Genomic DNA, 135,107 nt, shown 5'->3' on the forward strand with positions numbered 1-135,107 from the left:
CAGATTTATTTACACTTCTTTTATTATTTCAGGTCCAAATCAGGAGGCTCAGAGTCCGCTGACTCCGACAACAACAACAACGAAGACCCCGGAGACGAAGCCGAGGAGGATGACGAGTATGACGATGAATACGTCCCAGAGTGGCACGAGGATTACGACGAGGAAGACATAGATGACGACGACTTCTTTTCTGATGACGATGAATCTGAAAACTTAGAGAGGGACTTCAGCCCTTTTGACTAAATGAGAGTGATACACAATGCTTACAGAATGCCTACTAATATAAAAGTAGACACTACAAATACCACACCCATGTAAGAAAGAAAAAAGCGACTATTCCAGAGTTTTGAGTATGTTTCTCTGTAGCGTGGTCTTTGCTTCGCACTTAGCACCTACTTTGAGCCCTAGCATAAATCGGTTGTTTCACCAAAAGTATTGGTATTTCACGTTTATTTCGGTTTATGCTACAGTTTCTTCATCTTCTGAAATTGTAAGTCGTTCATGGCTGATGAGGGCACTCCACTAAGTTCAATGAAGGATCTTAATTATTGATGTTATATTTGTAGAGGTGATCATTTTTTGAAACTGTTCATAGTTTTGTTAACAAATGCAATTTTTTCGGTAAAAAAATTTAAAAAGAAGGGATTATTAAGAAAGCAGTTTTTTTTTTTTTTTATCTGGTCAAAGGTGTCGGCATTGTGTATTTAGTTTGAATACCAAAAGTCCTTGCCTTTATTCTATTTTAAATTTCTTTTTGAATGCCTTCATGTTTGACATTGAGTTGGTTGATCACCATTTGAATGATTGTAAGCATTTGAATTTGGAAAGATTTTGAGAAGAGAAAAACATCAGCATCCGTGTTTAAGGGCTGCATGTAAAATGACTAGTTTCTCAGACAAGAGTCCATGAACAAGGATGGTGCTTTAACTCCCTGCTGATCGTGTCAAGCACCGGAGCCCTACAAACTCCCAAATTTCCTTTAGCCCGTCTCGTTAAGATGCAGTAATGGCAATAAATATTTAAAAGTATTGTAGCTCGTCGCATTATTTGCTAAGCAAAACATACCTTAACCGCTTTCAGTTTTTCATCAAAAAAAATAAAAAAAAGTTTTAATTCTTTGGACATGTTTATGTTCACTTGTATAGAGATGGAGATATAAAATATCTTCCAAAGTCCAATTTTGAATTGAGATAGACCTATATATTCATATACTGTCCATCTTCTGAAATGTTTTCTCTGTTCAACTTAAAAAAGTTACTCAACTTCAGCTCACAAAATAAATGCTTTTCTTCAAAATGAGTGTAGAGGTTTATTTTTAGGGGGGGGGGGGGGGGTTTCATTGTTTTGTTGCACTCCATTTAATTGTCTTTAATGCCAGAAAGCATGCTTGCTGAAAGTCCCCTAGAACTAGCTCAGTTTTGAAACCATCTCAAGGGGACTTTTGATCCGGGGGCATTAACGCTGGATCTGTTCTAGCACTGAAACTAAGATGGAGTAAGAGGTCTGTAATACCTGGAGAAAGCTGTCCTTCAGTTTCCATTCTTCTCGATGCCTGTTGTTCTGCCGCAGGACCCTCAGAAGTGCAAGAAGTCTAACATCTTTGCCATAGGTACTCAGTTCTGCTGCAAAGTTGTTTTGAGCCAATTACCCAAACTGTAAATGTCATGTGACTAATCACTCTGGAGCCGTGGAATGCATGCGTGTCCTAGTTTGTGTACTTGTGCATTATTCTATGCTGTTTTCTAGTATAAATAGTGCGAGTAGTGTGTTGTTCACATTGAAAAATCCAAATTCCTTCAGTTTTCCAATGATGCACTTAATTAGGGTTAATTAATTAGTTGTCTTGTTTTCTTAGACAACTCAATGGCAAAATGTGCCCCAATTTACCTGAATAAAAAAAACTAAAACAAGGGCCTGTGCCAGTACCCACACTTGTGGTTTTTGCACTTGAGCACTTTTCTATTTGCATGACATATTTCCTGTATTGGGCCCAAGTATTCAAGTGGACACTCCTTAAATTAAACTTTAAAATGTCTGTTCATTCCTTATGCATCAAACGCAATTTAATTGTGGTGATTCTAGTTTAGTAAAAAGCAGTCAAAATACAAACTCGTCGCTGCAACACTAACATTTCCAACACAAGTTGTAATATCTAATTAATTTAACCTACACTGGAAAGTTTTCCTATGTCGCAAAAACAGGGCACGTAAGTTCCTGAATGTAATGAATTATGGGATATGACATACCGCTCTGAAGTAGGGATGGGTGATGTGATACCAATACGTTTTGTTACGATTTTACCAATACAGATACTGGTTAATACTTGAGTGGGTTTGTGATTTTCCAAAATAATGTCCATTTTTAGATGGAAAAAAAATCATTACACTTCAAATCACTACAAACTGGCCATTAATAACAGATTTATCACAAAAGCACAATTAAATAATGTGGTTTTTTTTCTACCTATAGGCAGAAAAGGCCATTTCCTATGGCCTCGGGATATGAAGCGGCTAGTCTACCAATGAAGACAGGCAGCAGATATAGATGAATTGTCACTCACCTGTAATGAAACCAATTAATGTCATAGTTTCAAAGTGGGACCCACTTTCTGAATGTGTCTGAAGAAATAGGGTAGCCTACAAAAATGCAGCTGACTGCATTGACTTGTCATAATTGAGTTATTAGCAATGGCTTTATGACTTTTCTTTCTACATAGTTTGTCTTTTAAACTTCCACTAGCAGTTGATTTGTGCATATAGTACATATTTTATTTGCATTTTCTTAGAACACTTCTTACAAAATGTCTACATGAAGACATTTTTGATAATATTTCTCAAATAAAATTGTTTAAACTGCCTTATAAATTCACAGGGAGGTGTCTGGGATGGCCAAGCTAAAAGAAAGAATATGACCATTAGATGGAGGTGGTTTCCCAAATAAGGGCTTAGTCCACAAGTCAAATTTGTGAATAACATGAATAAGATGTTATAAATTGAAAAAGGTGACAGAATGAACAGTGCATGTTACATATGAAAAATGATCACATGAATCCAAGCCCGGTCTGAAATCAGGCTTCGACTTACTAAAGAGGTCATGAAATGGTGACATGTAATGGAGTCATTTTTACTGGAAGGCATCTGTACTGTTACTTACATAGTTTTCAGGTACTCTTTACACCCCTGTAATCTCTTAATATGAAGCAGATTTACTGTGGCAGTTCTACTCATACCCCTTTTCCACCAAAGCATTTTGAGAGCCGGTTCCTACTCAAGAACAAGTTCTTTGTATCGACAGCCAAAGAACCAGTTCTCGGCCAGGAAAATTGGTTCCAAAGCAGCACCAACTCTTTGCTGGACTAGAACCGTTCTTTTACCACGTCATGCTTACGTCGGGGGCGGGTTACTGTGAACAACAACACGACGGGAATGGGAAAGCTAAGACGTATGGCGACATACACAGTGACGTAACGACGTCGTTCGCTGGGCTCTCTAGACAGTGGGAAAACAAACAGGTTCTGAGAAGGTTCGCAAGTTGAACCAACTTTGAACCAGCACCAGTTCCAAACCAGTTCTTTTTTGGTGGACACGAGGTATCAGTGAGATTTCATTTGGTTTCTGCGTTTGGCCTCTCGCCATTTGTGGAATAAATGGACTCAATGTTTCAAGATGGCCCCTGACAATAATACTGCAGCACTTTGAGCCATTTGTGTTCTTTGCCCCCATATCCAGCAAACTCCAAGTTTCATATAATATCATGCGGTTTTTCCTCCTCCAGCATTGGAAATAAAAGGTAGATAAACTTTAAATTTGAGCATATTTTTTGGAATGGGTTCACAAAGAGGCTTTAAGCAGTTAGAAACCATAAGTAACTGACGGTTACATTTAATCAAACCCGATAATTTGGCATGCATGAAACCCACGCCACTATGAAATGTGACTTCAGCTGAACTGTGGCTCAATCATGTTCCCTAAATGCCCAAGGACACAAACAACCACGTGTGAACAAGGTCATGAAGGCAAAACTAGTCATAGAAGCAACAAGTTCTAATGCTCTCAAATTTATTTACTCAATTACAAATACATTTATCATCTTCAAAATTCTTCATCCTCCTCCCCACAGTCCTCTGTGGAATCGGCACCAACCTCCTCATAGTCTTTCTCCAGGGCAGCCATGTCTTCCCGAGCCTCCGAGAACTCTCCTTCCTCCATCCCTTCACCCACGTACCAGTGAACAAAAGCCCTCTTCGCGTACATCAGGTCAAACTTGTGGTCCAGGCGTCCCCATGCCTCTGCGATGGCGGTGGTGTTGCTTAGCATGCACACGGCTCTCTGCACTTTGGACAGATCCCCTCCTGGCACAACGGTGGGCGGCTGGTAGTTGATTCCCACCTTAAACCCAGTAGGACACCAGTCTACAAACTGGATGGAGCGCCGAGTCTTGATGTTGGCTATGGCGGCGTTGACATCTTTCGGAACCACGTCACCACGGTACAGCAAACAGCAGGCCATGTATTTTCCCCGGCGAGGGTCACACTTCACCATCTGGTTTGCTGGCTCGAAGCAGGAATTGGTGATTTCCGGTACGGAGAGTTGCTCATGGTAGGCCTTTTCAGCTGAAATGATAGGGGCGTAGGTGACCAGTGGAAAGTGAATGCGAGGGTACGGGACCAGGTTTGTCTGGAACTCCGTGAGGTCAACATTTAGGGCGCCGTCAAAGCGCAGTGACGCAGTAATGGAGGACACAATCTGGGCGATGAGCCGGTTCAGGTTAGTGTATGAGGGGCGCTCGATATCGAGGTTTCGCTTGCAGATGTCGAAGATGGCTTCGTTATCCACCATGAAGGAACAGTCCGAGTGCTCGAGAGTGGTGTGGGTCGTGAGAATCGAGTTGTAGGGCTCAACCACAGCCGTGCTGACTTGCGGGGCAGGATATACAGAAAACTCCAACTTTGACTTTTTACCGTAATCGACAGATAGTCGCTCCATCAGCAGAGAAGTGAAACCAGAGCCGGTTCCACCACCAAAACTGTGGAAGATCAGGAACCCTTGCAGACCGGTGCACTGGTCCGCCTAGAGAGGAATCAGAGGGAAAAGGGAGAAGTGGGTATTCAAATACTGCCAGTAATCTTGCAGAGGTCTTTAAAAGGAGTCACCACACACTTAAGTGACGGGTGTTCAAAATAAATGCCAAAGAACCACCATTTTGGGTTCCCAAAGAACTTCTCAGTCTTAAAACAATTTTTCTAAGAGTGAAGAACACTATCAACATTAGTATCTGCAATTCCATGAACAAGCTTTAAAGTTGAAGAGTGAAAACTCACCATTTTGCGCATCCGGTCGAGCACAGAGTCTACGATCTCCTTGCCAATGGTATAGTGACCACGAGCATAATTATTGGCGGCATCCTCCTTGCCACTGATGAGCTGCTCAGGGTGGTACAGCTGTCGATAGTGTCCATTGCGGATCTCATCTGCATTTCAAACAAAAGAGATAAGGATATAAGCTAAACTGGAAGTACAGCAACACAAGTTTTGAAAAGGAATAAGATAAAAAGCCTGAATGGAGTTCAGTCTCACCAACAACTGTCGGCTCCAGATCAATGAACATTGCACGAGGAACGTGCTTCCCAGCACCCGTTTCACTGAAGAAAGTGCCAAAAGAGGAGTCTGCCAATAAGCTGCCATCTCCAACAATGGTCCCATCTGGCTGGAAGCCGTGCTCCAAGCAATACAACTCCCAGCAAGAGTTACCCATCTGGACACCTGCTTGACCAATATGTATGGAAATGCACTCCCTCTGGTTTGGCCAAAACAAGCAAACACACAACATTCACACGGTGAAGAGGTTAAGCAGTAACAATAAAGTGAAGGTGACAATCAATAATCTCACCATTATGCTCGAGTATCACAGCAAGTAGGAATTAATTCTGAGCCTTCAAACCCTGGAAATATAAAACACAAACTAAGCGCCCAGAAGTTATTAACTTTTACTTTTCTGAAAGAGACCAGCTCACCTGTGCAGCTATGCCAAACCCCCCACCTGATCTTCATTTATATTCGTATCAGATTAGGGCGTGGCTCTTAATGAACCCTCCCTGAGATAATGCTAACAAGGTAATTATGTTCAAACAAACCAAGCTTTATTAGGGCCCAAGCCTTGAAAAGGCGAAGGCCCTATTGTTTTCCTAAGGATTATTAGGGCCCAAGCCTTGAAAAGGCGAAGGCCCTATTGTTTTCCTAAGGATTATTAGGGCCCAAGCCCAAAGGGCGAAGGCCCTATTGTTTTCCTAAGGATTTTTTTTTTTTTTCTCCTCTTTTATTTTTCTTACGACTATTCGGGCACTTTTGGGGCCCTTAACGTGCCCGAAAACTCTTGAAACTTTGCACGCGGGTCAGAACCCGCGGCCATCAGGGCCGGGCTGAAGCTGGTACCCGGGCGTGGCAGGGGGGCTCGACAGCGCCCCCTGGAACGGGGTCCGAAAACTTGGTCCAAAAATCAAACACGCTTGCATGTAAGAATATGAAACTCGGTACACATATAGATCTCATCAGTTCATATATACTTCATACTCTTACTTTTTACCCCAGCCCAACAGGAAGTCGGCTATTTAGGGTTGTTTGTAAAACGCATGCAATGGAATTTAAAGTACTTCTCCTAGAGAATTCAAAGAAATGCCACGAAACTCGGTCAGCATGAAGTCAAGACATTGAGGATGAAAAATTGCGAGGGGATTTTTGATATCTCGAACGGTTTGGCCGTGGCGAGGAAACGAAATTATGGCGAGAAACGTGAAACAGGAAGTGTGTTATAACTTCTGCATACATTAACTGATCTTAATGAAACTTCAGCAGTGTGTTCGCTGTAAGAGGGCGATCACATGGATGTGACTATTGTGAGTCAAAGTTATAGCGCCACCAACTGGCAGCAGGAAGTGTGTCACTTTCAAAATGCTTCGAAATCACCCTCTTATTTTAACCCAATTTGCTTCAAACTTCATCTGTATAATGTAAACACACGCCAGATGTAGACCTGTGAATGGATTCTTGATATCTTTGATACTGTTGCCGTGGCAACACATCAAACTTTAAAATTCTTTTTTGATGCTTTTGAGACTCTTAGCATGCTTGAAATTGCATGAAACTCGACAGACACGTCACATTTATTAGCCAGTAGACATGTGCAAAGTTTCAGAAACGGGCGTGGTGCAGGGACTCAGTAGCGCCACCTTTTGACAAAAGTGAGATGGTTAGTTTCATAGTTTTACCTGCAATCTTATAACTCGGTAGGCATATTGTTCAGATCAAGCCGGACAACTTTCTAATTTACAGATTTTGGTTCCGAACAACAGGAAGTCAGATATTTTGGTTTGAATGTGGATGCTTTGGAGTAATCTCTGTCCCTCTCTCCCTCTCTCTGCGTACCTCTGTGTCTGTGGGGGGAGGGGGATGTGTCTGTTTGAGTGACAATGCTTTTAATTATTGTTGAGACAGGTTTCGAGGGCTTTTGGGGCCCTTAACATCCTCTAAAACTCTTGAAACTTTGCACACGGGTCAGAACCCGCGGCCATCAGGGCCGGACTGAAGCTGGTACCCGGGCGTGGCAGGGCGGACCGACAGCGCCCCCTGGACTGGGATTCGAACACTTGTCCATAAATCAAAGACACTTGCATGTAATAATATGAAACTCGGTACACTTATAGATCTCTTTGGGATGAACAACTTTCGTGCTCTAAGTTTTACGACATCCCAACAGGAAGCCGGCTATCATGGTTTGTTTGGAAACGCATACCCCTGAAATTATATTTAATTCTCCTTGGGAATTGATCGGATTTCAAGCAAACTCGGTCAGCATGAAGTCAAGACATTGAGGATGCTAAATTCCGGAGGGATTTTTGATATCTCGAACGGTTTGGTCGTGGCGAGGAAATTAATTTTATGACTAAAAAAGGACACATAAAGTGTGTTATAACTTAGCTCGTTTTACCTACAGTTACAAAACTTGCCACGCATATTGTTCTCATCAAGCCGATCAATTTTCTAATTTAAAGTCATTAGCTCTGAGCAACAGAAAGTCAGATATTGTAGTTTGAATGGATTTATTGTCCCCCTGCCATTCTCTGTGTGTTTGTGTGTGTGTGTGTGTGTGTCTGTGTGGGGAGGGAAGGGGAGGGGAGGGGAGTGGAGGGGAGGGGAGTGGAGGGAGGGTTGGTGTCTGTGTTTATGTGTGTGTGTGTGGCTGGTATGATTTTTCCTGCATTAAAGGATAAAGAAATCTCTAAGTCCTTGTCTTTTTGCATAACAATTTTGTATTTCTTTTTAAATGACAAAATATGCATATAACCCCCATCTTTTAAATGTATAGTTTGCTTTAAATAAAAGTAAGATTGTATTGGTAATTGAAGCTGAATGAATTTAAAATTCATGTGCTATATTTCAATATATTTGTTTTCCTTAAAATTTTAAAACACTAACCTCATTCTCATCTGAATTACACATATTTTTTTTTCTGTATAAAATAATACTCTGACTAAAAACACATTTGATGTTTATTTTTTAATCAATGTAGAATGTGTATCTTAAAGGGGTCATATAATGGTACATGCACTTTTACAAGTTGATTGTACTCAAATGTGTGTTGGCAGTGTCTGTACACAGCCATCATATAATGATAAAAATCCATCCAGTGGTTTTGTTTTAATCTCCTTATATGTTTTCCCCTGCCTCAAATCAAGCCGTTCGAGCCTGTGACGTCACAAGCTCGCACGCCCCTCCCACGATTGTTGATTGACAGCCGCGTTTCAACACAGACCCACCCTCGCTCGTGAGCTAGCTGTCAATCATAGTCCGCGTGGACCGGCGCGGTCATTGTTGATATGCTGGAGCTCACAGCGCTGAGAGATCCAGGGAAGAAAACATTTGAATTCGCCACTGAAGTAATGACATCGCTGCGAGATCTAGTGAGAAGCATTCACATTTCTCCGTTATTAACCGTAGATCTCTATTAGATCAAACAGCGCTGACGTGGACACCAGGAGAAATAGTGTGCCGTGAATGAACTAGTAATACTTTACGTCCACAGACCAGCAACATTCACCATGGATTTAATATAGTAACACTAAATGTAACCAGTTTGGCTGGAATAGTGAAATGAAATGCTTTCAAGTACTTCACACATCTTTTTCCAGCACTTCAAAACTCAAATATTATATAAATAAATATATGAAGAGTTCAGATGCAAAAGCCATTTGAAATTTTCTTCTAGAATTATCATTTTTATGAAGCTTGTATATTTAAGTTCAGTAATTTCACTCAAATGACAATTAATAGGTAATCTTCATTGCCATTTAAGTGAAATTACTGAACTTAAATATACAAGCTTGATAAAAATGATAATTCTAGGAGAAAATTTCAAATGGCTTTTGCATCTGAACTCTTCATATATTTAAATGTTATTTTTAATGTGATTACCAAAACATTATTTGTTCATCCTTCAAAGATGACACCCATTTATAAACCTGAAAGTTTCAAGATGTAGGAAAACTCACACTTATTTAAAAAATATTTTTTCTTTTAACAAATAGGAAATTTCTCTGGCATTTCTTACTTTTTGCTGTATCGAAAACGTACCGAACCGTGACTTTAAAACCGAGGTACGTACCGAACCGTGATTTTTGTGTACCGTTACACCCCTACAGGTAAAATAAGTGTTTTCTTACAATATTTAATTTTTAATTAAAGTATATTACAAACTTTTAATTTAGACCCTAAAGAATCATATTAGCTTGTACAAAAATGGCATTATATGACCCCTTTAAAAATAAACAGATTAGTGCTCTGTTTGAGGACAATCCTGTGTGGGGAGGTGGCAGGGGGATTTCTCTTTTGGGTGAGATTTAATTTAAATTATTGTTTTTCAAGGTAGCATTCTAATCAGGTAAAGCAAGTAATATTCTCTGTATCTTTATATAAATATACACACACATATATATATATATGTATATATATATCACTCTTCGAGTGATAGTTTAGTTTAAACACCAACTCATACATAGGGCCATACTGCCCTCTTGTGTCCAAAATTATATACATATTTGGTATGTGACTGAGGACCGAGAGCTTTTAAATACGGACGTCCAAACATGGACATTGATAATGGTGGCGCTTGCAGAGCGCTCGAGGGAATTCCTATGGAAGTAGGAATGAACTAAAAAACGTTCGCTCTTCTGCTCGCTCATCGCCGTGGACGCGCACCACTATGAATGCCCGTGCAGCCGTTAGTTTCATTTCAAAATTAGCGCCTTTGGCGCCTCTGGGGCTGATTGCTTGAATTGTGAGTTCAATAGCCTATTAGTCTTCATGGAAAACACTTAATCAAAAGAGTATAATGATTCTATTCGCGTTTGGTGTGAACGCAGCATAATGAAGAGGCTGCGATGTCAAGATTGCAATGCTGCGCTGAATTGTGTGTGTGTGCGTGTGTGTGCGCGCACGAGAGAGAGAGAGGGAGGGGTGCGCGGGCGCGATCGAACGGTGTGTGTTATGAATGCCCGTGCAGCCGTTAGTTTCATTTCAAAAATAGCGTCTTTTCTGGGGCCGATTGCTTGAATTGTGAGTTCAATAGCCTATTATTCTTCATGGAAAACACTTCAACAAAAGAGTATAATGACAGATTGGCTTAAATAGGCGCTTTTACACAAAATATTCCTTCATCATCTATTCAGTCTAAATAGCGATAAATTTCGCTCTATTCACGTTTGGTGTGAACGCAGCATAATGAACAGGCTGCGATGTCAAGATTGCAATGCTGGAGTGTGTGTGTGTGCGCGCAGGAGAGAGAGGGTGAGAGATAGAGAGAGAGAGATCTTTTGCTTTTAAACTGTGTGTGTGTGTCTGTCTGTGTCTGTGTGTATATATATATATATATATATATATATATCTTTTTTTTTTCTCTCCAAAATATTCATATAACCCATATCTTTTAAGTGTATGGTTTGCTTTAAATTAAATTAAGATTGTATGTTTGGTAATTGAACCTAAATGAATTTAAAATTAACGTGCTATATTTGAGATCAATACAATCAATGTTTTCCTTCATTTTAATCAACACTAACTTTATTCTCATCTGAATTATAAATAATTTATTTTTCTATAAAATAAAAAATCCTGAATAATCCAGACCAACTAGAGTGCACTTTTCCTACAACATCATCAGTGCTGAAGCAGAACTACCAGAGCCGTTCGGCAGATTTTCATTCTTGTGTGCTTATTTCATGTGTCCGTTAAATCCATGAGACCGTCTGTAGGGCGTTTCATTTTTCATTTTAGGTTTCAGAAGGTTGCTCATGCATACATTGTGGTTGATATGTGCCCTCGATGCGCACTTTTGCAGAGCCCACACTGATGCAAGTTCTACAGCACACTTCTTTTCGACAGTCAAAGCGGGGTTACGTTTATGCACGACGTGCACAATAACCCTAAAGGCACCGGGGTGGCGGTGCCGCCGGCTTCTTTTATATATATATATATATATATATATATATATATATATATAAATATAGCTGCGAGCAGCGATGAAGGGCCAAAGCCGGCGGCACCGCCACCCCGGTGCCTTTAGGTAACTAAAGGCACCGGGGTTGCGGTGCCACCGGCTTGGGCCCGCAATCGCTGCTCGCAGCTATATTTTATTATTATTATTATTATTCTTTTTCTATCAACCTTTCGGGCACTTTTGGGGCCTTTAACGTGCTCAAAAACTCTTGAAACTTTGCACACGGGTCAGAACCCGTGGCCATCAGGGCCGGGCTGAAGATGGTACCCGGGCGTGGCAGGGGGGCTCGACAGCGCCGCCTGGAACGCGGTCCGAAAACTGGGTCTATAAATCAAACACGCTTTCATGTAATAATTTGAAACTCGGTACACATATAGATCTCATCGGTTCATATATCCTTCATGCTCTTACTTTTTACGCCAGCCCAACAGGAAGTCGGCTATTTAGGGTTGTTTGGAAACGCATGCTCAGGAATTTGAAACACTTCTCCTAGGGAATTCCGCCGTTCGTCTCCAAACTCGGTGTGCATGAAGTCAAGACATTGAGGATCCCAAATTGCGAACGGATTTTTGATATCTCGAACGGTTTGGCCGTGGCGAGGAAACGAAATTATGGCGAATAATGGAAACAGGAAGTGTGTTATAACTTCTTCATACATTGACTGATCTCGATGAAACTTCAGCAGTGTGTTCGTGGTAAGAGGCCGATCACATGGATGTGACTATTGTGAGTCAAAGTTATAGCGCCACCAACTGGCAGCAGGAAGTGTGTCACTTTCAAAATGCTTTGAAATCACCCTCTTATTTTTACCCGATTTGCTTCAAACTTCACTACTATAATGTAAACACACGCCAGATGTAGACCTGTGAATGGATTCTTGATATCTTAGATAATGTTGCCATGGCAACGCATCAAATTTTAATATTCTTTTCTTATGCTTTTGAGACTCTTAGCATGCCTGAAATTGCTTGAAATTGCATGAAACTCGACAGACAGATCAGATTTATTAGCCAGTAGACATGTGCAAAGTTTCAGAAACGGGCATGGTGCAGGGACTCAGTAGCGCCACCTTTTGACAAAAGTGGGGGTGTTAGTTTTATAGTTTTACCTACAATCATAAAACTCAGTACGCATATTGTTCAGATCAAGCCGGACAACTTTCTAATTAACTGTCATTAGCTCAGACCAAGAGGAAGTCAGATATTTTAGTTTGAATGTGGATGTTTCTGAGAATTTTCTCTCCCTCTCCCTCTGACAGAAAGAATGCACCCTGCCATTCGTGTGTGTGTGTCTGTGTCTGTGTCTGTGTGGGGAGGGGGGGAGGGGCTCTTTTAGTTTAAACACAAAATTATACATAGGGCCATACTGCCCTCTTGTGTCCAAAATTATATTTATATATACATTATACATATATTTGGTATGTGACTGAGGACCGAGAGCTTTTAAATACGGGACATTGATAATGGCCACGTGCAGAGCGCTCGAGGGAATTCCTATGGAAGTAGGAATTAACTAAAGTTCTTTTCGCTCATCGCCGTGGACGCGCACCGTTATGAATGCCCGTGCAGCCGTTAGTTTCATTTTAAAATTAGCGCCTTTTCTGGGGCCGATTGCTTGAATTGTGAGTTCAATAGCCTATTATTCTTCATGGAAACCACAACAACAAAAGAGTATAAAAGTTTGGTGTGAACGCAGCATAATGAACAAGCTGCGATCTCAAGATTGCAATGCTGGAGTGTGTGTGTGTGCGTGTGAGAGAGAGGCGCGGGCGAACTGTGTGTGTGTGTGTGTGTGTGTGTGTGTGTGTGTGTGTGTGTCTATGTGGGGAGGGGGGAGGGGCTCTTCGAGTGATAGTTAGTTTAAACACAAAATTATACATAGGGCCATACTGCCCTCTTGTGTCCAAAATGATATTTATACATATATTTGGCAAGCATGTGACTGAGGACCTAAAGCTTTTAAATACGGACGTCCACATTGATAATGGTGGCGCTTGCAGAGCGCTCGAATGAATTCCTATGGAAGTAGAAATTAACTAAACGTTCGCTCAGCTCTGCTCGCTCGTCGCCATGGACGCGCACCGTTAGGAATGCCAGTGCAGCCGCATACTTTTTAGTGTCACTTTAAAATTAGTGCAATATCAGGGGCCGATTGCTTGAATTGTGAGTTCAATAGTCTATTATTTTTCACGGAAAACACAACAACAAAAGAGTACAATGATAGATTCGCCTAAATAGGGGCTTTTACATAAAATAGCCTATTCCGTCATCATCTTTTAGTCAGCTCTTCACTCTCGTGATTAATGAAATTTGACTCCTGTTGCTGATATTTGCTGCAACTTTCGTTCAGCTCACAATTTAGTAAGCAAACACGCTTCAAATGTGTTTTTATTTTATTTTTGTGTATGTGTGTGTATATGTATGTATATATATAAATATAGCTTATGTTTCAAATATGAGTTAATTAACAATCGTTGGAAAGAATGATACTTTTAAACATAACACTAAACCGTCATTAGGTGTCGCCAGGCGACCGTCTTAATGAGCGAGTCATTGATTCATTCGTTTGAACGACTGAGTCATTCATGAATGAGATAGATGTTTATGGATTGATTGGTCATTGAATCTTTGAGTCAACCGATTCGTTCAAAATGCTGAATCATTCAGTAATGAGAACGCGTTGCTGTGAGATGCGCGATGGTTCTGCTGTGATCTTCGTTTAACTATTTTCGCTGCTGAAACAGAAAAAAAGTCAATATTGCATCTAAAATGTAAGTGATTTGACTTGTGTGTGTGTGTGTGATTGTGTCTGTTACAGTGATAAGAGTTTAACCCTTGTTAAACTTTAGGCCTTGTCTTTTTGGATATATATCTTTTTATATTAAAAAATAGTCATACAACCCATATATTTTAAATGTATTGTTTGCTTTAAATTACATTAAGATTGTATGTTTGGTAATTGAACCTGAATGAATTTTAAATGAATGTGCTATATTTCAGATCATATATTTGTTTTCCTTAAAATTTGAACTAACACTAACTTTATTCTCATCTGAATGATAGATTATTTATTTCTGTATAAAATAAAAACACATTTGATTTTTCTTTTTTAATCAATGTAGAATGTGTAACTGAAAAAATAAACAGATTAGGGCTCTGTTTGATGACAAGAAATGAAAACCAATGCGATATGATGAATGTCCAAAAGATGGCTCCCACAGACTGTTTTTAAATAGGATTGTTTGATATTTTTTGCTTTTAAACTGTGTGTGTGTGTGTGTGTGTGTGTGTGTGTAAGAGATTTTGGTTGGGTGACAGTTGTAGTTTACAGTTTGACAAGAGTTTATAGTTTGACAAAAGCACAATGTTGTGTTTTATTGCGAGTGTACACAAATATAAGTAAACACTTTGCAGTTTGAATAATGTCCTGTATGAACAAAAGGACGGAGTATGTCTTTATGTCTACATTGTTCAATTACGCCACACACACACACACACACACACACACACACACACACACACACACACACACACACACACACACACACACACAGACACACACACACACACACACAAACACTATTTTTCTAATCAGATCAGGCAAGTAATATTCTGTCTTGTCTCTTAAAAAAACTATATATATATATTTATGTATATATATATATATATATGTGTGTGTATATATATATAAATATAGCTGCGAGCAGCGATGAAAGGGCCAAAGCCGGTGGCTTCGCCACCCCGGTTATAGCGCCACCAACTGGCAGCAGGAAGTCTGTCACTTTCAAAAAGCTTTGAAATCACCTGATTGCTTCAAACTTCACTACTATGATGTAAACACACGGCAGATGTAGACCTGGATGTAGACCTGACCTTTCAGAAGGTTGCTCTCGCATACTTTGTGGTTGACATGTGCCCTCAATGCACACTTTTGCAGAGCCCACACTGATACAAGCTCTACAGCACACTTCTTTTCGACAGTCAAAGCAGGGTTACGTTTTTGCACGTCGTGCACAATAACCCTAAAGGCACCAGGGTGGCGGTGCCACCGGCTTTATATATATATATATATATATATATATAAATAAATATAGCTGCGAGCAGCGATGAAGGGCCAAAGCCGGTGGTACCGCCACCCCGGTGCCTTTAGGTAACTAAAGGCACCGGTGTTGCGGTGCCACCGGCTTGGGCCCGTAATCGCTGCTCGCAGCTATATTTTATTATTATTATTCTTTTTCTGTCAACCTTTCGGGCACTTTTGGGGCTCTTAACGTGCTCGAAAACTCTTGAAACTTTGCACACGGGTCAGAACCCGGGGCCATCAGGGCCGGGCTGAAGCTGGTACCCGGGCGTGGCAGGGGGGCTCGACAGCGCCCCCTTGAACAGTCCGAAAACTGCTCCGAAAACTGGGTCTATAAATCAAACACGCTTGCATGTAATAATTTGAAACTCGGTACACATATAGATCTCATCGGTTCATATATCCTTCGTGCATTTACTTTTTACGCCAACCCAACAGGAAGTCGGCTATTTAGGGTTGTTTGGAAACGCATGATCTGGCATTTGAAACACTTCTCCTAGGGAATTCATTCAATCATCGCCAAACTCGGTGTGCATGAAGTCAAGACATTGAGGATCCCAAATTGCGAACGGATTTTTGATATCTCAAACGGTGTGGCCGTGGCGAGGAAACGAATTTATGGCGAATAATGGAAACAGGAAGTGTGTTATAACTTCAGCATACATTAACTGATCTTGATGAAACTTCAGCAGTTTGTTCGCTGTAAGAGGCCGATCACATGGATGTGACTATTGAGAGTCAAAGTTATAGCGCCACCAACTGGCAGCAGGAAGTGTGTCACTTTCAAAATGCTTTGAAAGCACCCTCTTATTTTTACCTGATTTGCTTCAAACGTCACTACTATAATGTAAACACACGCCAGATGTAGACCTGTGAATGGATTCTTGATATCTTAGATACTGTTGCCATGGCAACGCATCAAACTTTAATATTCTTTTTTTATGCTTTTGAGACTCTTAGCATGCCTGAAATTGCTTGAAATTGCATGAAACTCGACAGACAGATCACATTTATTAGCCAGTAGACATGTGCAAAGTTTCAGAAACGGGCGTGGTGCAGGGACTCAGTAGCGCCACCTTTTGACAAAAGTGGGGGGGTTAGTTTTATAGTTTTACCTACAATCATAAAAATCGGTACGTAAATTGTTCGGATCAAGCCAAACAACTTTCTAATTTACAGTCATTAGCTTGGACCAACACGAAGTCAGATATTTTAGTTTGAATGTGGTTGTTTTCTCTCCCTCTGTCTCTCTCTGACAGAGAGAATGCACCCACAAAATCATACATAGGGGCATACTGCCCTCTTGTGTCCAAAATTATATTTATATATACATATATTTGGTATGTGACTGAGGACCTACAGCTTTTAAATACGGACGTCCACATTGATAATGGTGGCGCTTGCAGAGCGCTCGAATGAATTCCTATGGAAGTAGAAATTAACTAAACGTTCGCTCAGCTCTGCTCGCTCGTCGCCATGGACGCGCACCATTATGAATGCCAGTGCAGCCGCATACTTTTTAGTGTCACTTTAAAATTAGTGCAATAACGGGGCCGATTGCTTGAATTGTGAGTTCAATAGTCTATTATTTTTCACGGAAAACACAACAACAAAAAGTACAATGATAGATTCGCTTAAATAGGGGCTTTTACATAAAATAGCCTATTCCGTCATCATCTTTTCAGTCAGCTCTTCACTCTCGTGATTAATGAAATTTGACTCCTGTTGCTGATATTTGCTGCAACTTTCGTTCCGCTCACAATTTAGTAAGCAAACACGCTTCAAATGTGTTTTTATTTTATTTTTGTGTATATATATGTGTGTATATATATATATATATATATATATATATATATAGCTTATGTTTCAAATATGAGTTAATTAACAATCGTTGGAAAGAATGATACTTTTAATATCACTAAACCGTCGTTAGGTGCCGCCAGGCGACCGTCTTAATGAGCGAGTCATTGATTCATTCGTTTAAACGATTCGTTCGAACGGCTGAGTCATTCATGAATGAGACAGATTATGGATTGGTCGTTGAATCTTTGAGTCAACCGATTCGTTCAAAATGCTGAATCATTCAGTAATGAGAACGCGTTGCTGTGAGATGCTCGATGGTTCTGCTGTGATCTTTGTTTAACTATTTTCGCTGCTGAAACAGAAAAAAAAGTCAATATTGCATCTAAAATGTAAGTGATTTGACGTGTGTGTGTGATTGTGTCTGTTACAGTGATTGTTTAACCCTTGTTAAAGTTTAGGCCTTGTCTTTTTGGATATATATCTTTTTATATAAAAAAAATAGCATACAACCCATATATTTTAAATGTATTGTTTGCTTTAAATTACATTGAGATTTGTATGTTTGGTAATTGAACCTGAATGAATTTTAAATGAATGTGCTATATTTCAGATCATATATTTGTTTTCCTTAAAATTTGAACTAACACTAACTTTATTCTCATCTGAATGACAGATTATTTATTAATGTATAAAATAAAAACACATTTGATTTTTCTTTTTTAATCAATGTAGAATGTGTAACTGAAAAAATAAACAAATTAGGGCTCTGTTCGAGGACAATAAATGAAAACCAATGCAATATGATGAATGTCCAAAAGATTTTTTTTTGCTTTTAAACTGTGTGTGTGTGTGTGTGTGTGTGTGTGTGTGTGTGTGTGTGTGTGTGTGTGTGTGTGTGTGTGTGTGTGTGTGTGTGTGTGTGTGTGTGTGTGTGTGTGTGTGTGTGTAAGAGATTTTGGTTGGGTGACAGTTGTAGTTTACAGTTTGACAAAAGCACAATGTTGTGTTTTATTGCGATTGTACACAAATATAAGTAAACACTTTGCAGTTTGAATAATGTCCTGTATGAACAAAAGGACGGAGTATGTTTTTATGTCTACATTGTTCAATCACGCCTCACACACACACACACACACCAACTATTTTTCTAATCAGATCAGGCAAATATTCTGTCTTGGCACACTTCAAATAACTTTCAAACTTGTGTACTTATTTCATGTGTCCATTAAGTCCATGAGACCGTAGGGTGTCTCATTTTTCATTTTAGGTTTCAGAAGGTTGCTCACGCATACTTTGTGGTTGATATGTGCCCTCAATGCACACTTTTGCAGAGCCCACACCAATGCAAGCTCTACAGCACACATCTTCTCAAAGGTCAAAGCGGAGTTACGATATTGCCCGTCATGCACAGTAACCCTAAAGGCACCGGGGTGGCGGTGCCACCGGCTTGTTTATATATATATATATATATATATATATATATATATATATATATATATATAAAGGCACCGGGGTGGCGGTGCCACCGGCTATATTTATATATATATAAATATAGCTGCGAGCAGCGATGAAGGGCCAAAGCCGGCGGCACCGCCACTCCGGTGCCTTTTGGTAACTAAAGGCACCGGGGTTGCGGTGCCACCGGCTTGGGCCCGTAATCGCTGCTCGCAGCTATATTTTCACTTGTATTTTTAAAGTTGAGTTTAAAAAAAGAACGTTTTTAAGATGATACTACAAGTAGATCCACAAAGGGCAGATTTTCTTAATTTAATATTTAGGCTATTTGATTTTGATTTTTTTTTTTTTTAGATTAAAATCACAAATAGGTTCCTCATGTGTGAGTTTGAAGTGAAGTATGATTGCAAGACTGTTAAAGCCTCAGGTCATGCCAGCAGGAGTCACTGAATATTTCAGGGCTTGGGCCCTAATAACGACTTTATTCAACTATTAATTTTCTTTTCCTGTGGGCCATGAGATTTCACGAGGTGGAACTGCGCAAAGCTTCTGTGTTGTACGTCACACGCAGGCTCACTATTGGCATGTGTGTGATGCATGTGACGTACAACCTAGAAGCGCTGTGCTGTTACACTACTTGAAATCGTACTCGGTTACTAACGTAACCTTGGTTCTCTCTAGAGAGGGAACGAGTACTGCGTAATATCTTACGCTAGGGGAAAACCTCTTTTCCTCGAGATATTGAAGCCAAAAAATTATCCTTAATTTTGTATTAATGCAAAACGCATTGCAACAGCAAGCAGACATAGGCAAGGCGGCTTAGCGTGCCTATTGGCTGGCCTGTGGCAATTGCAGCAGCCTATCGAGAGAGGCCATTCAGTGACAGTCCAATGAGGGCGCTTCGCGCCCATTGCGTCACGCTCCCGTCAAAACGGGCGTGGCCTAGCCTTATAAATACGGCTCGATGGGCTGATATAATCTGGTTTTCATCGCTGAAGCGAACCAGAGCGTACTGCATGCATGGCAAGATAGGCAGTACTCGTTCCCTCTCTAGAGAGAACCGAGGTTAAGTTAGCAACCGAGTACGTTCTCTTACGAGAGGTTCTCTCGTACTGCGTAATATCTTACACTAGGGGAACACAATGCAAAACGCCGTGCGTGCTGGGATCCGACACCAAAGTCCCAAGGGCATGTGACCGGGGCTCGTATAGTGCACAATCACCAGAGACGCACACAGAGTCTGAGAAGAGAGGCTAGATGCATCATTCTCAATATCATCTAGCATCCGAAGGAGCCAGTCATTTAAGTGTTCCACACAGCCAGGGTGAAGCGCTCAGCCTGAACTGTGCAAAAAATCACAGGTCTAATTGCCCATGTTAGCTTTAGTCGGCCGCGAGCCGTGCTCAAGCGGACGCAGTATTCTGAGCCGAAGTTCGGGGCAGATGATACTTATTTATACCGACAACAGCTTGGCCTGTAAGGCGGGAACTTCCAGGTTCTAAAACCTGCTAAATGTAGACGGGGAGGCCCAGCCTGCCGCCATACAGATATCTTGAAGGGTAACTCCGCTAGACCAAGCCCACGACGAAGCCATACCTCTTGTGGAATGCGCTTTAACGCCTATAGGGCACTCGAGGCCCATTGACGCATATGCCAGCGCTATGGCATCGACTATCCACCTGGATAGGCTTTGTTTCGAAGCGGCTAGCCCCTTAGAACGCCCGCTGAACGAAACGAAAAGCTGCTCAGTCTGTCTGAAAGCTGACGAGCGAGACACATAAGCTCTTAATGCCCTAACTGGGCAAAGGAAGCTCACGTCCCTTTCCTCGCTACAAACCGGCAGAGCGGACAGGGAGATAACCTGGGCTCTGAACGGTGTATTGAGAGACTTGGGGACATATCCATGTCTCGGTTTGAGTATGACTTTTGAGTCATTTGGCCCAAATTCCAGACATGTCGCACTCACAGAGAGCGCTTGCAGATCCCCTACGCGCTTCACTGAAGCGAGAGCCATGAGAAACGCTGTTTTGAATGACAGGTGTTTCATATCCGACGAGCGGATTGGCTCGAATGGGGTACCTTTCATGGCTTCCCTTCCCCTGTGACCGGCCAGTCGTGGGTTCTGTGAACGCCGCTATAGCCGCCACATATACTTTGAGTGTGGATGGGGTTCTGCCCTTATCCAGTAGCTCCTGAAGGAAGGAGAGAACTTCCTTAATCCCGCAGTCAGGAGGTGAAAAGCCATGTGCTTTGCACCATCCAGAGAACACCGACCATTTTTAAGGCATAGAGTCGCCTGGTAGACGGTGCTCTAGCCTGTGTGATCGTGTTCAGCACTCCCTCGGGGCGGTTTGCGGGTACCCGTTGATGGCCCATGCGTGCAGGGACCAGTGCTCCGGGTAGGAATGCCAGATTGAACCCCTGGCTTGAGAGAGGAGGTCTTTCCTCATCGGTATACGCCATGCTCGTCAGCTGCATCAGGACTGGAAACCATGCTTGGTTCGTCCAGAGCGGCGCCACGAGGAGCACTGAGCATCCATTTTCCCTTATCCGTTCCCGCACTTGAGGCAGGAGCGAGATGGGGGGAAAAGCATAGAGGGGGCAGCGGGGCCAGACGTGGCCCAGCGCATCCCTGCTCTTGGAGAAAAACTTCGGGCAATGAGTGTTCTCTTGAGACGCAAACAGGTCTACCTCCGCTCTGCCGAATGTCTCCCATAGCAGAAGGACCGTCTGCGGGTGCAGAGACCATTCTCCTGCTGGAACATTGTTCCTGGACAATCTGTCCGGACCCAGGTTCAGATGGCTGGGCACGTGTGCTGCTCTCAGTGAGCGCAAATTGTGCTGGGCCCACACCAGGAGGCGTTCCGTTAGCCTGTAAAGGATCTGACGCCACCCTGGCGATTTATGTAGGCCACCACTGACATGTTGTCCGAGCGGACTAAGAGGTGATGGCCTTTAATTGGGGGACAGAAGCGCCTCAGCGCAAAATCGACTGCCATCATTTCCAGACAGTTTATGTGTAGGAGCTTCTCTCGTTCTGACCACTGGCCGAAGAACGGTCTGCCCTCGAGCAGCGCTCCCCATCCCGAGGTGGAGGCGTCCGTGGACACTACCTGCACACTCAAGGAAGTCCCCAGGTTTACACCTGACTGGTACCAGTCGTTCACTTCCCAAGGCTTCAGGGCTGAGACGCATTCCTGATTGACCCTGAGGCGAAAATGACCGGAGGCCCAAGCTCGAGGCGGTACTCGTGCTTTCAGCCACCACTGCAGTGGGCGCATGCGGAGCAGACCCAGCTGGAGTGTTGATGACGCTGTTGGGACTTTGGTGCCGCAGCGGAAGGATTTCGCGAAGCGCTGAATGTTCAGCCTGCGCTGTGGCGATAGTCGCGCTGTCATAGAAAGCGAGTTCAGTTCTGTGCCCAGAAAGGATATTTCCTGGCTGGGAGACAGCAAACTCTTCGCCCAGTTGACTATAAGACCAAGATTCTCGAGGTGTTCGAGTAGCATGGTCCTGTGTTCTATGAGCTCTGGTTGAGACCGAGCTAGAATCAGCCAATCGTCCAAATAGTTCAAGACTGGCATGCCCTGAAGTCTCAGAGGCGCGAGCGCCGCATCCATGCACCTCGTAAATGTACGGGGTACAAGGGACAGGCCGAACGGTAGGACTGTGTACTGATATGCCTGGCCCGCGAAGGCGAATCTCAAAAATCGCCTGTGACGTGACGCTATTTGAATCTGGATGACTTCAGGATTTTGCTGGTTGTGAGCATTCTGAACCGGCGTTTCATAAGCGCTCTGTTCAGATGCCTTAGATCCAAAATGGGTCTGAGACCCCCGTCTTTCTTTGGGACCAGGAAATATCTGCTGTACAAACCCCCTTCGCTTTGAGCTTGAGATACGGGCTCTAATGCCCCTTTGCTCAAAAGTGTCGCTATTTCGGCTTGAAGTAGGTGTGCTACTTCTGTTTTGACCGTGGATTCGACGCGCGCCGTGAAACGGCGGGGGCGTCGAGCGAACTGTAGCGAATAGCCTCTTTTTATAGTGTTCAGCACTCATTCTGATACCCCGGGAAGCTACGCCCATGCTTTCGCATGAAAAGCTAGGGGTAGAATGCGATTCAGGCTCTGGCCGTAATCTAACGACGGCACGGGGGCTCCGGTGTGCTTTGACACAGATACTGTGTTTACAGTGTGTGAGGCAGGGGGCGCGCCGATCGGGGCGTGCAGCCTAGCCGCGCTCAAATCCCTTATAGCGGTGTGCTCAGAGAGAGTGAGCGGGGCGAGCCCCATGGGGCTTAACATGTCCGTGTGAGAATGTGGGCGCGTAACAGCGGGCAGAGGGGGGAGGTCCACGGAGCTCGCCCAATCCTCTCTGTCCGATGCCAGTAGATAGCAGCTGGCCTCCCTTGCAGAGATCGCTGGCTCGTCGTCATCGATGATGGAAGCGGCGAGCATTCGCGGGAACGAGGAGGCTCAGGGACCTGTTGAGCACGGCGCTTTTTACGGTGCGGCACTGTAGCGGGCGGAAGTGCAGTCTCTGTGAAGAATGCCAGGCGAGTCCGCTGAGTCACCATTGGCAGTAGCTCGCAGTGAGGGCATCCGCCGTCGGCGAGCGCGAGAGCTGCGTGATCCTCTCCCAGGCAGGAAACGCAGATAACATGGCGGTCCCCGTCGCTGAGTGGGGCTCGGCACGAGCCACAAGAGGAAGGCATCTTGAAAAAGACGCGGCTCTTTTAGGTAAAGTGTGCGTCACGGGGCGAACACACACACACACACACACACAACACAGAGCAGTGAAAGGATATTGAAACGCCGGATAGCGTAGCAGGAACGGCGGCTGAAGGCGGCGAGATGAAGGCCAGCGACTTCAGTAGCAAGGGCTCGTCCCGCAGAAAGCTGTATTGACGGCGCGGCTTCTCACTCTGGATCCAGTCGGTGGGAACGCTCCGCTGAAGAGATGAAAATCAGATTATATCAGCCCATCGAGCCGTATTTCTAAGGCTAGGCCACGCCCGTTTCGGCGGGAGCGTGACGCAATGGGCGCGAAGCGCCCTCATTGGACTGTCACTGAATGGCCTCTCTCGATAGGCTGCTGCAATTGCCACAGGCCAGCCAATAGGCACGCTAAGCCGCCTTGCCTATGTCTGCTTGCTGTTGCAATGCGTTCTGTACACACTACAGATCACTGATTGGTCAGACAGACAGAATCGTCACTATCAGCGTCATTGTATTTGCGACACGAGACACTAAACCCACTAGATTTAAATAGCCAGTAGACAACAGCCACCGCTGTAGCACCTGTTTTAAAACTACTTGCTTGACTTGCTTGAAGAAAAAAGAAAGAAAGAAAACTTCCATAAAAAAGAAATGGCTGAATCGTGGTCAGTGGACAAAGTGCAGACGTTCGTCTCGTTGGTTGCCGAGGAGCGGATAAACTAACGGTCCGACTATAATCCCACCCACTTTGAAGCGGTACTAACTGCAGTGGAAAAGCAAACCGAGCTAAAGCGAGCCGAGCCGTGCCGTGCCGAGCCGAGTCGTACCAAGCATTGGAAAAGCGAAGCGAGCCGAACCGTGTCGCGCTGAGCCGAACCGTACTGAGCCGTACCGAGCCGTACCAGCAGTGGAAAAGCGCCATAAGAGAACTCACGGCCCACAGGGAAGGAAATTAATAGTTGAATAAAGTCGTTATTTTTGTTTGTTTTTTGCACACAAAAAGTATTCTCGTCGCTTGATAAACTTATGGTTGAGCCACTGTAGTCACTCGGACTATTTTAACGATGTCTTTAATAACTTTTGGAGCGGCCAGTTTCGATCCCTTAAGAAGCCTATGGAGGAGTGAGACATCTTGTGTTCCGAAGATGAACGAAAGTCTTACGGGGTTGGAACAACATGAAGGTGAGTAATTACTGACGGAATTGTCATTTTTGGGTGAACTAACCCTTTGAGCAAAAGTTGCAATAGTTTTCATTTTCAGTGCACTTTTGTTAAAAATATTACTTTATCAATGCATAGATATGTACCCTATAATTTTTAAAAAGCCTATACAGTATGTACAGGTTCACCATTATTTCGAAAAGGAATGCATTGTATGTTCTTGCTAAATTGATCCCAAATGTAAGATTGTTGTATCATAATAGTAGAATAATTACCCCTTGGTTCTATAATTACAGTATAAATATTTTTTTAATTCTCCTGGTTGTTACCCCTTTATTCCCCAAACTTAAAATATTGTTCCCTTATATTGCAAGTACGTTATAGGTACACTATAATTACTGAAGATTACGCTGTAACATTGCTTTAATTACGCAGTACTTTCCGGGCTGTAATCTAAAGCGTTACTGAAAGTTTTCCTATAGAGAGGCCTATGTCGCAAAAACAGGGTACGTAAGTTCCTGAATGTAATGAATTATGGGATATGACATACTGCAATGAAGTAGGGATGGGTGATGTGATACCAATATGTTTTGTAACGATTTTACCAATACTGATACTGATTAATACTTAAGTGGGTTTGTGATTTTCCAAAATAATGTCCATTTTTAGAAGAAAAAAAAAATCATTACACTTAAGCCATTAATAACAGATTTATCACAAAAGCACAATTATATAAAAAAAAAATGTTCTACCTATAGGCAGAAAAGGCCATTTCCTATGGCCTCGGGATATGAAGCGGCTAGTCTACCAATGAAGACAGGCAGCAGATATAGATGAATGGTCACTCACCTGTAATGAAACCAATGCAAACCTGACTGACTGCATTGACTTGTCATAATTGAGTTATTAGCAATGGCTTTATGACTTTTCTTTCTACATAGTTTGTCTTTTAAACTTCCACTAGCAGTTGATTTGTGCATATAGTGCATATTTTATTTGCATTTTCTTAGAACACTTCATACAAAATCTCTACATTAAGACATTTTTGATAAGAATATCTCAAATGAAAATTTGTTCAAAATGTCTTATAGATTCACAGGGAGGCGTCTGGGATGGCCAAGCTAAAAGAAAATATATGACCATAAGATGGAGGTGGTTTCCCAAATAAGGGCTTATAGTCCACAAGTAAAGTTTGTGAATAACATGAATATAAGATGTTATAAATTGAAAACGGTGACTGAGAAGCAATAACAGTGGATGCATGTTACATATGAAAAATGATCAGATGAATCCAAGCCCGGTCTGTGAAATCAGGCTTCGACTTACTAAAGAGGTCATGAAATGGTGACTTGTAATGGAGTCATTTTTACTGGAAGGCATCTTTACTGTTACTTATACAGGTGCACAATATGCTAATTTCTCAAAAAATTAGCATATTGTGATAAAGTTCATTATTTTCCATAATGTAATGATAAAAATTTAACTTTCATATATTTTATGAATGAATGAATGAGGCATTTATATAGCACTTTCATATGTACAATTGTACACCCAAAGCGCTTTACAATCATATCAGGGGTTCTCTCCTCAACCAGCACCAGTGTGCAGCATCCGACGGCAGCCACAGTACAACGGCGCCAGTGCGCTCACCACACACCAGCTATAGTTGGAGAGGAGAGAGAGTGATAGAGCCAATTCAGTGGATGGGGATTATTAGGAGGCCATGATTGGCAGGGGCCAATGGGTGGAATGTGGCCAGGACACCGGGGTTACACCCCTACTCTTTACGAGAAGTGCCATGGGATTTTTAATGACCACAGAGAGTCAGGGCCTCGGTTTAACGTCTCATCCGAAGGACGGTGCTCTTTGACAGTCTAGTGTCTCCGTCACTATACTGGGGCGTTAGGACCCACACAGACCACAGGGTAAGCGCCCCCTGCTGGCCTCACCAACACCTCTTCCAGCAGCAACCTGGTTTTCTCAGGAGGTCTCCCATTCAGGTACTAACCAGGCTCAGCCCTGCTTAGCTTCAGTGGGCAACCAGTCTTGGGCTACAGGGTGATATGGCTGCTGGCCATCTTCCATCTTTTAGATTCATTGCACACCAACTGAAATATTTCAGGTCTTTTATTGCTTTAATACTGATGATTTTGGCATACAGCTCATGAAAACCCAAAATTCCTATCTCAAAAAATTAGCATATCATGAAAAGGGTCTCTAAACGAGCTATTAACCTAATCATCTGAATCAACTAATTCACTCTAAACACTTGCAAAAGATTCCTGAGGCTTTTAAAAACTCCCAGCCTGTTTCATTACTCAAAACCACAATCGTGGGTAAGACTGCCGACCTGACTGCTGTCCAGAAGGCCATCATTGACACCCTCAAGCAAGAGGGTAAGACAGAAAGAAATTTCTGAACAAATAGTCTGTTCCCAGAGTGCTGTATCAAGGCACCTCGGTGGGAAGTCTGTGGGAAGGAAAAAGTGTGGCAAAAAACGCTGCACAACGAGAAGAGGTGACCGGACCCTGAGGAAGATTGTGGAGAAGGACCGATTCCAGAGCTTGGGGGACCTGCGGAAGCAGTGGACTGAGTCTGGAGTAGAAACATCCAGAGCCACTGTGCAGAGGCGTGTGCAGAAAAATGGGCTACAGGTGCCGCATTCCCCAGGTCAAGCCACTTTTGAACCAGAAACAGCGGCAGAAGCGCCTGACCTGGGCTACAGAGAAGCAGCACTGGACTGTTGCTCAGTTTTGCATGTCAATCGGAAATCAAGGTGCCAGAGTCTGGAGGAAGACTAGGGAGAAGAAAATGCCTGAAGTCCAGTGTCAAGTACCCACAGTCAGTGATGGTCTGGGGTGCCATGTCAGCTGCTGGTGTTGGTGCACTGTGTTTTATCAAGGGCAGGGTCAATGCAGCTAGCTATCAGGAGATTTTGGAGCACTTCATGCTTCCATCTGCTGAAAAACTTTATGGAGATGATTTCATTTTTCAGCACGACCTGGCACCTGCTCACAGTGCCAAAACCACTGGTAAATGGTTTACTGACCATGGTATTACTGTGCTCAATTGGCCTGCCAACTCTCCTGACCTGAACCTCATAGAGAATCTGTGGGATATTGTGAAGAAAAAGTTGAGACGCAAGACCCAACACTCTGGATGAGCTTAAGGCCGCTATCGTAGCATCCTGGGCCTCCATAACACCTCAGCAGTGCTACAGGCTGATTGCCTCCATGCCACGCCGCATTGAAGCAGTAATTTCTGCAAAAGGATTCCCGACCAAGTATTGACTATTAAGTGCATAACTGAACAGAATTATTTGAAGGTTGACTTTTGTATTAACACTTCTTTTATTGGTCGGATGAAATATGCTAATTTTTTGAGACAGGAATTTGGGGTTTTCATGAGCTGTATGCCAAAATCATCAGTATTAAAAACAATAAAAGACCTGAAATATTTCAGTTGGTGTGCAATGAATCTAAAATATATGAAAGTTTAATTTTTATTACATTATGGAAAATAATGAACTATCACAATATGCTAATTTTTTTAGAAGGACCTGTAGTTCTCAGGTACTCTTTACACCCCTGTAATCTCTTAATATAAAGCAATGTACTGTGGCAGTTCTACTCGGTGAGATGAAGAGATTCAAACACTTGGTTTCTGCATTTGGCCTCTAGCCATTTGTGGAATGGACTAAATGTTTCAAGATGGCCCCTGAGGATGATACTGCGGCACTTTGAGCCATTTTGTGTTCTTTGCCCACCATAGTATCCAGCAAGCTTCACTGATCCAAGTTACATACCTCCTACACATGGTTTTTCCTCTTCCAGCATTGGAAATTTTAGGTAGATAAACTTTAAATTTGAGCACATTTCTTTGGAATGAGTTGAGGCTTTTTTTTTTTATTAAAGCGGTTAGAAACCATAAAGGAAGTAACTGACTATTACATTGAATCAAACCCGATAATTTGGCATGCATGAACCCCACGCCACTATGAAATGTGACTTCAGCTGAATTGCGGCTCAATTATGTTCCCTAAATGCCAAGGACACAAGCAACCACGTGTGAACAAAATCATGAAGGTACATCATGAAGGCAAAACTAGTCAGAGAAGCAACAAGTTTTCTAATGCTCTCAAATTTATTTACTCAATTACAAACACATTTATCATCTTCAATATTCTTCATCCTCCTCCCCACAGTCCTCAGTGGAATCGGCACCAACCTCCTCATAGTCTTTCTCCAGGGCAGCCATGTCTTCCCGAGCCTCCGAGAACTCCCCTTCCTCCATCCCTTCACCCACGTACCAGTGAACAAAAGCCCTCTTCGCGTACATCAGGTCAAACTTGTGGTCCAGGCGTCCCCATGCCTCTGCGATGGCGGTGGTGTTGCTTAGCATGCACACGGCTCTCTGCACTTTGGACAGATCCCCTCCTGGCACAACGGTGGGTGGCTGGTAGTTTATTCCCACCTTAAACCCAGTAGGACACCAGTCTACAAACTGGATGGAGCGCCGAGTCTTGATGTTGGCTATGGCGGCGTTGACATCTTTCGGAACCACATCACCACGGTACAGCAAACAGCAGGCCATGTATTTTCCCCGGCGAGGGTCACACTTCACCATCTGGTTTGCTGGCTCGAAGCAGGAATTGGTGATTTCCGGTACGGAGAGTTGCTCATGGTAGGCCTTTTCAGCTGAAATGATAGGGGCATAGGTGACCAGTGGAAAGTGAATGCGAGGGTACGGGACCAGGTTTGTCTGGAACTCCGTGAGGTCAACATTTAGGGCGCCGTCAAAGCGCAGTGACGCAGTAATGGAGGACACAATCTGGGCGATGAGCCGGTTCAGGTTAGTGTATGAGGGGCGCTCGATATCGAGGTTTCGCTTGCAGATGTCGAAGATGGCTTCGTTATCCACCATGAAGGAACAGTCCGAGTGCTCGAGAGTGGTGTGGGTCGTGAGAATCGAGTTGTAGGGCTCAACCACAGCCGTGCTGACTTGCGGGGCAGGATATACAGAAAACTCCAACTTTGACTTTTTACCGTAATCGACAGATAGTCGCTCCATCAGCAGAGAAGTGAAACCAGAGCCGGTTCCACCACCAAAACTGTGGAAGATCAGGAACCCTTGCAGACCGGTGCACTGGTCCGCCTAGAGAGGAATCAGAGGGAAAAGGGAGAAGTGGGTATTCAAATACTGCCAATAATCTTGCAGAGGTCTTTAAAAAGGGTCACCACACACTTGAGTGACAGGTGTTCAAAATAAATGCCAAAGAACCACCATTTTGGGTTCCCAAAGAACTTCTCAGTCTTAAAACATCCATTTTTCTAAGAGTGAAGAACATTAAAGAAACTTCTGTGCGATGGCAATACACACAAGGACATTAGTATCTGCAATTCCATGAACAAGCTTTAAAGTTGAAGAGTGAAAACTCACCATTTTGCGCATCCGGTCGAGCACAGAGTCTACGATCTCCTTGCCAATGGTATAGTGACCACGAGCATAATTATTGGCAGCATCCTCCTTGCCACTGATGAGCTGCTCAGGGTGGTACAGCTGTCGATAGTGTCCGTTGCGGATCTCATCTGCATTTCAAACAAAAGAGATAAGGATATAAGCTAAACTGGAAGTACAGCAACACAAGTTTTGAAAAGGAATAAGATAAAAAGCCTGAATGGAGTTCAGTCTCACCAACAACTGTCGGCTCCAGATCAATGAACATTGCACGAGGAACGTGCTTCCCAGCACCCGTTTCACTGAAGAAAGTGCCAAAAGAGGAGTCTGCCAATAAGCTGCCATCTCCAACAATGGTCCCATCTGGCTGGAAGCCGTGCTCCAAGCAATACAACTCCCAGCAAGAGTTACCCATCTGGACACCTGCTTGACCAATATGTATGGAAATGCACTCCCTCTGGTTTGGCCAAAACAAGCAAACACACAACATTCACACGGTGAAGAGGTTAAGCAGTAACAATAAAGTGAAGGTGACAATCAATAATCTCACCATTATGCTCGAGTATCACAGCAAGTAGGAATTAATTGTGAGCCTTCAAACCCTGGAAATATAAAACACAAACTAAGCTCCCAGAAGTTATAAACCATTACTTTTCTGAAAGAGACCAGCTCACCTGTGCAGCTACACCAAACCCCCCACCTGATCTTCATTTATATTCGTCTCAGATTAGGGCGTGGCTCTTAATGAACCCTCCCTGAGATAATGCTAACAAGGTAATTAGATTCAAACAAAACAAGCTTTATTTCACTTGTATTTTTAAAGTTGAGTTAAAAAAAATTAATTTTTTAAGATGATACTACAAGTAGATCCACAAAGGGCAGATTTCCTTGATTTAATATTTAGGCTATTTGATTTTGAAATGTTTTTTTTTTTTTTTTTTTTTTTTTAAATCACAAATAGGTTCCTCATGTATGAGTTTGAAGTGAAGTATGATTGCAAGACTGTTAAAGCCTCAGGTCATGCCAGCAGGAGTCACTGAATATTTGCGCTTTGTGATTTAGTTATTTTATTTGAATAAGGGAAAGTATTTCTACTTATTTGAAATAAGTTTTACAGGTCTGTAAAAGGGAGAAATATTGCAACGTCTTTGCAACAAATTTCCACATACATTCTTAAAAATATGATTCTTAACTGGCATTGATGGTTGACGATCCTTTAACATCCATGAAATCTTTCCATTGCACAAAAGCTTTATAGTGGGAAAAAATTCTTCACACTATCAATTCAATTCACATTTATTTGTGTAGCGCTTTTCACAATACATATCGTTTCAAAGCAGCTTTACAGAAAATGCATGTGTCTACACTACAATTTAGAGTGATCTGTTATCAGGGGACTGTGTCCAAGTTATGTATTTCAGAAATTGATGAAGCAGAAAAAGAAAAATATATACTTCTTGCTTATGTTTTATCATTTAATCATTTAGATCTTAAATATCATATAACCAAATGTAATCAATCATATTTTAAGAAACATTATTATCATGTTGATGTGTTCCTCATTATTATCTTTTTGATGTGTTTACCATTATTATCATTTGAAATGTATGTTTAATGCTTTTCTTTTATTAATCTTTATGCCTCAAAAGTTGCTGATTGACTTAGGGTGAACTTTTGTACTTGCTGTTTAGACGAGGCCAAAAGGCTGCAAGTTTCCAATAGACAGACCACAAGTGCTCGAATATCTCAGAATAAAGTGCTAAACGGATGCTAGCTAAACATCTTGCAGAAGAGACATATTGTCCAGAAGTTCCTTACAGTGTTTTGTATTAAGAAACTTTCTGACACATTTGGGGTACAAGACAATGTGTGTATGGCCCCCCTCCAACGGTGTGAAACCACAAAATAACGATATCTCTTTGTCTTTAGTGTCTGCTCAATGCGATAGTAAGAGGAACTTAGCCCTGTGCTGATAAGCATCTGCATAAGAGGAAGAGTGTCTCATCTTGGACGAGCCCCTGCTCCTCTGGCAACCTGTCTTCTCAAAGAGAGATCTCTCAAACACTTATCTTAATATCTCGAAAATATAAAACTCAATTTGTTAATTATATTTTACTTAGAAATATTAGAAGTGATTTTAACTGTTCATTTTATGTTTCTTTATTAAACTTTTAATCCTGATTATGGATGAATTAATTGTACTCTTCATTTATTATTTGATTGTCTGCTGTTAAGAAATACAATTTGACTTAATCATCTGACTGGATCTCCTCCCTGCATCAGAAATGTACATACAAATCATGCAGTTTGCTAACATTATGTATATTCTAGGCAGAAACAATAAGATCAGTGAAGTAATTATTACAAGTACATGTGAACATAATGAGTATATAATGTCAACTGGAGCTGACGTACCATCCCGAGATAAAGCAGAAAAACAAATGGAAAGTAATTGGCTTATGCTGTTTGTAATATTTCCAGCAAAGTAATCATGTGCATTTGATCTGACTGGAGTACAAGGTTATGATATGCATTATGTGAATGCTTGGCTAAAGAGATGCGTCTTTATAAGACTTGTATAATTTTTGAGAGACAAGGCCACTGTGTCACCGTATGGTGCTTGGACCCATGATAAGCATAGTAATATTTATATTTAAATTAGTGTCCTGCATGTAAATGTGCTGACTATTGGGTAGCATCGTAAAAATTAAAGTGTCATCATTATGATCTAATGATTATTTTCTATGATACACTTCTTTTGGAATGTTTTTTTACTGTATGGACATTTATGTATTTATCAGTCTAATTACATCTGTCTTTTGCCTTTATATTTAGCCTAAAGGGGCTTAAATGTAACAAACTTTTGTCAATCATGTAACTTAGTGTAATTATCGATTTTCTCTGAAACAATATGAGTCTTTTAGCTATCATTTTTAAGTAACTTGGCCAAAATAGGTCTTGTTTCGAAGGACAAGCCATATCACTTACAAACCTTCCTTTAATTATTCCATGTTTGTCCCACTCACTTGCCAGACCAGAGTTGCTTGTCTGCTAGTGTTAGTAATACATTTACTGATTGGGACACTTTTTGCCATCGAGATGAATTGGAAAAAGTGTCCCAATCATCCAGAATTCAACCTACACATTGCATTATTTTAATTATTTGTCCTAATGACTAAATGTTTCCTTTCCCTTGCATAATCGATACAAAGCGCAGGTAAGTTTGTCACTTACAGTATATATGAGCTAGTCTCAATCTCCTGGTATATCTAAACCTAAAAAAAACGAAGAAGAAAGACACTGATTTCATAGAGTCGTTTTGGTGGATTCTGCATGCCACCATATAGATTTTAAAGAAAAAATATTGAAACTATATTTAAAATGAATATTCGTAATTAATTTTTAATACTAAACTAAATGTATTTTTTTAAAGCTTATTTAAACCATATAAATATATGATTGCAAATTTCCCACTGAGTTGAAAGTCGTTAAAATACGACATATGTTTTCTTTAGTAGACGCTTTTATGTCTTAAGTCTGAACATAGGTAAATACGCATTTATAAATAACATTCATTTGATTCATTCATTCAGCTGCGTCAGAAGATCAGGACTTTTTTTGTACTTTTTTGTTTTACGCATAGGTTTTACGCCATCTTTGGTGGACTCTTATTTTGAAGCCGTTGGGTCACATCCGCTGGCCATTTGTATTGTTTCTATGCGTGTGTGGTGTGTATTTGGAGAAGTGAGTCCGTGCAGTGGACCATTGAGCGTCAGTTTGCGTCAAATGAGTAGCTCATAGCTGAAATCAAATATATTAAAACAGTTTTATTATTTTCATTTGTTGCGTTGATGCGACGTAAACAGTATTACATCTGCATGGTTGTGTGCGCGAACTAACGTGTTAGTGACACGGTTCGTCTGGCCCGCTAGCGGCTCACCGAGTAAAACTTGTGGCTGTTGTACGTCACTAGCCGCCAACCGTTGGAAAATGGGGAAAAACCGCAAGCGTTTGAAAAGTCAGGGAAATGTTCAGACTATGGGACCTAGACCACAGCATGGCATGGCAGCACCTCCTCCTCCTCACGGCGGGTTCCGCGGTCCTGCTCCTATCCGCCCGATGGGCCCACCTGGACAGAGGTTCCCTGGGCCCCATCGCGACTTCGGGCCCCAAAACCCCAGAATGATGATGATGGATAACATGGAAGGGGACAGACGGTTTATGCATGAAACACAGGGATTCATGATGCACAATGAGCCTTGCCCCCCGATGGACTTTCCCGACAGACGTGAGTTCCACCACCAGGCTTTTGACGGTCCTCCTGATCCGCGTTTCCAGCATCACTCAGAGTTTGGGAACCGACCACAAGGACCGCGGTTCTACCGTCCAGAGCTTGACTGTGCACCGCAGTTCCGTTCCCCGGAGTTTTGTGAACGACCTCCAGACTTCTGTCCGCCTGAGTTTAATGATCGACGTCCTGATTTCTGCCCGCCTGAGTTTATGGGGAGACCCTCGAACTTCCACCCGTCTGAATATGAAGGCGGACCAGGTTTCCACGGGATGAATCCTGGGTTCGACCAAATGGAGCAGTATGGCCCAAGAGACCCTCAGTTTGTGCCACAGATGGATGTACATGTAAGTTTTTTAGGGTCCTCATTTATCATCTGATGTCACGCTGACCAATCACTTCGCAATAACGTAAGCCAAGTGTTTGGATTTAGGCATGCATGCAATATGATTCTGATTGTGATCGAGTCTTAAAGGGATAGTTCACCCAAAAATGTAAATAATGTCATCATTTACTCACCCTCAAGCTGTTCCAATCCTGTATGAATTTCTTTTCTGCTGAAGACAATATGGGTAACCAAACAGTTGGCAGGCCCCATTGACTTTCATATATATATATATATTAGGCATGTGCCGGTATCAAATTTTCATGCTGCGATTAATTGATTGAGCGTTTATCACGGTATACGGTATTATCACGATATTTTAATTGCACAAGAGAAACAGACGGATTGGGGGTATCTAAAAAAAACTTGCATCACAATCTGTAATTGTGATTGTCAAAACATAAATTTTATTTTTTAGTGACAACATGTTATAATGTTTACATGGTTACTGAGGCTACTGTTTGTATTATTGCTTAACACAATTTTCATGATTTCAATTAAATTCTTGGATTTAATTTCAATCTTGATTCAATATTGACTCATTTGGATAAATATTAGGTAGGCTACAGTAGATAGCCTGCATTTAAATGTTTCTCAAGAAAAAATATATCTCACATAATGCTGTAAACATACAGAGAGAAATTAAATATAATGCATACAATATAAATATAATTATAATATAAATATAAAAATGTAATATGCCGTAATTTTCATTATAATAACAATTATATAATGACAAGTACATATATTAAAATATGTAATTTAGTGCACATATTTAGCAAAATACTCCTCTCTATAGCTATTTTCTTATAGTCAACTAACATTAAATGGCTTTCCTGAGGTAAATGTAACGTTCTGTGACATAATTGTTCTCCTGCAGTGTTATTGACCTCTTTCCGTGGTTGAAAAACACTGATTAAGCGAAAGTACGTACCTTTCGGTGGGTTGTACTGTATCTTTAATAAAAAGTAACAGATGATCTGTTTACTTGAACTGAGGCGCGCGATCTGTCACGTCACATTTACAAGCACCAAAACAGTATTTATTGTCTGAATTTCGTTATAAAACCTGAGAGCTGATATTTTTTTCAGATCAAAAGTAACCTGCTCTGTCTAGTCTGTCGGTGTCGGTGTCCTCTTTGCTCCGCGATTTTTCTCTGGGTGAGAAAATGGATGTGTGGCGCGAGACCGTGTGAAAGTGTCAATTGCGTGAGTCTCAAGCTGAATGCGTGAGAGTTGGCAGCCATGCGGGGGATAAATAGTCGGCAGCGTTCCTCCTTCCGCCGTGCTTCTTCTCCATGTGAGGATTGTTTACATTAGACTAGAGTGCGCACTGCATGCACACAGTGCTTATACATGTGATGTGGGGATTGTTTACATCAAGTGCGCACGTGTTTTGCGCAGCATACGCATTGTTTTTTAAGCTGTTGATGGAAAATAAGCTGATGCGCGTTCTAAAAATCTAAATTCGGATCTATTATTTTTCACGGTATTTCGAAGTCCCCGCGATAACAATATCGTGCATATTCATTACCGCGATTTATCGCATTACCGAATACCGGCACATGTCTAATATATATATATATATATATATATTTAAGTATAGAAAAGTCAATATTTTAAATATGTTGATTACATTACATTCTATTTGTATGTCACTTACAATGTTTTATTAAAGGTGCATTGCGCACCTCTCTGAGTTTTTGCAGAACTTTGCCCCACTCTGGCGACAAGTGAAACTGCCTTACTGTCTTTGTCTTGCGTGGAGTTTGCGTTGGGGTTTATGAACTTTTTGAATCCATCTTCTACTTTTGTCGAAAGTTGACTGAAGTTTTGTCGCTCGAGTTGTCTTCGCTAATACGGAGAATGGCGGCGAATACACAAACCTGCCAGACATAGCCAGGGGAGCGTGAACGCGCATCACGTTCCGGCCCGAATCCCTCTTATTTATTTTACTGTACAGGATTATAGAGGCAATCGCAGTGATCAGAGAAGGGCTCATTCAGCCCATCAGGCAATTGTTTAAGCATGTATGGGTTAGAAAAACGGGTATTTTTAACATGAAATGTTGCGCAATGCACCTTTAACTTTTAATAACACAATTTATTTTAACCAAATGTATTTGTTTATTTATTTAATTAGCCTTGTTAATTTTTGTATTATTGTTATATATTTTTTTGCACTGCTTTTCCACGGACCTGTTGAAACCCCTTGATATAGACTATTGATGGAGAAAAAATATAGCCAAGTTGGATCAGGGAGTGTAAAAGTATGAAAAAGTATGATTTTTTTTTTTTTTATGAAAAAGTTTGGAGATGAAGAATGGAACTTTCTGCTGATGATGTCATGTGATTTTGGGTCCATTATGATTGGCAGAGCTGGATAAGATGAGCTGCTGTAAAGTATCATAGTACTGATATTTGAAAAAAATTACTTAAATTTGGGATGAAATTGAGGCCCTGTTTACACCTAGTATTAAGAAGCGTTTTGGTTGATCGGATCACAAGTGGACGACGCTAAATACAGGTGTAAACGGGGTCTAGAACGTTTTGAGCTTGTCCACTTTCATCCACTTCCAGAGGTAGTCGAAAACGCATTCGACCTGATTGCTTTCCTTGTGTAAACGCTCATGTGATCAAATGTGTTCAAACTAGGGATGGGCATTTTTTTAAAAAATATTGCATTCGAATATTCGGGCTCATAAAAATCGAATATTCGAATATTCGTTTATTTAAATGACGTTTAACGAAAAAGACATTATTTTTTAAGTTACATTTTTTTTCATGTTTTTGTCACCATTTCTGAACAAGCTTACAATTAGGCAATATACACAACAAGCTTACAATATATGTTAACGTTTTCTCTTAGTTGAAAACATTAAACAGTAGGCCTTTGTGTAAACAAAAAATATAAAAAACAAAAGCATTAATAAAAGCATGCTTAAGCAGCGCGAACGGGAAAAAAACGCCTAATAAAGCAGATTGCGCCAGATATCGTACAGAACGTACACACACACACACGAGTCAGCATATGATTATCGTGTTTATATTGTTTCACGTTTTTATTAAGAAAAACAATATCCACATGCAGGGGCGCCGCCAGCATTTTATGCTCGAGGGAGAAAAGGCGCTTTGCTGACAGACGCTTCAGAGACACAAAGATAACGGTGTTCTAAGTTTCTAACAGCACTTTGCGTTTTCTGTTCTTAAACCTGTCTCCCTCAACGAAACCTAAAGGAAGTATATGTCTCAAAATCATTTTGCTATAAGATAAGTTATCATTTCGGATCACGCGGGGTCCAGCTGCGCTTACCTGCAGTCGTGAATGCAGTGATGGACAGCTATCTTTCCTCATTCGACATGTGATTTCTCATTGTGTTGATGATATTATAACTCATAATAAATTAATTCGATCAAAAGTAATTCCATTTAGTAAGATCATTTTCAAGTAATTCCAAACTTCGCGAGGCAGACGACACCATTATGTGATCAAATACACACAACTTATTAACACACTCCACAGCGCCACCCAGTGCATTTAATTATAACTGCGAGTTAGTGCTTGGGATTTATCATGGATTCACTGCATTTAAGGGCAGCAAAGCAATGTAGTAAAATTCGAATAGTATTTTATTTTTCCAATAATAATTACAGATCGAATATTCGTGCACATCCCTAGTTCAAACAGCCACAAAAGACGCCTAGGTGCCTATTAACCTGATGTCTAAACTTTATGGGAAGCTCGCTAGCCAGATGGGATTTCAACTTTTGCCCTGTCCAAATACCCAAGTTTGCGTTCTTTGCACTTGTCCACTTGCCTTCTTAGGGTGACCAGCAGACACACTGATTTTAAGGCCGATTTGCATCCCCCAACGATCTGGATGCTGCTTTGAGTGTTGCAGTACGATTGGCACTGTTTCTAAAATATAAATGAAGTTCTTGAAGGTGGTCCCTGAAAGTGCCTATGTACCTTACATCATTCGATGAGTCCTTGTAGGCAAGGGGCAATCTGTGGGAAGCACAAGCTATAGACACAATCTTTGGAAAACTGTCTGTAAATTGCTTTGCAACTCCATTCACACGCCCTGAACATAAATAAAATGATTTAGTGACAATCATGGGATACAAAAATAAAACAATCTCACATGAGCATAAAATAATTACCCGTCATAACGGCTGCTGCGTCAGTCCCGAGTCCAAAGAGTTTCTCTGTTGGGAGGCCTTTCTTCAAGATTACATTCTTGACAGCTGTGTCTGTCTGCTTTGCCATCGGCAACCGGGACCCGATCCAGGAACTGATTGAACACATGTCCCTCTTTATCTATGAATCTGTGAGAAATCATTGGCAAATATAATTCACAGTTCATTAACAGCACCCACACTTTATGGGATTGACATCAAACAAAATAAATGTTCCCATACCGGACATGCAAATCAAGTTGCCTGCCGATCGACACATCTGTGCTCTCGTCGACTTCCAGGCTAATTGCCTGTGATGATTTAATCCTGGTGAGAATTGGCTCCTCTATGACCTCTGCTAAGACCTCAAGCATGTCATCAATAATACGATGAGACCTATAGTTATTCCTCTTGTCAATCTTGACATTGGGAAAAGGGGAACAAGGACTGTAACTCTTATTTATTAATTTAAAGATTAAATTTAATATTAAGTAATGCCTAGGTGACCTTTACCTTTAATTTCCTGAAGTAGTCGCACCCTAGAAGCTCAGCCAGGCTCAAAAGTTTTGGATAGTTTTTGTGGTGGGCCAGTTCATTTTTTACGAGCCAGTAAAGGCACTTGAACCCACCAATGACTGCCTCATGCTCCAAAACAACCGTGGGCTCAAATAAGTCTATGACTGAGATGCCTGTGACAAAATTATTATAAAACTATTTGAAAAGTAAAAGTTATATTATATCAGAGACAATTTATATAGAGACATTCCACTTCCTCAATCCTCAATACAACTATATAGGGAAAACCCGTACCGCCAAAGATGGCGGTTGTCTGCACATGCCCCGCCCCTCCCGCTGGAAAGCCAATCGTCTGCTTTTAACAGTCAAGCCGGGAAACATGTAAGCCTATCGTCTGGTTCCACTGACGCATGCGCACAGTTGAGGTTTGCCACAGCGGAGATGAGAACCCTTGCGCGTGCGTAGTAAACGTATAACCTGTGGGGAAAAATACCTTTTAAACCTTATTTTGGGGCAAAGTCATCAAACTTTTTCAGCAATTTTTATCATATCTTACTGCTGTTTCTATACAAGCAGTTTTTATGTCCCGGTGACCAGTGAAAGTGCAGTTCTGACTCTCTGCCCATTCATTTAGATAGGAGCCTGGTCTTGTTAGTCAAGTCAAGTCACATTTATTTATATAGCGCTTTTCACAATACAGATTGCATCAAAGCAGCTTCACAGTGATAACATGAAAGTAGTACAACACAGTTCAATAATATTGTTGAATATTAAATATCCCCAACTAAGCAAGCCAAAAGCAAGGCGACAGTGGCAAGGAACCAAAACTCCATCAGATTGGATGGAGAAAAAAACCTTGGGAGAACCCAGGCTAGTCAGGGGCCAGTTCTCCTCTGGCTAACAATCATAGGGTTTTAAAGAAGCTTTACAGTAAGTGCATATCAGAGAGTACCTGGAAAAAATACATTTAGTTAATCATGTAATATTTAGGGGATAACATATCGCCGGCGTTGAGTCGTCTCTTCGCAGGCGTTGAGTCGTCTCTTCACAGGCGTTGGTCTTCTCATCACAGGCGTTGAGGCATCCGAAATCCCCGTGAGAGGCAGGATACCAAACTGGAGCCTACGAACGCCATTTTTCTCGGGACAAGCGTCCCGAGATAACAGCAGAAAGGCAGATGGGAAATAATTAGCATAGCTGATGTTCATAATGATTTCCATTACACGGGAGTAGGTGTTAGAAAACCATAATCTCACAACTCTCCGCAACCCAAACTCTCCGCAACCCAACCGCAACCATACGGACCGACCCGTTTGTCTATAAGGCTGTCGAGCCCCACTGGTGCGTTAAGCAGTTTCAGTGGCAAACGGTTCCGTATGGCATAGCAGAGGACTAAAAGGTAAGCATTATGTGAATGCTTGACTAAAGAGACACGTCTTTAGTCTAGTTTTAAACTGTATCAGCGAGTCAGAGCATCGGACCGTATCGGGAAGGCTATTCCAGAGTTTTGGAGCTAAATGCGAGAATGCCCTCCCTCCTTTCGTGGACTTCGATATCCTAGGAATGACCAGAAGCCTTGAATTTAGTGATCTTAGAGAACGCGGTGGATTGTAGGGCGAAAGAAGGTCCGTTAAGTACATAGGAGCTAAACCATTAAGGGCTTTATAGGTCAGTAGTAGTACTTTGTAATTGATACGGAACTTAATAGGTAACCAGTGCAGAGATGATAAAATCGGTGTTATATGATCATATTTTCTTGATCTAGTAAGAACTCTAGCGGCTGCATTTTGCACTAACTGTAGCTTGTTTATTGAGGATGCAGGACAACCAGCTAATAAAGCATTACAGTAATCTAGTCTCGAGGTCATGAATGCATGAACTAACTTTTCAGCATCAGAAACAGCTGCCCGGAGGCGTTGCCAAGATGGCGGCCGAGTGGCATGACTTGCCTAAAAGGACTTTGATTATATACTTGTTTTTGAAATTGGAACCTACCAGAGGCAAGAGATGCCTGGCTTCTGATGCTGTCCTAGTGGTGCTCCGTAGTGATGTGACGTTCCAAGTAATCTTTTCTGTATATAACGGCTCCAACCTCAACAAAAGCTCTGTTTGCGCAGCCTTTCTTAGGCGCAGGTTTGTGGTGTCTGCATAGTCGACAAAACATTCCTAAAAAACAGAGCAATCAAAAGAAAATTGAAAAAAAAAGGGAAAAAATATGATTTTTGATTATTGTTTCATGATTGCACAAATTATGCAGATATTAAATTTACCATGCTGTGTGAGGTAAAGCCAAGTCTTAAATTGAGGCATCTTTAGCCACTCTGGATCAAATCCAGTGCTTCTGTGCTTGTTGCTTGCTGATGTCCTTTCTACAAGTCACAGAGAAATAGAAATGGGGCCGCTTTTCCTGAAAAATCTGCTTTTCTGACCTGCCCTGCTTCTACACCTTTCGGTTTTTGCTGTTAATCTCACCGATTGCTTCAACCCTAGCTGGTTCTCCCACAGCAGCATGTTGGCTGCAGTCCTCCTCTCCTACATCTCTCTCTTCCTCCTGACCCTCTCTTGCTGCTTCAGCTGCTAAAGCATCGCTGATTGAAGCCTGGAAATATTCCAAATAAATTAACTGAATAGCCAACATGGCTTATTACAATGGTCGGAAATTAAGCTTCCACATGTGTTTCTCTGCTTTGCTATTACCTCTGACTGTCTTTGCTCCTCAGGACGAGCCCGTTTGAATCTTTGGAAATATTTTTCATAATACATATGGATTGAGGGAGCAAACAGTCGGCGTCATGATTAAATACTTAACATTAACGTTATCTACTTGTACGGGCAGTCGATATTAACTAGCAGCTATTTACAGCATGTTAACATTATGTCTTGTATGCTGTAACTGTTATTCTCATGTTAACATAGCTAATTATTAGCTAGGCTCCTGAAGTGCTTGCTAATAACTAAGGTGGGTCTACGAGCCGCATTTCCATTGCCCTTCAAATGGCGCAAATTGAATTTGCTAATTGAAAATACGCTCAATGGGAACACGTCAATTTCACAAAAACTCCCATTTATCGCAAAAAAAGGTTTTACGGTCACGTGAGGTGGTTTTTCAGGCAATTCAAAAAAGAAATATTTCTAAACCTCAAAGAAATGCCACAATCAAGACCTCGGAGCAGAAATGAGTGAGAAAACACCTCATATATGCCGCTCACTGTATAAGGGTCTTTCCTTGCCAACCTAACCTAACATCAGTCGATATTAGAAAAATAAATCGCAAAAATGTTGCGCGAATCTGTAATGGAAATGCGGGACAGCGTTTACAATAGACTAACTTCTCAAAGTTATGTTGTGCAACAGTGTTCATTATACTAACCATTCAACTCCGGATTGATTCTGGAATCTTCGTCCTCCAACGCATGCACATATTCAGACCGTGCTCGAGGAGGAGGGGCCATTCGTTTGAGAGAGAGAGGGAGCGCGCAAGCTAGCTGCGCGCAGAGCTCTACAATAAAATACAATTTTACCCATACTAAATAGTAAAAAAATCTGAAAATCAATCCGTGGCGGTCAGCGTTGATATTGTGGTGGGCCGCTACAAATTAATGAATGTATGGGAAACCATGTGAGTAAGTGCTTTTTGTGTACGTGTGGTTTCAGTTGTTCCTATATTTTTGCGTAAATAGAATACATTTTATTACGAAGTTTTTGGTGAATCGTGATTTGTTCTTAAAATCGGCTGTACGTAGCCTGGGAAAACCCAGACAACTTCCGGCAAATTTAGATTTACTCTGAAAGTTAGTCTGGCAAAGAGCTCATTCAAGCCCATTTCCAATCCGTCGAAATCGAGGCACCAATCAGAAACGTTGGGGCGGGCTTTACACGATGACGACAGCGCTGGGATTTTGAGGCAGATTTTGTAGCCTACATTACAAAGATGGATGCCGCCGGCGAACATCACTGGTTCGAATCAGCTATCGCGTCTGTTTTAAGCGATTTGAACGTTTCCTTTGTGTTAAAAACCGAGCAAAGAACAACACTCGGAGATGTGTCTCCGCCGCTCTGCATACGTCATCTCCTTCATCGCTCTGATTGGGTTTAGGTCTATCCGCGACGTCCGTTGGTGACGTCCCTCTGGAAATGATTTGTCTATGACGCTTTGCCAGACCATAACTCAGTTACAACTGAGAATGGTCTGGTTTTAACCAGGCTAGGCTGTACGCACATTTCATGCACAAATGTGTGTGTACATACGCACTGAATGTTCTCTCACAATTCCTGATTTCTAACACACACTCACAGCGTTCGGCTGGTCTTACATATTGTTCATATGTAAATTGCGTGAGCTTATTTCATCCAGTAGATTAAAGATCTGAAAGGCCCATAGATCCTCTCCTCGAAGAAAGCAGGACAGAAGTGGTTGAAAGTGGACCAAAGAGTCGGATTAAAACACCAGATGTAAATGGGAATGTCTCCCTCGTCTACTTGTGATCCGATCGACCAAAACACATCTCAAACACCAGGTGTAAACAGGGCCTGAAGTTGCAATCTTTTCTTCCCTATTGTGTGATGTATATCGGAATGAAAAAAAAAACAGAAAAACATAGGGCAGGACTTTATTTTGTCCATCAGGAATTGATTGGATTATGGGTGGTGGTTTGCTATTTCTGTGATATCCAATGATTGACAGGTTGTCCCGCCCTCGTGCCAGTAAACGCATCATAAATGCAAGAGGGAAGGGAAGTTATTTTGATTAAAGATTATGCAGGACACATTCATTTTTAAGATATAATGCTGGCCATGGATTAATCATTTATAATAAATACCGCAACATTGTCAATTTTATTTTAATGTAGAATGAAGCAAATGTTTTTTTTCTTCATGTAAATAAGGGCAATCCTGCATTTGGAGAGAGAGGAGGGTTCCAACAAGGACCTCCACTAGATTTCCGAGGCCCAGGTCCAGTTCAGCCACAACCTGAGGCGTTCAATGCCACTGTAAGTTCACACTTGTATTTAATTCAGTACTAAATGTTTGCTCTTTTATAAGCTTGTAGATCTGCAGTGCAATGTCTGATGTGCTTTTAATTTAGAGCATGCCTCTCCCTGGAAATGCCTGTCCACCCCAACCTCCGAAGACAATAGATCAGCCGGCACCAAAAGACACAAAGACAGAACCTCCCAAATCGATGGCATCAAAGATATCAGCATTCAAGAATATCTCTGCAAAGTAATGTATAGCCATGCTTTTTTTTGCTGGAAAATTGATAGTGGTTCTGAGAAAGGAGAGGTTGTTGAAGTAAACTGCCATGTGTGTTTTCATTTTAGCACTCCTCGTGGACGCTCATTGGGAATCATTTCATTCATTGGCGTAAGTATTAATAATATTGTAGATTATTAATAATGAATAATGTGTTGAACATGTCAGTGTGCGCTAAACAAATGTGATGCTAACCGTGACGTAATAAAAGTTTTCCATGTTAATCATCAGCTTTTGACCTAACCAACTGTGACAGACATATGCAACATAAAACACTTTTTGTATTATAGTAAAATGGTTTAATTTTAGTTAGAATATCATTGTGCATGATGTTAATAGCCATAATGAAAGCAATGCATAATTTACCTATAAGTTAAGGGAAACAAGAACATTCAAACTGCTAACTCTGTAACTAAAAAAAAAGTGTATTCCATGACAAAGATTGTATCTGATTATGTATTTTAAATGTCGCGTGGTGTGTGGACAGACAAAATGCTTGTCGCTGGAATCTTTGCTGACCAATCAGAAGCCATGACTGGAATTATCTATTTTAGATTTTTTTTTCAATCCATTATTTTCCGACTTAACATTTAAAACCATTTGTGCTACATTTTTATTTAAATGAGTGATTTTTTGTGTGTTGTTGGTTGAAAATCTGAACGCTTTTTTAATATCAAACATTTTAATAGCACTGTTTTTGATTTCTCCTCAGAATAATTGTGGTTTCATTGAACGGGAGGATTTGAAGAAATTCTCTTTTGTTTTTGATGCCTTTTTTGGATACCGATCTAACTTGGTGCCTGGGGTTAAAGTGCATTTCACAGTAGTGAAAAATCTGGTAAGTGTTTATATGTGTGCAAAAATCCCAGAATTCATTTAAAGCATTTTTGTGTATTGAAGATGGTTTTGTACTCATTTTTGTACTATAACTTCTTGTGATGTCAGGGAAAAGAATGTGCGGTTGACGTGAAAGTGGCACCAGGAGGAACAGATGACATTGACAGTACGGTGTATGAAGGCGTAGTTCTCACAGTCCTTCCTGATGTGAGTAAAAGTCAAATTAGTACGTTTTTAAGTGGAAGGAAAAACATGCTGTTTTCATGCATGTATCTTTAAATGCAAATGAGCTGCTGCTCCCCACACCCCCATATCCAGAAGAGGGCGGAGACTTGACAGCTCGTGCCTCAGGCCCCGTCCACACTACTCCGTTTTAGTTTAAAAACAGTGACCTTTTGCTACGTTTGTACCTCCCGTCCACACTAAAACGGAAAAAATGAAGACCTAAAACGGAGAAGTTTAGAAACGCTGCAGCTCCGTTTTGCGTTTTGAATCTCCAGAGGGCGTTTTAGTGAAGACGGGACAAAACGGAGGACTTTAGAAACGATGACGCAGAGGCTCACGCTCGGCTCTATGATTGGGTGTCATCAGTCATGACGTATCGCGGTCACTCTCGCGTGACGCTGCAGTTCTTCATCATCATGAAAGTTGGTTATCTGCATGTGTTTTAAAGCCACATCAGTCTAAACTTCTGATATATGGTTTTCTGAGCACACGCATCCGCACAGAAAGCTGGATGTCAGACGGCGCGTCCCTTGAATATTAAACCAAGTTCTCTTTCACATGTTATTGTGCTTAAACTGTCAAAAACGCACAAAGTTCACATAAACAGTTGGTCATATCTGTGAACTTAAACAGCAAGTGAAGAAATCGCATGTGTATATTAGATCTGTGTATTAAAGTGACAGCGTACTGCAACCTACTGCTATATATGCTGTTAATAAGACTCAAACAACAAAAGAAAAAGAGAAAATCACTCAGCTCTTCATTGAATAACTCTAGTTGCTGGTAACACTTTACAATAAGGCTCATTAGTTAACATTAGTTAACGTGAACTAAGAATGAACAATACTTCATTCAGAATTTATTAACCTTAGTTAATATTAATTTCTGCTTTTACTTGTACGTTATTTAAATCAAAGTTTGGATTTATCAACATTAATGCACTCTGAACTAACATGAACAAACAATGAACCGCTGTATTTTTATTAACTAACATTAACAAAGATATATAAATACTGTAACAAATGTATTTCTCATTGTTAGTTCATATTAGTTAAAGGTGCCATAGAATGCATTGATACAATATTTTAAATTGTTCTCTGATATCTACATAGAAGGTATGTGGTTTAGGTAAGGGCAAAAATTCTCCAGATACGGTTTAACATGTCCATTTACAACCCTAGGATTTGTCCCTAGAATGAAATGGGCTGTTGTTATTACCTTATTTGGAAGGGTCATGAATAATAATGTTGAGCTCTGCTCGGATTGTCTGTTTCACAGACAACTGTAAGTAATGTACTCTGAAATACAAACGTGCAAAATAATCATACTTCAGTTCTCAAACAAAAAAATATTTAACAAATTGACTAGATGCATTGTCAAATGACAATCGTTTCAACTGAAGTGGTGGAGAAGGTCACATTAGCTAGAAGGAGCGAGTGAGCTGTGTAAGCAACCAAACTAACTAGCCTAGTTAGCTCCTGAGTTTGTGTTTTTTGATGAAATATAGGCTAAATTATAATACTACCCGACAAAAGGGATTGACATAGATATCTACAGTTGTATTTTGTAGATTTATATGACAAGACAGGCCGGAAATAATATTAAGCTTCGTGTAAATAGGTCACCATACTATTGTTATATATGCTCGGCTTTAACCCCCTGGGGTCGGATTGTCTCGCTTTTTTTCTTATCAGTGCAAAAGAGACTCAAAATACTCGGTTGATTTTGATCTTACATATAAGTGTGATACATCATTAGATCCTGTTAAGTTTCTATTTTTTTTGTGGATACTCACAATAAAAACAAAGTGTTGTGCTTTTCACCAAATAAAGAAAAACAAACATGATGCGAGTTCAGCGTTCTCTCTGTCAGTGCAGTCCATTCTGAAACGCGTCCTAAGATTAACTATAACTCCGCGATTACTTGTCACACAGGCACGAGAGATTTTTCTTTATGAAGCTTGAATTCTCTTCTTTTAAATGAAGTAATTTATATAAAAAACAAATATTCTCAGTTTATGCAATCTGTATGAAAAGAGAGTGCTGTCAGTATTTTTTTCCCAGCTCATTACACTTCATTACGCGTTAATCTGACACGCCCACGGAGGACGCGCGCTATTCAAACGCAAATGTCGAGGCAAGCCATGACAATGCCCACATCAGCCGTTCCACCGCGGTGGTAAAATGTGTGGTGTATTTGCTGCCTTTTACCGCTAAGAGGCGCTACAATCATAGACTCTGAAAAGTGTTCGTTTATTCCGGTTTATTCTCTCTAATGTGTAATCTGCTGCCGCACCGCGCTGATTCAGCAGGGTCGGCGCCACGAGGGGGCCCCAGGGGGCCTGGCCCGGCCACCTCGGTCACTGTGCCCCCTCACCTCTGGTCAGCACATCACCCTGCCTCGGAAAGCGATTTCAGCCGCTGAGACTCAGCAACAGGCACACTACCACTGTGCCCTCTTATGACATATAATTAACTTAACTACACATTTATATATAGAGGCCTATATAGAAAAAACTATTTTGTAAATTAATAGTTTTACCTTGATTAAATCAGCTTTGCAACTTTGCATTTGCGACAGGCGATTAACTAAATTACGTCACTAGCAGCTGAAGAAAATAGGCCTACGCAACGAATGAAAAGACCTCGTTCTGAGAAAGTTTAACACTTCCACTCGTCGACTGCAGCTTTTCTAAAGGGATGTGTTTTTGCTTTTTTGTCTTTGTTACTAATATGATTGATTATATAGCCAGTCAGGGGCCAGCCAGAGAATTTTTAAGGCAGTTGCTGAGGGGGTGCTAGATCATTGACAAGGGGAGCTGCGCAATTATATATTATATATTTATACTATTAATAAATGAGCAAAACTTGGCCACTCAATATTTAATATTCAATTATTTTAATTTTCACAATTAAAGTTTTCATTTTACTAAATTGAACAAGCACATTCAGCATTCAATCAAATATTCTTAAAGATTTATTATTAATAATGTTATTTCAACATAATATCTCCTTATTTCGACATAATATGTGTGCGTGCATAAAGCAAGATGCTTGCAAATCCGGTGACAGGTGATTTTTATTAATAAAATATTTTTTTTCTGTGTCAGCTGCAAGATGAGGTTGACGATCACCATCTCCGTGAACGCGCCTATTCACATATTGGATTACATAACCAGGGAGTAACCTAGGCTATTTCTTTTCGTTTTGAATTGTTTCGTTTAAAGACACTTCAAGCTTTATATATTTCTCATCTGTGAGGCATATGCTGAGTTTTGGTTAATTTATGATGAGATGCGCTCCAGTTCACGTGCAATGCAAGTGATCGCGCAGGCGCCTCCATGTCATGATTATATTGTCTGCTATATTTGCTAGGCAATTGGTTGATGAAAAATGTATTAAAATTAAGATACAATTTATACAAAACGAAATTCACTTTAAAGAAAGGCTCTCTACAAAACAAAACGTACATTGCCTCTTACATTGAGTGGGTCAAAATCATTTCTGACCCACTCAATGTCTCCCGATATATACATCCTATCTTACTCATGCTGTTAACTTTTCATAATCAACAAAAATGGAAAAATATTCCATAAAATAAAATATAATAAAATATATATAAATAATATTGTAACAAATATAAAACTAAATGCGCTTATTTAATGGCTACAACACGTATAGTAGGCCTATTTGTACGAATTCCTGCACATTAGTTTAATTCTGAATTTTGCACTCGTAAGTTGAAAGGCATTTTTTTTGTGTATAGTAACACATATCTGCAACATTTATCAAGTTCACGGATATTGTGCATGCATTTATTAATCATTATGATACTAAAATCATAATAAAGTGCTGTACTATGTGCAAAAAAATCAGATCATAAGCCAAGAATATTGACGCAACGCGTTTAATTAGCCTACACATAAAGCATTTTCCTCCCAGGAAAACCATTATAAGAACGCTTGGTTTAATGCAGATTAGAATGTCCCAGCAGTTGTTATGTCGAAATAACGAGATACGATGTCGAAATAACAGATAGGCCTATTATGCCGAAATAATATTATGTTGAGTGGCTCTGTATCGTCGCGTCGGGTATGGTGGCATGATGGGGTTGTTGTTTTTTAATTAAAAGTGTGTGTATTGTTATTATTATTAGTTTTGAGGGTGGGAGAGGTAGGCCCCCCCAGGGACACATCGAAGCCCCCTCGTTCCGTATGTCCTGGCGCCGACCCTGTGATTCAGAGCGATTGAAAGCTGGTAGCAGATGAATTCAACAAGTGAAACGTAGTTAAAATAATTCATAATCACAATACTGAAATTAGGCTACTGAAATGTAATTGAATAAATAATGAAAACATTTCAACAACATCAAGGGTACATCAATGAGGCTTTACAACTGTAACAGCGTACAGACGGTAGCTCAGTGATCAACGCAACAACACGAGCTTCGAGGAGCTTCAATCCACCCGAGATCGAATCTCAATGTAGCATACATGTTGTTAACCGATGTTGGCCTACAGCGTCTATATTTTACCACCTTCATGCTTAAATAGCTAACTGTTTATAACTGTTTACTTATTTAAAGTCAAGAGTTTTGTTTGATTATCATTACAACATAAATTTGCTACATTCCTGTAGAACCGCAGCCGCTGCACAAACGACAAAAACTGATGAAGGAAGATTGTCAGCCGATTGCATCAGAAAATGAAAATGAAGAAGCTCGTCTTTAGTCTGCTAAATTATTGTGTAATGTAAAAGAACACTAAAATGACTTAAGTTTGAAACCAATTTCGGACATTTCAAGGTTTAAATAAAGTGTCGGGACAGTTTTTTAAAATTTAAAACATGGGTTGCATCGGGTTTAGAGTTTATTTCTTTTGCGATGCAAAATAAGAAACACTAGGCTAATCTTATTCTTGCGACATTTTAAATTTGTATTGCCAAAGAAATGACATCTAAATTAAACAATTAAAACCGTACAAAACGAAAATTGTCCAAAGAAACATAATTAAATTAAAAACATGCGTTTTTCTTTGGCTCTCTCGAGCTGGATCTCTTTTTAACAAGTTTATTTAGTCTCCCTCGCTGCACGCGCAGGGTCTCTCTCGAAATTAAGCATTTCAGGGTAAAAACACATCATACAGCTGATAATACTGTATATGTCGCTGCGTGTCGGCCATACAAATCACGAAAAAGTTATTTAGCCTTTAATTGTTGCTTCAAAGACACAGCATGCCTTGTTGAATTCACCTTACAATAACTTCAATTGAAATTTGGTGTGAAAAAAAAAAACTTAAAATAGGCTACAATAAATAAACTACAATATTTATAATTTAATAAGATATGGGGCCTACATTTGGACACAGATTTATCCTTACAACAATTTTGCCTGCTCATCAGGCTGGCTATCCGACACTCTCCATATGAAAGAGGAACATTAACACCTTTGTCCAGCAAATGTCCCTCCAACCCCCCACAGGCTATCGGAGTCTGAGGCTGACTTAACACAAAGAGAAGTCGCAATTCACACTTAAATCGCTATTCTAGACAGTGTTGATAATGAAGGAATTAAATGATTTAAGTTACATGTAGCCTAGTGATATTTCTGTCATAAAAGTTTATTACTAAATATTTCATTATTTCAATAATTAATGAAATAAAACTGGTTTGGGGCAGCTTTTTCCAAGCAAAACTAAATATAATCTGAAAAAACGCTTGTTAATTTGTTGTCATGAACAAAATGTTCAACTTAATATTAAAGTCTACAGGGATCTTTGGATCCTTACAACCAGGCATGCAATTTGTGAATTAAGTTTTTATTTTATTTTGTATTCAAATAAATATCGAAACACGGTGCTTCGTGGTAATGCTGCTAAATTAAATAACATTTATAGAATAATTATGAACTTAAATGAAACAATATCGCAACATTTCGACAAATACATTATTATGTTTTTACATTTTAATTCAGGGCGATTTAGCCTACATTTAATTAGAGCGAGATTTTCACCCTTGTCTTGTCATTTTCTCATTGGGAAGCGCATGTTTGAGTAGATCCTCTGTACCTCTCGTTTTCATATGGATTAGCCTACATAATCAGATAACATTTATTAGCCTAAATATTTAGACATTTAAATTCTTTAGACATAGCCGATTTCTTATAGTGACTGAGCTGAAGTGGCTTTCGGTTCATTTTTGTGACGCGCAGTTCCCGGAGACAGAGAGGACAGATATACTGTTTTTGTCGTTAGCCTAATATGAATACAAGTTTACAGTTTTGAACGATGTAAGCTACTCCACTCTTATCTGTATGACCAAAAAATTACGGAGTCGCCTATTAAGTTATTTTAGCTGTAATAATGAGATAAATAAATTAATCTAAATGAACGCGCCGCCGCGTTTGTCGAACACTAACTCACCATGCCAGAATAAAACCCGACTTTAGAAAAATGCATAGGGCCACTCGGCGTGGTGTGCCAAAACACTTAATTCTAAACTTCAATATTTCATTCAAAATAATCTCAACACGCTTTGTGAAATTTTGAAAAGCCGTGCATGCATTCAGGCCACTGGAACTAATGAACAACTGAAACGCTAGTTTTGATTTTATTGTTTGTCGTTTAAACGTGCCTGTTGCATATCTCTATTTTATATATTTGATATTGGTGAAGTAGCCTAGCCTATAGCATTGATTAGCTGTGGAGGGAGGGGTGTGGGGATTAAAATAATTCAGCAGAAGTAGGGATGTTTAGACCAGAAGGAAATCCCAGTCCCCCCTGGCAAATCACACTTTACTTAAAACCATGTTTTTAAAAACTCTAGGTTGTAGGGAACAGACCTCTCTGCCATGCGCGCGCACGGGTTGGAGCACAATATCTGTCTTGCATGCACGCTCGCTCTAGATAGATTACGGGATATTTTAACTAATTTGCGGTATAACTAGTCGATCACGAGTGGCTCAACAGGTAGATCTATAGATAAACTATATCTTTCAGGAATTTGACCGACCGGGTTGACACTTCAGCGTGAGCAATCGGGGGTGTGGCGTGAGAGCCTGGAATAAAAAAAAATATATATATATAGCCTATATAAAAAAAACTGTATGGTGTAACAGAGTTTTAGAGCTAGACAAATCTCTCTGCAATAATAAATATAAAATTTATAGCAGACCATATTTGTGCGGGATTTGAACCTGTGACATCTTGATGATGAACCGTAAGTTCTACCGCTCGGCTATGAATTTTGTTACTGAGAAATATCCAAACGTTTGATTCTCACATGAGCGAGAAAACGTTTTTTCTTTAGCCTGTGAGTGTAGGCCTACTTTAGCCTTTTACAGTTTTAAAAGATTATATCTTATCTGTATGACCAACAATTTGTTGTAGGCTTATTTGGAAATTACCATAACTTGTAGTATTTCATCCTTAGGCTACTGTTAATAGACATTAGCCCCACTTACGTTTTGCTAAATGTCCCTTTGCGCCACCTGGCGGTCATTTCGCGCCAGGTATTTATTTATATTTATTTATTTATATATATATTGTCCTTGCATTCTTTCTTGTGTGACACCCCTGAATGAAAGGCTCATTAGTATGCAGTCTGCTCAGGTGAGAACTGCCTAATTATTCATGAGGGGGTTGGGCCGATCCGCCCATCCGCATATTGCCTTTGCAAACAAAAAAATGTTTTTCACAATTTAAAACAATCTATTGTTTTATGTGAATGATTAGCCAGAATGATTTTCAGATCAATTTGAAGCAAATACTCTAGGCGACAACATCCACTAGTCAAAAGTCTTGTGGACAGATATTTAGTATGTTATTTGTGGCCTTATATTAGAAACTTTATTTTTTATTTTTTTCAATAACCACGCATAAACAATATTCTCTCAAAAATACAAACATGTACATACATGTTGCTCACATATTATGGTAGCCCTGTGTGTGCTATATAGAGTGTAATTTCACCTGTGCCATTAATATGTTTATAAGCAACTGAAAAAAGCACAAATGTCAGAGCATGCCAAAACATCTCAAGGACCCCGAAAACACCTCAGACCCCAGAGGGTTAAACTGAAGCCTGAACCCGGCCTGTAGTAGCCGAGATTGTTTGACCCGACCTGAAGCCGAAATCCGTTGCTGTAGAGATGTCCCTGTAGGCTATTCTTGCTGCCATAAGCCAAGACAGCTTTGTAAGACCTACACCGCACGTACCCGCTGAGCTCTTTATTGGTTGAAACTACTAGATCATATCGTACAAGGTTTAAAACATTTAAATAGACACATCAAGTGGTTAAAAAAAGGTGTATGATTCAGACAGACGTACAAGTTAGCAGCACCCCTCCCCCGCTTAAGATTTAAGAAGTTAATGATTAATTCATTGCTAATTTTAACAACCATCGATTATGTGAATTTGTAAATTGATGTAAATCTGATGCTCTCTAGAGTGAGTATGTCCCTCCTCAACTTTCAGTTAAGGTAGGAAAGAAAAACTGCTTGTCAAGCTATTTGATATGGGGTTTTAATCTCACTATTCAATATTAATCCACTTGTGTACAGAGAATAGAAATATGAGAGCTTTTCAGGGGAGGAAGAGAGAGTGCTGAGCGTTGAGGGAGTTCTGCAGGTGTGTGTGTGTGTGTGTCGGCCTTGAGTGATAAGCAGAAACATTGAGTGGGAACACTGAGCTGCCTCGACCCACTATCACAACAACTTCAGGGACAAAATGACTTAAGCAAATACATTCATCACTGCACATATTCAAGCATTACTCATATCAACTATCATCACCTCATATACAATCTTTTTTAACCATGTATTGACATAATTAATTATGTTTGCTGCTGGCCTTGGTGAGTTAGATAAGAAAAGGATTGAGAATGTCTGAAGGTTTCAATTCCTTTAACATGCACTGGATGTGCATCAAGGCCAGTTTGTTATAGCTTTAGAAATGTCACTAGTTTGAATGTAATTTAATTTATCATATTGTTACATCTGTCCATGACGACATACACCATACTTAAAGTCATAGTTCACCCAAAAATCTTTCATCATTTACTCATCCTCAAGTCGGTCAAAACCCATTAAGACGTTTGTTCATCTTCGAAACACAGATGAGGATAGTTTCATCTTCATAGTTTGTCCCTCCATTGAAAGTCTATTCACCCAAAACGCAAAAAGAGATTGAATAAAAGCCTAAATTAAATCTGTCTCTTCAGACAAATTGGATTAAACTGCTCAATTGATATGGATTTATCTTCCACTTTCAGTGGAGTGACAGAAATCTCTCAGATTTCATTAAAATATCATCTTTTGTGTTTCAGAGATCAACAAAAGTCCCATTAGGTCTGAAATGACATGAGTGAGTAATTGATGACAGCAATTTCATTTTTGAGTGAACAAACCCTTTAAATAGCATAAAAATTAAATTACAGAAACACATTTGTGATTCCGAGGCATGATCGAGGCATGATCTTATATCTGCCGTCTTAAGGGTTGGAGTCTGTTTGTTATTGTAGCACTTAAGTATTGCTGTTCATAACAGCTAGTTTCGATTTGGGCCATTGTCGGGATACTTGCTTTCGCTGTGCTAATTGCAAGGGCTGTTAAAGCAGATATAAATTAGAAGTAAATTCAGGTGAAAGCCAGGACAGCAGTCACTCGGTGAGAACGTCAAGAGCGCGTAAGTTGTTTTTTCTTAATATACAGTTCTCCTGTTGCTCTGTTTACCATTTTGTCAAGTAAGTAGGGCTATTTTCGATTCTTTGCTTCTTTGTAATTTTTATCTTCACTAAATATCTTTATTTGAATTAGTCGCGTTCCTATTTTGAATATCTGCCGTCTTAAGGGTTGGAGTCTGTTTGTTATTGTAGCACTTAAGTATTGCTGTTCATAACAGCTAGTTTCGATTTGGGCCATTGTCGGGATACTTGCTTTCGCTGTGCTAATTGCAAGGGCTGTTAAAGCAGATATAAATTAGAAGTAAATTCAGGTGAAAGCCAGGACAGCAGTCACTCGGTGAGAACGTCAAGAGCGCGTAAGTTGTTTTTTTCTTAATATACAGTTCTCCTGTTGCTCTGTTTACCATTTTGTCAAGTAAGTAGGGCTATTTTCGATTCTTTGCTTCTTTGTAATTTTTATCTTCACTAAATATCTTTATTTGAATTAGTCGCGTTCCTATTTTGAATATCTGCCGTCTTAAGGGTTGGAGTCTGTTTGTTATTGTAGCACTTAAGTATTGCTGTTCATAACAGCTAGTTTCGATTTGGGCCATTGTCGGGATACTTGCTTTCGCTGTGCTAATTGCAAGGGCTGTTAAAGCAGATATAAATTAGAAGTAAATTCAGGTGAAAGCCAGGACAGCAGTCACTCGGTGAGAACGTCAAGAGCGCGTAAGTTGTTTTTTCTTAATATACAGTTCTCCTGTTGCTCTGTTTACCATTTTGTCAAGTAAGTAGGGCTATTTTCGATTCTTTGCTTCTTTGTAATTTTTATCTTCACTAAATATCTTTATTTGAATTAGTCGCGTTCCTATTTTGAATATCTGCCGTCTTAAGGGTTGGAGTCTGTTTGTTATTGTAGCACTTAAGTATTGCTGTTCATAACAGCTAGTTTCGATTTGGGCCATTGTCGGGATACTTGCTTTCGCTGTGCTAATTGCAAGGGCTGTTAAAGCAGATATAAATTAGAAGTAAATTCAGGTGAAAGCCAGGACAGCAGTCACTCGGTGAGAACGTCAAGAGCGCGTAAGTTGTTTTTTCTTAATATACAGTTCTCCTGTTGCTCTGTTTACCATTTTGTCAAGTAAGTAGGACTATTTTCGATTCTTTGCTTCTTTGTAATTTTTATCTTCACTAAATATCTTTATTTGAATTAGTCGCGTTCCTATTTTGAATATCTGCCGTCTTAAAGGGTTGGAGTCTGTTTGTTATTGTAGCACTAAAAAAAAAAAAAAAAAAAAAAAAAAAAAAAAAAAAAAAAAAAAAAAAAAATACTTTCCTCTATATCCTCGCTTGCCTGCCTTATGCTACTCCGAGCTATGGCTGAACTTTGTATTTTGAGCACTTCTTGCGTTGCTTTTGCCTCTTCACGATGGCTCGCTTGGTTTAGTCCTCAGTTGTAAGTCGCTTTGGATAAAAGCGTCTGCTAAATGACTAAATGTAAATGTAAATGTAAATGATCTGTAAGCTTCAGATAGTCAGCTCTGGAAAACTAGTCACTAACCATTTTGCTCTATGCTGTTTTATTATTTTGATATCATTAATTTCATGTTTACCTGCACCTAAACATCACAAACTGTGGTGGGTGGCTCCTCTTGCGAATCTGATCACCCTTACCTTTCTAATTGGGAGATTGATTAAATCTGTCCTGCATGGATTTAAAAAAAGCTCTTTCTCTCTACTTAATTTGTGTATGTAATGTAGCACGTTTATGAGTCTGTGGTGGAGATTATGCTTTAATGCAGTGGTTCTCAAAAGTTTTTGGTCACGTCCCCCTTTAAACCTTTCAAAAAATATGGTGCCCCCCAAGCCCCACCCCACCTCTGACTACCAAATAATTTCACAAAGAATTGTAAAAACTGAAAGATTTTTTTAATTGAAAAACACCTGCAATAGTTTCACTTTGTAAAGCCATTGAAACATTGAAAAATATTACATTAAGAGGGAATGATAGGTTAGAACATAACTTTTAATGTAAATAAACAAAAAGTGCTTTTTTTGAGCGAGGAACTTCTTTGTCGGTGCAAAGTCAACGGTCTGAAGAAGAAAGTTTCACTTTATAAAGGCGAAGCACCAACCAACCACTATTCACCCAACCAACCACTATTCACGCACTTAAACGCTGTTTTAATGTCTTTTCTGTTCTTCTTCTGCTGATCTTCTGCAGTACCTGTGCACTCGCCCCACACTTTGACCACTACTTTAATGTGTCATGGTAACAATGTCCTGTTTAGAGATGCACCGATTGATCGGCTGGTGATCGGAATTGTCCGATTTTCACGTGATCGGCCATGATCGGCAACCGGCCGGTCAGTCTGACATATGCCGATTTTATGGCGGTCAAATGCACTCGGGCGCCGCATGATTAACATCGCGCAACATCAGCATCACACGTGCACACGGAACGCACATGTTGGAAACCTCGTGAATTACGGCCGTTTCACAACGCAAACGTGAGCAGTGCGTATTATTTCCGGCGTGCATGTAAATCAACGAGTGCATTCACACCGCGAGCGTCGAGCAGGAGCAGTTTCGATGCAGAGTCTATTTTTGCTGCGCTGCTCACGCTCACGCTCAATTAAAGAGAAAGCACACTTTTGATGGACAAAATAAATATGATTTCACACAAAAGTGCCCAAAATGCACAGAATTTTCATGTCTGGTGTGTTTTAACAAGAACTGGAGTATATGTCAGAAAAGAAAATGAATTTTGTTTTTGAAATGAACACATTTTTTTAGTTGGATATTGGATGTGAAAAGAAGAAAATGGTTCTTCCATAACACTGCACTTTAGATGTGTGTGAATTTCCCTCACCAGGAGTAATTTATATAGTCCTATTTTATAGAGATTACTGTTCAAAAATGTTCTATGCAAAATGTAAAATGTTCTACTAAAGAAAAGAGAGAAAATAAATATTTGTGTGTGCTTTAAAGTGATTCGAAAAAATGAAATCGGTATCGGCAGGTCAAACAGAAATCGGAATCGGCCTAGAAAATTGTAATCGCTGCATCTCTAGTCCTGTTGTATAGAGTTGTACTAAGTGAAGCATTAAAAATCTCTTTCTTTATGTATTTAATCAGGGCAATGTGAAGGAGGCTAATCCTGGCCGCATCAGGACCATTATCTCTACGGATCCCATTAAACTGCCCTTCGGCAAAGCGGACACCAACATAACTCTGCTACTGTATGATCGTGTGGAGTTCCAGTTGCTGACAAATGTTATTACCAAGGAACAAAGAGCCACAAACATCAAACCAAAAACACCAGACACTTTTCAGCTCACCAAAGAAATCAGGGAGACTGTAAGTATCCCATCATCCACCGACCGTTTTTCTCGGTTTGTCTTTGAAAGTTTAGAACTGTTGAAGTAAATGCTCGTCGTACACTTGTAACTGCTCATTCCTTTTATTTTATTCAGAAAAAGCCATATTGAATTAAATGAGCATTGTATCTGTAAGGTTATTTAAAACATTCTACTTAACTCCTGAACCTGCAGCGCGTCGCCGGCGGCCCCAGATTATTGTTGATTATTGTTGATGTAAGACTCCAGCTTCGATATTTGACCACTGTTTAGCCAGTTGAATTCTTAATTAATGTCAGGAGTGCAAATTAATCAATCGGTAACTCATGATATTTTGAATAGAATAAAAACATGCACTCATATTCAGTCACGTCTGCTGTGATTTATTTGTTCACGCAGCTGCACTGAACAGCGGCCGGTAGGGCTCTTAGTCCAAAAGTGCGCATATTTGGAGAAATATTGATTTATTCTCAAGTGTTAACAAAAACTATTTTGTCACACAGAATATAATTTCTAATGATTTCCCACTGAGTTTTGCAACCTGAAGAGCTGAAAGAGCATTCAAAGCACGCTCTGTCTCTCCTGTTCCGGGTCTTGTGTGAGTTATAACTCAGTGAGCGCTCGTTCGGTCTAGAGTTGTCAATTATATTACGTGTCGTGACCATAATTCCTGTCCTTCTGAATGACGATGTCCTGTACACTTGTGTGTGATTTTTATGCCATTTGGGGTATTTTTATATCAATAAAGGTTGTTTACATTATAAGTAGATGTAGTGCTTGGCTTCTTCACGTTCGTCTTCTCACCGGAACAAAGCAGAATAAATGCTGTTCTTTTGAACTTTCTATTCACAAAGAATCCTGGAAAAATGTGTAACCGTTTCCACAAAATTATTAAGCAGTAAAAATAGTTTTAACATTGATAATGATTTTTTTTTTTTTTAAACATCTTCCATTTATTCATTCTCCTCCGCTGGTCCGTGTGACAGCAGGCTAAGAACGGCCACCCACAAGCTTGACTTACTACCACAAATAATAGCACCATTATTAATAATTGAGCACCAATAATAATTCATAATAAATTAACACCTAATCAGCATATTAGAATGATTTCTGAAGGATCATGTGACACTGAAGACTGGAGTAATGATGCTGAAAATTCAACTTTGCGCATGTATGAATAAATAAATGCATTGGACTTTTTTTCTTCTTTTTTTTAAACTTTTAAAAAAAGCCCTTTACTTTAAATTAATTTTAAGGCCAAAATGTGTGACAAAATAGTTTTTGGAATATACAGCCTATATACTGTATATTCCAAATAATAGCACCATTATTAATAATTGAGCACCAATAATAATTCATAATAAATTAACACCTAATCAGCATATTAGAATGATTTCTGAAGGATCATGTGACACTGAAGACTGGAGTAATGATGCTGAAAATTCAACTTTGCGCATGTATGAATAAATAAATGCATTGGACTTTTTTTCTTCTTTTTTTTAAACTTTTTAAAAAAAGCCCTTTACTTTAAATTAATTTTAAGGCCAATCTGTGTGACAAAATAGTTTTTGGAATATACAGCCTATATACTGTATATTCCAAACCTTCTGTCCAACAGGACAAGTATCATCCTGCACCTTTGTGCTAGACATGAATGATCCTAAACCATGCGGCTTGAGAACGTGTGTGATTTACTTTTCTAAATGGTCAGGCTTACCATTTTAGCCTAGCAGAAAATGGGCAAAATGTGATGTAATGTATGTTTGCTTTGAAGGAGAGACCCAAGACATATCTAGAAGCCACAGTATTAAAGAGACTTTGGTGTCAGCCTGGTTAACACCTAGAACACCCTACCCTGAATTTTGCACGGACAAGCACTACTTTTCTTCTGAAAACATAATATATTTATTATTATTTTATCACAGGGTGTGGTCATGAACAAGAGCGAAGGAACCCTGACCATCATGACAGAGAAACATGGTAACCTGACGGCTTCTGCTGCTGACCATTTATCAGATGACGAGTTGAATGTCATGGATGAAGTGGAGCTCACTGTTTTGACTGTGAGTAAAATGATAAGGGCTCTTTTTTTTTTCACCAGTACAACTTATCTTTTGCTTTTGTTGTTGATTGATTGTATTCGAAGCTTCATAACATACAAATGCTGTGTGTTGAAGGTGAATGACACCAAGAAGGCCATCCGACTCAAAAAGCTGCCTGAGGGCTCTGTGACCTGTAATCAGCAAGCAAAAGGCAATGAAGACAAGGTAGTTTAGACTAACAAAAGGACTTGTTCATTCATAGTTGTCCTGTTTTAGATAACTTTATACATTTTTGTGCTCATTAAAACTTTCCCTTTCTTCTAAATCACATTCACATCTCTGTCTATCAGTGGAAGCCTGTGACCATGGAGGCTGGTTCTAAAGAGTCAGGCTCCTTCGATGTAAGCAGTGCGAAATACGAGGGGACGATTGCCAAAATCGCCCCAAAGAAAAGCCCAACCCAAGAAAAGGAGGTAGGCTTTTCACAATCCCACAACCTGAACACAAGAAACTGAAGAAGTATCTTGATATGTTTAATCTTGTTCTGGAGTATGAATTAGATAAGGAATAACGTAAGACTGTAATGTTATTTAATCACATGTTAAATCTCTAAAGCTGCACACTAATGCCGCGTTCCAGGCAACCTGTAAGTTTTTCCAACCTTATACCCGTTAAAGTGCACCCACCCGTGAACTCGTACTAGATCGATGTACTCCCAGTTACGAGCTCTGACGTCACATAGCCCGCGAAACCATACAAAACAACAATGGTTTGTTTACATCTAGCTACCACAATTCCTTGCGCTCAGGTAGTTTGGCGTGACTGGCCTGGAATGCTACAAAGTCGTGAGTCGTGGTTTGAAGTCGCGATTTACCTGCTCAAAAACCCGTCTGGAACGCAGCATAAAGCCCCACATTCACAAATAGATCTAGTTGTTGTTTGAGAACATCTGATTGGAGATTGGAGTAAACCTCTGCTCTACATCTAAATATTGTGGTGGAAATTCACCTGTAAATTAAGTCAGGCCATTCAAAGGTAAAATTATCAGATTGGATAAAAAGGGCAAAAATGACCCTGTATGTCTTATATATTTATATCATTTAATATAGTTAACCAATATTACACAAAGAGTGCCGTTTTTCTCCAAATATCAGCATGATTACAAACGTGACATTGACTTTATACAACGTACAGTTCAATAAACAAGTTAATATTAGTGACTTACATTTTAGACATCAAATCGTCTGTAAGTCCACAGCACTGTTTAGTCTCTGAGCAACACTGAATGAATCAGCTTTTTGAACGAATCAGCTGAATCAATGATTCAATGACTCGCTCATTAAGACTCGCCGAATAAATCAGCCGTTTGAATGAATCGGTTGAATCTTAACGACTCATTTATTAACAGTGACTTACTGCCACCTCCTGGCGGGTTTAATTTCACATTTAAAGTATCTTTTCATTTAAATAATTTCAAATAACAGTATTTAACGTTTTATATTTTAAACATTTCAAAACATTATTTATGCATCTTTAACTGTTCTTCACTGATTAACTTCAATAAAGGTTGATCTAGTTATAGAGCCCAACCGATATATCGGCCGATATTAGGCGTTTTCCTAACTATCGGTATCGGCCTTTATAATGGCCGATAAATTAATATTTAAAAAAAAATGCGGTTTAGTGATTCATGTAAGGGTGGCGCTGCCAATAAAGCACCTAAAAGCTGTCACAAAGAACTGGCAAAAGTAATGATTGTGAATACATCAAATATAGCAAGGAGACATTTTAATGTTTTATTAATAAACAAGTGTTTTCAGTCAGTTGATGACGCTGACTCGCGATCTTCAGTGAACACGCCAGAGAGAAATGCACAGTTCATACGGATTACAGCAGAGAGCAGTCTGTCTTTCGTTTTGAATTGTTCTGTTTAAAAGTAGACATTTCAATATAGATATATTTCAGCTGAATTTTGGTTAATTTATGAGACGAGTTGTAGTTCACGCACCGGCGACTCCGTGTCGAGATTATCTATTGTCTGCTATATTTACTACTTATTAAATCCAGGCAATTGGTTGATGAAACATTGATTAAAATTAAGATACAATTAATACAAAACGAAATTCACTTTAATGAAAGGGTTTGTGCTTTCTGTTTTGAGGGCTCTGTGAAAGTCTTTTAGTGCCGCTTTCAGAGCGCTCAGGTCCGTTGTTTTTTCCTCATAAATGCGAACACGAAAAATAAAATAAAATGAATATTTTATGTTCTGTTGAGAGCCAACCCTTCTTCATCCGGTGGGTAGTAGCCTATTAGGCTACTTTTGATTTGCGCAGTGTAATTCACAGAATTGATTTCTCTGCTACCAGCCTCTGTCACGTATTGTGTGAGCTTGTGATGGAAAGCGCGCAGCTGAGAAGTCCTGATTATATTGTCTGCTATATTTACTTATGTATTAAATCCAGGCAATTGGTTGATGAAACATTGATTAAAATGCGTTGCGCGAGCGATAAATCTCCGACAGTAAACTGATGCCCCATTACTTTATAACAGGCGCTTTTTCGCGTCTCGGGTAATCAGCTGTTGCGACGCGAGCAATAATGGCCGCGTCCGGTGTAGACAGTGTTGAAGCTCATTCTGCCTAACGCTACGCTACACAAGCAATAATTTATATAATTATAACACTATGTTTCACGTTTAGTACATTTTGCGTACTACTTAGGCTATTTAAAAATAGTATAAAAGTACTGTAGGCCTACATAATTAAAAACGTTTTCATTATGATATTATTAATTTTACTTTAGTAAAAAGATCTGAGTTCTCCCTCCACTGGTAGAGATTAGAGGAATTAAGACTAAAAATAGAAGATAATATTTTACATTAAATTAATACATGATTAACTAACTGTATTTTTTCTATGTACATTTCTGAAATGCACTTTCTGTAAAGCTGCTTTGAAACAATATGTATTGTGAAAAGCGCTATACAAATACATTTGAATTGAATTGAATAATAAGGTTTTGTCAGTGACACTTTTGATATATTTATTGATATGTTATCACAGCATAAAGATGCATTTGAAGTGCTGCACAGGGTGTAAAATATCGGTGCTCTTTGGTTGCTTGGGATAGTAATGCTCAAAATCAAAGTAATAATCCAAGGCACTCGAGTTGTGTATACAAAAAAGTAAAAAGCCTTTATTGAATCATGGCTTCTATCATTAAAATTGGTGACAGATACACCTACGCGTTGCGGCTATCGCCTTCGTCAGGGTGTGCATCACACACCCTGACGAAGGCGATAGCCGCAACGCGTAGGTGTATCTGTCACCAATTTTAATGATAGAAGCCATGATTCAATAAAGGCTTTTTACTTTTTTGTATACACAACTCGAGTGCCTTGGATTATTACTTTGATTTTGATATTTATTGATATGTTATGTTTTATATAACGTGACTAAATTAAAAGACAAAGTCGTTAGTGAAGATTATGCAACAGTATTTAGAATATAATATAATATAACATGCAATGCAAACTAGTTTGATTACAGCTCAAATGTATCATTCTCATTCTATCATCACCCTGTCTCCATTACATATCTTTGTCACACAAGTGTTTGATCACCACATTTGAGTGATCATTGCAAAACGTTTATATATTTATTCTGTTTATACTGTGTATTCTATATACAGTACCCATCAAAAGTTTGTACACACCAATAGGAAAGTGTGTCCAAAGTAACTTTTGACTGGTACTGTACTATAATACACATACATAATATTGCTACTGTATTATAATATACACATAAATAATATCGGCCGATATATCGGTATCTGGCTGTTTTTTATCGGCATCGGCCCCCAAAAATCCAAATCGGTCGGGCTCTATCTAGTTATATAGTTATACATTTCATTACAATTTCTCTAGCTGAAAATCTCCTGTTTAAACCTACATGAAAAACCTGAAAAGCACCGTTTATTTCATTTATATGTTTGTTCTGTTGTATTTATTTGTGCTATTGCTCGTGATTTTGAATAATTGTTCACATTTTATTACTGTTTAAATTCATCTAGTAGCTTTTGGTGTCATAACCTTATTTATTATGGTTACATGTATCAAAAATAAGAGAACAATACTCTTATTTTATAGGCCCATTATATTTTCTTTATTAATTTTTTGTTGTAGGCCCAGTGAACATTTTGGCAGGGCAAGTAAAAATTTGAACCACTGGCCCGAGCGGGGCAGTAGAAAAAATCCTTAGCATTGAGCCCTGATATATATAAATAAACATTTAAATGGTGGCTGTTATTAGGGGTGTTCGATTTCAGTTTGTTTGTGTATTATTATTTTTTTCAATCGACTCCATTTACTTTACATCAAAAGAGGGTCAGGAATAATAGAAGATTGCAGTCGTTGTTACACACACTTTCCTGACACAAAGCCATACAATTCCTTTATTAAACAACATGCTTTTAGCGTGACAGTCCAAATTAATCAAATTTAGCGATTACATTACCTTTACTTGATGAGTAGCTAGCTATCAACATTGTTACCTAGCTGTTGCTGATACCTAAAGACCTGCAGAGTGAAAAGTCACGAGAAACAACCGTGGTTGAATAATATGTCAGGATTAAATAAATGAGAAAAAAGGCATTCTTTAATGAATTAATCTCATTATAATGTTCGGGTAATGGCGCTACGTGCACACGATCATTGTCTTAAAAGTGCTTGGACAGGAGAGTTAGATATTAGAAATAAGTACAATACATACAAAATGCATTCAATAAGTACACTCATTGATGTGTTTATTCCTGATTATGGTTAGTTTAATGATTATTTTTTCTTGCTGACTAACGAGTTTATGGACATTTAATGGCTTTTCTGACGTAAATGAAACATTACGTGCCATTGTTTACAAGCTATTTTATTGTAAGTATTGGTATTTATTGTTTGAAATTGACAGAATTTGAAAGCTGAGACTTTGTTTCATATCAGAAGGCTCAAAGCTCATTGCGATTTAGGATGCGTGCTACAAAGCTGTAATCTCTAATGCATAGTTAATACACAAAGAAAAATAATATTTACTGTACAATAAGCTGTAGAGATTTTTTTTTTTTTTTTTTGCTTCCAGAAATAAAAAAACTGTTTGTCACCTTTGTAGTTTTGAGAACATAAGAGGGTTTTTTGGAAAGTCCCATTGTGCTCTGCAAGTTGCATTGAAAAGATGTGCAGTTATAGCAGTTGTGTTCCAATTATTTCTTTTCTTTCTTTTTAGCAGATGGACAAGCAAGAGCCCACTTTGGGTCTTCTGGTCACCACAGTGGAGGGCACTGAGAAACGGTTATCTTTTAGATCAGGTGACGTGATCACAAAGGCCACCATGATGATCGGTGACAAGGTCCAGTTCAACATTTCCACCAACAGCTTAACCAAGGAGGAGTGGGCTGTCAATGTAGAGATCCTGCCAGAAACTTTCCAGACAGACTCTGAAGAGCAACGAAAGATAGTGAGTGTTTTTCTGTTGTTTTCATGCTGATTTGGCCCATTCACATAAGATGTTGAGTCTATACAATATGTAGGTAGTTGTTTTGAAGTAGGCACTAGAGTTGATTCGCAGCTGCACCATATCTTGGTCTTAGCTTAGCACGGTGCATCTAGCTGTCAAAGATGGAAGTAGCAAAGATGCTATTATAGTTATAGGCAAAGAAATGTCATTGATTGATCGCAAACATGAGTGTAGGGAATGCACCAAAATTAAGATCATAATAACTTTTTCAACTAAGCTTTGCTTGGAGTAACTATCAGTTCTACGAAAGATATAATTACTTTTTAAGCTATTATAGCAGTGGTTCTCAAACTTTTTGACTTGAAAGCCACACATGGTCCAACATGATTTTGCTGATGCCTCCTGGTTAAGAACCACTGCATTATAGTAAAGCCCAAAGTACTCTTTGGTTTTTATGCGTGCGCTAGGGTATGAATATAGTGTTCTTTCTGTGCACAGGATGATTTTTTGAACAGCTTGCACATGTACGTTTTAATTTTTTTTGTGCTAATTAGTATGTCCACAATGTGGCAACACTGGCCCGGGCTGTTGCTTCATGAACGGAGAAAAAAAAACTTAGAAGATGGACCAACAACAAAGTACAGAGACATGCGGTCAAATAGGCCATGAATTGAGAATTCATTCTCATGATACATTATTTCGTTCACTTTTTTTTAGTTAAATCGTGGCCTTGTTGAACTAATTTGTTCCCTCGTTTTTGATTTAATTAAAACGAGGGAACAAATTATTACAACGTAACCACGATTTAGTAGCCTGGGAAAACCCAGACAACTTCCGGCATATTTAGATTTGCTCTGAAAGTTAGTCTGGCAAAGAGCTCATTCAAGCCGCCATTTCCAATCCGCCGAAATCGAGGCACCAATCAGAAACGTTGGAGCGGGCTTTACACGATGAGGACAGCGCTGGGATTTTGAACATGATTTTGAAGCAGATTTTGTAGCCTACATTACAAAGATGGATGCCGCCGTCGAACATCACTCGCTCGAATCAGCTATCGCGTCTGTTTTAAGCGATTTGAACGTTTCCTTTTTGTTAAAAACCGAGCAAAGAACAACACTCGGAGATGTTTCTGCCGCTCTGCATACGTCATCTCCTTCATCGCTCTGATTGGGTTTAGGTCTATCCACGACGTCCGTTGGTGACGCCCCTCTGGAAAAGATTTGTCTATGAAGCTTTGCCAGACCATAACTCAGTTACAACTGAGACTATTGAGGGAAAGAATTAGTAAAACATGCTGACATATTAGTAAGTCGTGGGAACGAATTCTTAATCCATGTCCACGATATCACGATATTCTTAATCCCCCCCCCCCGCATATCACACATTTGCGAAGCTCTGTAAAAGGCTGCACCAATAGACGCCCGCCTTAACGAGTGCTTGGTATCGCTTGTTTATTACGAAGACACCAGTCTCAATGTGAACATGGTTAATAATAATTAGTTATTTGTATATAGGACTGTACTTACACACAAAGCACTTTTCAGAGACAGGGAATCTGTGTTATAATACACAGACTGATGTAGCTTATTATGATTATTGAGGTCCATAGGAGAATTTTACCTGGGATACACAAAAAACACCCTGGGATTGCAGAGTCTTTGTTTGCTTTAACATTTCAGGCATATCAGGGTACATTTACACGACCACGATATGCTTAAAACTGAGAAGTTTTCCGTGGACATCAGTGTTTTTACAATGTTTTGATATGAGCAGTGTCATGTGGCCTTTATTTCTCTAGCGCTTTATCCAATACAGATCGTTTCAAAGCAGCTTTTCAGTGATAACAGGAACATCATTCAATGATGCAAACAGTTCATTTCGTCTGTACAGCAGCTCTAAAAGTAGTAAAAGTAGTCTAATAGTGTCATTGTTCAGCTGAGGTCAGATCAGTGTTGATTCAGTTCCATTGTCAAGATCAATTATTAAATTAATTGATTTAATCTACAAAGCAGTTCTGCAGAAATCAGTGATGTCATCGTCCAGCTCATTTCAGTTCTCATCCAATAGTGTCAGTACAGGCAGATCAATGATATTGTTGAATATTAAGTGTCCCCAACTAAGCAAGCCAGAGGCGACAGTGGGAAAGAACCCAAACTCCATCAGGAGACAGAATGGGGGGAAAACATTGGGAGAAACCAGGCTCAGTTGCTCTGGCCAACGAACGAACACGGTGTAATTATGATTCAGGCTGCATCACAAGTCAGAAATCAGTAATCACAGTGCGATTAAACCAGTGTCGCGCTTGTTGCTTGAATTCACTTATCAGAGCGTGTACACATGCAAACATGAGCTCTTATTTACTCTACGTCCAATGAAACCTGGATAATTTATTGTGCACATTAATCATCTACATGTCAGTTTCTGATATGAGATCTGTGAAAGTAATGATTATTGTTCATATTTTTGGCGAACCAGAAAACCAAAAATGGTCAGGTTTATGGCTGTTAGAAATTAAAATGTCCAACGAAAGTGCCCAATCTTGATATTTTATTCAGGCATATGAATGAACAATACACCAGCGCCGAGCAGAAAAGGACCTCGCCCAAATATTCTTTGGTTATGATATATATAGTTAAAGTTTAAGGGGAGTAATCCAAATCTAACCAATAGAACCATACATTACATCATATCAATACGTTATATAACAAGTCTATAAATGGTCAGTATCCAGTCAGATCTCCTCTGGGTCCTTGAGATCCAAAAGGCTTCTGTAATACACAATACATAGGAAGGACAGAACTCACTCTCTCTCTCAGAGTCTAAGGGTCCTTCTTAATATGAAACAGATGTTTGACTTGCATACATACAAAGGAATGTACAAACAAGCAAAGCCTTTTCACTCTGGACAAAGCTGAGATAAAGAAAATACATTTCTAACAATGGCATTTTTGTTTTTTAATTTTGGTGCATCCCTACATTTTAGCATTTGCAGAAGAACCAGAACCAGTGAGGAACAGGTGCTGTGTTTTGCCAGTGCTAATCTTTCAAATATGATCTTTGTAAAGTAATTCGAGATTTACTTTTGCTTATGCCGTGCTTCCATCTATTAGGGGCTTGTTGTCAAGCTGGATGATAATTCAGGGTTCGTCAAGACACAACAGGACCCGCAGCTATTTTTTGACATAAGTGAGGTTATGGAGGACACCAAACTCGCTTTGTATGAGAAGGTTGAATTTACGTTAGTACCGGTAAGTTCTCAGCCGATGAAACATCACGATCTCTGTTGCATTTCATTATTACCGTGTTACTACAGTATAACCTTTTGTAACTGCTAAATTTTTTCCTGCCCAGTATTTTGTTACTGTAGTTCTGGCTTTTGCTGGAAAAGTAAAGGATACATTTTGGATACTGATCTGTCAATCCAGCTTTTTGATGTAATTACTATACTATTTGAAGAATGAAGCAGCTGAAGGGGGAAATCACGCTGTTAGAGTCAGAAGGCTGAATGAAAGCGTCTTCACATCGGCACCAAAATTAGAGGCCTTTGGGGTAAAAGAGAAGGTGCAGTACATCAGTTTGTTGTTGTAAGATTTATATACTAGGGCTTGCACGACTACTCGATTTACTAGTCATCCAAAAAATGTGTTAGTGGGTCAATACCTAATAAATCCCAATACACTGTGCAGCATCAGTGGACAAATATATGTCCCTCTTGCTTAGTTTTTGTTAGCCTCTGTGTAACATTTGATTAACTTCAGTGTAGTTTGCAAGAATTTGAGCTTTTATATGAACAAAGACCATCTCATATGTTTGGTTCTTTGGTGCTTTATGAATGACCAGGGTTCACTGTTTTCCTTTTGCTTGATTCTGAATATATCTGTCCGTGACCAAATGAATGATATGCAACAACACTGGGACAAAGTTTGAGGAAAGGGCAATGTTCCTCTTTCTGTCACCATGTATGAAATAAGCTAAACTCAAGTGATAGATCCACTATTATTTAGCAAAGATCCCAATGCATGCTTCTTTTATCAGAACTAATCGACTAGTCAGTGCAACCCCTAGTTTATACAATAAAGAGTTTATCAGTTTAGTAACTTTACGTGGTTTAGTTGATCCCTAAATGTGAGTTCTACCGCATTTGCTTGGCTGCCTGCAGAAGAAAATGACCATCAAACTGCTGAAGGATCCAAAAGAATATATCAAGGTAGAGGTCAAAACAGAGGACAAAAGCAGTGAATCAATGGATGTAGGGTAAGTAAATCATGAGTAAGTAGGTCAGTTTAGCGCATTAGTGTGTAGATGTTCTGAAGTAGTACTTCATTGGGATGTAATGACATTAACAGTAAGTCTGACAGTAAAAAAATAAATCTCCTTTTTGTCATAGATAGGTGGAAGTGAAATGTTTGGTCCCAATGCAAAAAAATGTGCTCCAAAAAATAAGTATTTTATCTTCATTCGTTTGCTTTCTTGAATACAAAATATGTCTAACAGAAAATAATTAATTCGTTTTTTTTTTTAAAATTGCTAAAATGTAATGTGTTGTCAAGCGCATGGAACGGACATCAAATGTGATAATGTAGATATTTCACATAATGATAATAAATAGTTACTTATGTATATGTACTTTACATCTTAGTGAGTCTTTCCAATGAAAAATGTTGTTTTAAACATTTGATTTAAAGGCTTGTCATTGCAAAAAATCATACTCGTTTTGAATACTTGTGTATTGTAATTATTATTCAAATTAATTTAGCTACTTATTCATAGTATGTATATTTAAGGTTTTCCATTGTAGATCTTCCACTTTTCACAGTTGTTTTATTTATTTTTTTAAACATTATGTTTTAACATTGAATACATTTTAATGTGATGTGTGTTGACAATTTCTTGATCTTTAGCAAGCCAAACAAGGGAAAAGACAAGGCACCGCCATCTTTGTCATCTGTAAAAGATCTGAAGAAGGAGAGTGAAATTAAACAAGAGAGGACCACAGCTAAAGGTGATAGAGTGCGGAGCAGAAGCAGGGAAAATAGTCGACGCAGGTATAGTCGAAGCAGAAGCAGAGAAAGTGGCAGACGCAGATATAGTCGCAGCAGAAGCCGGAGCCGAGACCGAAGTAGGAGCCACTACAGCAGATACCGAAGTTCCAGCCATGAAAGGAGGGAGAGTCGATACAGACACAAACGCAGTCGTAGCAAAGAGCGCCGACGGAGTTGCAGTCGCAGCAGAAGCAGAGAAAGAAGCACCCAAAGTGCCAGGAAGAGAAGCCACAGCCCAGCCGACAGATACGATCGCTATGCAAAACAAAGCAGTAGTAAAGATTCAAGCAACAAAAACAGGGCTAAAAGCCCTAACAATGTAGATGATGAATTAGTGAGAAAAAAGAGAGAGCTAATGGAACTCAATGAAATGATTGCACGTAAGAAAGCTATTGTTGCTATGGAGCAAAATGCAAAAAAAATTGAACCTGAGCTTGAGATAGATGGAAAAAGTGGAGTTACAACATTTGATTATCAACATGTGCATCGTGAAAACTTGTGGATGCCTGACCTAAAACCAGTGAAGTCCATCTTGAAGAAACAGTCTGAACCTCAAACTGATCATCAATCTCAGGTTTGTTTTTACTTGGGCTCCTGGCTTTCGTTTTGTATCTTATTTTCTATTGCATTTCTCACTGTCTCTTATTCTTTAAGGCTTCTGCAAGCAAGGAAACTACTGCTCCATTTTTAAAGAGTGAGAGTCAAGAGATGCAAATGGGATACCGTCAACAGACTAGTGCTTTTGGCTCAAATACACCTGGCTGCTCTACATTTGAAAGTAATTCTGAGAGGACTATGACCAGTGCGTGGCCTGAGAAGAGAGCTTTACCTCAGGTTGAGGATGCAGACTTGGCGAGAAAAAAGAAGCAATTGGACGAACTCAGTGAGTCCATAGCACGCAAAAGAGCAATATTTGCCTTGGAACAGAAGGTCAAAGTTGGTCGGGAAGTGCCTGAAACGGAAGCAGAATATGAGTTTGAATCGTACACAGATGACAAATTTGTAATGTCTAAAGGGAACTTGTGGAGCTCTGAAGTGAAACCTGATGTTCAACCGAAAAAGTCGATTTTGAAGAAACGCTCAGAGATTCTCAGCACTCAGGTTTGTTCACTGTAAAGGATATAAAGATTAGCACTCCTTGTTGGAAAAACCAGCTTAAGCTGGTGAAGGTTTTATAAAACATGGTAGCTGAATATTTACTGGCTGTTTGCCAGGTTATGCGCCCCACCAGCTATGGTGGTCTATCGGGCCTGATTTTGGCCAAGATGGTACTCTGCGTTGTGACCATTTTACAGTCCCATCTGATTGATCATAAAATGACCATATCAAACCAACTACCATCTGAAGCTGGTTTTGGCTGGATGTCCCAGCAGTGCTATGAAAAATACTTATGAAGCGCTTTTCCACCATCTGGCTGAACAGTTCTGAGCATGATGAGTTCGGTACCAGCAGCATTTCCACACGTTTAGCCAACTGTACTCTTTACAGGAAAACAGTGTTGGTGGAAAAGCGTTAGTGATGCAAAACCACGACAGGTCACGTACACCACTATGGAAACTGGTGTGATTCATCAACAGTAACCCTTTGGCTCAATGGTGGAAAAGCGCTATTGGAAGCCAAAATGAGCACAATGTTTTAAGGAAAAGCTACCTGTCACTACAGTGTAATTGGTGAAACAATTATTATAATTTTTTTATTTGTATCTTTGCAGAGTGATGCAACCTCAGTTGATGAATATGCTCAACCATGTCAGGATGATTCTAGTTTTACAAAGATACTTTCTCAGACGACTGCAACTTCGCCATTCAACAGGCCCTCAAACCCACAGCCCGTTCATCCTGGTACTTTTGGCTTTTTCAAGCATATCATAAACGAGGCTTCAGCAGCCGCACAAGTCAGTGAATCGCCTTCTTTTAACAAGCTAGCAATCCCACAGCCACTCGCGCAAGCCTCCAGTTCAAGGTCTTTGCATGACCAGAAATCTTCCAACGTGTCCAAAGGTAACAATTCTCATGATGACCAACAGAGGGTAACATCTCGCCAGCCTCCTGACCATCCTCAGAGCAGTAACCCTTCAACAAGTCAGACTTCACCATCAGGTCAAAAGCGCAATCTTACAACTCAAATGGAACGCTTCCTTAGTGCTCTCAACAAGGCTGACACCAGTGTTGTTAACTCATTGTTTCAAGAGGCAAGAAAGGATCTGTCTTCAATGAATACACAGAAACCCCCTCAACCACATTTAGATAGAAACATACCCTTCATGGATGAGATATATGATCCTTTTAAGGAAGATGAAGACAACGATCAGCCTTCCGCTAAGGGTAAACATTCTGGCCAAGAACGAGGTAAAAACCCTATGAAGACTGAAAACCATTTGAATGACCCTAGAAAAGATGACCTTTTGCCTCATGAAAGAGCTGTTCAGGATGGTAGTGGCTTTTCTCAACTTGTTGGAATGAAGTATGGTGTAGACCCTACTGTAAAAGCTGAAAAGAATAGTCCATATGGGCAGCCGATGGTTTCAGAAAATTGGAGCATGCATAAAGATCCAAATCAGTTTTCTGAGCAATGGAATCAGTATGAAGAAGGCACTGATCCGTATGCAACACAGCACGAACATTACACTGATGATCACAGTCGGTATAGGGAGCGTAGTCAGTCTGTTGAATACCAGAAAGTCAATCCTAATGTCCTGCTTTCTTGCGTAGAGGACAGAGAGACGCCTGATAGTAGTTTTGAAAAAAGCTTAGCTCGTCAGCAGTCCGAAGAAAGCAATGAAGAGAAAGACAGGAAGTCCGAGAACTTTGAAAAAATTCAGAGTCTTCTGCAGACAATAGGACTTCATCTAGACACAGCAGAGGTTAGCAAATTAGCAGACAGGACACAAGAACGGTTGTATGGCAAAATGAGAAAACCTTACAGTCCTGCTTCTCACTCCTTTGATCAAAAAAGGGAGCGATCAGTGAGCCAATCTGAGCAAAGGGGTAGTAGTAGTAGGGCAGATTCCTCAGGCTCTGAAGGTGTCCGATCTGTTTCCCCAGCTCAGTCCTCAAACCGTAAGGTTTACATGAGCTATAAGGACACTGTAAAATACAAAGACAAGCACAAAGGGGAAGATGTAGACCTAACTAGCATTAAGAGAACCGTAGTGAATTTGAAACCAACAACAGACCAGCAAAATCCTTACGAAACTTCATCTGAGCAGTCCGCGGTTTCTCAAGTCCCGTTCCAACCAGTGACCGGTTTAACCACAGTTCAACCCGATAGTTCCCAGTATGCCCAAAATCCCAATGTTCCCACCTATTCTGCTTCCCAATATTCCCAATACCAAAGCAGTGACCAACAGTTTTGGGGTGTGGCTCCTGGTATGTACCCTTATGCCACTATACCTCCATCCCCTAATTTAGGTTATGCTAGTGGTCTCCAAGCAATGGCTCCACATATGATGGCGGCTTATAGTTCGTACACTCCACAAATGGCCAATCCATATTGTGTGCCGCCTACACAGTCCATGCCATATCCTTATGGTCCTCCACCTACTCACAACCCTCTCCACCTCTCCTCAATGGGCGCTTCCTACAATAACCAAGCGGCTAAGCAAATCCCAACAAAGCCTGTTAGGTGCCTCAAAACAATAGAAACAGTCCCAACAGTCCAAACAGTTCAAACCATTCAAACCGTTAAAGCGGTGCCTGCCAGCGCACTTGTTAGCATACAGCCTACAGAAGACAATCAAGCAAAAAGTGAACCGGAGGAAGCCAAGAATAAACAAGTTGCTACCATAACAGAAGACGACATCAAGGCTAAGCAGAAGAAACGGGTATGACATCTTTCTTCAAACTTCTCACATGTGGAATCCTTTGTTGGGTGATCCATAATATACATGTTATACTTAATTTTATACTCATGTCATACTTTGTAATTCTGTGATATGGCAAATATTGGAAGCTATTTAAGGACAATGTTACATTGAGTTAATTGTCTTCAGCTTGTAAATGGACCTGTAACATTCGGAATCTGTGATAAATCTACTGATTGTTTTAGCACAATGTTGTCAGTGAGAGCGTTCTGTTCTTATATAATTGTACTCTGGGCAGCTTGAACAGTTTAACCAGAGAATGAAGCTGAAGAAAGAGCAGCAAATGGAAGCCCAGCGAGCACGTGGACAAAATCGGAATTCGGCTACAGGTATTAGTATTTCCAGAGTCTTTAGGTTCAGGCATTTATTGACTACTTTATTTATTGAGCTTCAGATGTAATTACCTGCATAGTTAAAAAAAAAATTATTATTATTCTTTTGTCTTGCAAGAACCTTAGTCATCCAGACCAGTACTTTTATTCCCAAGAAAGATCTATTCAGGTAGTTTTTTAGGTCATAACGGGGACGATATGAGATCATAATGTAGCTTACTTAGTCCTAACCTAGTCTTTTGTCATGGATCATGGAATGTATCAAAACAGGGTTTGCATCTAGCAAATAGATGGCATCCAGATGAACTGTATCATCAAAGGTCAGGGGTTAGTAGAGTTGTTAGTGTCTCTGTCTGCTTATTCTTAATCATAACGTGGATGATGTCTCTACATTATCATTCACACTATATAATGCCTTGAAGTATTCTGGACAAAACATAGGTGCTGATTGGTGGTTCTTAAATTAGCGCGGGCTAAATGAACCAATGACGTTTTACTTAATATTGATATTTGTTGACATAACTTTTAATATTACAAATACTGCTAATATGAGTATGTTTGATGTCAGATATATTAGATGCTTTGTGATATAAGCATTTATTTATATGCCAAATTTGTACCAGACTTCAAAATTAACCCGGGCCCGGGCACCCCCTCTGCTTCCACGATCCATGGTGGGGATTAATGGCTTATTTATTTAATAGCCGACCTTGAAATTAGAATCTTGATTAAATTGTGAAAATAATGGTAATCGTTTTTTTTTTAACGGTGATTTTGTTTCAAAGTATTAGATTTTTCAGACAGCAAGCTGGAAACACTGTCTACACTGGATGTGCGCATTACAAGTAGATAGTTTGCAATACATTCAGTGGTGCTGTCTACACCGGAAGTCTCCGTTACAACATGTTGGGATGCACTTTCTGTTGACAAAAAGTTTCTCTGAAGTTTCTCTCTTGTTTTTTTCACTTTTTAGATCCGTTTCTTGCACTATTTTTCACGATATTTAAAATCATATTAAATGCTTTACAGCGCATTTACCATTGCCCTGATCATTTTTGCCTGTGAAATCCAGTGATTTCAATAGGAGTACACATGATCAGGTCAGGGTGAAATATATATATATCCTCAAATTTCACAAAGTGTTCAGTTGGTCACGCAAATTCGCCACATTGACCAACAGAAAGCTTCTTGGGGTTTGAAGTGACTTCTGCGTGATTTGGTTAATGTGACCACACCTTTACTTCAAAGTCGTGGTTTGATTTATTTCCATATGGAAATGCAATTGTATCAAAAGTAGCATAAATGCTATTCTTAAATAGCTCATGCCAAGTCAATTTTTACACCACTGGATTTTTGTTGAAAATAAATTAGGATGTACCCATGATTTAGGGCGTAGTTGGGACATTAGCTTCAATGCTTCTAGTACCGACTCAACGCCAGTCGCTTCCAGTGTAGACACGTGTTCTCGCAAATCAGCAGATCAGATGGTAGATGAGATTAATTGTACCTTAAATCTCTTTATTATTTGCCCAAATTAGATGGAGATTAGATAGGATTGGGAGCAGGTCTTCTGTTATAATAAATATCACTTGGTAGGTCTTGAAATGATGTTAGGTTATGGACCACCATTTTAAAAAACAAAACAAATGTTCACTTGGTCAAGCCTGTTGAGGTTAATGTACACCCTATATTGTAACATATTTACAGGTAAAATTTCCCCCAGTGAGATAAAGAATGTGTGGATATGTGGCCACTCTCTTGTGTTTTGGGCTGAGAAGAGGGCAACTTCGCCTGAGTTTGGAGTGCAGTTGGGCATGCACCCGAACTGTGTGCGCGTTTGCTGGAAGGGCGTGCAGGGCATGACGTGGCAACAGCTTGTACCTTTGCTGCTCCAGCTCAAAGACAACTGGCCCAAACCTGATGTGCTTATTATCCACTTGGGTGGAAATGACATTACCACCACTGCTCCAGAAGCCTTTATTTCGACTGTGAAGAAAGATATGTCCTCACTGAAGAGCATATTCCCCCAATGCCTGCTGGTGTGGTCCAGCATCCTTTACCGACAGTCCTGGAGGGGTACAGAAGATAGCAAAGAAATGGACATCATTCGTATGACCATTAATGACGGCATACAAAATATGATGCCGGGACTGAGTGGCACTTCGTTGAGCCATAGCAACATAAAGCCCTATTTGGGACACTACAGACCAGATGGGGTTCACCTCTCTGGGAAGGGCATTGATATCTTCAATCTCAACCTACAGGCTTTTCTGGAGAAATGGGAGCGTGAGACGAATAAAACAGAGACATCTGACCCATCAGTTTGAGACGATGAAATTCCTGAAACGGTCATTTGTTTTGTTCAGCTAATGCAGCTATCAACTTGTACAGTGCCATGTGTGGTTTTTTTTTGTGTTTTTTTTGTCACTTCAAAATTGATTGTTATACAGCTTATGTAGAATGAAAGCATTTCTTTTCTATACATGCATATTACAAAAATATTTTGAAAGAATGTTAGACTTGAGTTTTTACTGGTTCTGTTTTATACATTTAGTTTAACGACAAATAAAGACGAGACAATTTAATCACCTCACCTTACTGTTGTCTTTTGATTAGAAATAAACTTTGCTTTGTATCATACACATGGGTTTTAAAATATAAAGAAAGTTATCTATACCTTCCCTTGCGTTATTTTATTTTAGTAAATTTAGCTGGCAGGAAGGGTCCGCTCCATTTTACACACTTTACAATGATTAAATGCTTTCCACAAATCGAGATGATCAACAAAAAAAAGTATTCGAATGCAATCTGGGTCTGTCAGAAAAGTAACTTCTTAATTATTCCAATGATTTCTAATGCTTTAGATCAGTGGAATCCAAACGGTATTGTGTACCACCGGGGGTATAGTTTTTAATTTTGTGCTAAAAACTGTACCAGTGATTGGTTTCACTCATTGTTGATATTTCAAACTTGTTGAGCTTCTATTATTTGTGTTCCACCATAAAGATTGTAAACACCTTTTAAAGATAAATCATACGGTAACACTTTAAGATAAGGTTCATTAGTTAACTACATTAGTTAGCATGAACTAATAATGAACAGCACTTATACAGCATTTATTAATCTTTGTAAATGTTAATTTTACTAATATTTACTATATTAGTATTACTAATATTTACTAATACTTTATTAAAATCTTGTTAACATTAGTTAATGCGCTGTGAACTAACATGAACAAACAATGAACAGCTTTATTTTTTATTAACTAACATCAACGAAGATTAACAAATACAGTAACAAATGTATTGCTCATGGTTAGTTCATGTTAGTTAATACGTTAACTAATGGACCTTATTGTAAAGTGTTACCAATCATACTTTATTGGAGAAACTATCGAGAGTCTACCGAGTCATGGAAACAAAGCGACTTGAAAAGGAAAATGCTCCCACATTTATTAAAAATAACATCTTAAATTTGATTGGTTAAACTCATCTTGGAAGATAATTTCCCATTTTTAATCATTAAATACCTATCATAAGAGAGGTTTAGTCATAGCATTGTTCCATTTATTTCTATGACTGTTGTTATTTTTATTGATTTTTTTTTAACCTGCATAGAGCTACATTTCAACATTTAAGATTTCAGTAAGAGCATGTAACTATTAAGAACACGAAATAGGAATTGAGCAAACTAACAAAATGATCATAAGATTTCCCATCTCCCATAAAAACACTTTCACCAAGAGAAAATTTGACATTTTTTCTCCATCAAAATTTCCATCACAAACTACATGAGATGATCCACACACACACACACCACGACCTTTACTCCACTAGACTAGAGAGAAGTTCACACAGGGCAGTGCCTGCTTATTTTCTCTTGATGTTACTGTAGGTCAAATCTTAGTTTGTAGTTAGGGCCTGGTTTCACAGGGGTTAGATTAAGCCAGGATTAGGTCAGTTCGGTTAGGACATATACGTGTGCCTTAGAAAATAACATGGTGGTGTGCATCTGGAGACAAAACAATGGCACTAGCGTATTTTAAGATATATCAGTGCAAGTTGCTTTCAGTTTAAACAGCTCAAAAATGCATTTTAGTCTGGGACTAGCTTAAGCATTGTCTGTGAAACCAGGGGTAGATGTCCCTTTTAGCATTTTAATGTCATCACATTCATGTTAACCTTTCTTGGTATGTCCCTCTGTTGTCTCTGTCTGTTCCTCCATCCATATGCAAATGTAATCATCTTGGTGTCTGTGTCTCCGGGAATCAGAATCAGTTAAACTCTCACTGTGGATGTCTCCAGGTAAGTGGTTCTCGCTTGGTGAACATCATTTGATTTGGTAGATGTTTCACATAAGTGTAGTATGATAATAGTAATATTGGAAATATTTACTTTTAAAGCACCCATAAATTGGATAATGTTTTGAATTAAGGTTAAATGTCTATGGCTGTGCCTTTGTTGTAAATCAATAAGAAAATATGGCGTGGAAATTAACAAAATCTCTGGTAAATATATATATATATTTTTTTTTTCTGTACTCTGTATATTTATATATACACACACACACTTTTAATTGGAAAAGTCATGGAAATGTGTGGATATCTGGACATTTTCCTCTGAATCCTGCTTATTTAAATAATGTCATTACAAGAATAAACCAGGAACACCTGAAGTTGAAACTGAAGCAGAGAACAACAAGAGATTGTGAGATGACTACATTAGATCATTACATGAAGGCAAGTATTTGCTGATATACATGTGTATATATATACACCAAAAATCACTTACATGCCCTAAAACACATTCTGATTAAGGGAGCAGGAACAGCATGGGTGATGACCAGTGTTAAAACACACACCTCATAGACTTGTGTGATGTGATTTAAATGGAAGATATGTCTGTTTGGTTCCCATTCATTAAAGTTATACATTTCCATGGGTTTTATTATCCTACAAATGGAATTTCCTGATCAGATGAAGCAAGTAACGGTGAGAAGCTCCTCTCACTTCTTCTCCAGACCGGGATTCATCAGATATGCTTTGTGACCAAGAGCTGCTGTTTTATTTAGTGACTTGATTTACTTCGATGTACTGTATGGTAGCAAAATATGAATTTCTTCTCTTCTTTTGCGGGTTTCCTAATCTAGCTGTCTAATAAAACTAGCATTGTGCACTACAACGATCGTTGGCTCTTTGATGAATGCTTTGTTCTTCTTTCGTTAGTCGTTTTGGATAAAAGCTAAATGCATACATGTAAATGTTTCCCCTCCCTATTTAGAGAAAAATGTTTTGGTTTTGTTGGAAAATGTAAAGTTGAATAAAGTTAATAAAGAAGTGGATCTCTAAATAAGCTATGCACCTTGTTTCAGACTCATTCAAGGTGTTTTTAAATCTCACTTTTAACAACCACACAGACATGAGGACAAGAACATTTAAGTCATTATATGTCTTGTTTTCTATATTGTAAGTTGAGTAAGTATTTCAGGAAAGGCCACCAAACTCTCAAAAAGAGATTATGCTTCTGTCTCATTTCAAACTTTTCTAAACGTTTCCATTTTAATAGCATGTTGAAAGTCAAAATCCCAATCGGGGGAACCGCCGACTTCAAGTTTATGAGAACGAGTTGTCAAGCCAATAAAGTTACCGAGGCTACACTTACAGCCTGCGGTGTGGTTAGTGTGACACATTCTGGTAAAACACCAAAAAATGCTGTTAAAGGGTTTGGGTCCATTGGTAAAGAGAAGTTAAAACACCTGAACACGCCCCAAGAAGCCAGACCATTTTGGACACGGCCAAAAAAAGTGCAGTGAAGTTGCTGGTTCAGTTGCGCAACGAAGGCAAAATTTGGAAACATTTAGTTAAGTTTAGTTATGGACCAGTGACTTCTAGCACTAGCTTGAATTGAATGAGAGTGTGCCCAGCATTAATTGATGATGAATGTGTTCGGGGAAGGACTGAGTCCCAAACATTTTCCTAGAGTATAGTTTAGCTCCTCCTCACAAAGCATCCTCAACTGAGCCTTTGATGGGGTTTGATTTGTATTACTTATAGTATAGATTTTAGATATCGCCCCTTTCATGGATTCGTGATGTTCTAATATATCCTCAAGAATATTTTGAGGCGGCAGCAAGGGGAAATTAGGAAAATGCTTATGAATAAAGTTCCGTATCTGGGCCCTTATGTCTAAAACTTCTAAGAAATGCTCTTAAGAATAGTCTTAAGCTTAAGTCTCAAAAAATACTTGGTAAAAAGTAGGACTTCTCTTAGGATACTTTTATAAAGCAGCTAAAAGCAACTTTCGGTAAAGTATAATATTCTTCCCAAAAATGAAAATTATGTCATTAATGACTCGCCCTCATGTCGTCCCAAGCCCGTCAGACCTCCGTTCATCTTCAGAACACAGTTTAAGATATTTTAGATTTAGTCCGAGAGCTTTCTGTCCCTCCATTGTAAATGTGTGTACGGTATACTGTCCTTGTCCAGAAAGGAAATAAAGACGTCATCAAAGTAGTCCATGTGACATCAGTGGGTTAGTTAGAGTGTGTTGAAGCATCGAAAATACATTTTGGTCCAAAAATAACAAAAACTACGACTTTATTCAGCATTGTATTCTCTTCCGGTTCTGTTGTCAATCCACGTATGAGAAGTTATTGAATTTCTGACTAGGTCAGTAACAAAAAGAATACCTTGACGATCTTCTGAAGTTGGCACAAATTGATGAGCCATGCCCATGGCTCATCTATGCTTACAAAGACTAATTTAACTCTCAATCACGACACCCTCCACTATTACCAGTTCACCTATACTTACAGTGGACGGTTTCAAAACAGTTTAACTTGGATATTCTATAACAGGGATGGGCAACTTCAGTCCTGGAGGGCCATTGTCCTACAGAGTTTAGCTTCAACTAGTGATGTTACATATGACACTGAAGCTTCGATGTGCGTATCGCGAAAGCGAAGCAATTTCTATTGAAGCCCCGTATCGGGGTGTGTATTGGTTTCCCAGAGGTCACGTGATCGATGACAAACGAAGCCTCACTTTCTGTCCAATCACGTGCGCGTCTCACTTTGGGTGTCAGAAGGCTCGAAGGTCCTTGTTGGCTCAGTCTGGTTGATGGGTTTGTGAGGAGAGTGCTGTACTTTGAAAGTTAATCAATACATTACATTTAAATAACCAAAACTACTTATTATTTTGTTGTTGTTGTTGTGTCTTTTTGTTTTTGTAAGATCGTTGCACTTTTGGTGTTTTTTAGGTAATTTGGTGTTGGTATTTGGGTGTTTGGTGACGGGTTTGTATTTACAGCAATGGCAACAGCCAAAAAAAGGAAGACTTCCCCTAACTGGGAATATTTTGAGCTTATAGCTTCCAATGTATGAATGCATTTCTAAAAAAGAAATAAAGAAATATTTATTTATTTATTTGGTATTATTTTATTTTTTATCATTGTATTCTATAATTGTTGACCGTTGATGTGTCTTATATTCAGTCAATGTACATAGTCACTCCCAACAAAAAAAATGTATTCTCACACTTCTGTGGAAACCTTTGGCTTCTGTTGGACAGTGCTGTAGACCAGCGCAAACAAAGCTCAAATGCCACTTCTGATGCGATCGTAGAAGTGGATAAATACCTTACAGAGACAAACATACAAAGAGCTGAAGATCCACTTGAATACTGGAGAATGCAGAAACATTTCTACCCCCATCTATATACATTGGCATTACAGAATAATTAAAATCTTTATCACCTTTCTGTCATTCCTACAGTTACATAAGCACTATCACTGCCAAGTGTCAGATGAACAGATGATCCTATCATACAATGTCCTTATTCACTATATGTGTGTGTGTGTGTGTGTGTGTGTGTGTGTGTGGAGAGAGAGAGTAGGCCTACATTAAATCTTATTAAATCATATGCTCATTTTATATTTTATTGTCACACTTTAATGGGTAAAATAATTTATTTATTAATGGACAAATCAAACACAAACGTGTAAGGCTTTTTATTTCTACACATAACATTGAAATTATGGAGTGTGTTGTGGTTGCTTCATCTGACAGAGCTTTTAACACAGGCTTCTGGCTGCTTTATTTTAAATAAGCACCAGATGGCGCTGTTCTTGACACTCTCGAAGCTTTGAATCTTTTCCCGTAACAGTCAGGGGAAAGCCTCATTGATTCACGAGGCTTCATTTCCCCATCCCTAGCTTCAACCCTAATCAAACACACCTGAACAAGCTAATCAAGGTCTTTAGGATTACTAGGCCTTGTCCACACGGACACGGGTATTTTTATAACCGGAGTTTTTCCTACAGCGTTTTAAAAAAAAATCCCGTCCACACATGCTCGGTCTCCGTCTACATGAAAACGCAAAAACACGCTATCAACCGCGGTCAAGGGCATGCCACGCCAGCAGGCGGCGATATAAACCTTAACCGTAAAGCCACGTTGGCCAATCAGAAGCGCAAATCTGACGTCAAACACATAGACAGTATAAGAAGTGGACAGAGCCATCTCATTGGAACTCAGTTGAGACAGTTGAAGCCCATTTTTAGCGATTTCTGAGCACTTCCGTTCCTGACGCGCAGACTCAAACTGACTCAAACTAAGCTTGATGACGTGAGCAACCTGTCTGACAGACGTTACTCTTCTAGTAGCTGTGCGTGAAAATTGCCAACGTTAATCTTGCAGAGACGGGGAACTTGAGCAAAGAGTTATTTGGCGTGAGTGAGCAGGAGTAAGTATTCCGTTGCTTTTATGGACTCATTATCTATGGGCTTCTCCCTTGACGGGACGTCCCCCCGATTGCCTGCGAGCTTCTCCTCCTGTCTGTACGGTCATTTCTGTACAGCGCGACAGAGAGTCGAGTGGTTATGACGCAATCGTTAGCCTATTTTTACTAAAACTGTTTCTACGGGGCCATAATGTAACATAGAAGGTAATGGAGCCCTTTATACATTGTCGTGTTTCTTTAGAAATAAATAATGGACAAATGGAGTCTTTAAACGCCTCAGATGTAAAGTTATTCGCTGTCAAAGTGACGCCAAAATGAATGGGAGTCAATGGAAATGCTAACGCAAGTGAAGTTCTGCTACAACATGGCGGCACCCGGCCGGCTTCAACTTCCGGTCGATGGATTACCCCCTTGGTCAAACACAGCGGATAACGGCGCACACTCTGACGTCTCAAGGCAAAAACCCCGGTTTCACTGTCTACACGACAACACTGTAACCGGCGTTTCTGAAAATCCTCACCCTGGCAGGGGTTTTCAAAAATGTTCGGTTTCAGTGCGTTTTCGTGTGGACGAACGGCCGAACCGCGTAAAAAAAGTCACGGTTATAAAAATACCCGTGTCCGTGTGGACAGGGCCTAGTAACAGGCAGGTGATTTTTTCAGGGTTGGAGCTAAACTCTGTAGGACAGTGGCCCTCCAGGACCGACGTTGCCCGTCCCTGTTCTATAACCTTTTCACTTTTATTTTACCTCTGTCCCAACTTTTTTGGAGTGTGTTGCAGCCATCAAAAATCTGTTTATACATAGTTCCCACATGACGTCACAACATACGGGCATTTGCCGATGTTTCGGGCAGAATATTAGAAGAAGAAGCTGAAACGAGTTAATTTCGTGATAAAAAGTGAAAATGGTCATCTCCTGCTGGGTCAATGGATGTTCAAATCGTGCCGGAGTTTCAGTTAAATTTGGATTTTACAGTATACCCGTCTTTAGACTTCATGAATGTGAGAAGATAAGCTTTTGTCAGAACAACGACGGAGGTTATTGCTGGCGAGGATAATAAACAAGTTAACACTTTGCAGTTTGAATGATGTCCTGTATTAACATAATGACGAGGTATTAAAAACAACAGTTTCCACTGTTCGATCGCGCGCGCGACTCACACACACACACACACACACACACACACACACTCCAGCATTGCAATCTCAGATTATGTCCCTAAAGAACCCGCGTATAAAGTAGTTCCGCATTACATTAATTAATTTGCACGCGAGTTTTATTTATTTTTATACCGTGTATATTCATGCACTGAACCGTGAGTTTCGGTTCAATACGAATACATGTACCATTCCAACCCTATTCTTCAGTGTACAAATAAGTACATGCATATTGCAGAAAGCACCGATGACTGTTATAAGGGCTGTTATGAAGGCTATGGCTTTTTAATAGACAGATAGTCTAGCATCACGCTATGATGACTACTTTTCCATTGATTGCACTTGAGCAAACGTCACCAACCCAACCCTCGACAAACTGATTGTACGCCTCCGGTGATTCCCAGGCTCGGAATTGCTCACATGTGTGTAAAATACCAGATAATGGTAACGTTACACATGATAATACTGTATGAGGCAAAGCTGCATAATCAGTGCTCGGTGCTTCCCCACACCATTTATGACTGAAATTTTCGCATTGTACCTCTCTCTGTCTTGTGTTAATAGAGTCTCTTTATAATCTCTGCCACTTTGTCTCTTCATGATTTTCGTAACATTATAAACCGAAAGAAATATTCGAAATTTGCTTGTAAAACTTTGTAAACAGAGCAGCTTATCCCTCAAAGATGGCGTCTCCGGGGAGGTCACGTGACATTAATTGGCCTGTGGGAACTATGTATAGTTACAAAATACACTTAAGTTGGTCAGTGAAAACATTGGAAATCTTTTCTCTGTAGGTTTGTCAGTTAAATAAAGGTTAAAGAATGAACAAATCACAGATTCTTGATTTCCCAACTTTTTTGGAAATGGGGTTATACAATGCTTTAATAAAGAACAGTCATGTGGGTATGGAAGAAATGGTGTGTCTGATGGACATGAGACAAAAAAAGAAGTATTTTCTTTCTATTTAAATATATTTTAAAATGTAATGTATTCCTGTGATCAAAGCTGAACTTCAGCATCATTACTCCAGTCTTCAGTGTCACATGATCCTTCAGAAATCATTATTTATATATATATATACTGCACAGACTGACTTATCTTCAAATGGAACCATTTATGGCATCTTTTTATTAATGAAGATACTGATATTAATATAGCTAATGATGTCTCGATAAATTCTTTCCCCCACAATTTTAGGGTTATTAAACAGTCTGCACTGCATAAATTATAAATTAAATTAGATTAATCCTTATTAAAGCTACAAGCGTTCTTTAGTCAAAGAGTAGTTTGTAGTTTTCTCTGTTCCCTTTGTTCTTTGGTTAACTTTACTGACAGACAGAATTAGTGGCTACTGTCACTTTAAGATCTACAGCTGGTGACAGGATCTCACGCGTCTCATTCTCTCACTACTCTTTACTTCCATTTAAGATTTTATTTAACTCATTTAAGGTTAATAATGATTGATTCTTGTGAGGATACTCGACAAAACGGACATTTTGGAAATGCTAATGCTGACCGGTCCGCGGGCAGTATAAATAGCATGGGCGCGACAATTACGTCAGAATCTCTTTCTTCACGCAAGAAGTCTTATCTGAAGTCATCGTGGAAGTTGCAATAGAGGTTACTCACCATGTTTCCTCCCCGCATCCGATGGCTGCTACATGCCAGATATGTGCGGGTCCTATTGACTCGCTCTACCCTAACAAGGATCTACCGAGGCCGCACTCACGGACGACAGGCATGTGCCGGTCTACCAGTGCGTGCCCTCAGGGGAATAAACCCGGGCATCAGCAGGGATGAGGCCCACTGCCGCCAGCGGCCGCTGGTCGGCCCTCTCCCGCCCAAAGACGAGTTGACCCTGCCCGTCGCCTCTCCGGTCCTTTTCGACACGAAAGGCTTCGTCGAAAAGGATACTAAAGTCGTTTCCCCCTGTGTCTCAGTGGCGGAACCCAAAGCCTTCGCGTGAGAGACCCGTGTTCGACCCCGGCTCTCGCAGCAGATAAAATTGAATTATTATTTTACTTTAGCCCGGTATCTCAGCCAGGCTACTTCAAGAAAGACTCCGTCTTCCACGTCGTCCTATGGTAAGTCGTGCGCAAGACGCGTCTAGAGACACGAGGCAAGGCCATGGCTCTGTGTCTAAAGGCGCGAAAGTGTGATGCTATGAGTCTCTATTACGGTCCAGCCTTCCTCAATGTCTCTCTTCGACGGTACCTCGTCCCGCCCAGAGCCGTTAAATATGGTCCCGCCTAAATGCTGTCAGTATGACGTAATGTCGAAGTGACCGCCTTGAAAGGGAACGTCTCCGGTTACTATCGTAACCTCGGTTCCCTGAGAGGCGGGAACGAGACATTACGTCAACCGCCGTGCTATATTTAAAAACAGTTTGTTTTCGTAAGTAGCCTCTGTAAGTGCTTGTGTTGTCTGAAGTATAGACAGTAAAGGCTGATTTATACTTCTGCGTCGCGGACCTACGCCGGAGCCTCTACGCTGTAGACTACGCGTTAGTTTTAATTTATACTTCTGCATCGTTGTCCGCGTTGATGCACGCAGAGGGAACATGTGAAACCCGAGGGAGCGGTTCTAGCAGACCAATCACAGCGCTTGCGTCCGCGTAGAATTGACGCGTTGTTACATTTTTGGAGAGGTGCACCGAAGGGTATACGCGCGCTACACACAGCCTACGACGTAGCTACGGTTGATGCAGAAGTATAAATTGGGCTTAAAGGAGCACTTCACCCAGTTCAACATTAATCTTTATTGAAAGTGGGTCATATATGTAGTCGAAATGTAAAAGAAATTTTGAATTTGGTGCTCTCTTGACCGAGAAAAGACAGAAAATAACTTTTGGGCGCATTTGTATGTAAGACAACAACTCCCACAATGCACCACATTGCAAAGCTCCGCAAGCCACTCCCACTAATCCAGAACAGCAGCGCAAACATCACAAATCACTCTTCCGTCTACAAGGCTAACGTTAGCTGCCACCAGAGTTAGAAATTCATTTCACACAAAATTTATAGTTAGTTGGCTGTGGCGAGCAGGACGAGGGTTGGTGGCGGTAAATGCACCTTTTTAGCTGGTTTGCCAACCGCCATAAAACTCTTAAAGAAGAAGAAGAGCAGGACGAGGGCGAGGGACGTGAGAGGACTGCGCGAGGCCGGTGGCGCGAGTGATAATGAACGACACCTGTGAGACGCACCGGTCTCTCTCGGATCTCTCACCGAGGAGCGGACGTATAAAACGAGGAGCGACGACAGTCCAGATCGAGAGAGGAACAGGCCTGATTTCATGTTGTGTTTTGTTTCTGTTGTGTGTGGCCAACAGTGAGGGGCTGTTGGCTTATACTTTTGTTTTGTATTTGTTTATTTTACTATTAAAATGTTTAAATGTTTGCCGGTTCCCGCCTCACTCTTCCCACAACAACGAACCCCGTTACATTGGCAAACTGATTAGTGAATTACTCCTCGTTTGTATTTCTTTCTATATATATGGTGAATTATTGCATAATACCTGGATGTTCAGTCAGAACATATGCGGTGCGAAACTAGGATGGTTCACATCACAACACAAACGTCCGTGTGCTCGTCTGATTCAGAGATTTCGTCCAGGAGAAATTGCCATCGTTGAAATTCTCTGCAGCAGACGGACTCTATCTGTGTCCGTAGCGCACAGCGAGAGCACAGGCACCAGCAGTCCGCCCAGCTCGAGCCAGTGCGGGCTCCTCGTCCGCGACAGGCAGGTCTTCTGACTCGGCTGCAGAAGCCGCAGCAGCCGCCTCCTGTTCCTCCATCAGCCTCAGCTGCTCTTCACTATATTGCGGCTCGTAAAGATAGCCACGAACACCGGATTCGAGCAGCAGAATTTCAAAATCCTCTTCTTCCATATCATGTTTAGTTTCTTCCGTCATTGTCGTAACTTCCTATCTCCACAGCGCTTGTTAGCTTAGCTTCCAAACAAGATGGCTGATATTGCTTTCTGTATCTGCAAGTGAAGTCCCACCCACTGATCTGTAATAGGTCTGTAGCGTGAGTGGGTCCCACACCCTGAATAAATGATGAGCTTGTGTTTGTAGTCTCTACACTTTTCAATGAAATGTGACTTCCTGCTTATTGTGACGCAAAATGACGATTTTTACGTCACAATAAGCAGGAAGTAAAACACTTAAATCCTTATTTCTCCCATCTCAGGGAAAAATCCACGACCATTATAATATATGACTGGGTTTCTAACAATACAAAGCTTAATGCAAATGGGTGAAGTGTCCCTTTAAGGTCTGAACATGTCTATGGGTCTGAACATATGAAATAATAAATACATAGACGCCCTATTGGTCGCTGGAGCGTTCGTCAACGGCACCGCCATATTGCGGAGGGCAACTTTCTCATAACGAGAATTGAGATAATTGCCTGTTCTCTTACGAGAGTATCTCTCGTACTGCGTAATAGCTTACGCTAGGGGAAAAACTCTTTTCCACGAGATATTGAAGCCAAAAATTATCCTTAATTTTTTATTAATGTAAAACGCTTTGCAGCAGCAAGCAGACATAGGCGAAACAGCTCGCGCGCCTATTGGTTGCTCTGCAGCAAATGCAGCAGCCTATCGAGAGAGACTCTGCGTGACGTAATGACCAATGGGGGCAATTCGCGGCCATTTCGTCACGTCCCGCCAGAAGGGGCGTGGTCTCACCCTATAAATATGCTCGTTAGGCTGGTACAAGCTGATTTTTATCTCTTCAGCGACGCACACGCATCGCTGGATCCGGAGTGAGAAGCCGCGCCGTCGAAGCAAGCCTTTCAGCGGGACGAGCTCTGGAGTCGCTGGCCTCGCCGCCTTCAACTGCCGTACCTGCTGCGCTTTCCGGCGTTCTATATCCTTTTATACTCTGTGTGTATTTACTCTGTTGAGAGTGTTTGCTCGCTTACTTGACGCGACTCACACTTCTCTCACAAAAGAGCTGCGTCTTTTTAAAGATGCCTTCCTGTGGCTCGTGCCGCGCCCCGCTCAGCGATGGAGACCGGCACGTCATCTGTGTTTCCTGCCTGGGTGAGGATCACGCGGCTCTCGCGCTCGCTGACGGCGGATGCCCTCATTGCGAGCTTTTGCCTATGGTGACTCTGAGGACTCGCCTGGCATCATTCTCCGAGCCTTCACCGCAGCCCGCCGTGGTGCCGCGCCGCAAGAAGCGCCGCGCCCAGCGCGCTCCCAAGCTTTCTCCAGCCCGCCAAAGCTCGCCGGTTCGCCCGCCAGCTTCGCTCGAGTCGCTCACTGACGGACAACGGCCGCCGCCTGCCGCCGCGTCCATCCACGAGTTTGACGAACCCACCGAGGCGTGTTCTCTTCTGGCATCCGATAGCGAGGGTTGGGCGAGCTCCGTGGACCTCCCCTCCGCTAGCGTTTCCCGCCAGACCACTGGTAAGAGAGCCGGCATTGAGACTGAGCTGATGCGTCTGCTCTCTCAGGCCGTGGAAAGCATCGGCCTCGATTGGGAGGCGCCCGCGCAACCGCCGCGCAACAGGCGAGCTCTGTGGACCTCCGCATCAAGACCGCGAGCCCTAAAACCGCGGCTAGCTTTCTTTACGTTATAAGAAATCTACCCCGCCCCCCATGGGCGTGCGTCACCGGCAAATGAGAAAAGAGTGTGTTTTAGTCCCCGCCGAGGCCGGAATAATCTCCATTTCTTAAACATTTCTCAGCTCCTAGTTTGAGCGGCTGGAAATGTCATTATTGCAGCAATGAGCCTGTTGTATAACACGCACACCTGCATACAAACGCCGACACACACAAAACTGTGATGACGCTCTCTTATCTGCTTGCGCTAGTGTAGTTCTCCCTGTGGCCCAGTGGCGGAACCCGTAGCTTTCACGCGAGTGACCCGTGTTCGATCCTGGCTCTCGCAGCAGATAAAAATTTAGTCTCGCCGCGGCCAGACTTCCACCAAAAACTTTTCGCTCGTTCAGTTCCAGAAAATGCGACTGTTCCAGTGTATTTTGCAGTAAACAAGCTGGTACCACGGCCCGCTTGCCTGCACATTAAGGGCCGTTTCCACGGCGACCCAGAAAAATCATGTAATCATTGTATTTCTGGTTTTCCGGCCACAGCCGATGGTGTTATAAGTGTAATAAAATGCTCACAGCCCAGTGTTCATTTCTACACACAAACACAGCCCGCCACGGTACAGGGCTCGCACAAATGAAATCGACGCATGTCAATTGTGCATTAAATGTAGTAAATGTGCCCACAACCCAGTGCCCACAAACACTACCACGGTTTCTGTAAAACGAAACCAACACAAGTCTTCCTAGCCTCCTAGGAAATCGACGGTGTTTCAGTCTCGCCGTGGCCAGACTTCCACTGAAATTTTCGCTCGTTCAGTTCCAGAAAATGTGACTGTTCCAGTGTATTTTGCAGTAAGCAAGCCAGTACCATGCCCGCTTGCCTGCACACAAATGCTGTTCCCACGGCGACCCAGATAAATCACATAAATGGTGTATTTTCTGGTATTCCGGCCACAGCCGATGGTGTTATGAGTGTATTGAAAATGCCTACAACCCAGGGCTCATTTCTACACACAAACACAGGCCGGAAAAATGCAGGGCTCGCACAAACAAAATCGCCTCATGTCGATTGTGCACTAAATGTAGTGAATGTGCCTACGTCTCAGTGCCCACAAACACTACACACCACATTTCCCTTGGGTTCTGTGAAAACGAAACCAACACGCATTCAGTCAGCTCAGGCCGACGGTGTTTTTCAGTGCAGTAAATGTGCCCGCTGTCCTGCGCCCACATTCACTCACAGACATGTTAAGCCCCACGGGGCTCGCCCCGCTCTCTCTCCCTCAGCAAACTGCTATAAGGGTTTTGAGCGCGGCCAGGCTGCCCGCCGCGATCGCCGCGCCCCCCGCCTCACACACTGTAAACACAGTGTCTGCGTTACAGCACGCCGGAGCTCTCTTGCCGTCACTATGTCTCGGCCAGAGCCCAGATCTCATTCTACCCCTAGCTATTCACGCGAAAGTGTGGGCACAGCTTCCTGGGGTATCAGAATGGGTGCTGAACACTATAAATAGAGGCTATTCGCTACAGTTCGCTCGACGTCCCCGCCGTTATACGGCGCGCGTCGAGACGACGTCCCCGCCGTTATACGGCGCGCGTCGAGACGACGGTGGAAAACGAAGTATCTCATCTACTTCGAGCCGAGATAGCGAAACTACTGAGCAAAGGTGCTATAGAACCTTTATCTCAAGCTCAGAGCAAAGGGGGCCTACACAGCAGATATTTTCTGGTACCGAAAAAAGATGGAGGTCTCAGACCCATTTTAGATCTGCGACAGCTGAACAGAGCGCTTGTGAAGCGCCAGTTCAGAATGCTTACGACCAGGAAAATCCTCGCGCAAGTGCGCCACGGGGACTGGTTCATGTCAATAGATCTGAAAGACGCCTATTTCCAAATACAAATGGCGTCCCATCACAGGCGATTCTTGAGATTCGCTTTCGAGGGCCAGGCATATCAATACACAGTCCTGCCGTTCGGCCTGTCCCTAGCACCTCGTACATTTACGAAGTGCATGGACGCGGCGCTCGCAACCCTGAGACTTCAGGGCATGCGAGTCCTGAACTACTTGGACGATTGGCTGATTCTAGCTCGATCACGATCGGAGCTCATAGAACACAGGGCCGCATTACTCGAGCACCTCGAGGAGCTGGGCCTCACAGTCAATTGGGCGAAGAGCTCACTGTCTCCCAGTCAGAAAATTTCCTTTCTGGGAACCGTGTTGGACTCGCTGTCCATGACAGCACGCCTGTCACCAGAGCGCGGGCTAAATATTCAGCGCGTCGCGAAATCCTTCCGCCACGGCGCGATAGTTCCGCTCAAAAGGTTTCAGAAAATGCTGGGGCTGATGGCCTCAGCAGCCTCTGTACTCCAGTTGGGCTTGCTCCGCATGCGCCCACTGCAGATGTGGCTGAAAGCGCGGGTTCCACCCAGGGCATGGACAGCGGGTCTGTTTCGCCTCAGGGTCGACCTTCAGTGTGTTTCAGCTCTGGAACCTTGGAAAATAACCGACTGGTCAGGTGTGAGTCTGGGGACCGCTTCGAGTGTGAAGGTGGTGTCTACGGATGCCTCCACCTCGGGGTGGGGAGCGCTGCTCGAGGGCAGACCGCTAGCTGGCCTGTGGTCAGAACGGGAAAAGCTCCTTCACATAAACTGCTTGGAGATGATAGCAGTCGACAAAGCGCTACGGCGTTTTTGTCCCCAGGTAACAGGCCACCACGTCTTGGTCCGGTCGGACAACATGTCAGTGGTGGCATACATAAATCGCCAGGGCGGCGTCAGGTCACGAAACCTTCACAGGCTGACGGAACGCCTCCTGGTCTGGGCTCAGCACAACCTGCTCTCACTGAGAGCAGCGCACGTGCCTGGTCACCTGAATGTGGGACCAGACAGACTGTCCAGGAACAATGTTCCAGCAGGGGAATGGTCGCTGCACCCGCAGACGGTCCAGCTGCTGTGGAAAACGTTCGGCAGAGCACAGGTGGACCTATTCGCGTCCCACAAAAACGCTCATTGCCCGGAGTTTTTCTCGAAAAGCAAGGACGCGCTGGCTCATGTTTGGCCCCGCTGCCCCCTATATGCTTTTCCTCCTGTCTCGCTCCTGCCTCAGGTGTTGGAACGAATCAGGGAGAACGGATGCCCAGTGCTGCTCGTAGCTCCGCTCTGGACAATCCAGACGTGGTTCCCTGCCCTGATGCAGCTGACCAGCACTGCCCCATGGCCTTTACCATTGAGGAGAGACCTCCTCTCTCAGGCGGAGGGCTCGATTTGGCACCCTCGCCCGGAGTTGTGGTCCCTGCACGCATGGGCCATCAACGGGTACCCGCTAGCCTCCCAGAAGGAGTGTTAAACACGATCGCGCAGGCTAGAGCTCCGTCTACCAGGCGGCTCTACTCCTCGAAATGGTCTGTTTTCTCTGCATGGTGTCAAGCCCAGAGCTTTTCACCTGTGGAATGCGGGGTTTCGGAAGTGCTTTCCTTCCTTCAAGAGCTACTGGATAAGGGCAGGACCCCATCCACGCTCAAAGTATATGTGGCGGCCATAGCAACGTTTGCAAAACCGGTGTCTGGCCAGTCGCTGGGGAAAAATGACTTAGTCGTGCGTTTCCTTAGGGGAGCTCGGAGGCTGAACCCTCCCAGGCCCCCTTCAGTCCCGACGTGGGACCTTTCCACGGTCCTGGAGGCCATGAAAGGCGCCCCGTTCGAGCCAATCCAGCTGGTGGACATGAAACACCTGTCGTTCAAAACAGTGTTTCTCATGGCTCTCGCTTCAGTGAAGCGCATAGGGGACTTACAGGCGCTTTCAGTAAGCGCGTCGTGTATGGAGTTTGGGCCTAATGACTCGAAGGTCATTCTCAAACCAAAGCACGGGTATGTCCCGAAATCCCTCAATACACCGTTCAGGGCCCAAGTAATTTCCCTGTCCGCCCTTCCGGTTCTCAGTGAGGAGGAGGATGCGAGTCTCCTTTGCCCCGTGTAGCAACAACGAGAATGCAACCCACACGAGTGAAGCGTTCGTACATAATCAAACACAAGAAACTGCATATTCCAGATTAGCCCCAGGCTATGAGGCAAAAGACCCTTGTGTTGTTTAACTAAAGGAAGGACGTTGTCAATGTTTTATAATTTGGCAAGAACAGATCTGTTCAGAAATGGTGAAACAAGAGGCCCTAACAAGGAGTCACCTGACCCCTGCGACTAAACAGACTGAACCATTCAGCGTCCCGAGCTAGTTTTCCCCTCATCAATTATTACATCTCCTTAAGGCTGAAAAAGTGGACTTGCATACAAAAATACCCTTTGTCTTGAAGACAACCATTTGCGAAACTAAACCCTCACGTGGTACACACCACGGATGCACAAATGCTGACCATAAGGACACCCACACACACACACACACACATAAGGACTTTCCTCCAATTCTCCAATACCAATAAAACTCATCCCAGAACAATTCTTGACTGACCCAGAATCAAAATCATGTAACATAACAATTATATATTGTGTTTACAACCCCTGTATGTGTCTATTCTGCTTAGATCACATCTAAGTCATGTAATTGTTTTAAATATTAGAGATACTGGAATGAAAGTGTCGTGTTTCCTATCATTATGCTCGTATGTGTTTAATTCAAAAGATGGCTCGATTGAAATCTGTGTAAAAATGTTTATGTTCTTAAAATGGAAATTATGTCTAAACTGAATCCTCTTGTTTCGAGCTGATGAGTAAGCAGACCACAGATAACACATGATTCGCGATGAGAGAAAGAGGGGGGGATAGAAAAGACTCCCTTCTCAAATAATCATATAGTATCTTATTGTCCGAATTCCAAATTCCTCCAGGAGGCGGGACAAACATTTTGAGTTTAAAATCTTAGACCCGAACACAGAATCGCTCTCTTGTGATCCTCTCTGGTGATGCTCTTGTGATCCGCTCTTGCCCTCTGCTCTTGCCCTCTGTCTCTTGTGATCCTCTCTTGTGATGCTCTTGCCCTCTGCTCTCTTGTGATGCTCTCTTTCGGCAGAACGAGCCGGGTGGAGCCAACGATGGTTATAGTAACCATGTAGACGCAGAGACAAATGACCCAAATCAAGATATGGGTTAAAACAGATTTAATCCAAGCCATCTCGTCACACTTTTCTTTCTTTTCTTAGTTTGTTTCTTTTCCGTTAAAAGTCTCGGTTCTAAGTTAAGTTTTGCTGCAAAGTTTCGTTTTAACGTTTCAACTGCAAAACCAGCTTTCAACTTCAAAGACTTTCATTCATCCGCGCCAACACACCACGTGACTGGCTGTCCAAGATCTAGCAAGCACGAGGAGACCGCCAGCCAAACAACGGACCCGGGGAACACCTTCACACCGACAAAAGGGACTCCCCAAAAGCAACGCAAGGACAAGCAAGTACCTCCAGACTTTTAGCTGAAACTGCAGGTGCATTTTAATATCAAATTGATATTAAAGTAATATCAGAACCGCCTAAGAAACGATACAAGGGTGAAATTAATTATTGATGGTTCGTTCAGGTCATGTCTTTTAAGTGCATATAGAAACTTGGAATCTCACCATCTAACTCCTAAAACTCATCCTTCCTCACTCTCTGTCTTTCTTCAACTTGTATGAATGCGTGTGCGTGTGTTTGTGTTAGATATTTGTTTTGTGTGTTAGTCATAGGCTTATAATCAATAAAGTATTGTTTGTATTTGAAAAGAGAAGCATTACTTGTGATATGTGCTTACAGATTTATTGTCTTGAACTTCGATCTAAGTTACCTATGCTTTGACCCTTGATTTATTTCTTAATTTAGCTGTTAGCTGGGAATTAGTCTTTCTTGGCCAAGAAGATATTATATTTCCTAGAATTAATAATTGTTTATGCTTTCCGTTCATTGTATGAACTGATAAACTGATCAAATTATTGATTTTGCTACAGTAAATTCTGAAAATAATTCAATTATTAATTATTGATCATAATCCGTTATGAATAATAGTTAATTATATTTATACGTGCGTATAATCGCTACACCCGTCAGGGCATTGAGAGCTTATGTGTCACGCTCGTCTGTTTTCAGACAGACGGAGCAGCTTTTTGTTTTGTTTGGCGGGCGTTCCAAGGGACTCGCCGCCTCAAAACAGAGCCTATCCAGATGGATAGTGGATGCCATTGCGCTCGCTTACTCTGCGAAGGGCCTACAGTGCCCCTTGGGTGTCAGGGCGCACTCCACGAGAGGCGTGGCCTCTTCGTGGGCGTGGTCGAGCGGGGTTTCCCTGCAAGATATCTGTACGGCCGCGGGCTGGGCCTCGCCGTCTACATTTATAAAATACTATAACCTGGAGGTACCCGCCTTACAAGCTAAGCTTTTGGCGGTCTAAAATTCAGTGCTATCTGCCCCGCTGTGCGGCCCAGATGCTGAGTTTACTGCAGCCCCATGAGTGTTGACACACGTATGGCTACCCAGATCAGGCTGAAAGCTTTCACCCTGGCTGCGCGTTTTATTGTCATATGATAGCCCCGCTGGGTGCTTTTTTATAGGGAATGACGCTTCCAGCCTCTCTTCCTCCACTCTATGTGAGTTTATGGTGATTATGCACTACATGAGCCCTGGGCTTCGGCCCCCGGGACTTTGGTGTTGGATCCCTGTACGCACGGCGTGTTGCATTGTGTTCCCCTAGCGTAAGCTATTACGCAGTACGAGAGATACTCTCGTAAGAGAACGTACTCGGTTACTAACGTAACCTCGGTTCTCTCTAGAGAGGGAACAAGTACTGCGTATCTTGCCGTGCTTGGAATACGCTCTGGTTCGCTTCAGCGATAAAAACCAGCTTGTACCAGCCTAACGAGCATATTTATAGGGTGAGACCACGCCCCTTCTGGCGGGACGTGACGATATGGGCGCGAATTGCCCCCATTGGTCATTACGTCACGCAGAGTCTCTCTCGATAGGCTGCTGCATTTGCTGCAGAGCAACCAATAGGCGCGCGAGCTGTTTCGCCTATGTCTGCTTGCTGCTGCAAAGCGTTTTACATTAATAAAAAATTAAGGATAATTTTTGGCTTCAATATCTCGTGGAAAAGAGTTTTTCCCCTAGCGTAAGCTATTACGCAGTACTCGTTCCCTCTCTAGAGAGAACCGAGGTTACGTTAGTAACCGAGTACGTTTCGTGTGCTGCTTGGGGCTGTACAAATCGCCACACAATTGAAAACAGGTCTCGAGGAATTATCTTTCACAAGCAAGACTGAACATTTGTTTCTGGTTGTATTTGGTCATGATATAATTAGTAATAGTAACGTTCAGAGGAGAAAAGCCGCGAAATTTAAAAATACTACTGTTATTGTGTCACAAAATGTAGTTTTAATAGTTTTTCAGTCGACAATGTAGTTGTTTAAAGCTCAAATCTGTGGTTTATTTATAAAGATAGCGCCTATTTAAAAATTTGATCTGACGTTTTCGGAGTGAGATCCAGCCAGGCATTCACCGGGCGCTCATGTACCCCGCCTGGAACAGCCTTACCTCGGCTAGTGCTTCTGACGTTTGCCGCTGGTTCTGATGTCTCTAGTCTAGTGGTTAAACATGAGGTATAATTCGTCTTGTGTATATCTAACGGGCGATCTTTGGTCTCACAAAAAGAGACAGGGTTGTGACATTTTATTTTAGCCTATGTAGGAATATTTTAGATAGGCTATATATAATATATAATATATAGATTAATAGATTATTTTATATATACATTCTCTTTACTGTATGTAGGCCTATATAAAATAAAATGACACAAATCTTTTTGTTAAATGTCAGTTTAATGATCAATATTATAATGTTTCATATTTTTTTCATATTGTCTATATTATTCTGCAATTGACATTACATTATATACCATTCATGTCATTTATTGCATACCATTTATGACAAGCAGTGCAGATTTCATGACCTTGTATTAAGTCTTCTTGGAATATGTGTTCTTTTAAAAAATCATTTGGAATAAGTGAAGTGCATAAAGTCAAAACCTGGTTAAAATGGAGTAAAACACTGATCGATTACTGTACCCAAAAACATTTTATTTTACACATTCATTAAAATTTTAACAAATAAAACATTTTATTTGTTATCCTAAAGGAATTATATAATAAAAGGAAACTTCTATAATCATTTGAAAACAATCATAAAGGATATTAGTAGGAATTTTGTTCAGGATTCAAGCATGGAACAAAAACTAGTCTAGATTTTTAACTATTATGATTTGTTATTTGTATCTTGTTTGATCAGAATCTTACTGATTGCAAAAGACTAATAATAATAATATTTATTTGTGTGTATAGATAGGTAGATATGAGACGTCATGCTCACTGATCTCCACTAGATGGCAGCACAGTCATCAGTTCATTTTCAAGTCTGAATAAACTTAAATTCTTTCATACTTCCATTAGTAGAAAGAGCAGAGTTCATTCGATATTTGACTTTCGATATTGTCTCTTTTTTTTGTTTTGTTTACCAATTTACCAGTAGACAGAAAACAACGAGCAGTCAAATGAAAAGTTACTTTAATAAGTTTAACAGATATTGGTGTGCATAAAAACAAGCAATGGATTTCTTATATATCTTTTAAATATCATTTTTATTCAATGCAGCTTCTTTTTTTAACCCATTATTAGTTTATATGCCTATATAAGATATTGTTTACATAGAATCTATAGTTATCAACAGTCAATATTAATTCCTCATATATAAAAAAATCTTAAATTGTCACATAGCCTACATGTTCAACTGGTAGCCTACAGCAGTTCAATCATTTACAGTATTAAAGTCATCAGCTGTTTGTGGTTTTCCACTGATGTTACCAATTCACCAACATTCATTACAACATACTTCTAATAGTTGTTGTTATGTTTGTTGTTGTTATTGTTTTTGCTATTATTACTTTTATTATTGGTGTTATTTTTTTTAGTTGTGCCATTAATTTTGTTGTTGTTATTTACATTTTGTTGTCGTTATTTAAATTTTGCTGTTGTTATTACTTTTGTTGTTTTTATTTTTGAAGTAGTTTAAATTTTTGTTGTTGTTATTAAGTTTTTTTATGTGTGGTGTACTTCACACGGGATGCGAGCGACAAGCTTGCTGTTGTGGCAGACGTTGCCATAGTTACATTCAGCAACAAAACAAATAGATAAATATATCTTAACGGAATTTTTTGTGGTGGTGTCATTATTAATTATTGTCATTAATGATTTATCAATCAATTATAACAGGCGAAAGTATTAAAGTCAAAGTACCTCGAAAACAGAGAGCAAACAGCTCTGAATGCTTTTGAATCGCTCTCACGGCTGATCGATCTGCGCAGCGCCACTTCCATTCAAACACACCTTTTCACTCTTGTCACAGAGTGTTCACTGCAGAGCCAATGGGTGGAGCTCCCACTCTCTGGACGTTTTGGGTGGATCTTCAATGTCCAGCCACACTCAAACTCTAAACCTAACTAATTTCAGCTCCACCCATTAGGTCCCCAGAGGTCTCTGTCCCACGTCCAACTCACCACAGCCAGGGAAGGGCGTGTCCTGCCTCCCTCCCGGACTCGCGTCGGCAACCACGAGAAGCTGAAGTGGACCCCATCCGACACCCACCTAGCGAAGCCTTCACTATTGATCTTCACTACTGTGACTGTGAGAGATATAAAGCAGCGTGTCGCTGTAGTAAGAGTGCTTCACCTGGTCAAAGGCGCTGAGGGAGTGAGGGCGCCACACCACCTGACGCCGTGGGTCATTCCCATAGATATGGTGTGGAGTGACACCTCCCACCACCACCCAGCACCGTCCAAAACAGCTATCCCGTGAGAAAGCAGAACACAGAGACCCTCCATCACCCTCTGAGCAAACTCTTCTCGGTCTTCTGGTTATCTTCTATTGGTCTTCACTGCAGATATGAAGCAGTCTCTCAGAAAGGGTGCTTCATCGGGCACTGTGGTGAGTGGAGGTGTCCCTATTATGGCAGTGGTTTTCCTGGTCCCAGCTGGTTAAGAAAGAGCTCCATGAACTGAACTGAGTGTTCTAGGACCAGGACTGAAAACCACTGCCATTAACACTGTGCGGGTGCTTTCTTCCTTTAAACCTTCTAAATCTTTCTTCAACTCCAAGCGTGTAGTGGAAAGAGACAGAAATCTAATAATTCCCTAGGCCTACTATATAGTATGCGAAAAACAGTACGCCAACAGAGTAGTGTGTGTGTGTCCGAACACATATAATATTGGAAAAACAGTAGGCGAAAAGTCCACGGATGACCTACTTCTTCCAGCGAGATTCTGAAGAGCACATCAGTACATAAAATGCATAATATTAAATATCATAAATTATAGGACAGTTTCTGACTGCTAAAATGACCTTCTCGTTCAACTTGCCTCGGTCAGACTCAGCACTGAAGAGCGCGCTCCACTGACTTCAAAGTCGCTCTGCATTTGCATAAAGTTAAACAGATCTCAAATTTGGCGTCGCCAAACACGCCCCACCGGTCGCCAACGGTTGCTGTCGCGCGTGTCGCCGGAAATCGCCCGCTCCCCATTGAAATGAATGGTATCGTGTCGCTTTTATCGCTTGTAGTGTGATCGGGGCTAGTTTCACCTGCTTTTATACAGAAGTTCTGCTTGTGACGTCATGACGAGGAATTTAGAATGTTATGTGACGCAAAGACGATTTCTTCGCGATGTGATTGGTTGTTGAGATCAGCCAATAGTGTGTGGCTGCACACTTGCTGCACGTGACGTCACTTGCATTCTCCGCTGCCATAGAAACAGAGCGACACGCGTCATAATCTGAAAACCAAGCCCGCACGGGGAGGATACAACATTGCGTGAAGCTTCTTCCTTGTCTCCTTATTATACGCTATATATGTTTACTTTAAATCGCTGATATGCAATAACTAAAATATTATATTGATTTACAAACTGGTCTTTTTGTTTATATGCTATTTATTATGTTTGTGGTGTTCCATTCAACCTGAATTCACGTACCACTCACTCCGTCACTTGAACAGTGTTTCTGAAGTGGCGGGTCGCGGAGTGTGCAGTCAAAGAAAAAAACAAAAGACGTGCGTGAAAGCTGTTTACACTTCTGTCTATGCAGTAAAATGTGTCCCTTTTAGTATTGTGACTATTTGCATGGTAACTGTTGTTTCCGTATCCCCAAAATGCCACTTTATTTTCACATTGTGTTATTTTGTATATTTCTAAAATGACTGTTATTGTAGGCCATTCCTCACATTCCTTCAACTTAACTCACAATTTCACGCATAACTCTTTTAATTCGGCTCAAAATATCTTACATTTGTGTGTCTTTGTAGACCTCTTGTGGAAAAAATATATATAACAATATTTCAGGACGCTTGCCACTAGATGGCCTTAGCTCTATGGAGCAAAGCTGGGTCCTAAAGTCAGTTACTCTTCAGTTTGCATTCATATACACGACATTTTACAAATAAAGGTTTAGCATTTTTAGTTTGAATTTTGAGCATTTCTAGGTTTTTCTATGTGTACTAAAGCATTCCTCACATTCCAATAATTCCTATGGGGGTCAAATTGACCCACGAGGGAAAGATTTGTTACTTTTTAAAATTTCAACCACAAAACTCCTCAAATCCATTCAATTTTTTTTTTTTTTTTTTGCATTCGTGGTTCAAGTGCGTCAAAAGTCCTGGGGTCAAAGCAACTTGCACTGAAATCGCTGGTGTTTCTGATGACACAAACTACCTTGTAACGAGTCAGGTTGTGTGAGTGAATCTCTGAGCTGGTGAGAGTGAGTGGAGGCGGGGCTAATTTGCATATTCATATACTAAATGAGCTTTACATTCAAGCTATTTTAAGGCATGAAGATTTTTTTTCAAGGAAAAAACGTTTAAATGTCATTTGATGATCAAAGATGAGTTTTAAGAGGGATACAGATATTGATACAAGGGGACTTTAAAAATTTGCTGTCAAGAAAAAAAAGTCGAAAATGATGTTGATATTAATGAAATTAATATTTTGTTCGCCAAATCACGCCCATTAAAAATCGTTTTTGGTATTTAAAAATCTTTTTTTGGTATTAAAAATCGTTTTTTGGTAATTGAATAAATCTCAAATAAAATATATTAGGCAAGGCAAGGCAAGTTTATTTATATAGCACATTTCATACACAATGGTAATTCAAAGTGCTTTACATAGAAGAAATTAAAATAATCAAAACAAATAAGAATAATTAAAACAGTTTATAATAAAAAATAAAATAAAGTACAGTAAAAACAGTCGGACGAACAGTGGCACAGTGCTCATTCAGTAAATGCATAGCTAAACAGATGTGTTTTGAGTCTGGATTTGAATGTGGCTACTGTAGGAGCACATCTGATCTCTTCTGGAAGCTGGTTCCAGCTGCGGCTGGCAAAATAGCTAAAAGCAGACTCTCCGTGCTTAGAGTGAACCCTTGGTATTTCTAGCTGATGTGATCCTAATGATCTGAGTGATCTGTTAGGTTTTTATTCAGTGAGCATATCTGCAATATATTGAGGTCCTAGCCCATTAAAAGATGTATATACCAGTAATAATACTTTAAAGTCAATCCTAAATGTAACTGGGAGCCAGTGTAAAGATCTGAGGACTTGTGTGATATGTTCATATTTTCTGGTTCTGCTCAGAATCCTGGCAGCAGCGTTCTGTATGAGCTGCAACTGTCTAATGGTCTTTTTAGGAAGGCCAGTGAGGAGTCCATTACAATAATCCACCCTGCTGGTGATAAAAGCATGAACAAGTTTCTCTAAGTCTTGATTGGAAACAAAGCATCTAATTCTTGCAATATTTTTCAGATGATAGTATGCAGATTTAGTAATTGCTTTGACATGACTACTGAAACTAAGGTCTGACTCTAGAGACACACCAAGATTCCTGACTTGATTTTTAGTTGTTAGACCCCTAGCGTCAAGGTATGCATTCACCTTGAGAACTTCATCTTTGTTTCCAAACGCAATGACTTCAGTTTTGTCTTTGTTTAACTGAAGAAAGTTTTGGCACATCCAACTGTTTACTTCATCAATGCATTGGCACAGGGAGTCAATGGGGCTGTAGTCGTTAGGCGATAGGGCTAAGTAGAGCTGTGTGTCGTCTGCATAGCTGTGGTAAGAGATGCGGTTCTTTCTCATTATTTGGCTCATTGGGAGCATGTACAGGTTGAATAGGAGTGGTGCAAGAATCGAGCCTTGAGGGACTCCGCATGTCATGGATGTCCACTCAGACTTATGGTCTCCTATACTCACATAATAACCTCTCCCTTCTAAGTATGACCTGAACCATTTTAGGACTGTCCCAGAAAGCCCCACCCAGTTTTCCAGCCTGTCAAGAAGTATGTCGTGATCGACAGTGTCAAATGCAGCACTGAGGTCGAGTAGTACCAGCACTGATAATTTGCCTGTATCAGTATTTAAGCGAATATCGTTTATTATCTTTATGAGCGCTGTCTCTGTGCTGTGATGCGATCGGAAACCAGATTGAAAATTGTCGAAGTATCCATTCGAGATTAAGAATTTGTTCAGCTGATTGAAGACAACTTTTTCAATGATCTTGCCTATGAAAGGAAGATTTGAGATCGGTCTATAGTTGCTTAATATAGTCTTATCCAGATTGCTCTTTTTCAGGAGGGGCTTGACAACTGCAGTTTTCAGGGAGTTTGGAAAACTACCAGAAAGAAGTGAGGCATTAACCACTTTTAGGAGATCTGCTTCTAAACTGTTTAACACACTTTTGAAGAAAGATGTGGGAAGTGCGTCTAGGGCGCAGGTTGATGTTTTAAGGTGCTGTACGGTTTCTTCCAAAATTTTGCCATCAATTTCTTCGAAAACAGACATAGTAACTACTTTCTCCGGTTGTGGTCTGATCTGTCTGACCCCAGTGCGACTCAATGATGTGCTGATCACCTTTCTGATATTCTTAATTTTCTCAGAGAAGAGAGAAGCAAACTCACTGCACTTGCCGTCTGAGAGCATTTCACTGGGAATCTGGCTTGGGGGGTTTTTCAGTCTCTCTACAGTAGCAAAAAGAGTGCGTGTGTTGTTTAAGTTGCTGTTTATAATATTTGAGAAGAAAGTCTGTCTAGCTTTGCCTAGTTCAATATTAAAAGCATGGATGCTGTCTTTGTAGATGTTATAATGGACTACAAGTATTGTCTTCCGCCACATGCGCTCTGCTTTTCTGCATGTTCTTTTCATATTTTGCACAGCTGTTGAGTTTCTCCAAGGTGCTTTTTGTCTACCACTCTTCCAGACTTTCACAGGAGCAATATAATCTATTACACCTTTAACCTTTGAGTTAAAAGAATCAAGGAGAAAATCAACAGAGTCAGCAGATATGCTTGGTTTTAAAGATATAGCCTTCATAAATAGCACACTAGTGTTCTCCTTTAAGCATCTCTTCTTGACAGACACCGATCTAGTTTCAATGGCAGGAGAGATCAATATATCAAAGAAAATACAGAAATGATCAGACAGTGCTACATCCTTAATAACAATCGATGAGATGTTTAGACCCTTACTGATAAGTAAATCTAGAGTGTGTCCACGATTGTGTGTGGGACCATGCACATGCTGAATCAGATCAAAAGTTTTTAAAACAGGTTTGATTTCTTTTGCCATATTTGTATCATTATCTATATGAATGTTAAGATCTCCAGTAATAGCAAAACAGTCAAACTCTGAGGAAATTGTTGATAACAGTTCTGTAAAGTCCTCAGCAAAGGCTGGAGAGTATTTTGGAGGCCTGTAAATAATGATAAGTAAAATGCGTGGGGCACCTTTTAACACAATACCCAGATATTCAAAAGAGGGGTAGTTACCAAATGATGTTTGCTTACATTGATATACATCTTTAAAAAGAGCAGCTACTCCTCCACCTCTCTTACCCGCTCTGCAGACACTCATAAAAGTAAAGTTAGGAGGGGCTGTTTCATTGAGGACTGTTGAACTGCAGCTGTCTTCTAGCCAAGTTTCGTTTAGAAGCATAAAATCCAGGTTGTATGTGGTTATTAAGTCATTGACTAGAAGTGATTTATTTTTAAGTGAACAGATGTTTAAAAGTGCTAACTTAACAGTCTTACTTTTTGTTACTTTTGTCTTAGTTTGGCGTGTAATAGGCACCAGATTAGATGGGTTTGCTGTACGGCTTTTGAAGGCCTTAGACTTTCTATCATGTAATCGAACAGCAATAGAGAAAGATACAGGCACACTGGGTTCCCGCTTGTTCTGTAAACATTTGAGAAAGTTACTGTTATCATAGCGGGCACCCGGCACATATCACTGAGAGCTGGTATCAGTTGTTTTTGGTTCACCTCGAGCCGATGGAGGAGGGTGTGGGCCCTGGCGTTTTTGCAGAGGCCGAAGAGCTCTCACAAGCGGAGAGCGAGCTGGGCCCGCAGGCTTTCGTGGTTTTGGGGCCTGCCGTTTTTTGGTTGATGTCTGGGGGCTTGCAGATAGTTTGGTTTCAGCAAACACCAGTTTTTCCATTTTCTCTGAGAAGCACAGAAGATGCTGTGGAGATGCTGGAGTTAGGGATAACGTGTCTGGTGAGAGGGTAGAGGCTGGAGGGGGCTGTTTCTCTGGTGTTATTGGAGGCTGTAAAATGCTGTCCTGGTTTTCCAGCAAGTCGTCCTTGGGAGCTGAAACTTGGAGCAGTTCTAGTATGTCACAGTCTGTCAGTGGTGAGGTCTGTGGGCAGGGCTCAGCGAAGATTGTGTCCGTAAGCAGTGGCTGTTTTGGCTGAGTGGTGTTATCATTGTCCTTGTGTGATATGTCAACAGCATGTCCATCCACGTGCTGAAGTGAAGTCCTGTGGTCATTCATACTGTGTCCAGGTGTGTGTGTGCCATTCAGGTTGAGTGGATTGGCACACACTGCAGAAGGATGATTGAGGGAGAAGTAGATATTGTCCTTTAGCACTCTTGAACCAAGTTTGTTTGGGTGGTGACCATCCTGTTGAAACAGTTGCCTCTGACTCCAGAAAAGATTGAAGTTGTCAATGAAGTTTATAAGTATATATTGCAGGTTTTTTGCAGCCATGTGTTGAGCCCAAGCAACCGTGAAAACCTGTTTGTTCCTCTTGCTGGGAGTGGTCCACTGATGAATGTTTGTACTTTCAGTCTTTTAAGTGTTTCAAAAAGTTCATTGAAATCCTTCTTAAGGAGTTCTGACTGCTCTTTATGAATATCATTTTTCCCCACATGAATGATGAGTCGATTTGCAGTCTTATGTTTCGTCAGAATGTTCTCAAGTTCCCTGTTTACATCAGAAGTCGTTGCTTGTGAAAGGCACCACGTAGTTGTATTCCTGCTACTAATGTTTCTGATTATGGAGTCACCCACTATCAGAGTCCTGTGCTCGGCTGCGGTCTGAGCTGAGTGCCGCTGTCTGCTCGACCTTGAGTGCCAGTTAGCAGTGTTAGCTACTGGCTGGTTCAGTCTGTGTTCGATCACATTCATCACATTCAGGGATTCCTCATTCATTAATACTTCAAATCTTTTCTCAAGATGTTTAGGCGGTGGTAGGAGACCAGTGTTTGCAATCCTTGTCAAAGCCGTATCTGGGGTAGAGGAGGCTACTGCGGCAATATGTGATGCTCGTGACAATCTGATGTCTCGAGTGCCTTTGGGTCTCGCTCCCTGTTTTTGCCATCGATTTGTAAGTCGATCGGCTTGTTTCTCTACACTCAGTATGGCCTGTCGAGGAGGACTAGATTCATGGGACTCACCGACTGTATGCTGAGGGCGTCCATTATGAAGCTCTGTTGTGTGTTCCGACTGGTTTGGTGGTCCCACAAGTAACTTTGTTTCAAGAACTACAATTCTTTGTAAAAGTCTCTGGCAGTTAGTGCAGCAAGTAGATTCCAGAAGAGGCATTTTCTCTTATCCTTTAGAATGTAGGCAGTTGTGTTTTCTTCCCCGGAATGTAAGCAGTGGGAGGCTGGTTGAATAAAAGTATTCTGCTTTTTTGTAGTAATCCAAGCGTTTGAGCACTGTGCTGATTGGCTGAAGTTAAAATTAGGTGATAAAAGGAGATAAAATATAAAATATAAAATACAAAAGCGATAGAGCAAAGAGCGGAGCGGTAAGCAAGAGCGTCCGAACAGTAGCAGAGCAGGAAGTGAAAACAACGTATCGGTTACCTAATATTAGATGGTTCCCTCTTCTAGAGAGAACCGAGGTTACGTTAGGTAACCGATACGTTCTCTTACGAGAGGTTCTCTCGTATTGCGTAAGTTAGCTTACGCTACGGCAACCCTTTGTCAATGCCGAACGTGGAAGCATCCACTCATGAGTCCCAGGGTTTCCCGGGTAACCCAGATAAGTGGGAAAATAAGGCGGCCAGCAACGCGGGTCAGCACTTGTACATAAGCATTCATAGGGAATACAGAGCGGCGCCGCCGGTCTGTATAAGCATATAGCACATACCCACTGGTGCGGCTCAACCAGGAGAGCTAAGTCATGTGAGAGTAGCCTGCACACGATCAGGTCTGGACAGAAAACGTACATCTCACTTAAACTGACAGAAGTTTAGCCTGCAGAGCGGGAACTTCTAGGTTATAGAACCTGACAAAGGTGGATGGGGAGGCCCAGCCCGCCGCCACACATATGTCGTGAATTGAAATTCCGCTGGACCGCGCCCACGATGAGGCCATGCCTCTAGTGGAATGAGCCCTGATGCCCAAGGGGCATTGCAGACCTTTTGATGCGTAAGCAGCTGCTATAGCGTCCACAATCCATCTGGACACGCCTTGTTTCAAGGCGGCGAGACCCTTGGTGCGCCCACCAAACGAAACGAAAAGCTGCTCCGAGCGCCTGAAAGGGGCGGAGCGCGCAGTGTAAACCCTCAGCGCCCTGACTGGGCAGAGGAGATTAACATTGCTCTCGCTATCGGATAATGGCAGAGCCGATAGAGAAATGACCTGTGCTTTGAAAAGGAGTGCCAATCACTTTAGGATTATAGCCATGTCTAGGTTTGAGGATGACTTTAGAGTCATTTGGCCCGAACTCGAGACACGCAGCGCTGACGGACAGCGCGTTTAAGTCCGCCACGCGTTTAACTGATGACAGAGCGGTCAGAAAAACAGTTTTGACTGACAGGTACTTTAACTCCACGGAATCTAGTGGCTCAAAGGGAAAAGCTTCCAGGGCCTGGAGGTCCAACGAAAGATCCCACATAGGAACCGACGGGGGGCGCGGAGGATTCATCCTTCTGGCTCCTCTAAGGAAGCGGATGACAAGCTCCTTTTTTTCCCCTTGTGACCGGCCGCGCACATAGACTTTAAGCGTGGATGGGGACCTCCCCTTATCCAACAGCTCTTGTAGGAAACTGAGCAGCCGCGAGACCCCACATGTCTGTGGGTCCAGATTTTTGTTGGTGCACCATTTGGAGAACACAGACCATAAAGACGCATAAAGCTTTCTGGTAGAGGGAGCTCTAGACTGCGTAATCGTGTTCATCACTCCTTCTGGCAGGGCAACGGGTCCCCGTTGATCAACCATGCGTGCAGAGACCAGCGCTCTGGATGGGGATGCCAGATCGAGCCGCGAGCTTGAGAGAGGAGATCTTTTCCCACCGGAATGGGCCACGGGGCTGTGTTTTTGTGACAGCCGCGTCAGCTCCGGGAACCATGTCTGATTCTCCCAACGCGGGGCTATAAGGAGCACCGAGTGGCGCGTTTCCCTGATCCTCTTGATTACCTGTGGCAACAGAGAGATCAGAGGGAAGGCATACAGCGGGCGGCTGGGCCAGATTGGGGCCAGCGCGTCCTCGTTCTTTGAAGAACATTGGGCAGTGAGCATTGTCTTTTGATGCAAATAGGTCGACCTCCGCTTTGCCAAAAAGGTGCCATAGTTTCTGGACTGTTTGGGGGTGCAGGGACCATTTCCCTGAGGGAACGTTGTCCCTGGATAGTTTGTCTGGGCTGTCGTTCAGGTGGCCTGGGACATGCGCAGCTCTCAGCGAGCGCAGATGATGCTGAGACCAAACGAGGAGGCGTTCTGTGAGATCGCCCTGACTGTTCACGTAGGACACCACTGACATGTTGTCCAATCAGACTAGAACATGGTGGTCCTGTATGAACGGGAGGAAGCGCTTCAGCGTGCTCTCGACCGCTATCATTCCCAGACAGTTTATGTGAAGGAGCTTCTCTTGGTCTGGCCACAGGCCAAAGACCGGTCTGCCCTCGAAGAGAGCGCCCCAACCTGAGTTGGACGCATCTGTCAAGATGACCCTTCGGTATGAGACAGCTCCCATCATCCCCGCTGATACCAGTCAGCCGCTAACCAGGGCTGCAGAGCCGTAATGCAGGTCTGAGTCACTCTGATTCGTTCGCAGCCAGAGGCCCAAGCTCGGCGAGACGCTCGAGCGGTCAGCCAGCGTTGTAGTGGGCGCATGCGCAGTAAGCTGAAGTGCAGTTCGCCGATTTGGGAAAATAAAAGCCCGGGCTATTATTTGAAGTTTTACGGTATGCCTGTTCTGTCATATTTACATCATGCGCTCGCGGCTAGCTCCCACCTCTCGCGCTCAAGCCTCGACTGAAGAAGCGCGCGGGTAGATGTTCGCGCAGCTAGCTCTGTACGACACAAGAGAGCTACCCCGCCCTAAAAATACACCATGCGCTCACGGCTAGCTCTCCCTTTGGACGGCAAACCGCCTCTCGCGCTCCCACGTTTTCTTCCCTCGTAAGAAGGTCGAGCCTCGACGGAAGAAGCGCGCGGGTGTTGAAGGTCTGCCTCCTCTAAAAGTGTCCGTCGTCCGGGTGAAACAGTATGCTATTTTTATTTACCCGCCACGGTGGCCGGTAGGTGAAGCGAGTTTACCCGCCACAACACAAAATCACCCGCATTTGGCTGGTGGCGGGTGCTAATTTCCATCCCTGGCGTCCGCGCTGAAAGTGCCTCCAACTGTAATTTGCAGCCTGATTAATAAATTTTGCCTGCGCCGGAGGCCGGACCTGCCCTCAAGCCGGAATACTTTAAACCCTGCAAATGCTTTACTGCATACCACGGTTGTAACGAGTGGTTATTTCAGTCAAAGTTGCTCTTCTATCAGCTTGAATCAGTCGGCCCATTCTCCTCTGACCTCTAGCATCAACAAGGCATTTTCGCCCACAGGACTGCCGCATACTGGATGTTTTTCCCTTTTCACACCATTCTTTGTAAACCCTAGAAATGGTTGTGCATGAAAATCCCAGTAACTGAGCAGATTGTGGAATACTCAGACCGGGCCGTCTGGCACCAACAACCATGCCAAGCTCAAAATTGCTTAAATCACCTTTCTTTCCCATTCTGACATTCAGTTTGGAGTTCAGGAGATTGTCTTGACCAGGACCACACCCCTAAATGCATTGAAGCAACTGCCATGTGATTAGTTGCTTAGATAATTGAATTAATGAGAAATTGAACAGGTGTTCCTAATAATCCTTTAGGTGAGTGTATATATAATGATTGGATGGTGGATGGTCGCAAGGTCTCTCGCTCGCTTTCCCTCTCTGCCGTGGCCGCCCGCTCGCTCTAGATTCCGGGAGATTTTAACTAATTTGCGGCATAACTAGTCGATCACGAGTGCCTCAACAGGTAGATATATAGATAAACTCATCTTCCAGGCATTTGACCGACCAGGTTGACACTTCAGCGTGAGAATTCGGGGGTGTGTGGCGTGTGAGCGTGTGAAACCAATCAAATGTGTGTGTCTCACGGCCAATGCGTGAGAGTTGGCAGCTGTCAATTATTTGAAACAGGATGTGTTTATTTACACTTTTGATTTAATGCATCCATGCTGGCTTTGAAATATTACTGACCTCAGACTTTTTTATTCTCCACACTAGAGGTGCCATATTTAAAAACAGTTCGTTTTCGTAAGTAGCCTCTGTAAGTGTTTGTGTTGTCTGAAGCATAGACAGTAAAGGCTGATTTATACTTCTGCGTCGCGGACCTACGCCGGAGCCTCTACGCTGTAGACTACGCGTTAGTTTTAATTTATACTTCTGCATCGTTGCCTGCGTTGATGCACGCAGAGGGAACATGTGAAACCCGAGGGAGCGGTTCTAGCAGACCAATCACAGCGCTTGCGTCCGCGTAGAATTGACGCGTTGTTACATTTTTGGAGAGGTGCACCGAAGGGTATACGCGCGCTACACACAGCCTACGACGTAGCTACGGCGGGAGGTCGACGCAGAAGTATAAATTGGGCTTAAGGTCTGAACAGGGGCGTAGAATTTAGTAGGGACGCTAGGGACGTGTCCCTACCATAGACTGTAAAAAATATGGACAAAGCGTCTGTGACCTCACCCATAGACTTTCTGAAGAACGGTTTTGAGGCTGTTTATGGGGGGTATGGGCGGTGCCATCTTGGAAAATCTTACGATATTTCAAATACAAATGTTCAGAAAGGATACAGAGGTGGTATGATGTGTTGTGTCAGATCATGGCCGAGACGTCAAATTTCAGGAATTCCACTCGGCGCAGCCCGTTATCAGCTGTCAATCACGCGCTTATTTGTCATACATTTTATATCTAAATACGATCTAAACTACCGAGTTAGAAAAAAATTCACCCCCCTCACAGTTGTCAGGCACTCGGGACCTATCCAAAAATACAATAAAAGTCCATGGGACCAACATGTAAACATATAAATTTATGCTGTGAAAACGGACATTTTAACATGCGGTCTATGGATATTTGCTCCCTTTTGGGACCTCCCTCTAGCGGATTTTCGATGTATTGCAGTTTTTCGCACTTCCGGGTAGGCTTCATTTTTCAGATTAGAATGTTGCCGCTTGGTCCCTACCAATATCCAATGACCACTGATTTGTCCCTAGCAATAATTTCGATCAAAAATTTAAATATATTTATATATAAAACCAATAAAATATATTTATATATAAAACCACTCTTACAAGAGTGTGCCGTTCTGTGAAAAAGGCGCAATTCCTGGTACACGGTTCTCTATAAGTCCCGCCTCGCGAACCTACATCGCTAATCCGATTGGTTTTGCCTTTTCTTCCTAGCATGTGAGAGGTTGTAGCTTAATTTGGTTGTGAGAAGCGGCGGGCAAAGTTCCTCCGAAACCTAGAAGCGGTAAGTGAGGGATAAATCAACAGCTCTGTGAACAAGAATACGGGACAAATCGCGTCACATATTGATTATGGGACAGTGCGGTTTTTTTTCAATGTATGACAATCGCGGGATAAGTAGAAATCCTAAACTGTGTGTGTGTGCGTGTGCGCGCGCGTGTGTGTGTGTGTGTGTGTTTCTGTCTCTGAATGTCCAGGTAAACCCTTATGGGGGCAAAATGCCCCACAGTGATGGCAGGATTTTTTGATCCACATGAGGAAAACAGCGTATAAATTATCTAAGTGATGTTTTTTGAAAATGTAAAAATGCACAAAGTTTTCTGTGATGGGTAGGGTTTGTGTAGAATATGTTTACAAAGTTTGTACAGTATAAAACAGTATTGTAGTGTGTGTATAATTTGTGATGGGCACTTACAGTGCAAGATCATGACAACAGGCTATTTTATATGTACTTGCTATTTAAAAAAAGTCCAGTGTTTTGCACAAGTTTCTGTAAGGGTTGTTTTTAGGGGTGGGGCTTGGTCTAGGTCATATAAAATATGAATCATAAACTTGATAAAAAAAAGTGGAAGTCTGCAATGTCCTGAGCTTACTAATATAGTGAAACAAACATGTGTTTGTCAATTAGGCTAATTTTTTGATGTGCTGAGTCAGGATGGCAGCTAAAAAAAGAAAGATAGACGTTAGGAGCTACTTTAAAACAAACACAAGTAAGTCATTTAAAATATTTTCTCAATTGCTAAAGTGTAGAGTCATCAACAATTGTAAAAATAATAATAAGCCATAAATGTTTTCCCCACTGTTAATTCTGTCAATGTGTTATTTTACCAGCTGAGGTGACAGAAACAGTCCTGCTAGGTAGTAGCTCAGGAAGAGAGGCAGGGTCACAGGTGAGGTCAAGCTATGACATGATGTTGACATGTTAATAGTGAGATTTATAATTGCGACAATTGTTAGGCAGAGGATCTGCTTTATAGTTCTTCAATGTGTGTTTGAAATGAAAGCTTTGATTTGGCACAAGTTGTTGTCTCATTGTTCATATGCATGCATTGTTTCATTTTATCAGGTGACAGAAACAGTCCTAGGTAGAGAGGCTGGTGGAGAGGCAGGGTCACAGGTGAGGTCAAGCTATGACATGATGTTGACATGTTAGTATAAGTATAGTGATATTCATTACTTAGACAATTGTTAGGCAGATGATCTGCTATATAGTTCTTCAATGTGAGTTTGAAATGAGCGCTTTGATTAGGCAGCCTCAAGTTGTCTCATTTATATGCATGCATTGTTTAATTTTATCAGGTGACAGAAACAGTCCTGCTAGGTAGTAGCTTAGGAAGAGAGGCTGGTCGGTCACAGGTGAGGCCTGGGCTGGTAACAATGTAATTATAAGCATAAATGTAGATATTTGTTTTGTATTATTGAGGTTGCACTGGTATATTAAGAGGTTTATTAATCACTCATCATACATGGTTTTAATAATATGGGCATACAGTGGTTACTAGGGCTGTCAAAATTGCTAAAAAATGACGTTTGAATATTCCCTCTAAAAAAACACATATATTTGAACTATTCGAGCATCTGGTTGCGCATTTTGTCAATAGCCGCGTTTCCACTGCCGGGCCAGGGCCGAGCCGTGCAAGTGCGTGGCAGGGCCAGTCGCGTTTCCACTGTCACTTCCGGGGCTTGATCGGGGCTTACTCTGGGCCAACGGCCAGGATTTCTGGCCCGTCGAATAGCTTGGGCCAAAGCGGGCCAGCTCGGGCTAGAGGCGTGCTAAAGGTAAAATGTTTTTCCACATTCGAATATTATTTTCACCTTCGAAATTCTGTTTTTTAAAACTATTCGAATATATATTTGAATTTAGAATATTCGTTGACAGCCCTAGTGGTTACTAGCCTTATTAGTGTGTAGATGTATTTTTCATATGCGGTAGTTGATACAGAGTGGTTAATTGTGTACTGTGGTGTATTTTTAAGGATGCTGATCCATCTGTAGACAGAAATAGACAAAGTAGCTGTGAAAGTGACGACATCAAACAACAGAGTGACAACAATGAAGAACAGTGTAGAATTGGAGATATTCTGGACTTTGACATCAACCCAAACCAACCTCACCCCAAGAACATTGCAGTTCAAAAGCTGTCAAATAGGGTCCTCCATTTTCAGGAAAATTGGTTCAAGCAGTATCCATGGCTTCACTATAGCCCCATTGTGAAGGGAATTCTCTGTTTTTACTGTGTGAAAACATACACAATAAATAAAAATACACTGTCCAAAAAAGCAGACCCTGCGTTTTCCTCAAAGGGATTTAGTAACTGGAAGAATGCTCTTGTTAGCTTTGAACGCCACCAGAATAGTAAATCGCATCATCATGCAGTCACAGTTAGTGCTCAAGAAGCAAACCCAGTAGATTCACAACTCTCAAGTGCCTGGGCAAAGCAACAAGATAATGCTAGGCACTGCCTGAAAAATATTGTAAGTTCCTAGCTTGGCAGGGTCTGGCACTGAGAGGCCATGAGACCCAAGATGGGAATCTATTTCAGCTTTTGAAATTTAAAGCCAAAGATGATGCTAGTCTCTCTAGTTGGCTATCCCGTTGTCATGACTATACCTCTCCTCCAGTGCAAAATGAGATTTTGCAATTGTTAGGAAATTGTATTGTCCGAAGTATTGCAGTCTCTATCCAGTCTCTACCAGTTTTGCAGTACTCACTCATTATAGATGGCACTCAAGATGTCTCAGGAGTAGAGCAAGAATCTATCTGTTTTAGATATGTGGACCATGACCTGATACCACAAGAGGTTTTTGTTGGTTTATATGAAGTTCCAGGGACTACTGGAGTGGAAATTGCTAGGGGAGCTGCGGATGTCCTCTTGAGGCTAAATATTCCTATGAGTTGTCTAAGGGGTCAGACATATGATGGTGCTGCCAATATGTCAGGAAGACATTCAGGAGCACAAGCAGAACTTAAAAGACAGCAGCCATTGGCTTTGCATGTGCATTGTGGGTCACATTGTCTTAACTTGATCACGCAGTCTGCTTGCCTAGCCAGTCCAGTGATACGTGATGCCTTGCAGTGGGTCCATGAGCTAGGGACATTAAGCCACCAGTCTGGGAAATTTAAGGCCTTATTTTCAGCAGTAGCAGCAGGTTCAGAAAGACAGTCGATATCACTCAGACCACTGTGCCCAACCCGGTGGACAGTGCGAGGAAAAGCTATCAGAGCAGTGCTGTCTCAGTATGAGAGTGTTTTATCTAGCTTGGAGGAGATGGCATCAAATGGATCTAACACAGGTGTGAGGGCAAATGGACTACGAGAGAGATTTGAAAAGGGGAAAACTATGCTTGGACTTTTTTTGGCATTAGAAGTGATTCATGAGTTAGAGTGTCTGAACAAGTCCCTGCAAAAACGGACAGAAACAATTGCTGGAATGAGAAGGTCAATAGAGTGTGTCAGATCTACTCTAAAAGGCAAAAGAAATGAGGACAGCTTTCAGGAAGTTTTTCAGAAAGCAGTGGCAATGGTTGACTCCATTGGGATTGAGTCTATTCAGATTCCTCACCAAAGACAGCTACCAAAACGTTACACTGGTGGGGCGAGCCAGCACACTCCCAAGTCAGCTGAGGAGCATTATAGAACAGAGTTCTATAAAATGATAGATTGTGTTGATGCTCAGCTTCAGGACAGGTTCTTCAACCAACCAGATCTAGATGTCTTGCAGAAGCTAGAGGAAACTCTACTGACTGGAAAAGTAAATGACATTGTTGATCACTATCCAGAACTGAATAGGGATAATCTAAAAGTCCAATTAGCCATGTTTCGGACTAAAAATACTTTCAAATCAAGTACTGAAGTGGCTAGTATCATGAGAGGAATGGCTATTGAAGTGAGAGGCTTGTTTGATCAAGTTGAAACCCTTGTCAGGCTGCTTTTAGTCATCCCAGTCTCCTCAGCTGAGGCTGAAAGAAGTTTCAGTGCTCTTAGGAGACTGAAAACATGGCTCAGATCAACAATGGCACAAGTGAGACTTAACAGTATTGCTGTGTGCCATGTCCACCACGACAAACTGGACAAAGTTGATGTCAAACAAATATGCCAACAGTTCATTTCTGTTAATGACAGACGTAGACATGTGTTTGGCTACTTCAAATAGTAAGGAACAAGAAAGTAGACACAAAGTTAAGTGAAGTTAAGTCTCTATCAAACTGCCTCCTTGTCATTATTTGTTATACCTGTAACCTTACAGAATTCATTAGTTAACATATTAAGGTCAATGTAAAAACCTTAATACATTATCCTATTCATTTCATTTCCTGAATCCTCAGCTTCCGGGGATGTCCCCACCAATCTCAAAATCAAACCTACGCCACACGAGAGAGAGAGAGAGAAGCTAAAGCCCCGTTGATCCACTGATGATCTCTTTGTTTACAGGTATGTTGTTTAATTAGTTCTGTTTTGTGAAAGAAAAGAGATCTGGTTGACTGTTAATAAGTATGTACTGTTTGAAGAGTGTTATAGGGGAAACTAGTCCGATTCATAGATTCGTGCGTGACGCACGTGGTGCACATGGTATGCTGTTAAATGCGCATTGAGCTTTTCTTTTGGATTTATGTGCACAAATTATATTATAATTTATTATTTGTTTATCATAGCATGTTATATTATATAAATACCTGAATTAATGCATATGGTCATGTAATTTAGTATAAAATTGATGTACTATACACTATTGTAGTGTATTAATAAGAGTATTAATGTGATGTATCACAAGGAAGATTATGAATGTATCAGATTTAATATTTTATTTACATGTTTTATTTATTTATTTTTGTTTAAGATCTGTAATAGCCTCAGTCTACATGTGCGCGAGGCTCATGAGCACACACGATGTTGCTTCTCTCCGTGAATATTACTGTGTGTACACGAGAGAGAGAAGCTAAAGCCCCGTTGATCCACTGATGATCTCTTTGTTTACAGATTAAAAGGAAAAAACATTGGATCTCACTGTTGAGTAGTCGTGTGGTCATTTGTGTTGGAGAGTCTGTTCCAGACATGCTACACAGGCATTCCGCGGGCGCTCATGTACCCCGCCTGGAACAGCCTTACCTCGGCTAGTGCTTCTGACGTTTGCCGCTGGTTCTGATGTCTCTAGTCTAGTGGTTAAACATGAGGTATAATTCATCTTGTGTATATCTAACGGGCGATCTTTGGTCTCACAAAAAGAGACAGGGTTGTGACATTTAATTTTAGCCTATGTAGGAATATTTTAGATAGGCTATATATAATATATAGATTAATAGATTATTTTATATATACATTCTCTTTACTGTATGTAGGCCTATATAAAATAAAATGACACAAATCTTTTTGTTAAATGTCAGTTTAATGATCAATATTATAATGTTTCATATTTTTTTCATATTGTCTATATTATTCTGCAATTGACATTACATTATATACCATTCATGTCATTTATTGCATACCATTTATGACAAGCAGTGCAGATTTCATGACCTTGTATTAAGTCTTCTTGGAATATGTGTTCTTTTAAAAAATCATTTGGAATAAGTGAAGTGCATAAAGTCAAAACCTGGTTAAAATGGAGTAAAACACTGATCGATTACTGTACCCAAAAACATTTTATTTTACACATTCATTAAAATTTTAACAAATAAAACATTTTATTTGTTATCCTAAAGGAATTATATAATAAAAGGAAACTTCTATAATCATTTGAAAACAATCATAAAGGATATTAGTAGGAATTTTGTTCAGGATTCAAGCATGGAACAAAAACTAGTCTAGATTTTTAACTATTATGATTTGTTATTTGTATCTTGTTTGATCAGAATCTTACTGATTGCAAAAGACTAATAATAATAATATTTATTTGTGTGTATAGATAGGTAGATATGAGACGTCATGCTCACTGATCTCCACTAGATGGCAGCACAGTCATCAGTTCATTTTCAAGTCTGAATAAACTTAAATTCTTTCATACTTCCATTAGTAGAAAGAGCAGAGTTCATTCGATATTTGACTTTCGATATTGTCTCTTTTTTTTTTTTTTTTTTACCAATTTACCAGTAGACAGAAAACAACGAGCAGTCAAATGAAAAGTTACTTTAATAAGTTTAACAGATATTGGTGAGCATAAAAACAAGCAATGGATTTCTTATATATCTTTTAAATATCATTTTTATTCAATGCAGCTTCTTTTTTTAACCCATTATTAGTTTATATGCCTATATAAGATATTGTTTACATAGAATCTATAGTTATCAACAGTCAATATTAATTCCTCATATATAAAAAATCTTAAATTGTCACATAGCCTACATGTTCAACTGGTAGCCTACAGCAGTTCAATCATTTACAGTATTAAAGTCATCAGCTGTTTGTGGTTTTCCACTGATGTTACCAATTCACCAACATTCATTACAACATACTTCTAATAGTTGTTGTTATGTTTGTTGTTGTTATTGTTTTTGCTATTATTACTTTTATTATTGGTGTTATTTTTTTTAGTTGTGCCATTAATTTTGTTGTCGTTATTTAAATTTTGCTGTTGTTATTACTTTTGTTGTTTTTATTTTTGAAGTAGTTTAAATTTTTGTTGTTGTTATTAAGTTTTTTTATGTGTGGTGTACTTCACACGGGATGCGAGCGACAAGCTTGCCGTTGTGGCAGACGTTGCCATAGTTACATTCAGCAACAAAACAAATAGATAAATATATCTTAACGGAATTTTTTGTGGTGGTGTCATTATTAATTATTGTCATTAATGATTTATCAATCAATTATAACAGGCGAAAGTATTAAAGTCAAAGTACCTCGAAAACAGAGAGCAAACAGCTCTGAATGCTTTTGAATCGCTCTCACGGCTGATCGATCTGCGCAGCGCCACTTCCATTCAAACACACCTTTTCACTCTTGTCACAGAGTGTTCACTGCAGAGCCAATGGGTGGAGCTCCCACTCTCTGGACGTTTTGGGTGGATCTTCAATGTCCAGCCACACTCAAACTCTAAACCTAACTAATTTCAGCTCCACCCATTAGGTCCCCAGAGGTCTCTGTCCCACGTCCAACTCACCACAGCCAGGGAAGGGCGTGTCCTGCCTCCCTCCCGGACTCGCGTCGGCAACCACGAGAAGCTGAAGTGGACCCCATCCGACACCCACCTAGCGAAGCCTTCACTATTGATCTTCACTACTGTGACTGTGAGAGATATAAAGCAGCGTGTCGCTGTAGTAAGAGTGCTTCACCTGGTCAAAGGCACTGAGGGAGTGAGGGCGCCACACCACCTGACGCCGTGGGTCATTCCCATAGATATGGTGTGGAGTGACACCTCCCACCACCACTCAGCACCGTCCAAAACAGCTATCCCGTGAGAAAGCAGAACACAGAGACCCTCCATCACCCTCTGAGCAAACTCTTCTCGGTCTTCTGGTTATCTTCTATTGGTCTTCACTGCAGATATGAAGCAGTCTCTCAGAAAGGGTGCTTCATCGGGCACTGTGGTGAGTGGAGGTGTCCCTATTATGGCAGTGGTTTTCCTGGTCCCAGCTGGTTAAGAAAGAGCTCCATGAACTGAACTGAGTGTTCTAGGACCAGGACTGAAAACCACTGCCATTAACACTGTGCGGGTGCTTTCTTCCTTTAAATCTTCTAAATCTTTCTTCAACTCCCAGCGTGTAGTGGAAAAAGACGGAAATCTAATAATTCCCTAGGCCTACTATATAGTAGGCGAAAAACAGTACGCCAACAGAGTAGTGTGTGTGTGTCCGAACACATATAGTATTCGAAAAACAGTACGCCAACAGAGTAGTGTGTGTGTGTCCGAACACATATAGTATTCGAAAAACAGTAGGCGAAAAGTCCCCGGATGACCTACTTCTTCCAGCGAGATTCTGAAGAGCACATCCCATGGACACTTTACATCCACGAGGCCACGGGAGAGGATTAATGGATGGCAGTGAATCGACGCAAATGAAGCTGGTAGGTCACATGACGTATAAAACATGATGGATGTAGAACGTCCGAATTACATTTATACTACACACAATCATAGCCTACTATAAAATGCACCTTTTTAACGATCGCGAAGTTCAAATTCAAACTCTGGTGAAACCTACTCTGAGTATGCACTCACCCATGGTCAGAGAGTTGAGATGCGTCCGAAATCACACACTGTCAGACAGTATGCGATTTCGGATGTTTGTGAGTGGCATTCACGGATGTCACTCTATGTTAGACAACAAATACGTTTTCTTGCCGCTACAAACAAATATTTTGGATGGAAAAGTCTAAATATAAACGTAATCAGTACATAAAATGCATAATATTAAATATAATAAATTATAGGACAGTTTCTGACTGCTAAAATGACCTTCTCGTTCAACTTGCCTCGGTCAGACTCAGCACTGAAGAGTGACGCGCTCCACTGACTTCAAAGTCGCTTTGCATTTGCATAAAGTTAAACAGATCTCAACTTTGGCGTCGCCAGACACGCCCCACCGGTCGCCAACGGTCGCTGTCGCGCGTGTCGCCGGAAATCGCCCGCTCCCCATTGAAATGAATGGTATCGTGTCGCTTTGTCGCTTGTAGTGTGAACGGGGCTAGTTTCACCTGCTTTAAACAGAAGTTCTGCTTGTGACGTCAGGACGAGGAATTTAGAATGTTATGTGACGCAAAGACGATTTTTTAGCGATGTGATTGGTTGTTGAGATCAGCCATAGTGTGTGGCTGCACACTTGCTGCACGTGACGTCACTTGCATTCTCCGCTGCCATAGAAACAGAGCGACACGCGTCATAATCTGAAAACCAAGCCCGCACGGGGAGGATACAATCCAAGTCTCCATTGACTTTGTATTATTGGCTATATATGTTTACTTTAAATCGCTAATATGCAATAATTAAAATATTTTATTGAATTATGAATTAGTATTATATTGATTTACAAACTGGTCATTTTGTTTATATGCTATTTATTATTATGCTTGTGGTATAGATGGGTTTCCGTTTCTCTAATTACCCATTATCCTCTGCGGCGCGCCGCCATGTTGTGTGTCAAAGCTGCCTGTCATCAAAGCCCGTCTACGGAAAGCCTGGCCACTCCCTATTAAGTCCTATTGTACCGACTTTTTGGTTGTAGTTCCACCAGAGTTCCACTGGGGGCAATAGTCCGAGTGCAAAATGAATGGGAGTCTATGGGGCTAAACGGCTAAATTTGTCTTTTTCACCCGATTGTCATTGAGAAATCTTAGATTTGAATGTAGGTTTTGCAAGTCCAATATGGGTTATAGGTCGAAAGTTGAATGAACGAGTACTTATGTCCTTTCGATTTCTTACAGGTTGAGTTGTTGTTGCCCATAACACGCTAGCATTCTGTTAATGGACGCTGATTGGTCAGTGAAGGACTGATTACGACCAGAGACACCGCTTGATGGCATCGTGGCATCCGAAGCGGGACCACACATGTATTTACCTGTGTCAGTTGTGTAGTAGATGCCTCGAGAGAAAAGAAAGTGCAGAACGCAAAAGCATAATAAATACATAGACGCCCTATTGGCCGCTTTGGAACCTTGCTGCGATAGTTTTCTTATTGTGGAAAAAGCATTTTCTGTGATTGACCCGATTTTAGCAATAACAAAGATAACTGATGGATCCTTTATCTATGGTAATACGATATGGTACAACTACAGTGCAGTGCAAGTAATAGTAAATAGTTTAGTCAATAAAATAAACAAACAAACAGTACAGCAAATAAAATAGTAATGAAAAGGCTATATAAAATATAGGCTATATAAAAAAAAATGACACAACCCTGTCTATTTTACAGTTTTATTGATAAGTAAGAGACATTATAACAGTATAAGTAGCCTAAAAGGTATAAGAAGAGTTATACAAGACAATAAATAAAGTAAACGATTCAGACACAGCAGGATACAACGTTAAAATAGCCACAATATAAAGTTACGAAACTTCACTTTGCCGTCAGCCAAAACGATTTGCCAGGGAACAAGATTAATGAGACCAAAGATCGCCCGTTAGATATACACAAGACGAATTATATGTCATGTTTAACCACAAACGTCAGAAGCACTAACCGAGTAAAGGCTGTTCCAGGCGGGGTGCAGAGCGCTGAGACCCCGGTAAAGGCTTGGATATCACAACTCCGAAAACGTCAGATCAAATTTTTAAATAAGCGCTATCTTTATAAATAAACCACATATTTGAGCTTTCAACAACTACATTGTCGACTGAAAAACTATTAAAACTACATTTCGTGACACAATAACAGTAGTATTTTTAAATTTTGCGGCTTCTCTCATCTGTCTATTTGCGAAAGCACCAGTGACTGAAGGATTGCCGTAAAGCAGGTCTCTGGTCGTACGATGTGTATGACGTCATTGACATTTTAAAAGACTTTTTAAAGCAAATAAGTGACTCTAAAAAATCTAACACCCAGCTATGTGTAATTTCTTTGCATCTTCTTTCGAATACAACATTCGAATTACTAGACAAAAAATTATATCCTGAGAAAAGTGGATTTTTAGGGGTATTGCTCCATAGACCTCCATTCATTCTGCACTCCGCCTGTGAGCGCCCTCATATGGACCCAGAGTGGAACTGCAACAGTTCAGAACCCGGAAGTTTAATGTGAGTGGGAGTTCTCCCCATATTAGACTTTCTCTGCTGTCATTCTTTTACTGTCTATGGTCATTCTCATGTTTACCGTCTATTCATTTACCCAAGTATTTTTTTGACTCTTTTGTGTTGAGATAACGATGACAAATTCCTCCAAACCTGGCGACAAGGTGAAGGTTATTTACAGGGACACATTAGACGATGTTTGCCAGGCAAGATATGATGAGAAATTGAGTTATATCGATGGAAAGGATCCTTACACAATGTCGGAAGAGGACTGTCATGGTCATGTAAATTTTTTGTATGTGTTTTAAATCCGTGTGTTATTCGTTCAATCAAAATTTTGTCCCGCCAAAGTCTTATTTGATCGGTGAGTAATGTAGATGAACTGCTGCGCTTGTGACAGGACGCATGTTTAACTGAAAGAACGAGCAGAAAGAGAGAGAGAGCCGGTCGCGCGCGCGCACTCCCTCTCTCTTCGGAGCCAGGCGAACTTAGGTAAAGTTGGTTTTATTATCGCACATTCGCGGACTTCCGCGTTCAATAACTCGTGAACTAAACGTTGTTGCCACACACAACACATACCACAGATAACTACAGATAAAACACCAGAAGCTACAACATAAATTTCCTCAAAACGATCTTTCCTTCGCACTGGACAAAATACATTGATCTCTATGCGCAGGCTGCTAAAAAGGGACCATCTGCAAAGTGCAAACCCGAAAGAAAACTCGTTTTGAGGAGATTTAAATATTAAAACAATGTTATTTGTGTAGTAACAATATTCAGCTCACGAGATATTGAACGCGGAACTCCGCAAATATGCAAAGCAAATATAAAAAGCAACTGTACCAGGGACGTGCACAGGGGGGTTGCTCAGGTTGCCCGGGCAACTGCCCATATGCCCTTCTCGACTCAGGTTGCCCTTCCGAGAAAAAAAAAAAAATCGTACAATGGATGCAGAATTTCACGTAGGCCTATATTAAAATAATAATAAAAAAATAAAAAAAATCGCAAAGCCTCATTCACTTCCATTCGGGCACCGAAAGTGAAAGTCAGTAAGGGAAGGGCAAACTGTTTACATGGCTGTAGCGCTGCACGCGACCATAGACTGCACGCGACCGGCGTAGGGCCACGCAAATTACTTAAGGCCCCGCCTCCATCTCGTGTCATAGCGCGTCAATTAATGTGTACAACATCCATGACAAAATGAAGCGACACATTATCCTTCTGGTCACGAAAAGAGGAAGAAGAAAAAACCATTAGAGTGAATTGCGGGAACAACAATCAGGTAAACTTGTGTTCTCTGCTCTCTAAGTTTGATGTCAGCAAAGTTTGATGTTTTTCGGTCTTGCTAACCTAGCTGGGCAGGCAGTGCATCTCTTGCATCACTTTGTGCCTGACAAAAGTGAGAGTAAAATACAATTATTTATTACGTTTGTTTTTGATAAACGACAAAGTGCAACGGTGTTTGTTTACTGCAGCTCAGAAAACATAACCACGTCGTGTGTATTATCGTGCGTTCAAATGCGCGTGCACGAAATGAAACGCGCATTTTTCAAGCAGAAATATGTGGAGACCAGACATACTGTACAATATATGCACGTGAATGATGGCACTCCCAATCAAAGTACACATTATACTTTTAAAACAAGACACTGATTATCTAGTCTCAGTGTTAAAAACTCTAAACAACTACTACACTAATTATGCAAGATAGAAAGCAATGACAATTTGACATTGATTGACTATTGATTTATAGGCTATATTGAATTTAAAATGTTGATTAGCTGGACATACTGGTCAATATGGATGCACATCCCTCAGTAAATAATAACCATAAATCAAGAATTGCTTCAACATGCATAATAATAAATAAAAAAATCATACTGATGCCGAAAATGCCCAGGCTGTAGAGAGAACCAAAGTTAATCCCAAAAGCCAAAGCTCAGGGTTATAATTTATTATTTTCTTCTTATTTATGTTTACGTTAATATTCACTTACTTAATAATATTCACTTGTTATCTTAACATTCTATAGAAAATACTCTATTCAATAAATATTGTTTGGTTGAACCTCATTCTGTTCTATACTATTGTTGTACTTATTCTTTGACTGTTTTGTTTAAAGGAGGGAGGATTGTATTGGGAGCACTGAAGTGTCAGGTGCGACTGTGGCAATGGCAATGGCAAATGGTTTACATAGCTCATGACATCACGGGTCAGGTAGAGGCCCATTAGCAGAATTTTGCTTAGGGCCCCAGGGAGGTCAGGATCGGCACTGGGTGTAGCAGTCGATTCTGTTCCCGACCGGAATTCCTGTTCCCTTTACGCAATCATACTACAAATCATGCGTAGTTGCCCAGTTACCATACGTACCATCAGAACTGAATTCGAGCAAAAAGCACAATTGAATGTACGGGAAGCCAAAAGGTTAAAAAAGGATTGTATTTTTTCCCGAAATCTAAGCGTTTTTTTTTTATTATTAGAAGCGAGTTTTTCCCCATCTGTCAATTCAATCCAGATTATTTATTTTCAAATTAAAAAATAAATAAATAATAATAATTTAAAAAGACAATAAACAATAATATGAGGAACTCTTTTTCTCATGTGTATTTTGGTGACATTTAACATATTGTTAATACATTTTGTATACTGTTTACAAAGTTGTATATCATAAACCTGTCATCTCTGACGTTTTGCAATCTTTATAAATAATAATAAGACCATAATATGAGGCATTGCGTTTGGACATAAACACGATCAGATAAGGCAATTTGTATGGGCAAAATTCAATTTAATATATTCCTTCATATAGCCCGTGAGTTTTTATTTTTTTTGGGGGGGGGGGGGGTTGTGCCCCTTTTTCAGGTCAGAGCAACTGCCCCACAAAATTCCTGTGCACGTCCCTGAACTGTACCCAAGTTGCAGACTTGATCATGTAGGACCTTCAGGACCACATAGTACGTGGACAGCACCATGAACATAGTCAAGTTTTAAAAAAAAATCAACCAGGGTGAAAATAGTTTCAGGTTTGATATTTGCTGAGTATTCACCTAGATCACGACTGCTTTAGTGTAGTTTGTGTAGGCTATTTGTTCCAAAGGTTGTATGTTCCTACTGACCAGACTGACTTACTGCTACAGGTGGAATTTTGACAGTACCTCCCTTACTGTATGTGCTGAAGGGTTGGGGTCAGAATCCCCTGTCTCTTCAATTTAATTATATATCCTTTTATGTATATATCCTTTTGAATGATTACTTTATTCTTATTAAAAAAAATCAACAATCAAGTATGTATCCTAATCAATTCTTTATTCATTTTTCTTTTAGTTTTTGTTTTCTGGTTACAATGATTATTAATACAAGTGTTTTACAGTAAACACTCTTAATAAACTGTTTAACAACTACTTATGATACCTTTCATTATAAAAGCACTTTTTATTGGTTACAATTGTGGCTTACTATGACCCATAAATACTTCATATACCAAAAGCCATGATAAGAAAAGAATAATTGCATATTTCATAACAATATCCACATATCTTGTCTTAGTTGACTTGAATAATTTTGAAGGTCAATTTATACATAATTTCACCTTATTTTCATTAAGTGAACATCTCATGTGTATTCCTTTAGGGAGTGGAGTAAAGAGGCATAATATTATCGTTCCTGCTTTCCTGGAGTGAAATGTTTTATCAGCCTGTTAAGGTGGACTGCTATTCTGATAATGAGCTCAGGCCTTCTTCAGCCTCGAAGAGAACTGTTGTTTGTCAGTGTTCTGTGTGTGTGTGCGTTTGATATTCTTTGGAGGTTCTGAACTTTGTGATATACAACATTCTCGTACCCTGGAAGAAGGTCACCACAGACTTGAATCTCGGAAATGAACGACAAATATTCTGATTATTGGCTATATACCCACGTATCTATCAAAAATGTATTATTGTTTAGACTTTATGTTGTCTTAGCCAATCAGAAGTAAATGATTATGTAATGCATGTCCTTGGAAAAGGTATAATTGTGTGAGGATTTTTGTGTAAGGTAGAGTTGGCTTGGGACCTCCTCGTGACTTTGACACTGGCTCTACCAATTGAACTGCAAACTATTCTTCAGTAAAATTTTACTTATTTGATTGAATTTCACGACTCCTGGTCTTCTTTCATCATATCTGATCCTAGGTCTTACAACTGTACCACCCCCCAAACAGTACAATAATCAAATCATTTTTTCCTGTTCCAAAGGCTGTAGTGCTTTCCTACTAATCAGACTGACTTACTACAGCTGAAATTTTGACAATAACTCCTTTACTGTACGTACAATAAACTAATAAATTCAAGAAACAATTACTGTAATTCCCCTAAAGTATTTTTTCCCAGGGCTGTAGTGCTTTCCTAGTGACCACACTGACTTACTATGGGAGAAATTTTGACAATAACTTCTTTACTGTACGTACAATAAACTAATAAGTTCAAGAAAAAAATTACTGTAATTCCCCTAAAGTATTTTTTCCCGTTCCAAAGGCTGTAGTGACGTTTGCCGCTGGTTCTGATGTCTCTAGTCTAGTGGTTAAACATGAGGTATAATTCATCTTGTGTATATCTAACGGGCGATCTTTGGTCTCACAAAAAGAGACAGGGTTGTGACATTTAATTTTAGCCTATGTAGGAATATTTTAGAATAGGCTATATATAAAATATAATATATAGATTATTTTATATATACATTCTCTTTACTGTATGTAGGCCTATATAAAATAAAATGACACAAATCTTTTTGTTAAATGTCAGTTTAATGATCAATATTATAATGTTTCATATTTTTTTTCATATTGTCTATATTATTCTGCAATTGATATTACATTGTATTTGTAATTACATTGTATTTGTAATATTTGTGCAGTCAGTGGGGCTCAATACCACCGCGCTCAAGATTGCACAAACATTTGACAAGGCCAGGGACGGAGAAATCGCGTCTGCTTGATACACACACACACACACACACACACACACACGCACACACGGCACTGGTCCTTTTGTAGCCGTTTTGAGAGGTTTGTGGTGAACATCAGGATGCTTCTTTGTTTACAATGCTGAGGTGTGTCCATGCTTAGGTTTTAAGTGAACAGTTGTGACGAGTGCTCATTTATACATACGTGATTGAATAAAAAAGTATTATGGAAACTTTGATGACAGCCTCTTTTCATTTTCCTTTCACATTCGGCATGTCATGCTCACAATCTGGTGATTTATCACAATTATTAAAGGGTAGTTGGGATGACAAGCAGTGCAGATTTTATGACCTTGTATTAAGTCTTCTTGGAATATGTGTTCTTTTAAAAAATCATTTGGAATAAGTGAAGTGCATAAAGTCAAAACCTGGTTAAAATGGAGTAAAACACTGATCGATTACTGTACCCAAAAACATTTTATTTTACACATTCATTAAAATTTTAGCACATAAAACATTTTATTTGTGATCCTAAAGGAATTATATAATAAAAGGAATTTCTATAATCATTTGAAAACAATCATAAAGGATATTAGTAGGAATTTTGTTCAGGATTCAAGCATGAACAAAAACTAGTCGAGATTTTTAACTATTATGATTTGTTATTTGTATCTTGTTTGATCAGAATCTTACTGATTGCAAAAGACTAATAATAATAGTATTTATTTGTGTGTATAGATAGGTAGATATGAGACGTCATGCTCACTGATCTCCACTAGATGGCAGCACAGTCATCAGTTCATTTTCAAGTCTGAATAAACTTAAATTCTTTCATATTTCCATTAGTAGAAAGAGCAGAGTTCATTCGATATTTGACTTTCGATATTGTCTCTTTTTTTTGTTTTGTTTACCAATTTACCAGTAGACAGAAAACAACGAGCAGTCAAATGAAAAGTTACTTTAATAAGTTAAACAGATATTGGAGTGCATAAAAACAAGCAATGGATTTCTTATATATCTTTTAAATATCATTTTTATTCAATGCAGCTTCTTTTTTTAACCCATTATTAGTTTATATGCCTAGTTATCAACAATCAATATTAATTCCTCATATATAAAAAATCTTAAATTGTCACATAGCCTACATTCAACTGGTAGCCTACAGCAGTTCAATCATTTACAGTATTACAGTTTTTTTCAATTGTTTACACGCAATTTTGAAACCCGGGTTCTTTTTTTCAAAATGTAATCACAATTATCCAAACACCACACTCAATTGGCATAATTCCTAGATTGTTTGCAAAATGACACACTTCTGTCAAAACATACACACTTCAGACAAAAGATATACACATATTTGTGAAAATGCTATTAGTTTTCATTTAACCAACACAGTCCTCAATGATCAGACACTATTGCAACCAGTTTCACACTGCTGTGGTAAATAAAAAACACATTTGTAAAAAAACTATTTTTAGGAAATAGCATGTGCTAGATTTTTGGCCAGACATTGTTATGTAAGGGATAATTTAGATGAAAAAAAATTGTGACAAACAAACAACATTCTTCATGATTAGTTTGAGATATAGGGAGAATGTACACTAATAGGCCTACTATAAACTTGCCAAGCACTGCACAACACTGATTTCTGCAGACTCATATTTCAAGTATTTATTTACAGTATTTCTAACCATAATCAGTTACAGTAATCAACCAACAATGAAATCAATGAAAAAAATAAAATCTGTAGACAAATAAAAATTACTGCATGAAGTACATACAGTTTGACTCTGGAGAAAAACTACTGTAAAAGCAACAAGAATACTGTAACTATTCAGTTACAGTATCAACCAGAGATTTGGTTGAACTCTTTGTCCAGCTTCCATCGTTGTCAGTCCATGGTTGATAACATGGTCAATAAGTGTTGCACGGATTTCTTGAGTCAAATTTGGTCCTCGTCTTCTTTGTTCAGGTTCTATCAACTCTACAAGTCCTTCTCTACCTCTTCCTCTACCTAGGCCTCTTCCTCTATCCCCTTCTTCTCCTCTTCCTCTACCTGGGCCTCCTCCTCTACCTCCTTCACCTCTTCCTCTACCTCCTTCACCTCTTCCTCTACCTAGGCCTCTTTCTCTATCCCCTCCTTCACCTCTTCCTCTACCTAGGCCTCTTTCTCTACCTCCTTCACCTCTTCCTCTACCTAGGCCTCTTCCTCTATCCCCTTCTTCTCCTTTTCCTCTACCTGGGCCTCCTCCTCTACCTCCTTCACCTCTTCCTCTACCTCCTTCACCTCTTCCTCTACCTAGGCCTCTTCCTCTATCTCCTTCTTCTCCTCTTCCTCTACCTGGGGCTCCTCCTCTACCCCCTTCACCTCTTCCTCTACCTCCTTCACCTCTTCCTCTACCTAAGCCTCTTCCTCTATCTCCTTCTTCTCCTCTTCCTCTACCTGGGGCTCCTCCTCTACCTCCTTCACCTCTACCTCCTTCACCTCTTCCTCTACCTCCTTCACCTCTTCCTCTACCTCCTTCACCTCTTCCTCTACCTCCTTCTCCTCCTCCTCTACCTCCTTCTCCTCCTCCTCTACCTCCTTCACCTCTTCCTCTACCTCCTTCACCTCTTCCTCTACCTCCTTCACCTCTTCCTCTACCTCCTTCTCCTCCTCCTCTACCTCGTTCACCTCTTCCTCTACCTCCTTCTCCTCTTCCTCTACCTCCTTCATCTCCTCTTTCAGCTCCCCCTTTTATTCTCACTCTTCTTCTTCTTCTTCTTCTTCTTCTTCTTCTTCTTCTTCGTCTAGCTCCTTCCATTTTTGTTGAAGACAGGTGAACTCACCTGCTGCCTTTTATAGCACACCTGAGTGCTGCGTTTTCAAATTAGCACATGTGTGCTTCCACGCTTGATGGATGTGCATATCCAATTCATTCATTAGTGTGGTCAATGGCAAACCGGGGCTTTGTAATGACAAGGAAGTAACCTCACAATCCTTATCTGTGTCTAAGGTGTGAAAATGTGTGTAGAGTTTTACAAATCACTGTGTGTAATGTTTTGCAAAAAGGGTGAAGCTGACAACGTGCTTACAATTGTGCAAATCTAGACTGGTGTTTTGCTCCTTGAGTGTAAGGTTTTGCTAATAGTGGGAAAGTTTTAATTTTAGTGTGTAAGCAATTGAAAAAAACTGTAAAGTCATCAGCTGTTTGTGGTTTTCCACTGATGGTACCAATTCACCAACATTCATTACAACATACTTCTAATAGTTGTTGTTATGTTTGTTGTTGTTATTGTTTTTGCTATTATTACTTTTATTATTGGTGTTATTGTTTTTTTTTTAGTTTTGCCATTAATTTTGTTGTTGTTATTTAAATTTGGCTGTTGTTATTACTTTTGTTGTTTTTATTTTTGTAGCAGTTTAAATTTTTGTTGTTGTTATTATTATTTTTTTTATTTTTTTAAAAACAACCACCGAGGCCCCGATGGCCAAACATAATTTTTTTAAACACGAGGGCGAAGGCGCGGGCGGCAAAAATTACGTCATCGCGGAGTGGGCGGTAGTGCGCGTTGAGTGCGCGAGACTGGCGGCTTCACTTCTGTTCTGACCAATGGAAGAGAGCGAAGGGGCGTCGTCCATCTTTTTTTACAGTCTATGGTCTAAGTTAGTTGCTTAAATGAGCCTACAAAAGCATAATAAGCTTTTTTCATGAACATAAATGTCCATGTTTAATAAAAATGTTCACGAAACTAAATGAAAATGTTTATTGAAATTATAAAATATTTAAGAGATCGTTAATACAGTTGTTAAACATTCATGTTCTCACATCCATATATTTGAATCTAATGTCACAAGTAATATCCTCAAGGATTACTGGGTTTTGCACTATTCTTTAGCAGTGGTATTGGTGGTGTACTAAAATAAACTTCGACGTCATGTGTGTAGCGTACCCTAATTCTTCTCGCCGGTGCGGTGAAGTGTTTAGATGCGCTTTCACACGGGATGCGACCTATTCTTTTACAGTCTATAGGCCTGTTCACACCGGGACTAATTTTGCGCGCGATATTCGCCGACGTTTAACGCCTCGTGACTAAACAAAGGGCGCCAATGTGAGTGTGCACACCGACACGAAAAACGCCACGCGTAAAAGCGTCATTTTTTAAAAAACGCCTCGGGTTCGTTTTTTTAGTTTGACGCGCCGCGTCAAAACTATCCAACCAATGACATTGGCGCTTTTGCTCACGTGTCTGGAGCTTCTGAAGTTACAGTAAAACACAACTTGGGGGCGCTCAAACACAAAACGCTCTTGCCGAGCACACATACGTAACGGCGAAGAAGATATACGCCAAGTAGCGTCAAGTAGCGCCAAGTAGCGTCAAAGCCCGTCTACGGAAAGCCTGGCCACTCCCTATTAAGTCCTATTGTACCGAATTTTGGTTGTAGTTCCACCAGAGTTCCACCGGGGGCGATCGTCCGAGTGCAGAATGAATGGGAGTCAATGGGGCTAGACGGCTAAATTTGTCTCTTTTACCCGATTGTCATTGAGAAATCTCAGATTTGAATGTAGGTTCTGCAAGTTCAACATGGGTTATAGGTCGAAAGTTGAATGAACGAGTGCTTATGTCCTTTCGATTTCTTACAGGTTGAGTTGTTGTTGCCCATAACACGCTAGCATTTTGCTAATGGACGCTGATTGGTCAGTGAAGGACTGATTACGACCAGAAACACCGCTTGATGGCATCTGAAGCGGGACCAATGTTAAGGCCATAGGCGGACTGAACTCTCTCTACCATAGACTGTAAAAAAAGATATTTACCCGTGTCAGATGTGTAGTTGATGCCTCGAGAGAAAAGAAAGTGCAAAAGCATAAACATAATAAATACATAGACGCCCTATTGGCCGCTTTGGGACGTTGCTGCGATTGTATTCTTATTGTGGAAAAAGCATTTTCTGTGATTGACCCGATTTTAGCAATAACAAAGATAACTTATGGATCCTTTATCTATGGTAATACGATATGGTACAACTACAGTGCAGTGCAAATAGTAAATATAAGATACAGTGAGTAATAGTAAATAGTTTAGTCAATGAAATAAACAAACAGTATACAGCAAATAAAATAGTAATGAAAAGGCTATATAAAATATAGGCTATATAAAATAAAATGACACAACACTGTCTATTTTTGTTAAATTTAAGTTTTATTGATCAGTAAGAGACATTATAACAGTATAAGTAGCCTAAAAGGTATAAGAAGTTATACAAGACAAGAAATAAAGTAAACCATTCAGACACAGCAGGATACAACGTTAAAATAGCCAAAATATAAAGTTATGAAACTTCACTTTGCCCTCAGCCAAAACGATTTGCCAGGGAACAAATGATACGATTAATGAGACCAAAGATCGCCCGTTAGATATACACAAGACGAATTATATCTCATGTTTAACCACCACTAGAGACGTCAGAAGCACTAGCCGAGGAAAGGCTGTTCCAGGCGGGGTGCAGAGCGCTGAGCGCCCGCTGATCCCTGGATCTACAACTCCGAAAACGTCAGATCAAATTTTTAAATAGGCGCTATCTTTATAAATAAACCACAGATTTGAGCTTTAAACAACTACATTGTCGACTGAAAAACTATTAAAACTACATTTCGTGACACAATAACAGTAGTATTTTTAAATTTCGCGGCTTCTCTCGTCTGTCTATGCGCGAAAGCACCAGTGAATGAAGGATTGCCGTAAAGCAGGTCTCTGGTCGTACGGATGTGTATGACGTCATTTACATTTTAAAATACTTTTTAAAGCAAATAAGTGACTCTAAAAAATCTAACACCCAGTAATGTGTAATTTTGTTGCATCTTCTTTCGAATACAACATTCAAATTACTAGACAAAAAATTATATCCTGAGAAAAGTGGATTTTTAGGGGTATTGCTCCATAGACCTCCATTCATTCTGCACTCCGATTGTGAGCGCCCTCATATGGAATCAGAGTGAACTGCAACCAGTTCAGAACCCGGAAGTTTAATGTGAGTGGGAGTTCTCCCCATATTAGACATTCTCTGGTAGCGTCTACACTGCCGGGAAGAAATAAGACGAGGGGTGCTTCTCAATTCTTATTTGTGCATCCTCGTTTCCTTTCCTCGCTTCCTTTCTTCGCGTCTCAGCCCCACCCCCTGTAGGACACGAGGGAAGGCTGCAAGAAAAAAAAATGAGGACGGAGGAATTGAATGAAAGCTTTTTTTATACATTGGAATACTTGATCACTCGAGCGTCACTTCACTGCGTCATCAG

The 135,107-nt window shown here is 40.7% G+C and overlaps 4 protein-coding genes across 7 annotated transcripts in view; 2 read left to right on the plus strand and 2 right to left on the minus strand.

Annotated features, from left to right (window-relative positions):
* The window catches only part of LOC130084438 (cullin-9), a 70,427-nt gene extending 69,553 nt beyond the window's left edge, over window positions 1-874 (plus strand). For all 4 annotated transcript variants that reach the window (XM_056249878.1, XM_056249897.1, XM_056249886.1 and 1 more), the window contains one exon: window positions 1-874. This exon is cut by the window's left edge and continues 134 nt beyond it. The gene's annotated coding sequence lies outside the window, so the exon portion shown is untranslated.
* Window positions 875-4,041: 3,167 nt separating this feature from the next.
* LOC130084558 (tubulin alpha-8 chain-like) lies at window positions 4,042-5,958 on the minus strand. Its single transcript, XM_056249985.1, has 4 exons — window positions 5,889-5,958; window positions 5,576-5,795; window positions 5,321-5,469; window positions 4,042-5,069 (listed from the first exon to the last, which is right to left on the minus strand). Exons 1-4 carry the CDS (start codon window positions 5,889-5,891, stop codon window positions 4,092-4,094), a joined length of 1,350 nt encoding a protein of 449 aa, XP_056105960.1. The 5' UTR covers window positions 5,892-5,958; the 3' UTR covers window positions 4,042-4,091.
* Window positions 5,959-28,892: 22,934 nt separating this feature from the next.
* On the minus strand, window positions 28,893-30,820 carry LOC130084542 (tubulin alpha-8 chain-like). Its single transcript, XM_056249984.1, has 4 exons — window positions 30,770-30,820; window positions 30,457-30,676; window positions 30,202-30,350; window positions 28,893-29,916 (listed from the first exon to the last, which is right to left on the minus strand). The coding sequence occupies exons 1-4, from the start codon at window positions 30,770-30,772 to the stop codon at window positions 28,939-28,941; spliced, it is 1,350 nt and encodes a 449-aa protein (XP_056105959.1). The 5' UTR covers window positions 30,773-30,820; the 3' UTR covers window positions 28,893-28,938.
* Window positions 30,821-34,209: 3,389 nt separating this feature from the next.
* Window positions 34,210-78,291, plus strand: si:dkeyp-121d4.3 (uncharacterized). Its single transcript, XM_056250412.1, has 19 exons — window positions 34,210-34,854; window positions 44,472-44,576; window positions 44,672-44,808; window positions 44,907-44,949; window positions 45,551-45,676; window positions 45,784-45,882; window positions 58,699-58,920; window positions 60,845-60,982; window positions 61,097-61,186; window positions 61,312-61,434; window positions 66,234-66,464; window positions 69,575-69,712; window positions 69,921-70,025; window positions 70,624-70,718; window positions 71,366-72,080; window positions 72,161-72,607; window positions 73,218-75,329; window positions 75,607-75,697; window positions 77,408-78,291. The coding sequence occupies exons 1-19, from the start codon at window positions 34,210-34,212 to the stop codon at window positions 78,025-78,027; spliced, it is 6,282 nt and encodes a 2,093-aa protein (XP_056106387.1). The 3' UTR covers window positions 78,028-78,291.
* Window positions 78,292-135,107: the final 56,816 nt, after the last annotated feature.

The sequence above is a fragment of the Rhinichthys klamathensis genome, unplaced genomic scaffold (genome assembly GCF_029890125.1).
Source record: "Rhinichthys klamathensis goyatoka isolate OS25496 unplaced genomic scaffold, OSU_Roscu_1.1 h1tg000003l_1, whole genome shotgun sequence".
In the NCBI taxonomy this organism is placed as follows: Eukaryota; Metazoa; Chordata; class Actinopteri; order Cypriniformes; family Leuciscidae; genus Rhinichthys; species Rhinichthys klamathensis.

What these genes read in the sequence shown, in the direction of transcription:
- LOC130084558 (XM_056249985.1), bottom strand. An exon ending in TCTGGAGCCGACAGTTGTTG is followed by an intron (nt 5,470 to 5,575) that starts GTGAGACTGAAC and finishes TTTGAAATGCAG; the next exon opens with ATGAGATCCGCAATGGACAC. An exon ending in TCGACCGGATGCGCAAAATG is followed by an intron (nt 5,070 to 5,320) that starts GTGAGTTTTCAC and finishes ATTCCTCTCTAG; the next exon opens with GCGGACCAGTGCACCGGTCT.
- LOC130084542 (XM_056249984.1), bottom strand. An exon ending in TCTGGAGCCGACAGTTGTTG is followed by an intron (nt 30,351 to 30,456) that starts GTGAGACTGAAC and finishes TTTGAAATGCAG; the next exon opens with ATGAGATCCGCAACGGACAC. An exon ending in TCGACCGGATGCGCAAAATG is followed by an intron (nt 29,917 to 30,201) that starts GTGAGTTTTCAC and finishes ATTCCTCTCTAG; the next exon opens with GCGGACCAGTGCACCGGTCT.
- si:dkeyp-121d4.3 (XM_056250412.1), top strand. Translation starts at nt 34,210, where the DNA reads ATGGGGAAAAACCGCAAGCGTTTGAAAAGTCAGGGAAATGTTCAGACT. An exon ending in TCACAGTAGTGAAAAATCTG is followed by an intron (nt 45,677 to 45,783) that starts GTAAGTGTTTAT and finishes TTGTGATGTCAG; the next exon opens with GGAAAAGAATGTGCGGTTGA. An exon ending in CTGAAGAGCAACGAAAGATA is followed by an intron (nt 66,465 to 69,574) that starts GTGAGTGTTTTT and finishes TCCATCTATTAG; the next exon opens with GGGCTTGTTGTCAAGCTGGA.